The sequence below is a fragment of the Medicago truncatula genome, chromosome 2 (genome assembly GCF_003473485.1).
Source record: "Medicago truncatula cultivar Jemalong A17 chromosome 2, MtrunA17r5.0-ANR, whole genome shotgun sequence".
Lineage (NCBI taxonomy): Eukaryota > Viridiplantae > Streptophyta > Magnoliopsida > Fabales > Fabaceae > Medicago > Medicago truncatula.
This window is the reverse complement of record NC_053043.1, coordinates 48542731-48664626: the sequence shown is the minus strand read 5'-3', so window position 1 is coordinate 48664626 and position 121896 is coordinate 48542731. Positions and strand designations below refer to the sequence as shown.

Here is a 121896-nt window from a genome sequence, read left to right as displayed (position 1 = left end):
GAGGAGCACCGGTGTTGTTGGTTAAGAAGAAGGATGGTAGTATGAGACTGTGTATAGATTACCGTCAGTTGAACAAAGTTACGATCAAGAACAGGTATCCGCTTCCTAGAATTGACGACTTGATGGATCAGTTGGTTGGTGCTAAGATATTTAGTAAGATTGATTTGAGATCTGGTTATCATCAGATAAAAGTGAAGGATGAGGATATGCAGAAGACGGCCTTTAGGACACGTTATGGTCATTACGAGTACAAAGTGATGCCTTTCGGTGTTACTAATGCGCCTGGTGTTTTTACGGAGTACATGAACCGAATTTTCCATGCTTTCCTGGATAAGTTTGTTGTGGTATTTATTGATGATATTTTAATCTATTCCAAGAATGAGGAGGAGCATGCAGAGCATCTGAGAATTGTATTGCAAGTGTTGAAGGAAAAGAGGTTGTATGCTAAGTTATCAAAATGTGAGTTCTGGTTAAATGAAGTAAGTTTTCTGGGTCACATTATTTCTGGTAGTGGTATTGCAGTGGATCCTTCAAAGGTTGATGCGGTATCACAATGGGAGACTCCGAAGTCGGTAACTGAGATCAGAAGTTTTCTGGGTTTGGCTGGTTATTACCGCAGGTTCATAGAAGGGTTTTCGAAGTTGGCTCTTCCATTGACACAGTTGACCTGTAAGGGTAAATTTTTTGTGTGGGATGCTCAGTGTGAGAGTAGTTTCAATGAGTTGAAGCGAAGATTGACGACTGCTCCTGTTTTGATTTTGCCTAAACCAGAAGAACCGTTTGTTGTGTACTGTGATGCATCTAAGCTGGGCTTAGGTGGTGTTCTAATGCAAGATGGTAAGGTGGTAGCGTATGCTTCTAGGCAGTTACGTGTTCATGAGAAGAATTATCCTACACATGACCTGGAGTTAGCTGCGGTGGTTTTTGTTTTGAAAATTTGGAGGCATTATTTGTACGGTTCCAGATTTGAGGTGTTCAGTGATCATAAAAGTTTGAAGTATTTATTTGACCAGAAGGAACTGAACATGAGGCAGAGGAGGTGGTTAGAGTTACTGAAGGATTTTGATTTTGGCTTGAATTACCATCCTGGTAAGGCCAATGTGGTTGCTGATGCTTTGAGTAGGAAAACGTTGCACGTGTCAGCTTTGATGGTGAAAGAGTTTGAGTTGTTAGAACAGTTCAGAGATATGAGTCTTGTCTGTGAATTGTCACCTCAGAGTATACAGTTGGGAATGTTGAAAATCGATAGTGATTTCTTGAACAGTATCCGAGAAGCTCAGAAAGAAGATTTGAAGTTTGTTGATTTGATGACTTCTGGTAATGACACTGGGGATAGTGATTTCAAAATTGATGATCAGGGCGTGCTGAGGTTCAGAGGTAGAGTTTGTATTCCTGACAATGAAGAGTTGAAGAAGTTGATTCTGGAGGAGAGTCACAAGAGTAGGTTGAGTATTCACCCAGGGGCTACGAAAATGTATCATGATTTGAAGAAACTGTTTTGGTGGTCCGGTTTGAAAAGGGATGTTGCTCAGTTTGTTTATGCCTGTTTGATTTGTCAGAAGTCCAAGGTTGAGCATCAGAAGCCTGCAGGGTTGTTGACACCGTTGGATGTACCGGAGTGGAAGTGGGACAGTATCTCTATGGATTTTGTGACGAGTTTGCCGAACACTCCGAGGGGGCATGACGCTATTTGGGTTGTTGTCGACCGGTTGACGAAGTCGGCACATTTCATTCCTATTAATATCAGTTATCCGGTAGCGCAGTTGGCAGAGATTTATATTCACAGTGTGGTGAAACTTCATGGTGTTCCGTCTAGCATTGTGTCGGATAGAGATCCGAGGTTCACTTCTAGGTTCTGGAAAAGTTTACAGGACGCCTTGGGTTCGAAAATGAAGTTGAGTTCGGCTTATCATCCCCAGACAGATGGTCAGTCGGAGAGGACAATTCAATCATTGGAAGATTTGTTGAGAGTGTGTGTGCTTGAGCAAGGTGGAGCTTGGGACAGTCACTTGCCTTTGATTGAGTTTACTTATAACAACAGCTATCACTCGAGTATTGGTATGGCACCGTTCGAAGCTTTGTATGGTCGGAGGTGTAGGACTCCTTTATGCTGGTTTGAGTCGGGTGAAAGTGTTGTGTTGGGACCGGATTTGGTACATGAGACTACTGAGAAAGTCAGATTGATAAGAGAAAAGATGAAAACTTCGCAGAGTCGACATAAGAGTTACCATGACAAGCGAAGGAAGGATCTTGAGTTTCAGGAGGGTGATCATGTTTTTCTGAGGGTCACTCCTTTGACGGGTGTTGGACGTGCCTTGAAGTCGAGGAAGTTGACTCCTAAGTTTATTGGTCCGTATCAGATTTCAGAGAGAATTGGTACAGTGGCATATAGAGTTGGTTTGCCACCACATCTTTCGAACTTGCACGATGTGTTTCATGTTTCTCAGCTTCGGAAGTATGTTGCGGATCCTTCTCATGTGATTCCGAGGGATGATGATGTGCAGGTTAGGGACAACCTGACAGTTGAGACTATGCCATTGAGGATTGATGACAGAAAGGTGAAGTCCTTGAGAGGTAAAGAGATACCTCTTGTGAGAGTCGTTTGGGGTGGAGCGACTGGTGAAAGTTTGACTTGGGAGCTGGAGAGTAAGATGCGGGAGTCGTATCCGGAGTTGTTTGCTTGAGGTAAGATTTCGAGGACGAAATTCTGTAATTTGGGGAGAGTTGTAACGCCCTAGTTATTTATTTAATTAATTTTATACTATGTGGAGCATATATATATATTATTATATATGATGTTGGTGTTTTATGTGGAGTATATGCATGTATTTATATATATGTGATTTTTGGGTGATTTATATGGTGTATCATTTTATTATATGGTTTATTTAATAATAATTAGAATAAGTATGAAATATTAGTTATTTTGGAGTTAGGGGAGTTATTTAATATTTATTAAAATTAATGGGGAGTTAATGGAAATATTAGGGAGTTAAGTTAGAGGGAAGTTGGGAAATAGATGTCAGAAGCAGTTTACGTGAAACCAAGCCAAGGGAGAGAAAACCAGGAACAAGAGAGGAGAACCAAGAGTTGATCATTGCTGTGCATTTCTTCTTCAATTTCTAAGGTAAGGGTGAAGTTTACTTCAATAGTATAGATTTTAAAGTCTGATTTGAGTTTAACAGGTTTTTGGAGTGAAATTGAGGAATTGGGTTTTAATTGAATTTATGGTTTTTGGAGTAGATATTGCTGTTCTGAAGTTAGAATTTGGTTTTGGTTGCATAGAAACATTCATTTCTCATCTGTAAACTGATTTGGGGAGTGATTGGAAGGAAAATGGGATTTTTGGGAAAAACCAGTTTTCTGCCCGTACAGAAGTTCATCGCTCGCCTCGCGAGTAGCTGTGCTCGCCATGGCGAGTGAGCAACTTCATCGCTCGCCTCGCGAGCAGTCCAACTCGCCATGGCGAGTAAGCCCAAATAAAAGTTGATTTTTGAAAAGTTGTTATAAGATGTTTTGGGAATGGTTTAAGGTACCTAGATGATAATAAAGATGAATGGTGGAAGTTTTAGGTTAAAAAGATGAATAGGGAGCTTAGAATTGGAGTTTGAGTGAGAAAATAGCATTTTTTTCCCGAGAGCACCTAATTTTCACTCGCCTCGAGTTCGCCTTGAACTCGCCATGGCGAGCTAGTGTTTTTGTGAACTCGCCATGGCGAGTAGATGTGCTCGCGAGGCGAGCTACTCAGTGCCTGAATGTTGAATTTCGTGCTTGAATGGTAGTACCTTAATGTTGTTGTGTTGAGCATAGTTACATGTAATTATGCATTATTGTGGTTGTTTTGATTGCTGGATTGATGATTGCTGATGATGAATGAAATGTATGCAAAGTATCGAATCATACATGTTGTTTAAGTTGAGTCACATGGAGTTGCATTGCATGGTCAGTTGTATGTAGATATACACAAGTAGGTCCATTGCATATGCATAAAACAGCGGTGAGGGCTTCGGTCCTGGAGTACTAGTTGCTCAACAGCGGTGAGGGCTTCGGTCCTGATGAATGCTTTAACCATTCAAAAGCGGTGAGGGCCTCGGTCCTGATTGGTACCACATGCATTATTGCATTTCATTTAAGAAGTCTAAGATGGTGTCTTAGCAGTGGTCATGTCATTTGCATGAGTCTTAGTGGTTATTCAGTTGTTATCTGATAAAATGGTTCTGGTGTTGAATATGTGATATATATATATATATATATATATATATTATACTCATTGTGATTATGGTGTGTTGTTGATGTTGTTGTTGCTTGTGGCTTATACCTATATATGTCTACAAGATAATGTGTTGTTGCTTAGGGTGTTAGATTCAATTGATGATTTTTAATATCTATATTTATTGTTGTGAATCTCACCCCTTCTGCTTGAAAACGTTGCCCTTCCTATGGGTAACTTGCAGGTGATCCTGAGTAGTTGGTGGTGGCTCAAAGTCGTGTCTAGGGCTCTGATACGTGGGATGGGATTTATCTTTATTGTTATTGTTGCTTTTCCTTTCCATGTATCAAATTTTGGAACTTGTGGTGTGGAGCCTTTTATTGTCTTTTGAACAATGTTGATGAATTATGCTAAGGCCTTTAATGTCGTAGGATGTTGTTGGATTGAAAACTATTCCGCTGCTATGTTTTCATATTTTATCAAGTGGATTGATTAAATAGTTCTATTTTCTATTTAAGAATTTTGAGTTTGCAATGTAGCATGCCCGTTTGGTGAAATACTCTGATGTTTATATGCTATTTAATTGCTTTTGGGTAACGGGGTGTTACAACAATACTATATCTCAAACCAGGATTTGCTGCTATTAAAAAATGACGCAGTTACACATAATTTTCCATTTAAGCCATTGAATTAGATCACACCATTGTGAGGTCTTGTGGCACAAATTCATCAAAACGACTGAAATTCAAATTGTGGGAAAAATAACTGCACCAAATCCCCAATCCCCATGTCCGTATATTTTTTTTATAATGGCATGCAACCTTTTCAATTCACAAACACAGAGCAACTTTATTTTATTTATTTGATAAACTAGTAGCTTTAATTTTTATTTTCTCGATTTCACCTAATAAAGGGTGAAAATACATATGTTTCTTTTATTTTTTTTCTTTTTTTTAATGTATAAATATAGGAGAATGCTAACCAGTGCCCAATGACATTGGTTAAACATACAAAACAAGTAAGTTTTTATGAAAAAGATGTGCAATCGTTATTTGATAAAAAATAATATTTATATCTTCAAGACAAAAATTTTATTTGTAGATTCCTTAACCATTGTCCTCAGGACAATGGTTAATGGTTAGCAAAACCCATGATTATAATGATGAAAAGACTTGAACCTCCTTTGATTGTTGACTTGATGTTTGATTGTTGACTTGACGTTGCACTTTGTTTGGCCGAAGATTTTGACTAATGTGTTCATCAATGCATATTTTATCAATTGTTGTTTATTTAGACCTAGCCTTTTGGTTGTAGTAAAAAGTCCCACTGAAAATTTCACTTTTCCTTTGTTCTCATACGACCACTCAAACTCATAATCATAATTTTACGCGAAATAATTTTTGATCAAATTTAATATATTTTTTATCGAATTCTCCGAGTCATTAAGATATTTTTTTTTTAAAGAAATGATGGATTAATTATTAATATCAAAAGCATAAAACTCAGTTGTAAAAATTGGAGTTTACATTAAAATGGAATGTTATATCTAACAATGTCGACATTGTAAATTGAATTTATTACGAACAATAAAAAATTCATTGTTTATTTTACAAAATTCATTTAAATAAATTAAATTTATTTAACTCAAAAATATTTAGATGAGTGATGATGTAACAAGAATCAATCAGTAATTAGAAGTATGTGCGGTGGATTAGAATATTTTAAGTATTAGTTTTATTGAAGAAAGTATTAGTTTTATTTTATGAGTTTATTATTTTAGCATGGTTGTATTTAAACTTGTCATTGTGGCTTATATTAAAGCAATCAAACATTTCAATATATTCATGTAAATTTAGTTCAGTTAATAAGAACAATGTAATATATTTAAGGTAAATTGGCAAAACTTAAATTTTATCGGTTCATCTCTATAATTAATATCTACCGTTACCGATGATAACAAACCTCTTTTCATCCTAACAAAAAATCTTGACTTCAAATTCAACCATAAACATATAATAATATTAAATCTCTTAAATTAAAAAATTAGTCAATACAGTTATTCGCCATATCTTTTTGACCCTAAAAAAATCAAATATATTGAATTAATTAATAAAATAAAAGAAGAAAGAAAAACGGTAATTTCATTTTGATTATTATCACAAAAAAAAAAAAAACGGTATTTTTCATTGATTCAGTGTTATAATTAGAGGGAAAAATGGCGATTGGAAGAAGCATGGAGAAGAAGAAGCTCGCTCTTCTCTTTCTGAATCTATAAACTTCAATTTTCTCAGATCTCAATCATTCCAATTCACATTCACCACTTTCAATCGTTATTCTTCGATCCTTTCATTTAATTGCGTTTCGGTATATTTTCATTTTCATTTTCATTTTCCGTCAATTTTATATGATCGATTAATTAATATTGCGTTTTTATGTATATATTTCTAATAACAAGTAATGTTATGTTGTTTTTGTTGTTTACACTATTTAATTTTTGGAATTAATGAAAATAACAATGTTTATTTTGTAGGAATGAAATGAAAGTGTGGATTTAGGGTTTTGACATTGTTGAGTATGTGATGTATTGTAACGGGGAAGATAATAGCAAGCAATGGAGTTGTGGAAAAGCTGGTACTGTGAATTTGCGAAAAGTGAGCTCGTTCGTTCGCGATATTCGAGAGCCTTGCCTTTCTCACTCTCCTGTAAAGGTTGTTGTGTTGTAACTGTAAGACTGCAGCAATCTACTAGGTCTTACTAATTGCTTTGCTTTCATTTCTCATACATTGTACGTGTGTGTGTGTTGAACATTGTAAATTGTAATGCATTGTTACGTAGTTTGGTGTGTTAGTTCATCAATTAACGATGCCCTATAACTTCAAGGTCAATTGAATTTTCCAAGGCCCTTCTTGTATAAACTAGAGACTAGTTATAGGTGAGGGCAATAATCTCTAACAACACTTTTTCTATGATCCGATAAATTTCATGCAGACCCCCATAAACTATGTGGGTCTCATTTCTTATGTTAAGAGTGCCACATTCGATGGGATATGACCAGAAAATGACTTTATAAGTGAGAGACATGTCTCACTTTACAAGCTGATTTTGTAGGGTTGAGTTGGGTTAAACCCAGAATTTTATGTATTAGAACCTATCCTTTGGTTTATGATAGAACATCATGGCGTAATTTGATTCATGTAGCCAACCCCACTTAGTGGGATAAAGCTTGGTTGTTGTTGTTGTATTAGAACCTATGCAAGATGCACTGGGCCATCGACTATCAGGTCATGCTCCAGATGTCCAGTTTTGGCCATGAGGGGACGTGTTAAAAATTCCCACTTGAGATGAGATGTAGCCTGCAAATGGCTTTAGAAAGGGGATACATTTCTAACAATACGCGCCAGTTTTGTAGAGTTGGGTTAGGCCCAATTCAAAAGACCTTATTTAGTGGTACCTATCCCTCAAATTGGTGGCAAACATATAGAGTGTTAGAATGTGTTGCTAGCATTGTTTTTATCGGATATTCATATTGACCTCTCATTTGAAACATCGGGCATCAGAGGGGATCTTGTTTAAAATAGAAAAAAATGTCATAAAACGACTTTTAATGATTTTTATTACTCTTGTCATCTTGAAGCAGGTAAACAGAATGCTTAAGCCGGACATATGGCAAGCCTTGTCTGATAGTGAAGGAAAGGTGTCTGGTTTCCGGAAGGCACTGAAATTGGTTGTGTTAGGGGTATGTTGTTATTCAAATTGAATCTGTTTTTCTTCGTTTCTTTGTGACACACACACGCACGCGCGCGCGCGCACACACACACACACGCGCACACACACACACACACACACACACACACACACACACACACACACATATATATATATATATATATATATATATAGTCATGTTCGACTTAGGAAGCTGCATGCTTGTGAATTTTATGCATCTTCTCATGTTTTATTGGATTGAAAATACTAACGGTTTGAGTGTGATGATGGGCTCACTTTCCCATAAGCAAAGTCTGTGTTTGAACTATTTGAACTGTTTGAGTGTGATGCGGTTAAATTGGTGGTAGTTTGGTCTGAATTCTACTTTGGTACAAGAGTGTATCTCAGCCTTGATCTTAGGTTACACATAGATGTTTAGTCATGTAATCTGCATATTGTAAGTAAGGCGTACCGTGATCCCACTTCGGCTAGGTATATGGCCAAACTACTCCTTATCATGGCTTGCGCTTTTTGTCCCTTGAGCTAATTTTTGGAGTTAAGCTGCTGGGTCTAGTCCATTTTAAATCATAGATTCATAACAATAGGCTACATTCATGGTTTCATTGAAGTAATATAATATAACTTAAAAACGTAAACCCTCCCTTAAGTTGTGAGCAAATTTGTGAGTTTAATTTTCTTTTTTACATCAATATAAAAAATATACATATGTACTCTTGAGTCATTAGACATGCAAATTGAGAATTTCTTTCTAAAATCGAGGCTATTATAGGAGTTTTTGTTCTTTACTGATTCATTTCCTTTTCCTCCCATGTCTGTTAGGGTGTAGATCCATCGATTAGACCCGAAGTTTGGGAGTTCTTACTAGGATGTTATGCACTGAGCAGCACTGCTGAGTATCGAAAAAGGCTGAGAGCAGCTAGAAGGTACAGATCAATCCACTTTCATTAATTTCTTTTTCTCTAGTATTTCCTGGATATTATATATGACTACTTTGCATGTAATGAGTATTGAAGCTATTGTCTATAGCCAAGAAAGTCACAAATTAGAACAGTATTTCTGTAATCGATGAATGTGGTCATATGTCAATGATTTCATGATGTGGAGTTGTGGATGCCTCTCTGGGAAGACAACAGCAATAATGCTGCCAGCCTTTAGGCCAGCTTAATCAAAATATTTTTTTTTTGTTTCTTTAAAATTTTATGATGTTTTATTTATGGATTAGGATTTTATTATGCAGAATCTTTGATTGATCCTATAATTTAGGATTTATTTCCTTGATTAGACAAGACCCTATCAATCAGAAGTCATTCTTTTATTAGGGACAGACTTTAAGGGCGTGGATTATTCAATGGAAAATCAATCAATTATTCTTCCGATTTGGTTATTCTAGGAGGGGCTTTGTCTAGCACTAGAAGACTCAATAGTCTTTTATTCATATTTTGCTATAGGCTACAAGACAATTTCTCCCATGTCTAAACCTATGACTAGGTTCTATGCAAAGACCCATAACAATGCATTCCGTTGGAATCTGGCAGGCAACTATTTGTGTAACTGTGTCAATAGAACTGTGACTGTAAAATCCTTTTGGCTTTCAATGGAGACATGATTTGTTTCAGCTACTGTATATAGCACCTATCTTGATTGTTGAATATGTAGTTATTACTTATTGACAGCCACAAGAAACTACCATTGCAGGGAGCTTTATAGGGACCTGGTTAAGCAATGTCAAGCAATGCATTCAAGTGTGGGGACTGGTTCATTGGCATATATTGTTGGCTCCAAAGTTATGGATATGAGGACCTCCTCTAAGGATGAACGCAAAATTGAAGCTAAACTAGAAAGGTCAACATCTAATGATAATAATGTTGAAGTAGAACAATGTCATGGTAGGAGCATTATTTGTGCAGAGGTAGCAAACACAGACCATCATGAAAGGTCTGATGATTGGGCTGACCAACTTAACCTAGTTAGTTCGAGAGCAAGTACAGATAGTGCAGCTTCTGATTTTTCTGGTCATCAAAACTGCAGTTCCCCAAAGATAGGGAGAGAACCAGATGGATCACATAATAGGATAGACAGTAATTTTGATTTTCCTCCTTTACCTGTCACCAATCTGTTTGAAAAGAGCGGTGAAGACAAAAACTCAGGCACAGAGCATGGCAATAAACTTTCTACACAGCGTAAACTAAGCTTTGAAGATGACAGAATGCATAGCTTCCATATCAACAACAACATAGACTTAGTTATTGAATCAAATGGCCAACCTCCTACTACCTCCCATCCTGTAAACTCTGAAATTGAAACCGCTTCACCTGATGAGGATGAACCAGAATTTCCATCTGACAATCCAGTTTATGAAACACCTATGGTAAATCAACTAAAAATATCAGATGTACCACAGCCAGCAATGACAAGTGCCTCGATGTCTCAAGGATGGGCTGCCAGTGAAGATAGAGTATCAGAATGGCTTTGGACTTTGCACAGGATAGGTATATAAGTTGTATACTGTGTTTTGTTCTTGACGACAGCATGTTTTATTCTGTTATCGTTTCTTGCTAACTAGCTTAATCTTTTTCTAGTTGTTGATGTCGTGAGGACAGATAATCATCTTGAATTCTATGAGGACAGGAGAAATTTAGCTAGAATGTCAGATATCCTTGCTGTCTATGCATGGGTTGATCCCGCAACGGGGTATTGCCAAGGTTATGTTTTAACTGTAAATTTCTTGACTTCTTGCCGATGTAGGATTCTTGTTACACTGATTTTGGACCCAAAACTCACATTCGTTTTACTGGCCATTTAATTTTAGGTATGAGTGATTTGCTGTCTCCCTTTGTTGTAATCTTTGAGGATAACGCAGATGCATTTTGGTGTTTTGAGATGCTTTTGAGGAGAATGGTATTTTCAAATTCGGCTAAGATTCAAGAACATAGCTTTGTTTGCAGTGACTGACTTGTTTTCTTTGACATAACTCCAGAGAGAGAATTTTAAAATGGAAGGCCCAACTAGGGTGATGAAGCAGCTGCGAGCATTATGGCATATTCTCGAGCTGTCAGACAAAGAACTTTTTGCCCACCTGTCAAAAATCGGAGCTGAAAGCCTTCATTTTGCATTTCGTATGTTGCTAGTTCTCTTTCGGAGAGAGTTATCTTTTAATGAGGCTCTTTCAATGTGGGAGGTTCGTGCTGCATGCTTCCAACGCCCCCCTCTCCACACACAAAATTCCCGCTGACTAATTTAAATGTTTTTTGTTCCCAAATTATTACAATTTTCTCATCAGGTTCCCTCTTTTTCGATTGTTATCAAACAAGGCCTCCTTAATTTTATACTTACCAAATGGTTCCCTCTTTCATTTCACCGTTAATTGCTCAGGTTTAATTATGTTCTTGGTTCCTAAATAATATCATAATTTACGAATGCATTCTCAATACGTTTATTATTTGCTTATTAGTCGTTTCTTTTTTATGCCACCTATGCACTTAACGGTGACATGTAATAGAGTACATTTGGTAAACTAAATGATTTATGGAGGATTTGTTTGGAAAGAAAAATTGAAAATGGGGATCAACCAAAAACTTGTTTAGTCCCCCTTCACTTTTTTTTTTTCAAGCCTTTGAAATTAAATTAGAAAGTAATGGTAGAGGAACATATCTTGTGTGTCTGCTTCTGCTTGGAGAGACGTAGTTGCTAGTAGTGAACAGTAGTGAAATATGATCCTAGTTTTAAGATTAACTGCTATTGGTACAAAAACTCACAAATCTAGTTTTGCTGTTTTTGGGGTAGAGTTGCGATTTTTTTTGTTGCAATAGGTCAATTTAAAGGCAAAGATTGGGCTTCCATACCTCGTGAGTATGGATTTGATCAAGTTTTTTGGTGTCTTAGCAAAATAATCATACCGTTTTTGAATAGTAATGAGATAGTGCTTTATTACAACATTGTGTATATGGATTTGAAAGTATTGTTGCAAAGAAATTTATGCCTGTAATTGTGAAATAGATAATATTCTGTACCATTTTGATACATCATTGGTTTAGTCTGTCAATACATGATCTTAGTAATCTTGTGTAATTTAGATGATGTGGGCAGCTGACTTTGATGAATCCTGGGCATATGAGTTAGAGGAGAATTGTCTGGAAGCATTGGATTTACATCTTCCCAGAGACTCAAGCAATTATATTAAAGAAGCCGTTGCTGATTCTGATGATGATAGTATCAAGAGTGATTCACAGTCAAATCATAATGAAAATGACAACACAAAAGCCAGCCCGCAGCCACATCATGTGAACACTGATCACCCTGTATGTGATGTCAAATTGAAGTTGCAAACATCCAATACCTTTTGTGGCTTGGCAAGGAATATCTGGTCAAGAAATGGTCGAGTTCAAACGAGAACTATTTCCTCCTTGGCAAGGAAAGGAAATGATGAGTTAGCCACATTCTGTGTTGCAGCTATTCTTGTTTTAAACCGCCAGAAGATCATTCGAGAAACCAACTCGTTCGATGATATGATAAAGGCAAGTGCATTGATCTTTTGGTTTTACCCAGCAATTAATAACTACTGTTAAATTTATAATTATTATATTCTCAAATTACACTTTTCTTTTTGTTTATCATGTCTGGTGTAGGGTTCCTTGGTTTGGATTATGTTTTGATCTGGAAATATGTTGGAAGTGTATAGATATTTTTTGTTTGTTTGTGAATCTTTTTTCTGCTAAGCACTTTGGAAATATGTCTGGTGTAGATGTTTTCTCACGGCCATTTGTGCAACAATGGCATATCTTGGTGTCATTTTTTAATGTGTCTGGTTTTACTTTTTATACGGTGATTATAATTTGTTCTTGTTATAGTTAAAACTTAAAAGTTGATAATTTCCATTTTAATAGTAGCTTTAGTTCTTTTCTCTCAATTACTTTCTCAGTTCTTACATTTCAAATGATGTGTGAGCTTATGATTCCCTTAACCTGGCTAAGGGATTATTATTTGTCTAACTGAAACCCTATTGCTGATATTTTTATTCTTTGCATTTTATTCCTTTTGGTCATGCTCAGTTTATCTTCTTTTGTTTTGTCTAGTTTTAAGTCTCTCTATGCCGATTGTCCTGACTCATTACTTGAAAACCAACACATATACTTTAATGATGTCCACATATACTTATGAGACGTGTTCGCAACTTTGTTTTTAATTTTTTTTTCTTCCATGCGGAGTTCTTTAATTCACTATGCAAAGAAGGAAAAAAAGAAATCAGCTAAGGGATATTGTGCATTTTCTAATTTAATTATTCAAAACTAAATATTACAGATTTTCAATGACAATATGTTGGAGATCAATGTAAAAAGATGCATAAGAACAGCAATCAAACTCCGAAAGAAATATTTTAACAAGGTAAGTCCTAAATTAGTTAATATTCTCTACTTCTACTCAAAGAGGGTAATGATTTCTTTTGCTAACTTTTCGCCTTTTTTTTTGTTTGGCAATGTTCAATATCCTTGTTTTATTTTTTTAATGATCGCATAACTTGTTGAAGTACAGCTACTATGTATTGTTGTTGGTCTGCTTCATCTGATTCTAATGAACTGCAATGCATGCATTGTTTGGCTCTGATGTTTTTATATTCATGAAAGATGATATTTAGATTCAATTCAGTTGCTCTCTACTTTCTTTATTCTTATGTGATAATGCATTGACATTTAGAATCATCTTCCCTCCAAATACATATACCTTACTTTTATCTATATTACTCTGGTTTCAAATATAAGCAAAAAGATGTTTCATTTTATGGTCCTAAATATAAGCAAAAACTGACTAATTTTATACTATTTAATGCTACAACAACAACAACCAAGCCTTATCCCACTAAGTGGGGCCGGCTACATGAATCAAACAACGCCATAGCGTTCTATCAAAAAGCACGTCTTTCTCCAACTCATTTATCTCTAGATCCTTCCTAATAGTTTCTCTTATAGTTTTTCTAGGTCTACCCCTACCTCTAGTGATCTGACTCCCCTCCATTTGATCTACTCTCCTAACTACAGAATCCACAGGTCTTCTCTGTACATGCCCAAACCACCTAAGTTTAGTTTCTAATGCTACTATTATCAAAATACCCTTCAATGTAACAAGTTCCCATTTAAATTTAATCAAAAGAATTGGTTGTTTCGTAAATGAAATTAATATTTTTTATTACATCAAGAAAATTCAACGAGGTTAACCACTATTCTTTTTCTTTTTGGTCAAAGGTTAACCATTATTCTTAATATGTGTGAAATTAGTTAGTTTTGCTTATAATTGAGACTGGAGGCAGTATTTCTAAGATTTCTGTGGTGAAATTGAAGTCTAGTTCTTTGACAGGTAACCAAGAAAAAGAACCGTGTTGCAGAATAAAGAGACTAGGGGACTATCATTGATGTTCTTAAGGCAAACTGAGGAACACTTGTGTGGCTATGCTTTTCCAAATTGGACCATGGTGTTAATTTTTTTTATTACTTATCCACTTTGGATGGGAGACTTTGTAGCTTAAAGTGTTTTTGCTTTTGGAGTTCCATCCAGATGTTGTACATTCATAGTCATCATTACTCTTTTTTATGAGGTAATCTCACTTTGTTCTGCTTTACATTTTGTCTGGTCGCTTAACATCAGATGCTTTTACATAGATTCCTAGATGGTCTTTTCCAAGTATGCTACACTCACAATTTGATGCTAGGATTATTAATAGAAAAAGTGTATTACAAGGCTCTTGTACTGAAAGCTTTGGGCAAAGCTATAAGGAGTAAAGAAAGTTAATAGACACGTGTGGTCTTAGGAAACAAATATGTCTTTGCTTCTATTTGTTTGAAACACAACCTGAAGCAATTAACCTGCTTTGCCACCTGCTTCGCCAAGGCCGTGGCTAATGGAATGAACACTCCAATCCCTGTTGAAGGGATTCTGGGAATTTATTATACCTGCATCATACTTGCTCTGTCTCATTATAAGTGTCATATTAGGAATATTTTTGTCTCAAATTAAATGCAACTTTAGAATATCAAGACAACATTTATTAACTTCTTACAACAATATCCTTATTTAATTAATTGATCAAATTTCTTCAAATTTTTTTTAATTGATCAACCTAATTATTCTATAGGAAATGCTAACATGTGCCCTAATGGCACATGTTATTGATGTTAAGGAACTCAATATGGAAATTTTGTCTTGGAAATTGTGAGTTTATTTCATAGAAACTTGAAATTTATTTTTTCTCAATAAATACTTGCTATCCATGGAATCCTTAACATGTACCCTAAGTGCACATGTTAGCATGACCCTTATTCTATTACTAGTTACTACTACTTTCAACCACTTAATTAATATGGGTATTTTATGCTATACACAATTTTTAACTATAAAATTCAACATAATTAATCATTTTCTTAAGAAGTGTGCATGACCTAAAAAGGCACTTAAAAATTATAACGAGACAGAGGTAGTACCTTGCAAGGGATTCATTAATTTTTCTCTTATTGTAGTATGGTGACCTCTTTCACACACTTAATTGCATTAGATTGTTTGCAAATGAAATTTGCGTCTGTTGTTGATTAGCACCACACAATATCCATTTGACAATTCACTAGCTTAGCAGTGCTGATGATATTTCAGTAGTGATTTTAATTTATTGGATGCTGGAATCTTTCTCTAGAAATTTGATTTTGGATTGGTTATTGAATGGCCAAGTGTTGTAATTGATTAGGAATCTTGTTGGATTGAAATTTCTGGTTTATCTTTATATCTTTATTGTTTAATCTAGGAGATTTATTTTGTGAGGGATGTTTCCTGAAGATTATGTTAAAGATTTGTTCCCTTTTGTAGTATGATTTTTACATTGCTATGTTTTATCTTCAACATGATATTTCACTAGTGATTTTAATTATTGAATGCTGGAATCTTTCTCTGGAAATTTGATTTTGGATTGGTTGTTGAATGATTAATTATTGTAATTGATTAGAAATCTTGTTGGAAATTGATTAAATCGGATTTAAATGCAAGATATAATTTTTTTTTTTAAATTTCCAGTTTATCTTTTTTTTTTTTTTGGGTCAAGTAGCCTAGCGGCTAGAGAAATTCACCTTAAAGGTGAGTAAGTGGGGTGTCTGGGGTTCGAACCCCAGCCCCTGCATAAATATCCATTATCCCTTACCAAGTGAGGTTAATTCTGCGGGGGGGATGTTTACTGAAAATCGTGTTACGATTTGTTTCCCTTTGTAGTATTTGATTTTTACATTGCTGATGTTTAGTTTTTTTATCTTTTTTTCCTCTTCAGCCAGTAAGAAGATTGACAAGGGGATTTTTCATCACTCTGGTTGCTCCCATGTCCGACAAATTGGCGGTCTTGGATACTTGGACTGGTTATGCAGATAATGTTCTTTCAATTTTTGTTCAGCTTATATTTCTGGAGAACATCATACGTATGCTATTACTACTTAGAGCATTTGGCGTTTGGAAAAAGCACATGCCTAGAAGAAGAAATGGAGGGTAGATACAGGGGAGGGAATTGTTGTAGTATACGCCTATACGGTAACATAGAGTTAATCTTTGTGGTGGATTTGAGTTGGCAAAAGAAAGGATATATATTATAATATAATGGTTCATACACACTACAATTTTTTTGTAACTTAAATTGTTGGATCTTACAAAGGACAAAAGAGGGTACGATTCTTGTCCCTTATTCATGTATTATTTTTTACCTTCCGAACACAGACAATTATGTTTAAACTGGGCATATCTGTATCCACACTAAACGTTCAATTTGTCCTGCTGCTAATTTGGGTTTCACTTATTTGTGTGTCGACAACTCCGGCGTATCTCTCCTTGATTTCCTGTTAAAACTTTGATATTTCCCATTTTGAACATGGATTGAGCAAAAGATCTCCTAAAATCTTCAAATCCAGCAGCAAATTCTTCGGTGATCTCTTTAGTGTCATCACCAAATAGTAATTGTTGATCGATTCCCAGGACAGCTTCATTGCGCAGGATCCTTTTATAGTATGATTCTCTGAAGATGTAATTTTTTCCAGAGTCTGGGTTTAGGTATACCAGCGGGTCACTTTGTCCTTTCTTTGTTCTTGGGGGACAAAGTCCCCTCAATGTGTCTCGAAAAGTAGCATCCATGCTTGGGTCTGAGTTTCCAGTACCATTGTAATTATACAGCCTGTCAACAATGTAGCTACAATGTGTTTGGCCGAGTGTGTGCGCTCCTGTGTTGGTATGAAACAGACTCATTTAGAACATATTGTTAGCATGTAATTTCTACTTGATTGTGTAATCTTGCCTTACCTAAGAGTGTTGTCATATCTAATACGTTCAGTCCCTTTGATTTAAAGTATGCTAGAGATTCCTGCCATGAAATGGATGGTGATGGCAGGTCTACTGATGCAGCATCTGATTTCATGCCATCCTTTCTTCCTGTGAAAATTGGATAACCCGGTGCACCTGCCTGTTGACATTAATTCTCAAATCGGTTACTGTTTTTTTTAACTTTTACCCCTACCTTGAGAGAAGATTTTTCTGCGGAGGGGATACTGAAGGAAATTGTAAGTAGACTAGTTGAAAGAATACCATTTTAGCAGCATCCCTAGCTGCGAGATGGAGTATATCAGCACAGGAGACAATTCCAGGGCATCGTGATTCCAGAACAGTTTTGATCCTGTCAATTAGTACAAATCCTCCAAGCCCCCGGTTTTGTGGTGCTCTTTTTTCTGGATTTGGTCCTTCATCAAGCAGTATTGATGCATCACAACCCTATGCCACGAAACAACGATTTAAGTTTCGGGAGAAAGAAAAATGAAACTTGTTCATTTATAATGTTTAGAATGGTAAGTTTAAATGGAATCATATGCTTTAAACCTCATGAACTCTAAATACCAAGTTAAATGGAACAGCTGAATTTAGATTGAACAACAAGAGTGTTTGAGTTTAGACTATATATTTTTTAGTGCAACTTGTATATATTTTAGCAAGGGTCTGCTGTTTTTGTAACCTGTCCTTTAGTCGTTCCTAGTCCTATTACCTAAAAGTTCCTTCTCAGCCATTAACCTCACAGGATGTCTCTTTCTTAGCTTAAAAAGTTGAAAAATGGAGAAAAGTAAAGACTGGCTAGTACTAAATTATAAAAGAAAATAAAATAAAATTGGGACATACATTGACAAAACAGTCGGAGTAAACCAAGCGTAGTAACTTGGCAGTAATGCTTTTGTCTTGATCCCAGTGAATCTTCACTTGGTGCCGGACATACACCTCTGCGTCGCGGCATGTGTTGTGATAGTAATGCCACTGCAACTTTGGCTTTGGATAAGTTGCTGCTGCTGCTGCCACTCCATGGCACAAGCTCAACACTGCAAAAGCGATTATTAGTGGGAAAGCCACATACATAAGTCTCCCCATTAGGGCAAAACAACTCTTGCTCTTTGTATGATACTAAACTTATTGTGTAGGTATAGCACTTGTTAGAAACTTATTGCATCTTGCTGCTTATATAGCAGTACACACTGTCCTCCTAGTGGCAATAACCGACCACACATCATAATTATGTAATAAAAATTAAGAGAAAACTTGTAGAATAATTGTAGAATAATGGGTTTGAAATGAAGAAAAAGAATTAAAAACCTATAATAATATAATCCATACATTAAGGCACCGTGTGACGGAAGAGTGAGGCATGGAGCTGTTCACATGCACCAATGCACTTTCAACATCCTTCTAAAGACTAAATTACGCTATGACTTGGGTTGTAAGCAACGTGCTTTGCATGTGACTTCTACTTGAATTTGGGGTCTCATTAAATTCTAATGCTCTAGCCACGAGAATGGTTCTTTTTAAAGATCCAATGTTTACCATAAATCAAGAATTTTTTTCGTTTTCTTCTATCTATGTATGTATAAATTTGGTATTGTGAATACAGGGTACTCAATAACCGACTTAATCTACTATGTGTCATTCTGTGGTTATTAATTAATCGACATGTGCCTTCTGATCCAAGTCTAAATTGTTCATCGAAGGTTTAGATTAGATTACGGTTGTTCATTAAGGGTTTTGCTAACTAAGTGCTAAGAAGTGGATAATTGTATCTTCGAATTCGCGTAATAACATATCAAATGTTTTTGTATTTAATTCGGACGAATGGAACACTTGGTTATACTTTTTTTGTATAATTTTAAAAAGTTTATTCAAAATCAAGTTGTTTTAAAGAAAAAAACAATAAAGATTTTTTTAAACTAGAGATGTGCTATTTTAATCAAGGTGTTTTTTTACCAATTATAAAAAGTCTAGTAGTATGCAAAAACATCAAAGTTTAGATAAATTTATCTATAAAGCGAGTTATATAGAATTGTGTTAAGGTATATTTGAATGGAGGGTTTAGGTAGGAAAAATTTATTTGTCTGGTTAAAGTTGCAGATACTAAAAATGTTTTTTATAATCAATTAAGTGTGATTGAAATATTATATGATTATTTATTATGATGCTCTTTGATTTTGTTTTTCTTTTTTAAATATCAAATTTATTTTAAAATATGGTCATGCTAACTTGGACCCTATCGATACAAGCTAAGGAAATGAAAAAGGAATTGAAAATAAACTTTATATTGATTAGAGATAATTGTTTTTCAAGCACCTAAGAAAGTCGAACGGTAGTTAACTACTGCTCGAAATATTTTTTAAATTAGATGATTAGATATTTAGTGCAATCAATATAAGTGCCTAAAGTGCAATCGTCTTGATTAGATATTTTAAATTTTTTAATATTAAATGCACAATTTTTGGAATTATATTTTTAAAAAGTGATTTCTTAACATATTTCTATGGTGGTTACTTTAGAATATATACTTCGCCTTCCAAAATTTTCACCTACAAAACTCTCAAAATCGAGAAGGTCTTGCATCGTCATAAAGTTTAAGCATAATATTTAAACACACGTAAAAGAGAAAAAATGGAAGAGAAAAAAAAAAGTCGATTAATATTATATAATTTCTTTTCGCGATTATGCCCAACCAAATAGTATTTCTCCCTTTCCTTAAAAAAAAAAAGTAGTATTTCTCCCCATATTTCCAGTAATAAAAAGAGTCTTGCAAAAAAAATGTCTTACCCTGACCCATTAGATTTTCTGAGGATTCTCATATTTTACTTTATTTATATATTATATTTTATCTCCCAGCTCTTTGAGATTGTGATCGAGAGGAATACGAGAACTAATATATTTTTAAATATACAAAACTATACGAGTCATACTTTTTTTATTCGTAAAATTCAAATCTTATTATTTCATTTTCATTTTTTTTCATCGAGTCTTGTAAATTTACTCTTTCTAACACATTCTTCTTCATCAGTTAAAATTCATACGAGTTTCATTATGTTTATATGAATCCTAAAATTTAATGGATTCATTTAAAAAAGAGTGTGTTGAAAATATTTTGTTTACGAATTTTTTTTGGTTACATTTTTTTGTTTGTTTACGGATTTATTAGTATATCATTCTTATCATCGTTTTTCTTTCAATGTTTGCTTAAAATTTGTTGAGTCCTTTCAAATCTTAGAAGTCGATTTACTCATTTTGAACTCTATTAAATTCTTATAGCATAAAGCAATTGGAATTGAAATTACAAAATCTTTATATCAAAGTCTTTTAAAAAACCTTATAAGCCATTACAACAATATCACCTAGTTTAAAATGATTTTCATGACTATGTGAAATTGATTTAAGTCATTACAATATAACATCGTTTAAGGATATGTTTGGAAGTTGGATTTTGGGAAGTTGGGGGAGACGATTTTTTATTGTTAGGTACTTTTGTTATAACCATCATATAATACTTCAATAGTTTTTACATCAATTTCAAAAAATATTTATAGTGTCCTTATAATTTAAAAAAGAAAAAACCTCTCTTCCAAAACCTCGACATAGTTTTTTTTTTCTAGGGGAGAAAAGTGACAGTTGTAAAATATAATTGAATTTAGTGCATAATCATTGTTATTTTTTTTTTGGGTACAAAGTGCATAATTATTAATTTATAAAAAGATAAGACTGTCCTGAATAATTTGTAAGTAAAATGCAGCAAACGTTGCCTAAATATTTGATCAAGAATAATAAAATAATCATAATTCTTTAAACATACTTTACCATGTTTGCTTTGGAGGCAACTTAATTGGTTTTAAAGCTTTTGACTGATTAATATGAAAATTGCTTCCAGTTGGATTACAGAGTGTATCACTAATTTGGCTTGTAGATTGGAAAAGTGTTATGTAAACACGATGTCCGAAATCCAAAAAATTAATTTAAACAGGTAAGTTAGGCTTTAAACAGTGTAATCCTCGTATGGGCAAAATCAACAAGTTGAAGCTAATTTATCGGTGCTGAAAGGAAAAAAGGTGTTAAAGGTAGCCTTTTGATACGTGAACGTTGAGATTCATAGAGTCGTCTGCCATGCAGTTGAAATTAGGGGCCTTTACGATGAGGTTGAACTATCAATTTTGAGATTCGTTTTAAAGTAGGAAATTATCTTATCTAATGATTAAAATCACATGCACCGTAATATATGCGAAGTTTGAAAAATAACTTGTAAAATAAAAAGCACATATTATAATTCTCTAATTTAAGATTTTTTTTATCATTTTTGACCCGGCAATATAATTGAAGTCTAAAAAAGCTACTTAAATTTTGAATTTTTCATGATTTTTTTTCAGGAATGTTTAAAACATTAAAATATCACTTTACACAAAAAAAGTGAAAATTTTCAACTAAGGACGAAAAAAGAGCCAACGGCGCTCACTAGACATAGTCTCTGCTGTAACAGCCTGATTTTTAGCTAGATTTATTTTAATTACTTTTATTATGTGTTTGTGTGTGATTATTCATCATTGAGTGCATTTTCATGGGTTTCCGTGTTAGAAGGGTATTTTAGTCATTTTGGACTTAGGGGTATTTTGGTCATTTTGTGAGAACGGGTAAAATTATAATTTTGGTGGGAATTGCTTTTAGTGATTAGTGAGAATAGTTATTTTCCTAAGTTACTAGAGTAAACTAAGATTTTACCGTTTAGTGACCGTTAGTGACATTTTACCGTTACTTGACCATTATTAGTGAATTACCGGTTAGAGTGTAGAAACTTTTGAGATGTGAAAAGAAATGAGTTAAGTCTATTAAGTGGAGGGTTAGACCCAATAAGGAGACTGAGTACAAAAACATGCACTTCTGAGAAATTTCCTCACACTTTCATTACATTAAGATATTTTCGAGTGAATAGAGAGAGAAAGTGCGAGCAAGAGGAGAAAACGGTTAAAGAGAAGAGGACTTAGACCCTAACAACAATAATAATGAAAATAAGAAACCAAAAGATCTCTGATCAATCGTTATCAGTAACATCATAATCATCCACATCAAATCACAATCGTAACACTAAAATCAAATAAAGTAACTCACAATCACGTACTCGAATAACATGCTATCAAACCCTAACTACCGAAACTCCACGTCACACTTCAGATCTACATCAGCTACAAAAGCAGCGACGGATCCACCGCAGGCGACTTTGAATGAAGGAATTTTTTTTTATTTCGACCTTGCATGCCAAAAAAATTCCAAATCTGACCCCTATCAAATTTATTTCCCAAAATGACCCACTTTCTATTTTTGTTCGTTTTTTTTTTTGTCGTTTCCTCATTCCCGCCATTTGAAACAGTGGGAATGAGCCCACTCTCTGACACATGTCTGCGCGTGACAGGTTCTGCAGGTTTGACTTACTTTTAATTTTATTTTTCATTCCCACCGTTTGAAATGGCGGGATTGGATATTTGATTTTTTTTCTTCGTTTTTTGTTGTTTTTGGGCAACTTATGTATATTAAAAACACAAATAATAATTGATCGTACCTGATCATAAGGTGACTTCCGGTGCTTTGAATGTGATGGTTTGAGTGGTGGTAGAATGCGTCAGAATGCTTCTTGGAGCGGATGGGGGTGTGCACCTGTAGACACTCCGACGCTCAAGTAAGTAGAGATCAGAGAGTGAGGGTTTAGCGGAGGAGTTAGATTCTACCTTGGGGACTGCTATGAGTCCCCTATTTATAGAGGTGGAGGGCTGCAGAGCCGTTGTAATGGCACATCTGGCTCTGGCGGTTACGAAATCGTGGGAAGTGTAACCGCCAGAGAGTTTATTGCGGGAACGTGCAGAGAGACGTTGTGGCTCGTTTGAACAGGTCTCGCTCGCTACGTGCACCCCCCTTGTGGGAAAGGGGAGTGTCGCAAGTAAGGTTGACAAACGTGGTGTTTGGGCTTTGGATTGTATTGGGCCAAAGATCCTTTTGGCCGGTCCAGAACAATAATAAATAAAAACATATTAATGATAATGATGATAAAAAAACGGGAGTGTTTACTCCATCTACAACACAACATTCAAAGTAGTCCATGACAAGAGTTATTGGCCACCATACGACGGTCCCATGCTTTGCCATAATCCAAACATGCAAAGACTAAATAAAGGTCAACCCAATAGTAATCGCATAAGGACTGAAATGGTCGAGGAGGTGGTAGTGAGGATTCCGACACCGAGACAGTGTGTGTTGTGTCGGCATAACGGTCATATTATGAGAAATTGTCCGAGTATAAATAACTGGTAGTTAATAACGTTATGTATTATGTGTTCAAATAAATTAATATTTATCATCATTATCATTAATACGTTTTTATTTATTATTATTTGTGTTTTTAATATACATATGTTGCCTAGAAAAACAAAAAACGAATAAAAAATCAAATATCCAATCCCGCCATTTCAAACGGCGGGAATGAAATTTTTTTTTAAAAAAAAAAGCAAGTCAAACCTGCAGACCTGTCACGTGCAAACATGTGTCGGAGGGGGGCTCATTCCTGCCGTTTCAAATGGCGGGAATGAGGAAAACGATAAAAAAAAACGAACAAAAATAGAAAGTGAGTCATTTTAGGAAATAAATCTGATAGGGGGTCAGATTCAGAATAAAAAAAATTCTGAATGAAGCGGCGACACTTTTATGAGTATGAGAGCTGGTGGGAGTAACAGAAGCGGGAAGAGTGTCGTTTGGTGAATATACCGGTGCCGGATAATTTTTTGGCGAGGCTGTTGGAGAGTAGGTTGGGGAGATAGTTGGGGAGCATGTGGGAGATACGTGAGAGGGAGGAGTGGCGGTTGGTGAAGGTACCGGCGCCGGAGAAGAGGAAGGTGCTTGACCGAAAGTGGAAGTGGCGAGAAAAGTTATAAGGAAGAAGAAAACAATGTTAGAAGACATTGTTGATATTGTTGCTATTGTCGGAAAATCAAAATTGCCATGTGCAATGAAGAAAAAAAGAGAAATAATTGTCTATCTATATTTATAGCATTGAGAATAATTTGAAGCAATACCTTCTTCTTCTTTTTTATATTATAGAAAGTACTACATTTATCTACATAAATTATAAATAATTATTTTAACACAAAAGAAATAACAAGTTATTAACAGAATTAAAAAGATCATTGATGACTACAAGATATTTATAGAAAGAGAAATGATAATTTTATAACCATTTTATAATAACTTTTGTGACAACTTTCTTTCTCATACTCACATTATATTTTTACTTTATCTCTCTATTACTTTGATTTTCGTGCCAATACATATTTTTCTTTATAAAAACATAGTAGTCTATTTGGTTGTCAAGCAAATAGATGTTCAAATAACATTATTCTTATAGAAAAACGTTTTAAAAAAAGTATTTATAGAAATCATAATTGATTTTTTTTAATGCAAGAAAGAAGAATTATTAATTTTTTGAGGGTAGAAGAATACTTAATAGTTAATAGGATGCCAAATTATATCCTTACAGATACAATTGAAATACTGAATAGGATGCGAAATTATAATATATTTTTAGGTCATGATAACATATGCCTTTGAGACAAAGACACATATTAAAAGATTGTACAAATAATAAGTATTTATTGAAAAAATTAATTATCAAAATAAATTGACACAATTTCTAAGATTATAATATTTATCGAAAAAATTGAAGGATGGAAGCCAAAAGAAAGAATTCAAGATTGTGCAAACTAGCTTCGCGCCCAAATTAGAAGCTAAGCGATTCAATAACAAAAAGTTCAGATGTAAAACATTGCAAAGGGAGGTTTACAACCGATTTGAATATAGCTGGAATTGCTTCGTGGTGAACAACTATAAATAGAGAACTGTTTCATTTATTTGCCATTCTTGATAAATTCACTTGAATAGTTGCTAGGAATATGGCTAGATTTACATTCACAAACCAAATTTGGATAATAATTCTATTGTCGAAAACAAAAATGTATGATGAGAGTTTGTTAAAAAAAAAATGTATGATGAGAGACAAATGAAGATATAATAGAAAACTTAAAAGTTTATAATCAAAGAAATACATAAGTGAAATAAATAATGCAATCTAATCTTGATACATTTTTTATCTTTGAAATTTCCAAATGTTCTTTGTTTATTGTTTATGCACACTAAACAATCTCAAAACCCTAACCTAGAATCATATAATTTATTGAATTGAATTGAATGGTTGAAATTTACGCGAGTCTTTATAGATACAATAAAACCAATATATTAATTTCATACGGATCATCGAATGGCGTCGTTGTAGGGGACTTGGGCTATAATATTTTTACTTTGTAGTGAATTTTGTTTTTCTATGCAATTTTACAATTTTATTTTATTTATATATACATTTGATTTAATTTCTTGTTGCTTTCTAACACTTAGTGTAGGTTTTTGATTTTCTTTATCTATGTGAGGAAAGGTTCTTGCTAATAAACTATTGTTTGACGGTGAAATTGAAAGAATAGTAAGGTGAAACAACAACAAAAGACAAGAAAGAAGAAAAAACTTTCCAAACTTAGGCAGCAACAAGGTGAATCTTCCAATTCCCAACACTTATGAAGTAACAATTATTGAGATCATGACTGAAAAAATCGAAATGGAGGCACTCCACCAACACATATCAAAAATAGTATTCCATGAAGATTAGCACACATCAACAGACTTGGTAGAGTTTCTATGAGCTTGTCGGTTCATTAGGTACACCTAAAACACAAGAAGGGCAAATATTCATGAGATTTTTCCCATACTCTTTGATAGGAAAATGAAAAGGTTGATACCTAGACAAATTTGTAGCAATAATGAGCAACTAGAACACTCTTGAGGACGAGCAAGATCATGAAGGCCACGAGTAGTGACGAATTCAGGATTTTTGAATAGTGGGGGCATCATATATGAAAATTTGTAGCATTGTCCTCTATAATTTTAAAAATATATTTCACTATATAAATAACTAAACAATCATTTAACCGATCATCTCTCATTTGATTTCGCATCCGATTCTTGATAATATGATAATATTCATATTATCAAGAAAGTTTTTGAGATATATGATGATAAGTGTGGGCCAAGAGAAATATAATTTGTGTTAAGTGTGAACTATATGGTCAAAATGTCAACTATTGATACATTATATACTACTAAAAAATGGTTTCTAAAAATTTTGTGTGGGCACAAGCCCACATATAAGACTACATGCATCCGTCCGAGGCCACGAGCCCACAACCACAATTGTCATCTTTTCTCAATGTGCATCGAACTTTGAAACATTGTATGAAGCGTGGGAAAGATACAAGTCTATGTTGAGAAAGTGCCTAAACTACATACACTCTCCGGTCACTATTATAAGCAAAAATTAACATTTTACATTCATTCATTAAACGATGTATATTGTCTATAATAAAGACCGTATACAATATTAATTAAATGAATCTAAAATGTAAATTTTTACTTATAATAGTGACCGGATGATGTATTTGACAATCTCAGTTAAACCCACTTCTTTAGTAGTGGCCTGCATCAACAATGTAAATTTAGGCCTGATACTACAATAGAAGGATATTTGATGTGTAAAAGCTTTGTTGACGCTGTCGGAATTTTTGAAACCATGGCTGCAATTGATAAAAAAGTGAATACAAAATAAGTCCTTCAGAAAAGAGAAATGATATTTTTACAACCATTTTTTGACGACTTTTGTGATAATTTTCTTTTTCATATTCACATTATGTTTTTACTCTATCTCTATTGCTTTGATTTTTGTGACGATACCACATATTTTTTTTAAATTATAATTGTCCTATTAATTATCATTGAAATTGTTGTTCAAATAACACAACTCTTTAAAAAATAAAGAATGAATAATTATTAAACTAGGACAATATATGTTATCCCGACCCAAAACAAATGATAGAAGGATTTTTCCCCCTTAAAATTATGATTTTTTTTAATCCTATCATGTTAGTTTTACAACGCAACTAATTTTTGCTTTTGGGATAAATATACTGCTTTTATTTTGAAGAAGGATAAAAATAGGGAAATGTTAAGAATGCCTTTGGATTACTCTTTTAAAAACTTTAATATATTTAATGTATTTTTTTTGAAGGAATATATTCAATGTATTGAAAATCAAAGTGTTTAACTTTTTCAAATTTTTTTAATTTAAAATACTTTAAAAAACTGATTTGAAACATCGTTTAAGAAAACCCATAAAAATATGATAAAGTTGCATAATTAATTTATCCTATTCAGGTGACTCACCAACCAGTAGACTAAGACAGTAATGCTTGTTTATCATAGTTAAGGGTCATGAATATCATTCAAATTAACCGAACCCAGAATCTATTATGAAAAAGAAAGAAAATATCTTATGGAGGAAGATGTAGTTTGCCCAAAAAGAGAACACAGAAGGGATATAAAGGGAAAAAGAAAGGACAAAAAGGTAATTGAAAAGGCAGCACTGGTCAGCAGAAGTTCATACCGTACATAATCCTGTACACTACTGTCCCACAGTAGTTAATGTGTAAAGGACCTGCACAAAATCTTAATTCCAAAAAATGTTTTTTTTTTTTTTCCAAATCCATTATTATACATTTTTAACTTACCAACTTTTCAAAAGTAAAAATAAAATAAAAATACTTTTAATAGCAAAAGAATGTAAAAAACACTTATCTTTTTTTTTTTCTTTTCTTTCAAGCTCTCTTATACAAAAAAGAATGTAATTTTATTTTTTATTTTTTATTTTATAATAGATAAAACACAATAGCAACACACTCACTTTTTACTTTCTCTTTCTTTTTCCCTTCCTACGCGTCTCTTCTCTTCTCATCCTCTCTCAAATTTCAATCTCTCTCAACTAACTGCAGCAACTCTCCGTTCTCCTCCTTCTCAACTCTCACCTCTCACTCACTCCAAGGTAAGCCATTGATTCTCCAATTGCTTGTTTTATGGTTTTAAAATTGAGAATTCAAAAATGGGATTGATGATTTATTGCATAATTCATTCATTATTTCGATTGTTTTATTTCTTTATCACGAAAACTAAATCTGTTTTGTTAGGATTTTCTTTGTGGTAGAATCAAATGCTATATTTCTTATAATCTTGCTACAATTTGGTGAGCTTCATTTTCATTTACAACATTCTCATCGACAACAATTAGCAATAAACATTTTTGGATTGCATAGTGTTTATTTTTATGGAATTGCCGAGTATTGGGTTGGGATGCGAGTAAGGGTCTTTTTCTCATCATAATTGTTGGGGTGCAAGTAAATATTATTAAAAAAAACTCAAAATCATATGTTTATAATGTGTCTTTGATGTCAATACATTTGTATTAGAAAATTATATATTTTTCTTTAACTACATTTAAATTACTGAAATCCATTAGAGGATTGATCTCTTCCAATAAATACCTTTTCTTATACGTCTACGATCAGGGGACTATCCAACACTTACGTCAAATTGAATACATGTGTAAAAAAGAGTTTACACCTATTTTGTTTCTCTAAACATGAGATTTGTTTTGAAATTAATTTCATACGCGTGTTTTTTCAATTTTTTGACGTAACTAATGAATTATATTTTTTACTATACATAGTAAATAATAATAACCTTAACCCTGCAATTGCAATTTCAATTTCAATTTCAATTCAATCATAGAATCAAAAAGCCTCTTTTCTTCTATTCTCTTCTCTACTTTGCTTATCGCTTTCAACCTCACTCTCTCTCACCCACTCTCGTTCCGATTCCCGCCGGCGGGAAACAACCTCAATTCCGGTAACCCTTTCACTGGAATTTCAAACCTTTACAATTTTTTTGTGATAACAACAATTTCAAAAAATAAGGGTTAGGTTAGGTTAATCTATGGCGAACCCTTCTGGCACTGGTGGTAATCATCAAGAACAACATACTCAGGTGAATCCTTCTTCTTTTAACGGCAATTCCGTTCCTGAAACATCTTCAGGTCTTGTTATGAACATGAAGCATAATCCTGGCATATCTCTTGATTGGTCTCCTGAAGAACAATCCATTCTCGAAGATGGACTCACCAAGTATGTCAATTTTCTATTTTTATACTATATTTATTTAGTATATATATATGCAATTATCATGGTTTATGTGTTTATCTATATGTTTTGAATTTAATTTTTAGTTTGTGAGATGGAATTGTTGATTATATGAAATTTAGGTTTTTGTTATCTATTTTTGTAGTTTAAGTCATGAATTAGTGTCGATTTTTGTAGTTTAAGACTCAAGTCATGAATTAGAATTCTCATTAAATAAAAAATTTGTATCGTTAATCCTAGTAACGGGGCCAGCCAACCTATTTTTTAGACAGAAAGCGAACTTTTTTAGTGAAAATTATTAAATTTTATAGTTTATCTAAGTGTAATTTTTAAGGTTGGTATAATTTTTGTTGTATATAATCACGGCGGTCGAACTTAACTAATTTATTAAAGTGGTTGAATTGATTAAATAATGTATTTAGCAATAAGTATATATAAATCGACTATATTACTACCTAGGTCATTCGGTCGAGTTTAGTATAAAGGGCTTTTGGGTTGGATACAGGGTCGTGTGTTCGAGACTTGTAAGATGAATGAATGTCTATATTAGAAGTTTTTTTTTTATTAGTAGCAAAGTGGAAATAAAAAATTTGAAAAAACATCACACACAGGATTCGATCAAGTGTTGTAGCTTACTAGGTTTAGATAACCCAACCGCTTGGCCGCACAAAAGTATGTGTCATATTACAGAAATGTTAGTTAATATGTAATTATGGGGCCTAAACTTGGGACTAAAATATCATAAAAATTGGAGGTCTAAAGGCGTAGCTTTAGTAGCCTTAGGTTAGGGCCGGCTTTGCGTAGTAGTCAATAGCCGCTGCCGCGTTGCATAGCATATCAGTCTCTAAAACTTATTTGCTTTATATTGGATTTGGATTGGATATTATTGAACTTCGATTGTTTTTCCGGTCAAGAAGAAATTAAAATAAACAAACTAATCAGGGGAAGAAGAACCCCGATAATCATCCATCAAAACGGAAACTAAAAGAGGAAAAGAAACATAAACATTCCAACAAAAGGCGATTTGGGGCCCCTAAGCAGATAACATATCAGCAACTTTATTAGCGTCATGAATGATAAGATGAAAAGAAGTTTTCCAATCCAGCAAATGCAACAAGGAGGTAATCAACTTTAGGATAGGACCGAGGGGTGCGATAGATGCACGCCCTTTGTGAATAAGGAAGGGTACATCACTACGTCTAAGTTTTTGGGCAGTGGCAGAGCTTCAGATGTTTTTATGAGGGGCCCCATTTTTTTTTTTTAATTTACATATAATTTTTTCCACTAAAGTATAAAGTTTGATACTGGTGTGTTGAAGTTTGTCCATTTAACTTTTGCTTGCAAACCAGCGCTCAGATCTGGCTCTTTGCAATATTATTATAGCATTTTTTTGGTTAAAAAGGTACATGTAAATAGCTAAAACACGCAGTGCGGGACTCGAACTCAGGTTACACAACTTGCAGCCGCACGACTTTACCGCTAGACCGCATCATTCACTTGTGATATAAATGCTTATTCACTTGTATAATAATTAGCTAAAATATGTATGTATATACCTAATAAAAATGAAGATTTTGGGATTTTGGGAAAAAGGCCATGACCTTTCTATGTCCCTATAGAGATCCGCCACTGTCTTTGGGAAATCACTTCAGTCACTATCTTATAGCTTACATTACATAGAGCCACGGAGCGCAATTGACTAATCAGAAAGGGATCATCACATATGGGAGTTAAGAGTAAGTAAAGTTTGGTTTGCCTCAGATGTTGGATTAGGAATGTCAGCAATTTTTATCAAGCCTGAATCTAGAATTACTAACAGATGCCCAATAGTTTTTGAAGAAGATAGGGTGATAACCGTCAGGTCCAGGAGCTTCATAATGGCTCATACTCTTCAGTCTATTTCGTCTCATCCATAATAACCGCACCTTCGAGCATGGGTTTAGCCTCTTCTTTAACTGGGGAAAAAGTTGTAGCAGTCACAAACTGGCCCGAATTGTTGAAAGAGCCAGTATACCAAACCAACTCTTATAAATGGATGGAACAGGACCTTTTAGCTTAGTCTTCATAGATCCAACAACCAGATTTTGTATATTCTTATATTTTTGAGTTTTGCGCAGGATTTATACTGTACTATTGCATAAAACTTCAATATTCTTTCCCTAAACTCTGATGTAGCGACTATAACATTTTAGGGGCTGGTCGCTACATACTACTATCTATCATTGATACATTGGTTTAATGAACCAGCAAAAATACAGGCAGAGTCACAAATTCACGTAATTCATGAATCACATCCAGCCCTTAGGTAGTGTAAATTGGACATATTGGCAACATTATTGAGCTAAGCTTTTAGAATCAGAGTGTCCAAATTGTAAATTTAGTTGGGATTTGGGTGTTCAGAAGAACATTATGAAAAACAAGTTCCTATTATTTTTCTTTTCTTCCATCATTGCTTACTTCTGTTCGCATCGAGTTTTATGAGAATCCTACGAATTATATGCAAATGAAGATAAATGGCAGTTTGAAATGGACTATGAATGAAATTTGCAGTTATGGTATTTACCTAATTCCTTGTATACACTATTTGATTTTTTTCCTGTACTTTAATTGAACAGTAAATTCATTCTGTTGTCATACTATTGAACATGTGCATTTTGATTAGTAATGTAGATCTGTAAAATTCAATAAGGTAGTAGTCAAATAAATTAATTAAAATTTCAAATTTCCTTTGCAGGTATGCCTCAGAATCTAGCATAGCGCGCTATGCAAAGATAGCCCAACAGCTAAATAACAAGACAGTCCGGGATGTGGCGCTGCGAGTCAGGTGGATGAACGTAAGTTACATACTTGTTTGTTTCTGCCTTATGGCATTTATTTCATTGTAAATGCTATAAAAATCTCTGTCCCATGATTTTATAGGGGTGCTGTTACATTAGGATTTAGAATTTTAGATGTTCGTTTACGAACATTGGTTATTTAACCGTTTGGGTCTTGTATCAACTAGTATCAGGGTCTAACTTATCATGATCCTTATTCTAGATGTTTGTCCTCACAACCAAACCACTAGGATGTAATGTAACAACGCAGACAGCCATCTCTTCATCTTAAAATAAAAAGATTTGTAATATATTTTTTCGATTTCGTTAGACAATTGATAGAGATCTTTAAGAGTAACCATTTTGTAATAGATATTTTATATTTGATAGTATTCATTCATTAAAATGGTGGAAGACACTTTGGTTCTGTTTGAAACCCTTCCCATACTTAATTTAACATATGAAATAAAGAAGCTCAGTGTTATTGAGATTGCATAAACTCAGTTTTATAATGGCATGTTTGTTTTTCATTTCTTACAACTTATTATAATGGCGTGTTTGTTTTTCATTTGTTACAGAAGAAAGAAAATAGCAAGAGAAGGAAGGATGATCACAATTTGTCTCGAAAAAGTAAAGATAAAAAGGTACAGCTTCCATCTATTAAGCATTCTTACAATTATTATATTATAACTTGTGTTCATGTCTTGTTTCCTTATATGGATGGCTTTGGAGATGCTTTTTGTTGTCTTTATGTAATGTTAGGATATTATTTGTGTCTGGTCCTATCTCTTTTGGTGCATGTTGCCTGGTGAATATTCTCCCTCATGTTCTCACGCTGTCACCCCTGCTTTAGACACATGAGTTTAGTTTGTCTTGAATTCCCTACTTCTATAGATCTGTAGTTAAAGCCAACTTGATTATCTTTTGATTGATGATGTATATCCTTATCCTTGTGTTATTATGTTGATTGAGGGCTGACCTCTGGACCCTTGCTTCCATGGATGTGTTATGACTTTGGAGTTTGGAGAAGCCCTCATTCACAGTGCATATATTCCACTTAAAATTTTGACATATTTGACAAAGCATCATCGTGTCATTTATCAACTTCAATAATTTTAACTAAGCTTTTCTTGGACATGTAAATGCTATCCTATATTTTCTAGATCTAGACATGTAAAAGTGTTTGATAATTAGGTTATTTTGACTATCTTTTCTGATACTGACCTCTAAAAGTTTCATTTTTAAATTATAAGTAGTAGATGTCACCTGAAATTTTTGTGCAGACTTCAAGTTTCTACTTATTATTTCTCAGAAAATTTCACTATGATGGTTACTATTACTTTTCCTTTTGGAATAAACTGAGCGTTGTGAAATTATCTAACTAGGAAGAATCTAGCATGGGTGTTCTGTTTCCTCATTTCTTTTGATTTGTTAAATAAGTAATAGTTTAGCATATGGGCTAAAAGAAGTGCCCGGAAACAAAAGTGAAGTAGCACAATTGAAGAAAGATAATAGAATATTTGTGCATTTGTGAAATGTCGGAAACTCTCAAGTTCTTTTTTTTTTGCTTCTCTTCAATGGGACTTTAGATGCTTACCAAAACTCCATTTTTATTTTCAGGAAAGGGTTTCTGATCCTGCAGCAAAATCATCTCATTTTGCTGCTCGACCCAGTGTCCCTCCATATGCGCCACCAATGATTACTATGGACAATGATGATGGCATCCCTTATTCAGGTTAATATCTAAACCTTGTGAATTTTTTTCCATACCTTTGGATGTTGTGGTTTGACAACATGACCATACAGTCTTGTATCTCTAATGGGCACTTCTTTCAGCTTTGAAATGTCTCATCTACTTGCATTTTTATAAATGATTTAACTTCTCTTATTATTTTTTTGGGACAACTCTTTTCATATTAGTTGTTTTTATCATCATCGTTTTGCAGCAATTGGAGGTCCCACTGCTGAGCTATTAGAGCAGAATGCACAGACCATGACCCAAATCTCTGCAAACCTTTCCTCTCTCCAGGTGTGTTGACAATATCTTCAGTCTATTTTTCCTTTTATGTACTGACTATACTGCTTGGGTGAAAATTGAACTTTCCAGTCCGACTGATTATATATGTATTTGTACTAATCCCTTAATCTTGATAGTAATTAATACATATTTTCTTCATATGTTTTTGCCAAACACAATTCAATAGCTGAAACAGTATTTATCGACACACCTTACTTCTGAAGTACACTTATATAACTTAAAGTACCAATGCAGAGTGAATTGTCATTGCCTGATAGAGGCAGAATGAGAAAAGGATAATAACATTCCTAGAGATTAGGAAAGTTTACAAAATTCAGGTAATCATATACTAGATATATCAAATATCAAACTAGTTATCCTGTATATGTTTGTATGTACGCTGAAAATGTTCCCTTTGTGCATGTGTTGTTCAGTATATATCTTATAGTAGTTTAGTCAACAGCCTGACATCATGTCTCTTAGGAGTTATTGAAACTGCATAGGTGCTTAAAGCAGTGATAATTCGCGATGTCTCTGCTTGATATTCTGAAAGTGGTGCTCTAATTTATCAATATGATTTCCACTGATAGGCCATTCTCTGTGGCTGTAAAACTGACCTATATTTTTTTTGTTATTTCTATTTTGTTTCCAGTTACAGGAAAACATCAACCTTTTGTGCCAAACTAGGGACAACATCATCAGAATTATGAATGAGTGAGTTTTACTGTTTTTGTTTTTTTTTCTTCTATATTTACTCTCTATAATGTAACTGATTTACTTGTTTCTCTCTTTTTAAATTTCTGTATGTGAATGCTAGCTAGCTAGCTAGTCCTTAACTATTTAACATAAAGTTAGAATTGTTATATACTTGTTGCTTTAATCTCATTTGACACAACTGTAGTATTTTTTCTTTCCTCTTCATTATCGACAGGATGAATGATTCACCAGCGGTGATGAAGCAAATGCCGCCTCTTCCAGTGAAGATGAATGAAGAGCTGTCCCGTTCCATACTCCCAGGAACATCTCTCCATCCTCAGTCATAATGTTTTTTATTCATCGTTAACTGGCTTGCCTCTTCATTGTTTCTTTCTACAGTGGGACCAAAGATTTACTTTCGGAAAAAAGAAGAAAGAATGAACAACTGTTGATAATCATCAAGTTTAATTAGTTTTCATAATATTTTTTTTTTTCCAGATGTTAGCTGCTATTGTTCCCTTGTTTTTGCTCTAACTTAGTAGAGTACAATAGGAGTTATTTTATATTCATGGTATTTGATTAATTTAAAATTAAGCAATAAGAGCAATAAGTTGTAGCATAATTTTCTTTATCGTACAATAATAAATTTATTATATATAATGCATCAACTGGTACATATTTTTACCATGTTTGTTTTCCTCCTATCCATTAATTGAAAATGGAATGGATTGGGGTGCCACCATGGAAATGCCATAATTATATCATGTGCATAACATGAGTTTTTCCATCATGTTAATAAGGTGTCCATGTGGTGGATCTCTTTCTGACCTAGTTTTATTACTTGTGGCACATTTTTCTCTTCACTCTGTTGAATTATATCCATTCTTTTCTAGTAATTGGTTGAATCTTCCATGCTTTTAAATGGTTTTTACACTCATTCATTTGCATGTTGGGTGGCTTTTCCATTCCCACTGATTTTCTGCTTGACGTTAAACGGTTTTGTTGAAAATTTGTCAATGCTGTTCTGTTGAGACAGTTGTGTTGTCAATGTTTTCAAAATCATTGGCGTTGTAAAACATTATTAGACTACTTGCATATGTTCCTAGTTTCATAACATGTTTTTTTTTTTTTGGGTTAATTAAGTTTTTAGTCCATATAAAAATATAAGCAGTTTTGTTTTTAGTCCCTACAAAAATAAATCATATTTTTTAGTCCCTACAAAATTTTCCGTTAGTGTTTTTAGTCCCTGTTAAATTAAATGTTGTTTAATTATGCTTAAAATTTTAAATTTTTTAATGATTTTTTACATACTTGTTTAAAACATTATAAAACGTTCCTCCACAATAAGTTAGCTCAAAATTTTATTTTTAAGTCTAAATTTTCGTTAAGTTTATCTTGAATTTTTGGCGTTTAAAAAAAATTACATTTAATTCATTACATGTTAAAAAATTCTAATTTTTTATGAAAGAGATTATTATAATATTTTTAACATGTCAGTTAAAAATCATTTAAAAATATAAAAGTTTAAGTATAATTAAATAAATTTTAATTAAAGAGGGACCAACACATATTTTTAGTTCTTGCAAAATTAAAATTTGCTTAATTGAGCTTAAACTTTTAAATTTTCAACATATTTTTTACATACTTATTTAGAACATTATACAAAGTTCCTCCGCAAAAAGATAGCTCAAAATTTTATTATTAGGTTCAAAATTTCATTAATATAATCTTGAAAGTTTGGCTTTTAGAAAAATTCATATTTAGGCTCTGTTTGGTAAAAATAAGCTATAAGCTAGCTGATAGCTGAAAAGCTTGCTTATTAAAAATAATGTGTTTGGTAAAATTAGCTGTTGAAGTGGCTGACAAGTATAAAATGACATAAAAGGACATGTTTTTTATTTTTTAATATACATATAGACACACATTTTTTTGTAATGTATTTATTTTTTAATATTTTTAATTATAGTTAAATATGTTTTTGGTCCCTATAAATATTCAAACTTTTGGTCTTAATCTCCACAAAAAAATTCTTCGACCTTTAATCCTAAATAAAAAAAAAAAAATCACCGACAATTTTGATCTCTGCTTTATGTATCCCAAAATTAAGAGAAAGGTGGAAACAAAAAATGAGCTAGAATATATAATTTTTTTTTTTGAACAATTAGAATATATAAAATTTTACAACGTACAAAAGACTAGTTATTTTTTCCTTTAAACAAAATAGGCTAGTTATTTTTTGTGTGGTGTACGGCAGGTTAGTTATGGCAAAATATAAAACATTTTCTAAAAAAAATACATATATATATATATATATATATATATATATATATATATATATATATATATATATATATAAAGTGCTTCTTAAAAAAAAAACTACGTGGCTTTTTTTTTAAGGAAAAAAATGGGGCGGTTATAAAGATGAACATGAGTAGTTGTTTAATTAAAAAAATAATTAATTTAAATTAATAGGGTTAAAGTTGGAAGAAAATATAAAAAGCTACCAGCTATAAGCTAAAAAACTACTTGAAATAGCTTTTCAAAAAACGCTATAAGCTCATGAAAAAAGCTTGTTACCAAACACGTCACGTTTTCATCTAACGAGCTTATAAGCTAATGCAACAAGCTATAAGCTAGCTTTTTTGTGTTACCAAACACAACCTTAATTCATTACATGTTAAAAAACTAAAAGATTTTATAAAAGAGTGTCTTATGATGTTATGAACATGTCAGTAAAAATTCTTTCAAAAATTTAGAAGTTTAAGCATAATTAAACAAATTTTAATTTAACAGGGACTAAAAATACTAACGGAAAATTTTGTAAGGACTAAAAAGTGTGATTTATTTTTATAAGGATTAAAAACAAAACTGCAGATATTTATAGGGACCAAAAACTTAATTAACCTTTTTTTTTTTTTTATGATGTAACTAAAATTTTTGATTTATCTTAATTGACCTTAAATCTTTTCGTGGCTTAGGAATTTGTCGGGCTAAGAGGTGGGGTTTTGTTTGAAAAAATATCGACAAATACCTCAAATTCGTCCTTGAATTTTAAAAAATTGATCAAATTAGTCCTTGAATTTTTGCAAAATATCTATTTAGTCCCTGAATTTTACAGACGTCCATCAAAATGGTCCCTCCATCCAAAAGCTCCGTTAGTGGTGATGATGTGTCCTCTTGCATGCTGTGTTGTCCTGTACACGTGTCAACAAGGCAGTCACGTGTACAAGGACTAAATTGATGGAAATGGTAAAAATTCAAGATTTAACTTTTTCAGTGTAATTTTTCCTGTGTTTCCAATTATACCCCTCTATTACATGTGTTGTCCTGGATAAATTTGAGACTTACTGTCATAATTTGAGGACTAATTTGATTAATTTTGTTATAATTTAAGGGATGATATGATTGATATGGCATGAGAGGACCAGTGATTTCAAACGATATGCATAAACAAACAACACCGAGGGGTGCTGCTCCACGAAATCCAACTGCTCCTGGAGTTATTAGAGTTCCAAATCCAAATTACGGGTCATCCGCTTCTACTCAACCCCAATACATGGAGTTTATCCCAACTCCAGAATTTCCAAAGCATTGATGCATGTTTAAATTATGCTTTTGGACTAGTTTAGTTAATGTTTTTTGGACTTGTTTAGTTTATGTTTTTTTGGATATGTAATCACTTAAGAACATCAAATGATTTTATGATTTGATAACAATGTAATGTTATTTTTTTTGGCTATGTAAAGACTTATGAACATCAAATATATGACTTATGATGGTATGCAAATGCCTGTCTTTTTATAATCAAAGTGTTTGTCTTTTATTTTTTACTTTGTTCAGCAAATGTATACAATAACATTTTAAACAACTCAATCAAACAAAATACTCCTATCAATATCTTAATAAACCTAAGATCACTTCTTACACAATCAACTTTATCCATCAACCTTGCCCTCCAAACTTCTTCTCTCCCCCTATCCTTTGGCTTCTCCATCAACCTTGCATTTCTTCCATGATCAGCACCATTGTTTTTAAAATAGCCTAGTTCTTTAGCTTCATCAACCCACACAAAAAATTTACAATTTTCACCATCATCCTATACAATCAAAAGACAATCAGTACTATTTAAACAAATCATTCACGCATCACATAACCATTGTTGACAGTGTTGGCTTTTCTTACAACAAAAATTTTAGGACACCAACATTAAAGCTCTCTCACCTCATCATTGTACATAGAGCTTGAAGATGAAGGCCGACTGTTGTAGTTGTTTTTGCCCATATGCCCACCACCCATCATTTTTGAACACCAAATCTTCAACAATGACCACTGATTTTTGAATTTCGAATTGAATCAAAAAAATTAGGGTTTTAAGTTTTTTGAATTGGGGAAGAACATTGACATCAATTCATGCCCATATGCCCACCACCCATCATTTATGAACACCAAATCTTCAACAGTGACCACTGATTTTTGAATTTCGAATTGAATCAAAAAAATTAGGGTTTTAAGTTTTTTGAATTGGGGAAGAACATTGACATCAATTCATGGAAGAAAATTGGGGGATTTTGAACTCTAGGTGACAAATTATAACATTAGGGTTCCAAATTTATATATTTGGGGAAGAAAGAGCTGTTAATGAGGAAGAGGAGAAAGAGCCGTTAATGAGAAAGAGGAGAAAGAGCCGTTGGCAATTTTCTGAAAATCCATCAATTTGCTCCTTGACAATTTTCTGTAAATCAATCAATTTGGTCCCTGCTTGCGTGGCATCTGACGTGGTAAGCCTTGTATGAGGTTAACGTTACACGTCACCTCCGTTAACAGACCAACTTAACGAAGGGACTGATTTGATTGACATTTTGTAAATTCAAGGACAAAATAGCTATTTCGTAAAATAGCCGATTTGATTGGCCGATTTTTAAAAATTCAAGGACGAATTTGAGGTATTAGTCAAAAAATATCTTAAGTTGGAGAAGATTTCTCATAACATGTGTCATTGTCAGTTTTTGACAGGAGTGTCATTTTCATTTTGATCATGTTGTTACTTTAGCATACATAGTTTGATAGCTATACGTAGGGTTAGGAATAGGCCAGGTCGGCCTACAAGGGCCTACGACCTGGCCTATTTAGTAGATAGACCTATGCTTAGGTTTTTTAGAAAGTATGTTTAGTTAAATAGGTCAGACTTAGGTTTCCAGAAAAGCATGTTAAGCCTAATAGGCCGGTCTATTAATACCAATTTATTAAAAAATATTTTTTTTATATTAAAATAATTGCATACATTAAAAATATAAACACCTTTTTCTCTATCTATTAGTCCCTTAATAGGCTTTGTTGTTTTAGGTTTTTAAGTAGGCTTTAATCTAGTTAAAATTTACTTGTACTGAAATAAGCTTTTAAGCAGGCTTTAAGGTTTTTAAGTAGGCCAAATGATTATTTGTTGGCCTTAATGTAAAGTAGGTCTGGAAGTAGGCTTTCAGGGCAGTTCATGCTTTTAAATAGTTCAGACCAGACCAAGAAAAACGGTCTATGATAGGACATGCATAGGCCTGTAAATTTTTTCGTAGGCCTCAGGCCTATCAAAGCCTGACCTATTTCCACCCTTAGCTACACGTAGTATTAATTTGTTAAACAAATTTTTATTCTATGAACATTTCAGGTGTTAGCTTAGTGAACTTAAACCTTAATCTCAACGTGTTAAGTTCGAATTCCCTCGTATGGTTGTAAAATGACCAACATTACCGTCTTTAAGTTATAAAAGTTTTTCACTTCCCAATTTTTTTTTTAAAAGGAACTATACAAATAGTAGAATTTTTTTACTTTTTCTTTGGTTTGCAATGGATAGAAAAACTATACTTTGAGTAAACACTTAAGCGTCTGTTTAGTAAAGCGTTTTTCACTCCCCAAACCACGTTTCTGCATCCTAACGCTGTTTCCATCTTTTCTATCATGTTTGAGAAAGATTAAAATTGGATCTGAAACGCCGTTTTCTTTTCCAAATGCGGGTTGAACTGAAGCTGCAATTCCAAGCTTCTGCGTTTTTAGAATCAATTATGCAGAAGCCCCAAATTTATTTCCAGTTTTACCCCTGTTTTTTCTGATGCGTTTTCCCTGTCATTGCTACAGAAAACAAAGAATCCAAATAAGGCCCATTCTATTTTTTTTTTTTTTATAAACGTATGTTTTCTTTTGACACCCTTTATTCTTATATTATATTAAAATAATACAATTTATAAAACAAATTTTTTTTAAAAAATACTCTTATAAACTAATATCTTTTTAAATTGAATTTATGAATCAATAAAAATGAATTTATAATCTTAGATAAGTTAAAATAATTATCTAAAATGAAAATGATATTTAGTTTCAAATAGAATTAAAAAGATAATTTGGTTATTATACATTCAAAATCAATTTTAATTCAAACTATCCAAACAACATCAACTCGAAAGAATCATTTTTTAATGAGTATATTCAAACATAATCAATTCACATCAAACTCACTTTTAACTAAAATCAATTCTCTCAAACTCAATTATATCAAAATCAATTTTCTCCACCGCCATACCAAACATATACTTAGCTATGTTTCTTTTTTGTGACGTAAGAAACTCCATTTTGCAGTGTTTAGTTGTAAAAAGAAGTTAAAAAAAGTTCTAGCTTTAAAAGAAGTTACATTTTCTAGTTTCTACTATCAGGTTTTTCTTAGTGTTTAAGAAAAACACTTGCTTTTAAAGAAAAGAAAAAATAGAGCTTTTTTTTAATAGAAAAAAAAAAGAATAGAATTTGACAGACGTTAGCACGAAGATGCTAAAGATATAAAGCACATGTCATGTAAATATGACTGGGTTGGTGAGCTCTATGGACATTGGTATGTATGGATCAGAGTTTGAACTCTGAATTTTTCATTTCTCTGCATTTATAATACATGAATTTAGAGATTAGATCATTAGACTATCTCATAAAAAAATAAGATATAAAACACATATTCTTGTGGGGTTGTTCTAGCCTCTAGACCAGTTTCCTCCCTTAGAGTTTTTCTTTTTCCTTTCTTGAAGTTCTTCCTATCATTATCATCCTTCTTGATAGTTTGAACTTGTAGGGCTTGTTGAATTGATCTTTCACATCTTTCGATTGAAGCTTAATCAATTACCTTATCATCACCTTCATGATACTTTGAAAGAATGTCCCATGCTTCCTTTGAACTAATTGAGCCTCGCAATCTTTCTTCTCTCAATTCTCTATCTAATTCACAAATCACAAATTCACAAATCACAAATTCACATAAACCCACTATGGGAGCTCGGGGGACCGTTTGAAAGAATGTCTCATGCTTCCTTTGAACTAATTGAGCCTCACAATCTTTCTTCTCTCAATTCTCTATCTAATTCACAAATCACAAATCACAAATTCACGTAAACCCACTATGGGTACTTATAAGGTGTTTAACCTTTACTTTTCTATCCGATGTGGGACATACATATAACTCACACCTGCACACAACACTCCCCCTCAAATGTGAGTCCATCTATTCATCATGCTCCCTCTCAAGCGGAAGCTCTTACTTGCTTGTATCGCTGTTGCTGGTTTCTCCGCAACGGACCGACACTGTACCGCCGTTGCTGCTTACGGACTGGCTGTTTGGTCGTACCCTTCGTCGAACAGGGCTCTGATACCACTGTTGGGTCACGAGGGGAGCTCGGGGGACCGTCCACATCGAGGCTAGAACAACCCCACAAGTAAGAGAGACGCCACACTCTTACCCAAAATCTTAAGGCGATGGGTTTATGGGTCCTCTTACTTATAAGGTGTTCAACCTTTACTTTTCTATCTGATGTAGGACATATAACTCACACTTGCATACAACACATATCACTTTATTTTAACCAGAAATCAAACTTATATTTATAATCAATTCAACATATAAACGGCAAACAACAAAAATTGCATTGGCCATTTTTATATACTTTCTTGTAATTTTGAATTCTGGATATGATTGAAGTTTAAATATATTTACAAGTTGGAATAATTTTACTTAATCTAACAACATTTTTTTTCTAATAATATATATCATCTGTTCTGGGGTCAACATGATAATACGATATTTTCTAAGTCCAACAAAGTTACCCGTAAAAGTACTGGGCATGTCAGCAATACATGTTAGCAACCCATGCTGAGTATTGTTGTTGGCCTTCTTTTGACTAATTTGATTGGGGGGAGCAGAAACGCAGTCAAGACATTTCCCTTATTATCTTTCCAATTTTATTTCAACACATTACACAGTGAAAATGATAGAAAATAATTTAGGCCAATACTATTAAAACACATGCTAAAATGAGAATAGATGAATATATCATATTATCTAAGATAACTACTAATAATAGTGTGAAATAAAACAAATAATAATAGAATGTAATGGTTTGGTACAAGTTTTGGGTGATCGATTCCAAATTATGTAAAATTGATATCCAAACCAATAGAAACCATGTTTGATTGGTTTATAGATCCCAACATGAAAAAACCGAACCATTTTAGTTGGTTTAGTTTGGATATTAGGATTCATTAGATCATTGATTTAGTTCTTACACATTTTATCGAAATTAGTTTAACAAAATATTCATGTGGTCATTGTTAGATGATATTAAATACTAATGTTTTTGGTGTTAAAGACGGCGACTATGCAAAAGCTTTTTCTTATTGTCATTTTTTAAAATATTTGTTTATTTTAACTTGCTAAAGCCTACATGTCTAACAATGGGTATCCTTTAGGCATGATACTATAGTCTTCATTCCCATACTCTCTCCATACCCGAGACATAGCCTCGTGAGTAATAAATTTGGTACCTGTCTCCGTACCTTATGAGCATTTAAGAATCCGTATCAAAAAATGTGGGTATTTACCCGTCCATCGTAGATATTTTCTGGATGTACCCATTGAAATCGAGTCTAATTATCATATGTCTTGCTAAATCCCACCATATTGAATCAAGTCGGATATAATGAGACTTACTAGTCAAGTATTAGAAAAAACTTCAACATTATGCAACACTATATTACTCATATATCATAAAATTAGTTATATAATAATAACAACAAGAACACCTTTTATCTAGCATGTCCCAAAAAAAAACCAAGGTAATGTAACACCATGTTGTTGCCTTGACTAGAAAGTCATGCCTTCCTTGTCATCTTTTTTGACTTTGAAGGGGTAGCTTGAAAATGAGATAGGTCCAGTTTTTGAATGTATGGAGTTGTTGTTTATGACTTATTATGAGGTCATACGTGGATTAGGTTGAAATTGTTGACACTCAAATTAAATTCACCCCCTTTTTACAAGTTTAGTGGAGTATTTGACACGATTTTACTTTTATTTTTGTATTCTTCTTAGCCTTCAAATTCAGTAAAGTTGTTTTAATTTAACTTTATATTATTTAATTTCATTTGGAGGCTATCACTTTTTTAGATAACTAACATTTTTTTTATTACCAATGAAAGTAGCAAGTTGCTTCAATGCTCATAATTGATGACTAGGTAGGTATGTGAACGTAGATATAACATTTTTGCAACGCGCAAAAGAAACGGTGTGAAAAGTAGTAAAAATGGAACATGTTAATGATCCCACTTAATACATTATTAACAAAAATAGAATTAATGACCAAAATTAAATTATTCTCTATTTTTTATATAATATGTTGGGGGACTGATTAAAACAGAAAAAGTAAAATAAAAGTAGACACATATTCATTTTATTCTTTATAAATATTTGTCTTTAATTTAGTTTGTTTAATATATGTATCTTATGGAGTTAAACCAAACCAACCCATAAAGTGATTAACATAGGAAGACAAAAACTATATATGAAAGTGTTTCGGTTGAGATATTGTATTTGGCTTCTTGATCTTTACAATTTGACTAACTTATAAAATTAATTAGGTGTTATATCTTATGGCTACATATACTTTATTGCACCCTTTGTAAGAGTTAAAATTGTGACATGGTTCAGCTGGGATATAGATAGAGAGAATTTCAAGTACCTTTCATCTCTGAATTTATCATGTAAGTTACTCTGAAAAAACTGCACTTCCACATGTCATAATGTTCTTTCCTTGTAACTCACTTATACCATCAAATATTGTTCTAATAAAGTAGATTCAAGGTTGCTTCTTCTACATATTATAGCTTATAGTATGAATATGCATATACATAATTTGATTATGATGATATATAGTATGCATATGCATCTAGTTAAATTGGCAGGTTAAAGATGTGCGTAGCCAAAGGCTTGGTATCTATTATAGTGATAATAACATTTATTCTCCCACAAATTGAAGCACAAGCTTTCTCACCTGGTGATCCTGCTGCAGGTAACTACAACCTCAATTATTACATTCCTTCAAATTTTCTGCAATCTACATGCATTTATACAAGTTTATAAATAAAATATTCATGTTGAAATATTACATGCCGTGCTTTGAAACTCTGATAAACACGTACACCGAACACGACATTGGCACCACATGTTATCACGCCGGTTGTAATTTGAGAAAATAAATTGAATATAATCACATATGTCGGTGTCATGTCGGAGTCAGATGTCACACACGCCTTCGATTAGAAATGTTGAAAATGACAAGTACTATGTTTATGTTTGATTCAGATAATGTGTCAGAACAGATTACACAAAGGGATAATACAATTAGAGTAGATCCTTTAGATAATTTCAAAAAGTACAGAGGAGGATTTGACATCACCAACAAGAATTATTGGAGTGTAAATTTCTTTCTCCATCTTTCTTGAGTCTTACTTCAACCATCAATGATATTGTTATTGTTAACTTTTCTTTAATGTTTCTGTAGTCTTTGATATTCACTGGAGTATATGGATATGCAATTGGAATGTTATGCTTTCTATGTGGAATTTTATATGGAGTTATTTTGCTAATCACAAAGGTTTATCATCACACAAATGGAGGAAAAAGAATGAAGAAAGTGTTTCCTTGTAATTACAAGAGTTGTGATGCTTTACTAATTCCTTTGGCCATATTTCTCATGTTAATAGCCATGTAAGTCATTCAACCTTGTCTCTAGCCATTAGTGACAATTATATGTGTTGGTGTCGTTCAGTGTCGGACACAACACGTGTCCGACACAGGGACACGGCTAATCCGAGGAGTGTCCGTGCTTCATAGCTTTTTTCTTTTTACAAGTACTTATACTTGATTAATCATTAAGTTATGTAAAATTGACACGTAAATTTTTGTATGGCTTTCCTCAAGTGATGTATATGTATGATTGTTGATTTTTGTAGAGTTGCAACAGGGCTAGTTCTTGTAGGGAGTGCAAGATTCCATTCAGAAGCTAAAACTTCAGTTGATATCATAATCAAAACAGCAAATAAGGCATCAGAAACTATACACAACACAACAGAAGCATTAAAAGGCATGGAGAGTAACTTGATGGAAGCCAATGTCAATGTCAAGGCTTCTTCAAATCTTGACTCTACAGCTGAAAAACTTGATGGTGCATCTGTAAATATTGAAACGCAAGCTCGGAAAAATAGGCGCCTTATCAATAAAGGCTTGAAATTAGTGTAAGAGTCACTAACTCATTTTAGTCATTAAAATTGGTAATGGTCGGTCAATTAAGTTTCTCAAACTTGTGAAATCGGAATTTAGTCCCTTAAATTGTGGTGCAAAATTTGAAAAATTGACTAAATTGTTTGACATTTTTCAATTTAAGGGACTAAACTCCTATTTCGCAGATTTCAAGGACTAAATTGACCGACCTTTACAATTTCAAGGACTAAAATGCCTATTTGCTTCGATGACTCTCCTACTACTGTTTAAATAGTAAAATGAATGAAAAATTGCATGGAAGTAATGGAATAAATTTCATTGCAGGTTTGTAACTACTACAGTGATCATGTGCTTGAACTTGCTTGCTGTAACAGTTTTGTCAGGTATTAACATCCTGTTTTGATTTTGGACCATACACATAATGATTGATACATGATTCTCATATAATGTTGGAATATTCATTGAACAGTTTCTGGTGTACTACGGTTAAGGCGGGCAATGTACCTGTAAGTATGCTAAAATTCCGTATGTTATGAAAGCATGTGTATATATTATGTTGCAAATCTATACATTTGTCTTAATTCTTTTGCTACTCTTTTTCACAGGCTTGTTGTACTTTGCTGGTTGTTGACAGTGTTATGCTGGCTATTCTTTGGAGTCTATTTCTTCTTAGAAAAGTAAATCAAAAGTCCTTTCTGATTACCATAATTACATAGTAATATTTTTATAAAGTAGAGGCTTGTGTTAGATCACTGAAATGTCTTCATATATTGTAGATTTTCTAGCGATGCTTGCACAGCTCTTGACAACTTTCAAGAAAATCCTTATAACAACAGCTTAAGCTCAATCCTTCCATGTCAGGAATTGCTCAAAGCAAAACCAGTTCTATCTGAATTCAGTGCTGGAATCTATATTCTTGTTAATGAGGTAAATTTTTCATAATCTGTAAAAAAATCAGCTTCTTTTCCAAATGAGTTCTATATTAATGTTCATAAACTATTAATGTCATGTTGGAGTAACTTTTTTGGATTTTTGGTTGGTTGTCTAGGTGAATGCAAACATATCAATGCAGACAAACCTTGTTCTTGTTTGCAATCCATTCTCAGCGCCACCAAATTATACCTACCAACCCGAGAATTGTCCAGATAATACTATACGAATAGGTGACATTCCAAAGGTATATGATAGAAGAGTTGAATATATTTTTTGTCCCTATACAATCCGAGTTGTTTATATAGGACTAAAGTTAAATGGTCATGATTTTATTTTTTCCTAAATTATAAGACCAAGATGTATTAACAATGTGATCCTTCTTTTTTAAGGTATTAAAGCCTTTTACATGTTTGGATGCAAATGATGGGAGTTGTGACAATGGAAATTTCATAACAAATAGTGAATATGCAAGAGTTGAAACTTTCACAAATTCAATTCAAGACCTATTGAATGTGTATCCAAGTATGGAACATTTGTTAGAATGCCAAATTGTAAAAGATGCATTCTCTCAAGTCCTTGTTGACCATTGCAAGCCTATGAAGAAATATGCTAAGATGGCATGGGTAGGAATGGTGTTCCTTGGAGTGATCATGGTTTTGTTGATTATGTTTTGGACTATAAAGGCTAGTCATGAACAATGTTATCATGTTTCAGATGGTTCTGTGGAGCCTCATTGTGAAGTACCAAATTCCTTGAAATCAAGATCAGCTAAAGAGATTGAGATTTGATAGCAACTTAATTGATTAACAATTAATCAATCATACAATATTTAGTTCATAACAATATAGGAACCGGTATTGGAAGGCAAAAATGCGCAAGCAACTTTCCAGTAATCCTGTGTAAAACTTTTTTTGAAATGATGATTCGGTATACCTTACTTAGTGGGATAGGATTTGATTTTTGTTGTTATAATCTGACATGGAACATTTGTATATATATTATATACTGGAGGGGGTGTTAATGTTATTTCCAAGAAGAAGAAAAAAATCAGTATAGAACTTTTTGAAAATCTATGTTCTCTCTCGATTTGTAAAAAATAAAATAAAAGTTTTCTGTCAAGATTATTTTTTTGACCATTGTTCTACTTTTTTGGATCAAAACTCATGGCCAGTGTACATCCCTTATTTTTCTCATCTTGAAATAGTCATATACATGACTATTTATTTTAGTAGTTTTACACTATTTTCACAAGGAAAAAAAAAAAATCATACTTACACAACGTGATCATCGTGTCTTAAACTAGCTACCTTATCATTTTTTTCCTTCTTGGTAGCTTATTATAAGATGTATCACTAAACTATCAACATCGTGTTTAATTTTTAATTGTCCGAAGATTCATATAGAATTATGGCCATATTCTACAACAATCTTTTCAATTGGATGCTTTATTTTGTGTAGTTTATGATTTATTTATATCTATATTTAGAGGTAAGGTTGATTTACATCGTTTTCATAGCCATGATCTTTAAACGCAAATCATTTCTACATCCATTATCGTTGGTCGGGTTTATTCCCCACGAAATCCAACCATCTGGATTTGGTGGGGCCGCTACGAAGACCAAAGAGAGAGTGGTGTTTGTTGGGTTGTAGGCGCAGTGGAGGGAGGAATTTAGTTTAGGTTAAATTCCCCCCTTTACTACGTGTACAACCAGATAAACTCGATCTTCTCGATAGTCATTGTAGCGGCTCCGCCAACTTCAGATAGTTAGATTTCATGAGGAATCAACCCAACCAACACATGAATGATGGGGGTGGACGTGATTATCGTGTTTAAAGATAAAACAGTCATGGATGTGAAAATGGTGTACCTTAAATCTTACATTGATCTTATTTATCATAATTTGTCACACTAGTTAATCCTAACTAAATTATGGTGGGATTAAAACAAGATAAATGTAGATCCATGGATAAATACAAATGCTACTATTAAACTCAGTATAGCAATTCAAATTAAACAAAAAAACCATTAAAACTTTTTAATTAACAAGTGTCATTAAGTAAACTGCTTCATTTGATTGCTCTTTTTTTATACGTTATTAGGCTGGTTTCAATGTAACTTATGAGGTTACTTTTTTATGATGTTTCTTTTTATTTCAATGTATTTTAAAGTGTGTTTCCTTTGAATTACATGTTCAAAAACCTTTTTGTACACAACTAAAAGGAATTATTTTTCATGACTCCATAGTCCTTATAACTAGAATTTTATTCCCTAATTAAACCCTTGTAGCTCAATGGAAGGTGCTCAAATATTTTAGACTTGATTTAGTTGATGTAAGAGTTTTGATTTTTCATTAGGTCATATGTCCCCGTCTATTAAGCCAAATAATGTGAATATAGCATTCTTTGACATGCTGAGGGCAGAAAACCTTGGAGAAGGTACTGAATGCCCTATTTATAGATAATAATGATATCGAATCAATCAACATTTATTGCTTGGCAAATAACTACTTTTGGAGAGTCTACCAAATCAAAATGAATAAACAAGATGAACGTCATAACCGCTATGAGTGGTTATTTGTTAGTACATTTTTTTTATCAAGTAGTTTGGTGTCTAGAATTCACCTTTTTCAAAATGAATAAGTGGGGTGTCCGGTGTTCAAATCCCGACCCTTACTTACATATAGCAATGCATAATTGAATTAAGTTCACGAGGACTATTCGTGCATTTTATTTGTGCATCAAAGAGTTTAATATGAAAGAACGTCCAACCACAAGTTGATGTGTGAGTCAATTCTAGATTTTACATAATGGTTCTGTTGTAACACTTGCATGGAGTTATATCATAGGTGTGAATCTATCAAAGGTTTTACACAAAAGAGAATTCTCGTATAGAAGAATTTTATTGAAGAGTTGTGATAGCTATTGTGTTGTCTTGTTTGGGTTAAACTATGAGGGTGTTCATGGCCTTTTCGGTCTAATGCATACTACTGGGACTGTTCCTCGTGCAATCCAAACATAAGAAAATGTTTTTTTTTGTCTTAATTATATTTTTAGTCCCCTAAGTTTCACAATTGTGCGATTTTGTCTTGCAAATTTAAAATGTGTGATTTTAACCCCTCAAGTTAATTTACCCACTTAATGATTTTGTAGTCCCCACACATTTTGGCTATGCTGGAGCTAATTTTAATGATGTGGCATGTCATGTGTTCACCAACGTGGATATTATCCTTTTTTTCTAAACAAGGTTTAAAGTGGGCAATCCACATGGGGAAATGACTCCAACTCACTACAATCCCATATTTTGATACTTCTAAAAAATAAAAGTTTATTTTGTGACACGTCTTCTTCAATTAATATTGATTTCACATTTCAGGTATTTATAACCCTCAATAAGTAAACAATCTCATATTCCTTGAGCAATGTGTAATTGTGCAAGTATTCATGAGAAAGGAATTCCAAATTCTCGCAATTACTTATTATGAGAACTTTCAAGGTTTTGGTAAACTGACGACCGTCTATTGAGAAAGACGTCAAAGATGAAAATTCGTCTATGGTCAACTGTTGAAGAGAGCTTAGAGGGAACATTATTTCATCAAGTACATGATCTAACAATGACATTGATTGTACTAGTAGAGAACATTCTCTTAACTCAAGTTCAATTAAGGAATGAAATATGTCAATTATATCTCATACTGGACACTTACATAATGACAAAGTTTTTACATTAAGAAACTTTGTCATTGTATCTCCAGTCAAAGAGATACTATATGATTTTTCACTATATTAAGAATGAAATTTGTCAAGTATATTTTCTACCCGACACTTGCATGGTGACAAATTCCGAAAGATATTTTACTATATTAAATAATATTACAGTATTTTATTCACTCTCTTACACATAAGCGATGCAATTTAATGTTTCTAGTGAGACCCGCTCCTATTAAAATAGTGCTCTTTTACTATACCTATATGATTTATTTATAGAAACTTTGGTTGCAAAATTACCCATATGTGGTGGGGCCAACACTTGTATCATATCTTTTGTTTTTATTGTTACTAATTTATAAAATAAAAAACTTATTTGGATGTAAAAAAAAAAAGAGAATTGCTGTTCCCACATATAGTATGGCTGTGCCACACGAGTAAAATACCAAAATACCCTTCGGCAGTTAACTGCCGAAGTTTTGAGTAAACCGGCGGCAGCATACTACCGAGGTTTTCCTCGGTAGTTAACTGCCGAGGAAATCTGGACATAACCAGAACGCAGAACCAGAACCTCCCATTTACAAAAAAACATTCAAAATTTTCAAATTCTCTCCAATCTTCACCAAATCCATTTTCACGAATTGCAAGCAAATCAAGTGCACATTATCACAAGTAAGTTGTGTCAATCATTTTAATGTTAATGTTAATTTGTTTATGTTAAGTTTTTAAAAAAAATTGAGTAGTTTGCATGTGGTTAGGTTTTATAAATGAATTGACAATTTCATCATTGCATGTGTAGTTTATGTATTGATAAATGAATGTAGATGTTGCCTATGTAGTTTAAATTATAATGTGGCTTTGAATGGTTGCAAATGAACACAATTTGAATATGTTTTATACTTTGCACACAAAGTGTTCGATAAAATGTCTCAATGACAATTTTATTGATTATTTAGTTAGTTTAGTTATGGAAATGATAGAAATGATGTTAATTATAGTTTGGTTAAGTTTATTTTGATTTTTTAGTTAGTTTAGGTTACACGAGAATTATGTTCATTTTAATGTTAATGTTAATTTGTTTATGTTTAGTTTAGGTTTAATGTGTTTATGTTTATGTTTAATTAGGTTTAATTATGTTTAGTTTAGTTTAGGTTTAATTATGTTTAGTTTAGTTTAGGTTTAATGTGTTTGATTAGGTTATTGAAATGATATTAATTTTTTATTTTTTATTTTTTGTAGATATGGCCGATCAGGACCCCATTGATCCATCGAGGATGATTGGTGGTAGGCGTGCCATGACTCAGAGCCACCGCAGGGAGAGACAGAGTGCCCACATCCCAAAGAGGGGTAGAGGTCGGAGGGGAGATGGCTCAGGAAGCTCTCAGGCTACACAGCCTGAGGAGTCACAGGTTGTTGACCCGTCACAGCCTGTTGACCAGACTGGGGTGGAGTACCTAACTATCAGGATCAGGTACATCATGATGTGACGGACGGTGGATATGACCAGGATCATATACCACATGAGCAGGATGCAGGAGACGAGGATGACATTGCAGCAGCTGCTGCACCGGAGGTGTTACCTACTGACCCTCCCTTTCCTGGTGGACCGGCTGACTTGTTCTTGCTCCACTCTTATGCCGGTCATGTGGCGTTGCCACTCTGGTATAATTCAAATAATGTAAGTGTATTTTTTTTTAATTGTTTTTTCTTTATGTTAAAATATTTTCTTTAATTTAAATGTGTGTTTGTCTAATTATTATATCCACTTTTATATGTGTTTTTTTTAATTGGTTTTTCTTTATGTTAAAATATTTTCTTTAAATGTTTGTTTGTTTTTATTATTATATCCACCTCTATATTTGTTTTTTTTAATTCTTTTTCTTTATGTTTAATTATTTTCTTTAAATGTGTGTTTGTTTTAATTATTATATACACTGTTATATGTTTATTTTTTTTAATTCTATTTTTTATGTTTAATTGTTTTGTTTATATGTGTTTTTGTTTAAACCAAATTTATTTTTCTATTATTTCAGGTTCGTAAGACCCGCGTGCTTAAAACGATTAATCATGGGGCGAAAATTCTCACTCTCGGACGCCCTAACGGGAATGAGAATTGGTTTTGGGATGCGCTTCAGCAGAGCGGGCTACATGACTTGGTCTACTTGGGGTACTCCACCGTGCCTCATGCCCTGCTGCTTACTTTATGCGAGAGGTGGCATCCGGAGACCAGCACCTTCCACATGCCGATGGGGGAGATGACTGTGACATTGGATGATGTCGCATGTCTCATGCATCTTCCTATTGAGGGGCGGATGTTGGCCCATGGGAAGAAGATGCCCAAGCATGAGGGAGCGGCACTGCTGATGACGTATCTTGGTGGGGCCCAGCATGAGGCTGAGAAGATCTGCAACCAGGAGTACGGTGGGTACATTAGCTACCCCAGGCTGAGGGACTTCTATACCTCGTACCTTGGTAGGGCCAACATATTGGCGGGTACGGAGGATCCTGAGGAGGTTGAGGAGCTGGAGAGGGTCAGGACATACTGCGTCCGGTGTTACCTTCTGTACTTGGTCGGATGCTTGTTGTTTGGCGATAGAAGCAACAAGCGCATCGAGCTGATATATTTGACGACCATGGCGGACGGCTACGCAGGGATGCGTAATTATTCCTGGGGAGCTATGACCCTCGCCTACCTATACGGCGAGTTGGCGGATGCATGTAGGCCTGGACACAGAGCGCTTGGGGGGAGCGTGACACTGCTCACTGTAAGAAAACTGAAATTTTATATTTATGTTAACTTTATTTTTTTGTTATATTTTTCCGTGCGTAATAATTTATAAATGTTATTTGTTTGGTTTGTGCAGGCATGGTTTTTGGCGCATTTTCCAAGGTTTTTCAGTGTTGATCTCAACACTGACTACCTGGAAAACTATCCAGTTGCAGCGAGGTGGAAGCTCCAGAAGGGTCATGGGGAGGGGATCACGTATCGGTCACTGCTCGATCGTATACAGTTAGATGATGTATGCTGGAGGCCGTACGAGGAGCACAGAGAGATCCAGGACTTCGAGGAGGTTTTCTGGTATTCTGGATGGATTATGTGCGGCGTCCGTAGGGTGTACCGTCACTTGCCCGAGAGGGTTTTGAGGCAGTACGGATACGTGCAGACCATCCCCAGACATCCGACTGATGTTAGGGACCTCCCCCCGCCTTCCATTGTGCAGATGTTCATCGACTTCCGCACTCACACGCTTAAGGCGGACGCTCGGGGTGAGCAGGCAGGAGAGGATACATGGCGGGTGGCGGATGGCTATGTCCTGTGGTACACTAGGGTGTCTCACCCTCAGATCTTGCCACCTATTCCAGGAGATCTTCCGAGGCCTGCAAATGAAGAGCAGATCATTGCAGAGCAGTGGCAGCGGTATGAGGCGAGAAGCTCGCCTGACACCTATGACATGGTTAGTGGCGCTGTTGCCTACGCTGATGCGCAGTTAGGCCAGGAGGAGGTCATGAGCATGACCCCACAACAGTGGTATGAGGCCATGACCCATATGAGGGAGCAGATCGCGCCGATTTTGACCAGGAGGAGAGCCCAGAGGCCGAGGAGGAGGCACCATCATCAGGATCAGGACCAGTAGTACTATTTTCCTTTTTTAGGACTTATTTTTTAGTTTTAGTCTTTTGATGACATTGAGTTATGTATATATGTATATTTGTATATTTGTATATTTCTACTTTGATGACATTATTTTTAATTTCATGGGTTTTTTTTACTTTGTTTAATGTGCAAAAATAGGTTGCTTTAATGTGCAAATATAGGTTGCTTTATGAACATAAAACATAAAAATAAGTTGAGAGTAGGAAAAATAGGGACGAGAGAGAACTTGAGAGAACTTGACAGAATATAATATAAGTGTCCCGTTGATTTGCTCGCAATTCGTGAAAGAAGAATTGGCGAAGATTTGAGAGAACTTGAGAACTTTGTGAAGTATGTTCAGTTTTCCTCGGCAGTTAACTACCGAGGTTTTCTACGACAGTTTTCTTCGGCAATTAACTGCCGAAATTTTCTCAAATCCGGCTGCAGTTAACTGCCGAGGTAAACCTCGGGAGTTAACTGCCGAGGAACTTCTGCACTACAAAATCTGGCAGAATCTCCTCTCATCCATTATTGATCTTATCTTCCAAAATTTCTTCAAATGTCTCTCAAATTCTCTCTAACAAACACAACCAAATCCAACAAACTTTATTCAACAAAATCACAAGTAAGTAATTATAATGCTATTAACTTACATTTTAGTTGTTATAAATGTTATTATTTTTTAGTTTTTGAGTACATTTATTATTTTTTAGTAGATTTACATGTTATAATTAAATTTTAGGGTATATGTTAGTTGATTAATGTTGTTAAAATATTTGCATGATGTTTATGTTATATGATATAAATTTTTTTATTTTAGTAAGAGTATATGATTTATAATTTTAGGGTTATTTTTATGAATTTTAGAGTGTATGTATAATGTGTTTTTGATTGATTGTTTTTAGTTTCTTATTGTGTAGATTTAAAACAATGGCGGGGTGGATCGACGTTCATGCGCAATTCAACGGCGGAGAACCTCAGAGGTTGAAGGTTCGGTGCCTTGGTGTAACGTTAAGAGGTCTCAAGGATACACTGAAGATATCATCAAAAGTTTGATTCCGCCACAAGATCGTCATTAGTTAGGGTAAGGTGCATTCCAACTACAACAATTGTATTCCTTTGAATGAGGTAATTCAAACTTGTCAAACAACATGACTCAAGCATTTCGCAAGCACCTCATGTTTCTCCTTTGAAAATATTAAATTTTTGTTATGCTGGTTTAGATGAAGGTATTAAGTGTCAAGGATTGAACCTCAATTCGGTGGCACTTGAATACCATCATCTAAAGCAAGCCTCACAAAAATTTATTATTTTCAAAGGGAAAACATGAGGTGTTTGGCGAAATGCTTGAGTCCTGTTGTTTTGCAGGTTTGAATTTATCCCATTCAAAGGTAACACAATTGTTGTGGTTGGAATGCACATTCCAACTGCAACAATTGTCTTACCCTGGATGGGGCAATTCAAACTTGTTAATCGGCAGGACTCCAGTATTCGATGAGCATCTTGCACAATGGTATTCAAGTGTCAAGGAATGCACCTCATTCTTTTGACACTTGAATACCATCGTTCAAGATGCTTATCGAATACTGGAGTCCTGCTGCTTAGCAAGTTTGAATTTGCCCCATTCAGTGGTAAGATGATTGTTGCAGCTGGAAGGTAAATTTCGGAATGTAATGTAAAATGCAATGTAATGTGATAACATATATTTTGTTTTGAATGGAACAATAATTATCTTATTTTGTTTTCAAATTTATTTATTCCAAATGCAATTTTATTCTAAATACTATAATGTCAAACAAAATGTGCGCGACACAAAAATAAAACATAAAAAAATCCAAAACAATTAGGCATTAAAAGCCATTACATTCATTCTTCCTCGTCACACAAATCAATCGGCTTGTCCGCTACAGTCCCTGCGGTACCTTGTTTTGGATGAGGACCGAAATAGCATGTCCTCCCGCTCCTCCTCAACCTCGAGTGATTGTACACCGGCACCTTCGAACCCTTCTTTTTTTCGGAACCATCGCAAACAATTCCATGCCATGTCATAGGTGACTTTTCTTTTTTCGTCTCATCATCGTGAACGTTACCCTGATTCTGATTCTGAGACATATCTACATTTAAAAAAAATATGGCGATCAATTCAACCTACACTAACCTAAACTATCCTAACAATTCTAACCATTCTAACCTAAACTATCCTAACATATCATAAAATCAACAAATCAATATAATCGAACCTATATAATCGAAATTTAACAAAAAATAACATACAATTCGACCACAAAGCAACAATGCAATAGGATTCAAAAAACTTACTTGTTTTTATGATTAAAATTGGCTTCAAATGACTCAAAATCGCACCTTCAAAAATTAAAAACGCAACAATGGAGTTTTGGAAACTCCTATGAAGTTCTGATCTTATAACATTCTCCTCGGCAGTTAACTACCGAGGTTTTCCTCGGCACTTAACTGCCGCCGGTGTCCTAAAAACTTCGGCAGTTAACTGCCGCCGGTTCCTAAAAACCTCGGTAGCAAACTGCCAAAGGGCATTTTGGTATTTTACTCGTGTGGCACAGCCAAACTATATGTGGGAACAGCAATTCTCAAAAAAAAAAAAAAAAAGAAATTGAAATAATGCAGATATGGTGATAGAGTTCAATGAATGTTGATAGTTGAGTGAAAATGGAAAACAAAAATGGTAATGATAATGGGTGTTGTTCCCTGAGTGATTGTTTGGAAGAGCTTCTAAACTTCACTCTCAATTCCCAATCTCACCTTCTCAATCTATCAACCCAATTCTGCTCCACTCTCCTCAAACGTGATCCATCCTCTTCTTATCACTCACATGGTATGGAATCAATTTAATCCATAAACTATTACTCTATCATCAATTTCGTCTCTAAATTGATTTGTGAAATCTATTATTCTATTTTGCAGATTCTTTTGAAGGTGTTCCATCATATCCTTTATACAGCCGTCTTGCTTCAGCTCTGTTGAGGTGTATTGATTCTCAAGTGTTTTGTAATACAATCTCTTTAGACATGATGAACAATGAATTTGAAAATTCTTCCATGCAACAAAAACACAATGAATGGCATAAGTTGATTGTGGAGAAGGGATCTGAAATAGTGAATGTAAACTGTTATGCAAATTGCTTCATTTGTGTCTTTCATTCAGTGTAATATATGATGTTTCTTGTTTGTTTCAACAGGTTTTCAAGAGTGTTTCCTTTCAAATTCATGTTCAAGAGCCTTTTTTTACACAGCTAAAAGGTATACTATCCAGTCCATTTGACTATGTTCAATATTTATCTATTCTACTGTCCCTAAATGATAATAACGTCTTATGATGTTATTGCCTGCAGATGGCCTGAAAACAATTGAGGGGAGGTGTGCCACTGGCAAATACACCAGGTTTTATTTTATTTTATTTTATTTTTAAATTTCAAATATTTGTCCAGATATTTATAACCATCGTCCTATTTTACTATTCTTGATTCATTCAGTGTAAAAGGGTATACTTTATTTTAATCTTAAGATAACATCATCGACCATGCTGCATTAGTAGTAGATTGCCAAGTTCAATATTGTGCGTGTGTATGAATCAATTTTGAGTCCTCTTCATGTAAAAGAAACATACAGCTGAGTTAATTATTAAAAGTCTTAAACCTTTAATGTCAATCTGTACCGTATGATATTATGTCATAGTCACCGGAGGCATGTTACTGGCTCCATATGCACTAAATTGGACTCATTATCTCTTAATTATCTCTTAATAGTTGACAATTGGTTTATTATGAGATATATGTTGGTCATTTTACTCCTCTCATTAACTTTTCCTGTTTTGATTTTCTTTTATTTTTTGAATTTGGTTTCTAGGATTGAATTAGGAAATCGGATTCTCCTAAATAAATCTTTGGTGTTTGAAGTTCAGGTGATGCTTTGTTTCATCAATGATTGGTTTTACTGTATGTAATGGCTTTGATCTGTCTCTTACTTAATCAGTATATAGGGAGTAAGGTGGCATCCTTCATTCTTTGACATGTTGACGACAGAAAGTCTTGGAGAAGTTCTTCCAGGAATTGAAAGTGTCGAAGAAGGTACTGAATGTCTTGTTTATAGACAAGAGATATGGAATAGCTTGTATAACCTAGATGAACTACATACCTGCTATGAATCGTTATTTGTTCCGACATTTTATTCTTGCACTCATAAGGGTTTTAATATGAAAGAACCATCATTCAGTTCATGTACGAGTCAATTCTAGAATTTATACATGATGCTTCCGTAGTAACACTTGCATGACATTATAGGTGTAAAGATCTATCGGAGGTTTTACACAGAACAGATGGAACAGACAAATGGCGTTCTTGCAATCACTGTTTCAAAACTCCCGGTTCAACCATACACTTCTTTGGCTAGCTTATTTTCTGTGGGTTCACTTTTCTATGAAACCATAATTAACTAGTTGTTGGATTTAAAAATGATTGGTTATGAGTGTGATTTTTTCTTTGATTTTCAAATTTTTTTTGTATCTTCCTAATTGTTGATTATGATATGTATTTAAACATGCAGAAAAGGCAATAATCAGCTTAATAATTAATTATACATTGATTTTTGCTAAAGAGGATTTAAAAACCAGATTTTGCTAAAGAGGATAGCTTAATAATTATACATTGGTGTTTGCGATGTGTTCGTGATATGCAGAATGTTTATTTACTTACATGAGGAATGCTAGCAACAAACATTTTAACACACACTTTTCTCTTACTTACGTACATGATACATGTCTTGTTTCATTTGACTTTGTATGGGACTAATGTTCGAGTATTCTCGTATAGAACTTCACTGCAGAGTTAAGATAATTCTTCATTATTGTGCTGTCCTGCTTTTATCTAGGGATTGAGCTATGAGGGTGTTCAAGGTCTTCTCGGTCTAATGCATACCACTGGGACAGTTCCTAATGCACTTCCACCGCCAAGATCAACTCTGTTAGCCTCATTTAATATCCCATGCAATTTAAGTGTAAGAAAATGTCTCTGTTTTTTTGGGGTTAATGTTGTAGACTTTTAGTCGCTTTTACCTCTTTCTTTTTTTGTTGGATTTATTTCTGTTATATTTATGAAGAACCTTAGGAACTAGTGTACATCCCACATTGAATTGAGACTCTAAGAAAGTTTATTGATACTTAATGACAAATGATAAATTTACACTTTATGATCAATATTCAGGAAAATGCCTTGACTCTTGGAGCTCGGGCATTGGCCAAGCATGGATGTAGGAGTAGCAGTGGTTATTGGGGTTCTCTTGTTGGTAATGGTGAGCATTCTTTTTTGAAAGTGAATCTTTTAGATGCATCTTTGGTAATTGCTTTTCAGTTCTACCTAGTTTTCTTGGTTTTTCTTTGTATCGGCTTGTTTTCCATAGAGAAGATTTTGAGAGCTCTTGAAAGAGCTTATTTAGAATTGTTTGACCTTATCTAATAAAAAAGTACTTACATTAGTATTTGAATACACTCATAGAAGTGACATATAACAGCGGTACTATTTGTAGTGAACATACATATCGCTAACTCATCAAAACGCGTCTTTTGCAAACACTCGAGTATACTAATATGTGTCACTTGCACTGTCTCTCCCTCTCTAATAAGCTGATCACATTGTATTTTTTTTTTTTTTATACTTATCCTGCGTTTTTCAATGTTCTTTATAGATTCTAATAAAAACAGGCTTGCAGTCGATGTTATTAACAACTTAATAGCACAATGTTGTTGGATGAATATACACACTGTCGCGCCACATGGAGTTGTCTTTGAAATAAGGGTTGCTGATGGATATGGTGCGCGTTGGACAGAAGATGGAAGTAAGGTGCGTGGACAGAAAAGTTCTATATTTTCAACTCGCAATATTGATACATATTCTTTAAGGTGTTAACCCAACAAATTTGTTTTTCAGTTCATTGGGTTTTTAGAGCCATACATGCAAGATGGTCACTCCAAGGGATGGAAACACTAGTTCTGCTAATCAGACCACAACAACTGCAATGCAACTATGTAGTTGAATACCATCTTTTCCTTTTGGCTTGTGATGGAATTGTGATTATGTGCAGTATTTTGTTTTTCTATCTCTATTTTTCAGTGTTACTTATCTAACAAGTAACAACCAGTTCTTGTCATATTTTTGCCTAAATCCGGAAAGGTTGGTTTAAGTTTTCTGAAATTAAATAAGACACCAGAATTGTTAGATCTGTAGCAGCGATGATACAAATGTAAGGGTACAAAGTAAATCTTTTTCTCCATTTCTTTGTCAGCATCATTTTGATTTGGGTTGATAAATACACATTTTTTCAATAGAACCGAACCATATTGATTAAGCTCAAGAGAAAGTGAGAAACATTCAAATATTTGAAACCGAATGTCCACGTCCTTTCAAGTTATCCTCACTTACAGGCACTTTATTCTCTCATGATCATCCCTTGAGCCTTTCAAATATAAACTGACCATTTCTCTTCACTCTCCCTTGCATTGTGTTCCACCGCTTGATTTTCGTGATTTCTGCTTCGTTGCGGTTTGTATCGTGCTATGTATTGTACAACTCATCTTCCCTTATCAATCAATCTATTGTGTCCTTTCATCTTCCTCTTCATGAAGTCATTGATGACAAGTGCAAGCTTCCTTCCTCTTCAACATCATCCTCAATGTCTTCCACACTCCATGCTCCTACTAACAATTGCCGTATTCTTGATTTTCTTTACTGCAAAAGGGTGTGCTAATTTAAGTTTTAGGATAACATACTGTCATATGATGTTAGTATAATTTTTTTGTTCAATCTTGCATGTGGGCAGGCATGAATCAATTATGAGTCTTCTTAATGTAAAAGAAATATAAAACATAATCAATTAAAAGCAAACTCATAACCAACTGAACAAACAGCTCACTAATTAAAAGTTTGACATTTTTAATATCAAGAACAAAATTTCAATGGGTTTGTAGCTTAATGGGAGGTGCTGAAGTCTTTTAGACTTGACTTTGATGATGTTAGAGTTTTGATTCTCCGTCTAGGAAGCTAGATTATGAGAAATATTTGTATTTTGAATTTTATCAAAATAAGCTGCATAAGTAAATCAATCAATATGTACCGAATGATTTTATTTCATATAGTCACCTGAGCCATGTTATCGGCTCTATATCGACTTAATTGAATTTTTATTATCGCTTAATAGTTGACTATGAGCTATATGTTTCCCATTTTACTTCTCTCACTCATTTCTTTCGTGTCTAGAATTGAGTTAGGATTTCGGATTCTATTAAATAAGTATTTGGTGTTTGAAGTTAAGGTGATGTTTTGTTTCATCAATAATTGCTTATTGGTGTTCTTTGGTTTTTGAGAGAGAATTTTTTAGGTATATCTTTGGTAATTGCTTTTCAATTCTGCTTTGGTTATCTAAGTTTTTCTCCATAGAAGATTTTGAAAGCTTTTCAAAGAGCTTATTTAGAACTATTTGAGCATATCTAATGGAAAAACTGAAGTACTTGTATTAATATCTTGATACTCATACAAGTAATTTATGAATAAGCACTTATCGTTTAGTAAAGAATAAGTACTTTAATTAGGTTGTTTACTCAAACACTCTTTTTGTTTAAGTATACTAGTAGTGTATCACTGATAGTGTCTCACTCTATTAAGGTGTTCACATTTGGATTGGTATGGAGGACCATATCACATAAACTCTATTATACATTGACTATTCAACATATCTAGCTTAGCTTGATCATCCATGTTACATGAGCTTAACATTCAACATTCTTAGCTCGGCTTGATCGTCCACACACATGAGCTCCACCTTCAACATGCGTAGCTCAGCTTGACCATTCAGGTCATGCCTAGCTCATCTCCATTCTTTAGCATGCCTAACTCGGCTTGATCGTTTAGGTCATATGAGCTCGACCTTCAACGTGACTTGCTCTTTTTGAAGTCATTGTCCAAGTAACAGTCTGATCCCTCCTCTTGGATGTATCTCATAACGTGCCATGTGTCCTGCACGGACAAATGACATAAGTTGCCTTCCATAACTCCACACGCCTTGTACGGACGAGCAGTGCAAAGGAAAAGTGATCAGCTCCACGTGCTATAATACATGTGCAGATGAGCCATATGGACCTTAGAGGGTTAATGGGCCTGAACATCCAAAAGAGAGGCCTATTAGGTCAAGAAAGTGAGGCCTATAAAAGGAGACACTTAAAAAGCAGTAGGGGGATTAATTGATTTTAGGCTAAACATTGTATTTTTACCTTAGTCATTTTAGAGTATTCTTGGAGCTCCTCATAGACAACTCCACTAAATATCTAATCTATTGTAATTCATGTTTACATACGTGAACAACATTGTTTTATGTATCCTATCTTTTTCGATGTTCTTTCTAGTTTCTAATAAAAACAGGCTTGCAGTCGATGTTATTAACAACTTAATAGCACATTGTTGTTGGATGAATATACACACTGTCAGTGATGGATATGGTGCGCATTGTTGTTGGACAGAAGATGGAAGTAAAGTGTGTCGATACAAACTAAATTCTGGTATCTATACGTTCATAATAGTATGTTCAAATTTTAACATTGGATATAATATTGGACTTCCATTTATATGTACATTATTGCTATATTATGTTATTGTTATTATTCAAAATCTATCACAAGTATTCATTTCCTTTAGCTGTGGCTAGGCTATGTCACAACCATTTTATGACCCCTTTAGCTGTTCTATATTTGTGGAAATTGAGGCTAAGGTTAGTTTATGTTTGTGAATAACAGGTTGTGTGAAGCTGGATAAAAATTGTTTCAACCACCAAACGTAGAAACATCTTAATCAAAGTTCATCTCTCCTTAAATGTTTTTTTTTTTTATAGACAAATGTTCATTGTTAGTATGTATGTTATATTACCTAAAACTTTTTTCTCAAACTCCGTCGAATGTCTCAATTTCAATCACTTGAGCTACGCCTTGAGGTCATGTTGCATGGTGTACTATTTGATCGCGGTGAAATGAAGTTTGATACCAAAAAATATGAAAAAATAAATTAAACTATTTGCCTCAATTCAGCATTTTAGTGTCGAATTTCAATTTCTATTTGAATTAAAGTTTCTTGGATGTGTAGGTAATTATCATAAAGGAAATTAGAACCATAGAAAAATTGAGGAATGTGTAAAAAATCTTTAGGGAAAATTTATTGCTTGCATCTGAAGTTTGAAGATTTTGATATGACTACATAAAAGCTACAATTGGTTGCTAATATGTATCTAGTTGGTTGGTTAGAAACTTCTAAAAAGCTAGACAAGATCTCTTTTCAAGAGATTAATTTTTCACGACGGATGATGAAATCAGAATCTACCACTAAAAAGTATTCATGTTACGATGAACAAGTTTTTCTCACTCGTAAACATAAAATGTTAAAAAATATTCATGCAACAATGTTTACGATTTTTTCACTTGTAGAACTTATTTTTTGAATTGGAAAATTTTATTATAGAAGTTTTTTTTTTTTACAAAATTTATTATAGAAGCTTGAGTCCGTACACAAGGAGTTATGTGAGAATTATTGTTAAGTGAGAGTAACATAATGTGACGTTTTTGTGAATCAGCCAATCGTTTTATTGATAGGTTTGATATGTCAAATTATTTAAAGTATAAGTTAATTAATGACGAAATTTTATCATCAATATTACGTGTGTAGTGTACTATCGTGGAAAATTGTTATAATCATTTTTAAAAAACTTCGTTGAATATAACTATATCTTATGAAAGAGCGACACATGTGGACAAGGAAATTTGCAAGAAAAATTAAAACATGGACCACCATCAATAGGATCGCCCATAAACCTTTTTCCTAACAGTTAAATAATTAAGAAATATTATGTAGCTATGCCAAAGATATTAGATATTGGTGTGTTGGTAGCACCATAAGCTTTTCCCATCTTGTCTTCTTGTCTAATCATTAACTTGGAATAATTTTTTCATTTGATACCATAAAATTTTGAGCTATTACATTGTTGAATTCATATTGATTTAAACAAGCATATGAATGCTATAAATTGAATGTCTGCATCATGTAAAGTCGTCAACATGATTGGATTTTTTTTAATCATTATGTAATAATATTGCATAGATTAATATAATGCTTAATTAATAAGTTAGTTAAGTGTCTGCTTAAATTTAAATGAAAAGGATAAATATATAGGACCACAGTTTTGTAGATTAGGCGGTGCTAACTTATTTGGTATGATAGGATCGAAAGGATGACAACATTCCTGAATTGGAAAGCATTTTCTAGACAACTTTTGGATACGTGCAATGATCAATTTATTTAAGGGAAATGTTAATTCTAATGTTCGGGTACTAGTTGAGGAAACTAAAATGAAAAGTGAAATTTTCCATTATATGAAAGTTAAAAAGTTTTTGTTTTTAATAAAAAATTTCTTTTTTTAACTTTCTTAACTAATGTTCCGAAGACGCGATTAACATATCTGAACTTTACAAGGTGGTGACATATACCTTCAAGATGCCAATCCAAAAGCTGGAGAAAGGTCATAGTCAGGTATCTCCGCCATTATCATAATCTTATAACATCATCTAATAATTAATTAATAATAAATAAGTAAACAACTAACAATATATATTTCTTGTTAATTTTTTTTTTCTACCTATATGATTATAGGTGTGAGGTAATCACAGTTATTAAGTAATGATTAGTTTTGAAAAAAAAAATTATTGAGCTCATATGATAAAAAAATTTCTCTGAATCAATTTTTTTCATATATAAAAGTCGGACATGTGTTGATCATTTACCATTCAGACAAACCATATGTTGTTGGTAAGAAGATAAAAAAAAACATAAGTAATTTAAAAAATAGACAATGAGAGAAGATTAAATTAATAAACACTAGGCATGGAGTTTTTTTTTTTTTTTTTTTACAACAAGATGGCCTTAGTCCGAAAAAGAAAAAAAAAACTACCGTTTAAAGCAACTTGTAGTCGAAATACCAAAAGAGTCGGTTAAAAATAAAAAATTAATTTTAGCATGATAATGCTCCTGTACATCAAAGAAACACCTCCATCACATGCCATATTCGTCAGCGCATCGGCACATTTATTTGCTTCATGATATGAATGCCGAATCTTGATCTCCCACTCTAAGACCATCCACAATGCATCACTCCGTTTCGGTGCTTAAACGAGCCCGTCATTCGTTTTATAACTAATACTTAATAAGTACCCAATCTCTCCAACCCAACACCTCAAAATAATTATTAATTGGATCCCTGCAATAACTTTATATCATTTAATTTTAACAATAATTTATATATTCATTCATAATTATATAATTATAAAATATTGAATTAATTTAATTATAAATTATAAAAAAAGTTAAAACTTGAAAAAACAATATAAAATAAATGATTGTAAATTATTTGTTGTTTTGTTTAAATCCAATCACTATACGTTTGTTTTGTTTTTTTATTCAGATGGGTAAATAATTTGTTTTTAAAAAAAAGTTTTTGTTGAAAATTTAATGTCGATCAATTAAATATTACTCTTGCAACTAATATATATAATTTACTTTTTAATATTAAAATAATACAACAATTGAATAGAGAAAAAAAAATAATTTTACAAGTGGAACCCATGACTAATAGGGGAGAGAGAGCGCCTATAAAAGCTCCTATCTTTATAAGCACCATATTAATATGTGTCACAATATGGTGCCTATTTATCATGATGCTAAATAGGGGAATGACTCTCCATTATAGATGGTCTAACTCCACCAATCTCTTAATATTTTGCAATAAGCTCCAACCATCCACAACTCCTCCTTATAGCGAAGTCAACAATGTTTTAATATTCTAGCAACATCAAATTCTATTATAATATTTAGTATTAGGATGTAATTAACTATATCCTTATCATCATCTCTTTGTTTGCATTCCCTTAAGAAATATGTTGTTTGTTATTTTTCTTTTAGAATGATCTGTTTAGCATCCAGTGACCAAGGATTCTTCGCCCACATAGAATTTATGTTCTATTCCTTCTGATGGAACTTGTTTGATTAAATAAAGCACTGCAATGACAAGACGGAAATGGTGGGTTTCTTTTGCCTCCAAAACTATGGTGCTTTTATTTTAAAGAAATGATCTTTTTAATCTCAAAGTTCTGACGTCGAATACGGTATCATTTGATTTTTATGTATTTTGAAATGCGTATAAAATATATATATATATATATATATATATATATATATATATATATATATATTTTAAAAGAGATTGGAAATATATATAAACACATTACATATGATGTCATATATTGTGTCAATATTGTGTCAATGAAGGTACTATTACGGTTAAAGCACATTATGTTGATCACTAGCTCTCATTTTGTAAATATGCAAAATTCCATGGAGGTATTTTTCATACAAAGACTAACTCAACGTTACACCGCATTATTGGGTATTGTTTCTATCTATATTTCTATATAAAGTCTAATTCATAGTCCAGATCAAGGTACACTTAGGGACCGATTGAAATGGGGGCACCAATGGGTTGGGGGCCCTCCTTCTCACGCAATAACACACACTTAGCTATTGGTATTGCATATAAAATTTAATTTTTTTTTTGGTGATCAATATGTTCTAAAGTAGTATTCCTTCAAAAAAATGTTATAAGTAGTATATTATTTATTGGTTAGCACTTGATAACTTAGAGTTTTCTTATATATGTATTTATCATTGAATTATTCAATATCATGTCATTTTTATATTTAATTATTTTAGACTAAATTTAAATTTTGAATTAATTTTGTCTATAGAGTACCGGTACCAAATCAAATTATGTGTATTTGTTTTTGCAAGAAAAATAACTTTAGTAATTTAGGTTTACGTACGATTTATCATAAAAAAATTTCGGCCTCCGTTTGAAAGATTTCTAGATCCTTCCTGGGTGCACTATTCTGAACCGTAAAAACCTCACATTCATGACATTTACATACTTGATTATCAAAGTGTTTGCAAGTAAACCACTTTCCGATATGGAGCTATCAATCAACTGTAATGGTCTTCGACTCCCAATCAACCTCCAAGCCACGGATCTTAATCCGGTAAGGATTGGTAGTACAATGTCAGTGGAAATCATATTGAAGCCACCAGATCCCTTAGTTACAACGGAAAGAGTAGTTGTTTTAGTGTACCATAAAGTCCAACATTGTGTGAGAATTGAGGTTAAAGGTAGTTTATAAACAACTTCTACACTCCTCTATCCAATGAGGCGTCTTTATAAAACGCAAAACTATGATGGATTTTCACCTAAAACGAACAATAAGTACGTCAAAATTCAGTTCACACTTATGGTCAAAATTCAAAATCCAATATACTCACCACAATGGCCTTTGAAGATGAGTTTTATGTGGTTACATTTTAATCACAAAGGTATAAGTTGAGGAACTGCAAAAAAAAAATTGTCTCTAAAAATAGAACAATACAATTATGAGTTTAGGAAGGTCTTAAATTTGTAATTTAGCACTGATTTTGTTCTTTAGTTTTTGTTTTTTGTTTTTGTTATTTTATCTTTTTTCAATTGTTAATTCGTTAATGCTTAAAAATATAAAAATTGACTTCAATAAATGCACCAATAGTTTTCTATATAGAAATGTCCAACCAAATATATATGATTGAATGTATACTTATAATATTTACATCTCCTATATATAATACTTGTTTGGTAACACAGTTAATTTGTCGAAATCACAATGACCCATTGTAATTTCAGAAATTTACTATTTGCACATTATTATTAGATTAATGGTATAATACAATGAGAAAGATGAAGATATGTTTAAACTAATTTATCTTTTAAAAATAAGCAAGACTTTCTCATACTATGGTGACTCTAATTGGTTATTTTAAAGGTGGAGACTAAAATTGTCAAATTACAATATTTGAGGACACAAAACTAAAATTAAATTTAGAGTTAATTATGTTTTAGGTCCCTAAAAATAGGTGTGTTTTCAACATTAGTTCCTACTTAAATTTTATTAAATTTTTGGTCCCCAACACTTTTTTCCGTTAGCAAAATAGGTCCTCGTTGTTAATTGTTGCTGATTGAGCAAACGGTGAAGCACACATGGATGCCACATCTGACTTTTTTGTTGGGTTAAATATGTTTTTAGTCTCTATAAAATTGAGGCATTTTAAGTTTAATCCTTACTTAATTTTAATAGTTGTTTTAGTCCTTACAAAAATACTATGCACTCAGTATTAGTCTCTGCTCAATTCAAATTTGTTTAATTTATGCTTAAACTCTTAATTTTTTAACAATTTTTTGTAGATGTGTTAAGAACATTATTAAAAGTTCCTCTGCAAAAAATAATCGCAAAATTTGATTTATATGTCCATATTTTATTACTTTTATCTTTAACTTTTATCGTTTTAAAAAATTCATATTGAATTCATTTCATGTTAAAAAAAATTTAAATTTTAGTAATTGAACCTTTCATAGCGTTTTAAACTTGTCTCAAAAAAATCATTCAAAAATTTAAGAGTTTAAAGATAATCAAACAAACTTTGTTTTAGCAGGGACTAAAATTAGAAGTATTTTTTTTAGGGACTAAAAAAACCTACTAAAACTAGTTATGATAGTATTTTCATCATGAAAAGATATTTTTGACTAGTAATATTCAAATAAAAACTATCAATTCAGCAACAAAGCCACTCATGCTCGACAATGCAAGAGAAGTCATTGATAAGATGGTGAAAATCGTGAATATTTTTGCATTGGGATGTCCATTCCGTCCATTTCGTCAAGATAAAGAAGACGTAGTTTATCATAACTAGTTCCTGCCAAGAAAAAAAGGGTAGCGCCAATAAATCCATGAGATATTATTTGTAAAACGGCCCCGTTGAGCTCAATATCACTTATAGAACCAATTCCTACAATTATGAAACCCATATGAGATATCGAAGAATAAGCTTTTTTTTTTTATATTAGGTTGACCAAAAGATGTTGAATCGGCATAGATTATTTGAATAGAACCTAATATCATTAACCAGTGGCAAAATATTGAATGGGCGTGGGAAAATAATTACATATTAATTCGAACCAACCCATATGCTCCCATTTCATGCAAAACTAGTGGCAATATACAAGAGTTTAAGCATAAATTGAACAAATTTGAATTGAACTGGGACTAATACTGAGTGCGTAGTATTTTTGTAAGGACTAAAACAACTATTAAAATTAAGTAAGGACTAAACTTAAAATGCCTTAATTTTACAGGGACTAAAAACATATTTAACCAAAAAAAAAAGTCAGATATAGCATCCATGTGTGCTTCACTGTTTGCTCAATCAGCAACAATTAACAGCGATGACCTATTTTGCTAACGGGAAAAAAACTTTGGGGACCAAAAATTTAATAAAATTTAAGTATGGACTAATGTTGGAAACGCGCCTATTTATAGACCTAAAAATAATTAATCCTTAAATTTAAATTGTAACCACATATATGTGTTGCAAAAGACATTGGCTTGATCATGCAGGTAAGAGAAGGTGCGAAGGTAAAAATGAATTTAGTTAAAAGGTCAAAATCTCCCAACACAACCATATAAAACTTTATGTACTTGAACATACTAATTTAATATTATATTAATACATACATACTAGCCACATGACAAGTTATGAAAATGACCCTGTATGTAATTTCCAAAAAAACCATATATAGTTTTTTTAAGCAAGAAAAAAGATTAGAATTTCTCCCCTCACAGCACAGGTGCCTTTCTTCAAGTTGAAAGAGTGCCACCACCAACCACATAGTCAAAGAAAACCAATCCATATTCTCCATAATCCTCCAATATGTACCCTAAAGAGAATCAAAATATGGAGATAAGTCCTTACAATACTTCAAAGAAAACAAAGCACTTGGAGAAGTTGAACCATCAAAATAATAGCTATTTTCTTCATGAAGCTTCAACCATAGACATGATGCATACATCATCAAGCAATCATCAAACATCTTCAGATAATTCTAGTGAGACATGTCATCGTGATCAAGATGGTAAATGGTCCTCCAAACTTCTCAAAGAGTGTGCAATAGCAATATCTAATAGAGACTCATCAAAAATCCACCATCTTCTTTGGATGTTAAACGAGTTATCTTCACCTTATGGAGATATTGATCAAAAACTAGCTTCATATTTTCTACAAGCTCTATTTTCCAAGGCAACACAATCCGGTCACAAGTGTTACAAAACACTATCTTCAATCGCTTACAAAAGCCACTCTTTTGATTCAGCAAGAAAGTTAATACTCAAGTTTCAAGAGGTAAGTCCATGGACAACTTTTGGACACGTAGCATCAAATGGTGCTATTTTAGAAGCTTTAGATGGAGAGAAAAAACTTCACATAATTGATATTAGCAACACCCTTTGTACTCAATGGCCTACTCTTCTAGAAGCTTTGGCAACAAGAAATGATGAAACTCCTCACCTTAAGCTCACAATTGTTGTCACAAATAATAGTTCTAGTGTTGTTGTTATGAAGGAAGTTGGTCAAAGAATGGAGAAATTTGCTAGGCTTATGGGAGTACCTTTTGAATTGAATGTTATTAGTGATTTGAAACATATACGAGAATTAACAAAAGAGAGGTTAGGAATTCAAGAAGGTGAAGCAATAGCTTTGAATTGTGTTGGAGCATTGAGAAAAGTTGAAGTTGAAGAAAGAGAAAGTGTGGTTCAATTTTTCAAATCGCTTAGTCCTAGAGTTGTGACATTTGTTGAGGAAGAAGGTGATTTTTGTAGTGATGATTTTGTTAAATGTTTTGAAGAGTGTCTTAAGTTTTATAGAATTTATTTTGAGATGTTAGAGGAGAGTTTTCCACCAACAAGTAATGAGAGGTTAATGTTGGAAAGGGAGTGTTCAAGAAGCATAGTTAGGGTTTTGGCTTGTGATCATGAATTTGATCATGATGAAGATGATGGTGGTGGTGATTATTGTGACAAAAGGGAGAGAGGAAAACAATGGTTTGAAAGGTTTAAGAATGAATTTTCACCTTGTGGATTTAGTGATGATGTTGTGGATGATGTCAAAGCATTGCTAAAGAGGTATCAAGCTGGTTGGTCACTTGTTGTACCTCAAGGAGATGATCATATTACAGGAATGTACCTAACATGGAAGGAGGAGCCAGTTGTTTGGGCATCAACATGGAAACCCTAGATGGATCTTTGTAAATTGAATTTTTATCTATGATGTATCTATATAAATATTATCTTTAATTTATGTTTAGTTGCTATGTATCAATCTATGGCTAATCAATATTCTTATACACAAAATTATAATAGAAGAGTATGATTATATATGAAGGATTCTCTTGGCCTGCTTTGTATGGATGGATATAGATGGCAATTAATGGATTTTTCTTTTAACTTTCTCTTTTGATTTTGTATATTTTGTAATCTTTCTCCTGTCCAACTCCTTTAAAAGAGCATGGCATGGGAGTTTGTGTTGATAGAGCTCTTGAAATGCACTTCTTGTTATAATTTTGCAATAATTAGTTCAATATATTGTTCTTGTTTGAAGGTGTTTGCATTTGTGCTCTTTGTATGAATTCCATGGATGGCCTCCCTCCTTTTTGTCAGATTTCATATAGATCATGGTATATTTCCTTATTAGCCCTCCCTTTGGTACAAAGATTTCAATTCTTTATGGCTGTTAAATAATTGATACGAACTTTTTTTTTTTTTTTTTTTATGATTATAACATAATTGTGATCCTTTTAATTTAGTCTTCTTTACTAACACCATTTAAAACCTTACAAAAATGGAAAAGATAGAATGATTATTATCAACACCATTTAAAACCTTATAAAAATTTTAAAAAATAATAAAAAGTAGTCTTGTATAAAATTCATTTTGTGGGATCATAAAAATGTTCATTTAGTGGAAGATAATAAAAAAAATTCAATTAGTGTGGGAAAAGATTGTCTTAAATTTTTTAGTTTTGTTTTCTCATTATTAATAACGTACAATTTTTTTACTCGATTAATAACATACTATGAAACTGAAATGCATGTCATGTATTTCTATCTATCCAATCTTTTTTAAACAACTCATTTAGTAGTAATTAGTTGTTAGATTGTATTTTTTTCTCCTTCATCTAGATTTGAATATGGAGCCTTCTTACGGTAGGCCTTCTTACAGATTTGAATATTCTTGTTAGATGATATAAACCCATATATAGTAGACCTTGCATTCTCCATGCCGAGATTTTGGGTTTATACCATAGTTTGAAGTTGTGTTAGGACATGGATTTAAGTATGTGTTGTGTCTCTCTCATTCAACTACTATTGTTGACCTTATCTAAAAGGATTCGAATGTAAATCGATCACAAGTATGGAAATTTGATCATGGTTATTAAACATTTTCTTCATAGAGATTTGGTGGTTAATTTACAACATATAATGCATGAGGGCAACATTGTAGCTGATTTTCTAGCTAAAAAAGGTGCTCTAAGTGATAGTAGTCTTGTTATTTTGAATGAAGCCCCCTCCTAATATGGCCTCTATCCTCTTAGCAGATGAGATGGGTGTTGAGTTTGTTCGATCCTAGTTTGGGTCTTTTCTTGTTTTTTTTTCCTTTTTGTTACCAAAAAATTTCCTTCATACAATGTAACTTATTACCAAATAAAATTATAAAAAAAAAAAAAAAAATCGGCCGATTGGGTGGTTGATGAAGGAGTTAAAGAGTGGAGCAAGGAAATTGAGAGTCTCACAAGTCACAAACATTAATATATTAACATATACAAATGTTTGTCATTTCAAAAACAAAATTGATTTTCTTTTAAATAAAGCATAAATAAAATATTAAGGTTCAATCTTGAAAATTGTTTGAATTAATATTTTATTTTATAAGTGGTTTGAACCATCTCTAATCTCTTAAGGATATAGGTTTTTTTTTTTCAACTTTTTTTGGGGGTTCCTTTATTTTCCATGTTTGCATCTCCTCAAACTATAATACTGTGGTTGAGGTGCATATGAGTCTGTGCATTTCTTGTACTAGTTTTGTTGCTGTTAAAAAGAAATCTCATACACAAACAAAAATACAATAGTTTTAAGGGAAATCTTGTTCTCTTTGCTTTGTATACAATTCTTTTAATTTGAGGCAACTTTGTACCAAATACTTGACATCATCACATTACTTTATGTGTATATATCACAATCACCGCATAGAAAATTAGCTTATAATTACCAAAAAGAACAAAACATTAAGATGGGATGTGAATTGTCCCAAGTAGTTAGTTTATAGTTGGTGAAATATTAAATAAGTGTAGAGAGTTTTTTGGTGAAATCTTTATATTAATAACTTTCATATACAAGCCTCAAACTCCTAAGCTCTTTTTTGAAGGAAAACTCCTAACCTCATCTACTAACCCTCTTAGCATGTGAATTTGGACTAAATTTTGTGGGCTTGCATAAACTGACAGTATAAGTATAAGTATAACTACTACCACCAATAATAGTAATAATAATAATAATAATAATACATACTTTTTTACAATACTATAAATAGGTAAATGTGCATTGCCGTATATGCATGGTAAGACACATAGAGACAGTCATCATTAACGTAATGTATATGTGTTTGCAATTGCATGTGAATGCATCCGAGAAAGAGGCTCGAAAGGGTTCAAGAAGGAAGAATTGTAACTGTACATATAGTGATTCTTCTATATATACCTTTTTCTTTAATGAAAAGGCACCTTGGTGGAAAGGGGGGAGAGACCTTAGTGGGAAACATGGAAACGTACATGATGTGCTATAATTTCAAAAAGTTTTAATCAGCATCTACATCTATAATATTTTCCATGGGCCACGACATTGTTTTCCATCCTTTATCCTAATAACCATATTTAAAACATTGACGGATATTAGGGCTTTATTTGCGAGTTTGAAGGGGATGGTTTTGGAAGAAAAAAAAAAGAATGAACAAGTGAAAGAGATATATAAAGAACATTGATGGGGGAGTTTTGGGAGATTTATTTTTCTTCGTACTACAAAATCCTCCTCATTTATGATAGATTAGTATGTTATAAGATGTCATTTAGCTTTGACCCATGAAGTTTTGGTCTAAGATGGACCAATTTTTTTTTAACCTTTAGATTGAATCAACAACCAATTCTTATCATGGTCCATCCACACCAAATACAACTCATCAATACATAATAAAATGTAAATGACATAAAAGAACATTCGTAATTTATAATAAAATGTAAATCAATTAATATTTAAGATATTTAATAATTTAAATTAATCAATTTAATATATATTTTACATATTAATAAATTAATTTTTTAATTTTTTGGTCAAAATGCTTAATTAATTTCTTTTGATTAAATTATATTTTTAATTTAATTCATTTCAATTTTTATATTTCATTTCAATTAAATAAATTATTTTCAGTTTTTTTTTATAATATTTCAGTTTTAAGATTTATTTTATGTGTATCAGATTTTTTTCATTAATATTTAAGTATACAATTTTATTTTAAAAACAAAACAAAAAAATAAGAAACCCATAAGATTAAAAACAAAAATATTAAAGAAAGAACAACAACAACAACAATTCAAAAAGAAGTTATTTAATAACATAAGCAACAACAACTAGATTTTTTTTCATAAAAAAAAAAAAAAAAACCAATTGAATACTTATTTAATTCATGTTACTTATTTTTTTAAGAAATTTAATTCATATCCCTTCAAAACAAAATAAATTAATTCATATATTACTTAAAAACTCGATCAATACAAAGTGCCGTAAGAAAAAGACTACTTGTATTGCTAAATGAAAAAAAAAAAATATATATATATATATATGTGAAAGAAAAAAAAGTAGAGAGATTAAATGAGAGTTATAGAAAAGATGAATGAGATTTGATATTTATAGACCATGATAAAATTTGGTGGATTCATATGATCTAATGGTAAAAAAATTGGTCCATCATGGACCAATATTTTTATAGGTTTTTATACTCCACCATGTTATGTATAAACTATATAATAAGGAGATATCTCTTTGTTTTTGTTGCAAAAGCTACAGGAAAAATGGTGGATCTCCACTTTTGAACAATTAATTCCTTGTTTACAATTGGGAAGTAGAATTGAAAAAAGAAGAGGGGGCCAATGGCCCATGATAGATAATTGTGTGCGGCTTTTGCTTTTGGTTAAGTTGATTTGATTGGCATATTTTACCTTTTAACTCTTGCCATGCAAATGCCTTGCTCTTTAGCTTTTAAAGGCCAACATTATATAGTGGCAAGCAACTTTTTAGATTTAGATTGGAGTTATGTTGGCTTCCTAGCTTTTAATTATGTGTTATACTTGCTTATCACATACTCTTGGTTTATCTCTTTTTCGTTCATATTGATATAAACATGCACAAAAATGCAAACATATGCATATTACATACATGCCGACGAATGCATGTTTATATGCTTCCCATGATGAGTTTTTTGTGTTTGTGTTCTTGTTGAAAATGTATATATGTAATATTTTCAGAAGTTTCTTTCTAAACTTTTATTAATTTATTTATTTTGACAAGATATATATATAGTTTTAATTGTAATACAAAACATATTTCTAAATCATATTATTAAATAAGGAACAAATCTAAACATAATTTACTATTGAAAATTATCTTCTTCATTTCCTTTTAACTTTCAGCTTTTTTGTTAAAAAAAAAGTATTTTTATTTAAATGTAGTTTTATATTTTAAATTACAACATTAACTACTTTTATTTATTAATTATATATTTACTTAATCAATTAATTGACACTTTTATAGAAATGGAGGAAGTATAATATGATATTGTGAAGGGATATTTATAGTAGAAAGAAAAAAAATCACCACGGAGGAGTTTCTTAACAAGTTACATAGGGATATTATTACATGTTATGTAGGGGCCAGAGTTCGAATCCTGGACACGGGACACCCACTTCTCCATATTTAAATGTGTGAGCTCTAGTCATTAGGCTACTTGAAAATAAAAGAAAAAAAAGAGATATTTTCACCCTCCTAAAATTTTCTGGTTCGTTTTTGGTTCATAGCTACAATAATGTTGACAGTCACGTTTTGTGAACGTAATATGGATATACGAGGGTTGAAAATAATAGTCATGCATAACTTAGATAGATATCATGAACATAAAATAGTTATAATGTTGACATTAATATGAACATAAATTGTTCATTAAGGATAAAAAAAAAACAAAGAAAATATTTAAGTGTAAAATCATCTCATTTTATTATTCTGAAACTAAAATCAAAATTCACTATATTTTTAAAAACGAAAAACTTTTTTACTCTTATTTCTTTGGTAGAAGTCTATGGGTAGCATAAACTAAAAAGTGGCCAACTAAATATGAAAGATCTATGTCCCACATTGAGTTTATCCATTACTTTTTACATATAACATTATATTTTTATCAAGTCGTATAATAATTAGATATTCACTAAGTGAATAAAAGAAGTGTCCAACATTCGAACTTCGCTTCCTAAATATATTATACAATGTATTTACTAACTTAGTTAAACTCGGTTTTTTTAATTCTTAAAACAATATTATTTTTCTAATGGGCGTATTTTGAGAAGAAGAAAAAAATTAACATGAAAAGGTTGTGTTTTTAGTTAATAAAAAAAGGGAGGGTATGAAAAAATTGAAAAGTAATTCCCAAAAACGTAGTATTCACAACACGGATCAATATGAGTGAAATGAACCATATATTTTGAGATTGGTTTAGATAAATAAAACCTGGACTATTACTTTTTTCCATTTTATCTAATTCTCACGTGCACGATAATTTTTACAAATATGGCCATGAAATTTCGGATTATAAAATCCAACGCAGTTTGGATGTGTTCGGATTATATAATGTGAAATATGCTTATATATAATCAGCAATTAAAATATCTTTTATTTCAGCAGTTTTGAATTTTACTTTTGAAAACAACAAAAAAAAAACAACGTAAAAAAAAATATAACATGTCAAATAAAATAAAACACCAAAAAAAATTAAAAATCAAATAAAACTAATGCAATTTTTTTCAGATTTTTCTGAGAATATATAAAAAAAAAAAAAAAAAAAAGGGTCGAAATCCCATAAGAAGTCTCTTCTACGGGAGTCTTGATCCTTGATTTTTTTATGATTTTTTGGGGAAGTTTCAGAGCAATCTGATCAAGTAGCCCGAAAACTGAATTTTTGACTGAGAACGGCTAACAATGACCTAAAACATAAGGATGAGAGTTAGGAAGATTAATATGGTCCTTAAACTGGTTATCTATATTACAAATAAACTCAAAATTTGTGCTGATACATTTCAGATTATATAACTCGAACTGTTTTTCTCTAAAAAAGGGGTGTTTGGGTGTTCGGATTCTAAAATTCGAAAGAAAAAAAATAAAGAAACGCGCCCTATTTTGAGTTTTTTGGATTATGAAATCCGATTTGGTGAAAAAATCATTTTTTTTCACCCCATAACAACGGAAAAACTCAATTTGGATTACAAAATCCGAAAATCACATGAGCATTTTCTTAAAAAAAATAAAAATAAATAGGTTGCGCGAGAAATGAGTAGGGTGGAAAAAAGTGATAGTCTAAAAGAGGTTGGCAGAAATGGGCCATTTTGGTTGTTAACCCAAAAGAGGTTGGAAGAGAAATTTCCAATCTAGCATTTAGTGGAAAATACTCTATGCACCCCACAGTTTTGTTCAAAAGACCCTTGAGAGTAGAGAATAACATGTGAACATATAAGGGATAATAACATGTGAACATATCCAATTAACATATTCAATTCTCATTATATCATTAACAAATCATATCTATTATACAATTCACTCATTTTCTTTTTCTAAGGATAATTCACTCTTTTTATTTCTCTCTAAAAAGTGTCAATTAAGTTTTGAGTGTCTATCACATATTTTCCTTTAATAAAGATCAACCAACACACAATCAAAGTCACAACTAACAAGGATTCAATTTCTACCATTGAAGTGAATTTAGAACTTTTCATATAAAAAGTTTCTTATAATTTCTTGCAAAATTAATTAATGTACTAGAAATTTTGCAAGAAATTTTTATCTCAATTATCAATTTTGACAGTGCTATTAATATTATTTTGATTCTCTACTCTCAATGGTTAGAAATTTTCGAATAATTAAAAACATATGTAACCAAGAAAAACTGGTGTCTAAAAGGTAATATAGGTAATGGTAGAGCGGATGAAAAGTACAAAAATTTGTAGAAAAAGAAGAAAATTACATTAAAGGGTAAAAATTTGAATCATTTGATGAGAATGGATATTTGTGGATTTTGTGGCAATGAGTTTTTACTCTTTGGCATGATAATACAGTATTCCTAAAATAAAAGTGTACGTAGACATAATTATGTAAAACTTAAAATAAACATGGAAATGTATTCTCAACACCATATTTCTATTCGTGTGAATAAGTTTGGATTCATGAAATGAACACGCCCTTAATTAAGTTTTGTCCTTTAAATATGTGAAATAAGCATGAGAATCATCGGCGGAGCCAGGAATTTTATAGAGTTTGGACAAAAAAATTATTGCAAATTCACATGTGACATAATATATATATATATATATAGTCATAAGTCGAAACAAAAGAGATTGTTCATTTTTTCAGAAAAAGTAAAATTTAAAATAAGAGAGATGAAATGTAACCTGTCGATAACATGCTAAATAAAATTAAGAGGTAAGTACCCTTTCCGAATTGAGTACGAGGAAAACATGGCAAATTTGGTTGCATTGGACCCTTCAATATATATGTGCCCTCATCACTTGGTCTTGAATATCCGGAGCATACACATGAATTTGTTACATGAATTTGTTTTCTAAGATTTGGATCACGCACAATCTCATTTGGATTAAACTTGTTGGTCACATTAGGCGGTGGTTCTTCTACTTCGCCTTTCGGTTGCACAACATTCACATTCTCATTATTTATTCTATCTATCAAAAACCTCCTCATCTCTGAAATTTAATGATTCAAGATTAATATTCAATTCACATAACAAGTTTAAAAAATAACGACATACAACCAGCCTTTGAAGCAAGCAAACAAGACCAAAAAAGAACAAAACTCTTAACAGTTAACAAGGGAAATTAGAGCTAATACTATTCTTTAACAGTTAACAGTTTTGTTCCTTAACTGTAAAAAAAAAAAAATCACTAGCTTTTCCTTAACAACTGATGCTAACTCTGTCACTAGCTTTTCTTTCAAAATCAATTTTTCTTAACAATTAATGCTAACTCACTAGCTTTTCTTTCAACCGATGCACAGTTTTTCTGCAAAATCAATTTTTCAAAAGCGCAAATAATCAATTTTTCAATTGCGGCAGACACACCAATTTTACAAAAGCACAAATAATCAATTTTTCTAAAACCCTACAACAAGGAAGGAATGAGAAATTGAAGAATCAATTGGCTTATCTTTAGAGTGAATGAGAAGAGATTAGCAACCAAATAACGATTGAAGAAGAAAATAGACAGATGAGAGAGCTGAGAGCCTGAGACCGAGAGAGGTGAAGAACTGAAGATGAAATTGTGTTGTTTCCTTTTGCTATACGCGCGCTTGTGAAATTTAGAGTTTGCCCAATATTTTTTTTAAGTGTGTTAATAAGATTGTTGGGTTAGGCCTAATGTGAAGAAAGTATCAATTGAGCCCGGACAAGTGCCCAGGATCGTCGGGCGGTGAAACCGTCTATGATGAGAATGTACATGTACTATGCCCTATAGAATTGTATGTCTCAACTGTGTCTGTGTTGTTTCTTTCATGGTTTTGGCTGGTCTCAATTTGATGAGAAAGATCTATTGGGAATTTCATGTCATTGTCATCATACATATATAAGATTCACCTTTGCATATAAGAAGATTACGTTAACTTTGCATGTTTAAGGTGTGTGGGATTTGTGATTTTGACTTGTAATAGATGAAGAACAAGTTTTGCTTTGGAGTTCATATGTATATTTGCTTATTTATTTAGTAATTCGGTTTAGAGATTGTTGTTGTTTTAGTTGCACTTATATTATGCTTATGATGAATCCTTACTAATTTTCCTTGGTTTTTATTATGCTTTGGGACCAAACTATATACACCAAATGTCTTATATCCACATCCTACATACTCCTAATAATTTAGATTTTTACTTTATCCAATCAATATTGACAAAAGACACACACATGCTATTCACGCAAATTTAAGAGTGCAAAAGACGCACTTATATATGTGTAGTATGTCCTCTTATAAATATCAAACTTTCTTTTTCTCATGGTATATGCCTCATGAGATGCCCTTGATCTTATTGCGGCTTAGAAGATAAATTCTAAAACATCAATAGTCTTAAATTTTCCCATTTCTCATTTACTCTCAATTCTATCTCTAGAAGCTGTTCTAGCATAAACGCTTACTCGTTTGATCGTCAGAATATAAGATACAATATATAATTAAGTTATTATATCATGTCTCAATCTAATATTGCATTGCTCGGTTATGTATGCTGAGGAGCCATATAATTGAAGAAATCCTCTTATGTAACTAACATAATGTCAGTCACTTTTTTGATATTTGAAGTTGTAAGGATCAAACAAGTAAAATGATAATTAGTCCATTAAATTAAATGATGTATGTTAATTTACTAATTTTTCCAAATTTTGCAACACAATTTTAAAAGCTATATGTTTGTCTTAATGCGCCAATAGAATGTCTAAGACTGCTTTATTAACTTCATAGTTCAACCATGATCGTGAAAAACAAAGAACCACTCCAATTTTATGTTATGGAAGCAGTGAGAGCAGGTAAACGTCAAGTAAAAAAAATTGAATGTGTTAACATAACATAGTATAAAAATAAATATATGCAAACTGCAAAACCCCAACTTCATATATATCACAGATTGGGACACTAGGAGCATACATCTAGCTCTCCCTTTGGTGTTCGATGATTGAGGAAGATATGCTAAATTAATCATATCACCCTATTGTCCTCGTGAGCTTAACTCAGTTGGTATAAACAATGCATAAAATATGCAAGGTCTGAGGTTCGAACCCCGACCATCAAAAAAAATTAAAAAATCATATCACCCTATTATATATCATGTCTTTCTCATTAAAATATTGTACTAGGGGCTGAGTTGAAAACCAGTATGATGGGATAAGAAAATAGTTTTGTTATTTACTTTTATAAAATAAAATTTAAAATATTATATATTAATAATTGTGTGAATTTGCTCCTCAAAATTAATTTTATTAACATTATATATTAATAAATATTTTTTAAAATTATGAATAATTTTATTATAATATTTATTATTATGTACAATGTAAAAATGTTAAAATATATTGAAATAACATTATTTAAAATCAAAATTGTAATCATTATTTAAATTATAAAAACATTTTATTCTTTTCAAAAAAGATAAATACAAATTTGTCAATAATTGTTTTATTTATCTAAAATATAACGTAATAATATATATTATTTATTTTCTTATCAGGTGGGCAAGGGTCTGTTTTGTGGTCAAAATATAGTAGAGACAATACATGATATAAAGCTAAATAATCATGGAAAAATAGTCTCTTCAATTACTCTAATAAAATAAATTTTAAAATATAAAAATTTAAATGTAACAATATTAAAAAAAAAAATGATAAAATAGTTTCTTCCTTGTAGAGATGTATGGGTTGGGTTGGGGAGTGGATGGTGAGGCATGGAAGTGGAGAAGGAGACTTTTTGCGTGGGAGGAGGGGTTGATACGAGAGTGTGTGGATTGTGTAGATAATGTTGTTTTGCAGGTTGGAGTGGTGGACCGTTGGGTTTGAAAGCTTCATTTTTCTCAACGATAGACTATCGAAAGTGCATACAATTACTTGACAGGTGTTGTGATGATGTGGATCATGACGATCACAATAATATTTTGTGGCTTAAAACGGTACCGTTAAAAGTTAACATTTTTTGTATGAAGGTCAGTGGCGGAGCCGGAAAAAATAGTTTGCGTGGGCCGCTAAAATAAACTACAAACAATAACATGTAAACATAAAATTAAAGTAGTAATAAGCATGAAGTTTTGCTCAGACAAAAAAACATGAAGTTTTTTTGAAGGAAGCATTAAGCATGAAGTTGAAATTGCAAAGTTTGACTAAAAAATTCAGGTGAAAACTTTAAAAAAATAAATTACATAGTTTACTACTGCAATAAATTATAAATCTTTTTTTTATAATACAACTCTTAATTTGGGAAATTTTCAATTGACAATATTATATAAAAGAGATTTGAAACTCCAAAAGATTGGAAGGTCTTCAACCTCCTTTAACCAGCCAAGCATAAGCAAGAAAAAAAAAATCACATGTCACTTTTGGAACCATCAAAAACTCAAACTGTTGAAAAATTGTTCAAAACCTCGCAAAATAGACCTTTGATTTTTAATTTATTTATTTTCCATGTGGACCACTATACCAATTAGTGAGGATTTGGACATGCCGAACACTAAAATCGTAACAGAATTGTTTAAAATTCCGCAAAACAGACATACAGTCGTTAATTTAATATTTTTTTCGGGTGAGCCGTGGCCCACCCCAGCCCATGAAGGGCTCCGACCCTGATGGAGGTTGTTTTTAGATAGACTTGCAACTAAAGACAATTTGATTCGTCGGCATATTTTGTCAAATACGGATGGCTCGTGTAAAATAGGGTGTGATGCAACTGAAGATCGGAATCATTTATTTTTTCAATGCAACTTCTACGGCAGATTGTGGTATCTGATTTATGGTTGGCTAGGTTTTTCTTTTGTTTCATAGGATGCATTACAAGATCATTCTCTTCAATTTGGTGGCCTTGGGGGATTTTCAAAAAATTCCCTAACATCGTTTAATTTTGTTTAGATTTTGGTACTCTACATTGTTTGGAAGGACGACAATAGGAGAATATTTAACAACAAAACAAAGATTTTAGCGTTAGCATAAAAGATCAAAATCCAAACATTCTAGTGGTTAAAATCATACTACATTCTGTTCGATTTTGATTACACTATTTTGAGGACAACCCCTGTGTATTGTCTAGCGGCGGTTTCTTAATTAGTTTTTGGCTACATCATGTAGTTTGGATTGTATTGTGTAATTACTTTGTAAGTCACTTCTATTACGTCTTGTACTATATTTTACCTTAGCCTTTTAAAAAATTAGTTTGTTCATTTACTCTTATAAAATTTAATTTAAAATATGAAAAACAATATATGACATGATAAGAAATTAGTTACTTCATATACTCTTATAAATAATAATTTAAAATATAAAAATTAAAATCTATTTTATTTGACTCACGTTTGTTTATAATAATTTAATATATTTTGGTTTAATATAATTTAAGAAAAAGTGAGTCAAAGAAATTGATGTATTTGGAGAAAATTTTAAACTAAATACATCAATTTTATTTGACACACTTTTGCTTATATTTTATAACGGATGGTGTATGTTTGGATGGTCATAAATAACTCTAATTCATTGGTTGCAAATAGGGGTGGGAATGAGTCGGGTCGACCCAGGCTTTCCTTAAATAGGTCTGATCTAGTTGAAAAAACTAAGGTCTAAGTCTAGGTCTTTTACCTGTGAAAGGCTTTATTTTAAGCATGACCTGACCTTTTTAAAAGCCTAGCCTATTAGCCTGTCTAAAAGCCTAGTTTGTGTTACAAATTTCAAATAGAGACCATTCATCCATTTTTCTTTCTTTTCAATTTGTGCAACATACTTAATATAAAGATAAACATTAATGTCAATTTGGATGAGTTAATTTAACTTCTTCAAAAAAAAAAATACACATTAAACTAATAAAACACAATCGCATAATTTATAGATGTATAGAAACTCAAGAATAATCATGTCTGATAACAAGAAGGATTTCAAACTTAATATGATAATCATACTTAACTTTAGGCATATTAGTACCAAGCCTCGAAAGTTCACACAAATCAAATAACAATATGGGTATTTAACGATAACTTAACAAGTTTTCAAACATTAAGAAACTGAAAACAAAATCAGCACTTAAGCAGAAAAAAATGCATAAAATCTTCAATGTGATGAAAAAAAAATCACCAACTTAATATGAGAATTTGAAGGAAATGTTTTTTTTTTTTTTTTTTTTTTCTGTATTACTATATAAATAATAAATTCGGGGAAATGTAATATACACATATACGGGCCGACCTTATAGGCCTGATAATCTTTTTTATAAGCCTAAGCCTAACCTATTTAAATTAACAGACTTTTTAAAAAGCTCATGTCTAACCTGTTTATTAAACAAGTTAGGCCGGACCGAACTTTCAATAAGCCGGGACATAGACCCTTAACGAACGATATTGCCTATTCCCATCCTAATTGCAAAGGTTATAAAGGATATATATATTTTCTAAATCTTCCTTTCTCCATTCAATTAAAAGGCAGTCATCCCTATTTGTGGAGAATCGTTCATTAGGATAAGTGGTTTCTAGATAAGGATGGTTGTTGGAAAATAGGAAATGGAAATTGAGATAATATTTAGGAGAACAATTAGATTCCTAGTCTCAATAGTTTAAAGTCCTGACAAAAAATAATTTGCACTCAAGAATCAAACTTTGGTTCTTTTGTATGATTTGTCTTCGGTGAAGTTCATTAGTCATCTTAGCTCAATCACTTTATTTGCATTTTTAAAAATTTGACTACACAAGTTTCAAGATTTTTTCGAGAAATAAAAAAATTCAAGATATTTTTACTATTTTTTCTTAACTAATGTCTCAGAAATATTTGTTAACATTTTTCTTTAACATTTGAATGATGCTAAGTGCCGCCTCTATAACATTAATAAGGGTATATTAGTACATAATTAATTAATGTATTTTAAAATTTAAAAGATTCTTATAACAAAAAACAAGGAAAATACTCAAAATATTTTTATATTTAGAGACAGATATAATATTAATTATCACACTTCTATGAAGATATATGTTAATAATTGTTCATAATTATATACTTTTTGATAAAGTCAAGACTCTCATTTTCCTTTTTATCATAATTTCTCGGGAAATAATCTTATTAATTTGGAATTCAAATATAGATAAATAAGATTTAATTAAATACTCTTTCCAGTCCTATTTATTACAAGAGACAATTTACTTTTTAGATACATAAATTACTTTCCGGTCCTATTGACTAGATATATACATTATTCAATGTATCTACAAAATCAACTTTCTTTTATAAATAGGATCCGAGGGAGTATTATCCAAATCATTTACTAATAGATGAATTTGTATGTTAAATTAGATGATAAAATAATATTAATTTATTTTGTTGGCTTATTCACAAAAAATATAATAATTTACTTAATCCAAATTTGATTTGTTGACTAATTAATCCAAATTTGTTAAAAAGTTAATTAAAATCCCTCTTCATACATTGAATTGTGACAACTGAAAAGGAAAATAGCAAATTGGTTATCTTCAAGTTACTGTGTGCATATTATATATAGCAAATCGAAATATTTTCCATTAAGTTACTCTTTTTTTTTTTTTGTTGACCAAACCATTAATTAAGTTATTCTTAATAAGATGGTTTCCTACACCAGCAATGACCAAACTAGAGATATAAAGAGAAACAAACATCACATACTGTATTTTATTTTTATGGGCTCACATACTATATTTTATTAACCATAGAATAAAGGTACATTTCTTCCACACGTAGCAATATAATGAGAACGTGACTCATTTTTCCTATGTAGCCGACACACCATTACATTGGTCCTAACACCAACGTTACATGCACATGCACTTCCATAAAAAATTCAACTATTATATAATTAATAAAATGAATTTAAATACTTTATAAAAATTAATAAAACATGATACAAATAGAATTATTTGTGTAAAATTTAATTTGTAACACACCCCTTTGGATCCATTCAATGGCTCTTATAATCCCTCAATTCAATTCAATAGCCCCACAAATTTTCTCTTGTGTTTCATAATAATATTGAATGAGTTGAAGTGCATGTGTTTGTACATTTTTTTTGTCAGATATTGACAGCTCTTTGCGTATACATCATGCAATAAGAGTGAACCAATTATATCCCTTACCCATTTTTTTGTGAACCTTTCTAACACCATTCCAAGTCCACGCATAAATATAGCAACCAATTAATACTCACACTTCTTTTTCTTCCATTCTACAAACTTATTTTATTTCTATAAACTTTCATAACGAAAATTTTATATTAGGAGAGACATACCTATTCAAAGTGAGAAAAAAAAAAAAAACTCTCAACCTCGTTATACTGTAAAATTTTAAAGTTAAACCGGTTATATTAAATGTAAGTGGAAAATCAGACCATATGTATCAACCACATTTAGTTTATTTTTTATTGTTGTTTTAAAGTACAAACCAACATCAAATAATTACCAACAGATTTATTCATTTTCCTTATTTTTCATTCTAGAATTTGTATAAAAATTTGACATTTGCCTAAGGTTTTATGATTGATTGTTCATTTTATCTACCGTTTTGAAGTTGTTGGTTTCTCCTTCCTTCTCAAAATGTCCTTAGCTGTGCCAAACTAACAACAATACCACCCACTGAAAACCATTGAATAAAATATAGGAAATAATTCTATGATTTGAAAAAGTTATTAATTTCTTAATTGTTTTGTTTAAATATTAATATTTAATATACAATATATTATTATTATTATATTTTACCTTTTTATATTATTGTCTTATTTTAGATGAAATAGTAAGAGATCTTTTTCGTTATTCAACACGATCTTATCTTGCTCGAGAATTAGTTTATGCAGCTTCGCACATATCTCATATAAACAACGAAAAGATTAGTGTCTTATTTGTTGTTTTTATTTCTCTATTTTAAAAATAATATTAAAATTGCTACCTAAACCTGAAAATTCTGAAACTGAAAAAAATATCTCCTTTTTGGAAAACCTATGATTTAGCCTTGATTTGTGACAAGAAAATCCATCTGGGCTACCTCAAAAATTGAATTTTTCTTACAGTGATGTGCATATTGAAATTCTTGGAGGAAAAAAATGGCGAATCTTGTTCCAGGGGTGCTTTTGAAGCTATTACAACACATGAACACAGATGTGAAGGTAGGTGGTGAACACAGATCATCACTGTTACAAGTTGTTAGCATTGTTCCAGCACTTGCTTCAGGTGGCGAACTTTTTCCAAATCAAGGTTTTTATCTTAAGGTTTCTGATTCATCTCATGCTACTTATGTTTCTTTACCTGATGAACATGATGATTTGATTTTGAGTGATAAAATTCAATTGGGTCAGTTTGTTTTTGTTGATCGTTTTGAAGCTTCTTCACCTGTTCCTGTAATTAGGGGTGTTAAACCTGTTCCTGGTAGACATCCTTGTGTTGGTACACCTGAGGATATTGTTGCTACACATTCACTTTCATTTCTTGATAACAATAATGATGTTAATGATAAAAACAAGAACAAAAGTAACAAAGATAAGAACAATGTTGTTTGTTCTGAGAATCCTAGGAGTATGTTTGGTTTCAAGGAGAAATTTGATAGAGGGAGATTAAGTTTAGGTGGGGGTAGTTTTAAGGAGGAATCATTAGGGAAGAAAAATGGGATTTTTGGAGGAGGTAGTAAAACTCAGGCTCAGAAAGCGAAACCGGCGTTGAAGATTGATGTGAAGAAGGAAACATTACCTCAATCGTTAACTAGATTGAGGTCAGTGGGTTCGAAGTCGATTCCTTCTTCACCTAGTAGTGTTTATTCATTGCCTAATTCTTTTGAGAAATTCGCTAATGGTGTTAAGCAGCAGAGGGCAAAGGTTGGTGGTAAGGGAGTGGAGAAGGTTGAGGCAGGAAAGGGTGGGAAAAAGATTGTTATGGGAAATCCAATTAGAAATTTGGTGCAAGGGTTTGATTTTGGGGCCAAGGCTCTAAGAAAGAGTTGGGAAGGGAATATGGAGGTGAAGACTAAAGACTCTTCAAAAATCAAGGGTGTTTCTAAGGCTGAAGTTCATAGCTCGGTAAGTTTGATTCACCATTTATGCTTTTAGCATCTATTGATGTTTATTGTTTGGTTCAATTGCAAATTCCTTTGGTAGTTTTTTGTTCCTTCTTTTCCCCTTTCAAGTTTTATGTGTCATACTTAAATTGTGCTATTAGTTTGAGAAATGATATTTTGACACAGAAATTTGATATTGAATTTGGCAACAATTCAGATGGTTAATGCAGTTCAAATATGTGGTTAATTATGTTTAGTGGATGCTTAACGAGTATAACAAGGTGTCACAACTCATTAACCGTCCACAGAAAACAAATGATTTTGAATGTCATTAACCATGATTTTCATGTTTATATTTGAACACAAATTGTGGTTAAAAGATATCATGTATATTTGAACACAATTTGGATGGTTATAATGGATATCATGTATTTTAGAACACCTCAAAATCATGGTTAATGATGTTAGAAATTGTGGTTAATTATGTTCAGTGAATGGTTATTAGGCTGTGACACATTGTTATATTCATTAACCATGTTTGGACAGTGTTAGCTATCTAAATTGGTGTCAAAATTTGATGTCAAATTTGTGTGTGAAAATAACACAACTCGTTAGTTTAGAACTTCTGGTTGTGTAGGTTTGAATTTCCTGTCTTTTGAGTCAATTGAACTCAAACAATTATCTTCTTACTATCATTTTATGGTCTGGCAGACTCCTAGGAGAAGCATTCCAAGTGCAAAGTTGCCATCTAGAGAGGTTAAAGCACCGGTAAAACCCTCTAAGGAAGAACAAAAGCCTCAAATGTCTATAAAGAAGGTTACTGCTAACAGGACTTCAGAGGAACATGAGAAGTCAAGTAAGCAAAGGACTTCCATTGGAAAGAAATCGGCGGAAGTTTCTAACAATGGACTACCTGGAAACATGGTCAAAGTTTCTTTAGGTAGTAGAAAAGTGACAGATGCAAGTGTTCAGTGGACTTCACTCCCGTCGTCTATTTCAAAGCTTGGAAAGGTAATTTCAATTGCAAAATCCTTGTATGGCTTTTACATTTAAGTTCTTTGATTCTTGGCTGCAAAATATATATATATTGTTTGCTGATTGTCAGTTGAAATAGAAAAGAAAGGAAGGTTTCTTTCTTATAAAAATGTGTCTTGTGAGTTTTTGAGAGTGTCTCGTGGGTTTTACTAAAGCAACTCTAACAAGGATAATGTTAGATTCATGATCACATATATCATATGTATGCTGCTAGTATAATAAAGTTGGTTCATATGATCAGATTGTGCGGGTAGATATTCTTTGTCTTTGTTCTCCACACATTAGCTTCACCCAATCCCAATGGATACATTATTTAGATAGATTATATTATGGCGTTATTCATTTCGTTCTTATTTTGTGTTCATATTTGTGACAGGAAGTAATGAAGCACAGAGATTCTGCGCAGCTGGCTGCAATTGAGGCTATGCAAGAAGCCGCAGCAGCTGAGAGTTTATTACAATGTCTGAGGTATGAATTTATTCAGGATATTAACCTTAGGCAATTAAGTTCAAATTATTTTTCCGAACTGCCGAAATGTTTGGATTAGGTCTTAATCTTAAGTCTTACTTGGTCAAGATTATCCTCTGTGCATATGATTTGAAACCTAGATAAGATATGTTTCTGATATAGTTCTCCTAAGTTAATTCTTCATCTACTGAAGCAAAACATCATTTTTTTACTCGGTTCACTTCAGATACGAATCACTGTCATGCCAAAAACTTATTCTTGATACTTTACTATGTATAATGTTTTCTATAGCTTCTGCGATATTCGTGCATTCGTTAGATGATACAGACAGGAATTTTGAAACTTAAGCATTTTTGTTGGTGGAATAAATCCTAAACTGTTTTGTTTACTTCACCATTTTGTCCTATTTTGACATACCATTTTCTTCCTTACGAATGGTTAACAAACTCTAGATAACATATAGGTTACATAATTTACCTACTGACAATTACCTGTAATCATGGCAGAAATGTTTTAGAAACTGATTCAAGATGTTTGGATAATGAGTGAAGAACAATTTATATGAATTCAATCCATTTTAATTAATAATCAGAATTGGCCCATGGAATGATAAATTTGAAAAGAAAAATTTGATAGACGTGACATATCACAATACTGCTGTTACATTGTAATTTTATCAATGGTAAGACGCTGAATACACATAAAGATTGTAGGTTTAACTGCAAACATGGTTTTACTGCTGATACATTGTAATTTTTTCACCCTTTGATTTTGAATAAACTAGAATTGAGTTAGTTAAAATTGAAACCCAAATGCAGTGTATATATTTGGATGTTTTTACTCTGAAAGTAAGTTCAATGTAAAACTTGGTGTATAATTTTCTACTTAATACAAAATCTACTTTTATCATTTCTCTAATCAAACCATGGTTTTAAAGCACAATCAATTTTGACATTATGACCAAACATGAAACTTGCAATACTATGTTGGAATTTGCAATTCAATGCAACATTCTAAGTTGTTGCTAACACTTTTTTGCGATGTTTTTGGCAGTATGTATTCGGAGCTGACGAATTCTGCGAAGGAACATAACCCACAGCCAGCAGTAGAGCAGTTTTTAACTCTTCATGCTAGCTTGAATAGTACCCGAACAATTGCCGAATCTTTATCTAAACCCATTCCAGATGGTTCGTCTCCGGATCATGAAAAGAGCAAAGTGGAAGAAGCACTAAAACTAAAAACAGACAGACAAAAACATGCCGCTTCCTGGGTCCATGCTGCCTTAGCCACCAATCTGTCATCTTTTGCCGTTTTTACAAAAGAATCTCAACAATCTAAGCTTCCAGCTTCGAGTAATTCTCAAAATCAAAAGACTTCTGTGGGAATTCAGCCCGCATTAGTCCTACACAACTCAAGCGAAGATTCATCGTCGAAAGTTCGTGTAAAAACTCGTCCGACAGTGAGTTCCAAACTTGTCTCACAAGGCATCATTCCTCGCAAATCGACCGATGGATCAGCAAATGGGCACAAGCAACTGATGCAACCCCCACCAGAGTGGGTTAGAGGAAGTGGCCTCGATGAGGTGGTTGATTTGGCTGATATGTTGGAGTTACAGTCCCGAGACTGGTTTTTGGGATTTGTTGAAAGATTCTTGGACAGCGATGACGACACTACCTTGTCAGATAATGGCCAAATAGCAGGTATGCTCACTCAACTGAAGAGCGTAAACGATTGGTTAGACGAGATAGGGGTTAGCAAGGATGAAGGAGAATTGTGTCAGATATCGGCAGAGACAATCAACCGGTTGAGAAAGAAGATATATGAATATCTTCTTACACATGTTGAATCTGCCGCTGCTGCACTGAGCGGCGGATCACAATCATTGCCACAGATCCAAACAACCCAGGTTAAATCCAAAAGGTGAGTGCATGAGTACATAACTTAGCTTAACAGTGCTTAATTGTAGGGATGAGTGGGATTAACATTAACCTTGTTGGTCAGTAAAAGTTGTCCAAGAAGCTAAATCCATTCTAAAAATTCAATTTTTTTTTCTCTGTCTCTATCTTCTGTTTGTACATAAATCCTATATGGGGTTTGAGGTATAGATAGATGGAGTGCTAATTATTTGTTAGGAGAGTAACAAATATGATTTGTGAGAATATTGTTATTTCTTTCATTTTTCTGAATACTGTTTAGATGAAAATTATACAGATTGAAACAGTGAAAGCTATCAACAGACATGGTCTTTTCTACTTCTTTGCCTTGAATTTAGTTTTTGTATAGTTTTTTTTCCTTTCCCAATCACACATAGAAAATGAGACATGCTTGCACTGAATGTTGGATGACTTTGATAAATAATCTACAATGGCTTAACACTTAAAAATTACTTAAAATATCAACGATGGTCAATGTCGTCCCTCAAAAGTAGAAACTCACCGTCTTGATTGTTCTTACGAGTGAGACGTTCTTGCGGTAACATGAACGTTGTCGACTCAACAAAAAACATAAGAGTTAAATTTTAAGTTACACATTTGTTTACCCTTTACAGTATTTTCTAAGTTGATATCAATCATATCATGGTCTCACCAGTTATAGGAAGAGGGAACAATCGTTAATTTTGTTTTGGACAAGTATATGAATATGGTTGTAGAAAGTTGGGTGGTTCATAATTGAAGCAAACAAATTCAGTTCCATCCTTGAAGTTTCCAAGAGTGTTGTACTTGGTAGGACCCAAACAGCAAATGCAGTTTGGCCAAATTGTTATGTCTTGTAGCAGACATGCTTATGTACATCAACTATTATTAAATTAAGTCGACTTTAGTCATCTGATTTCTTTTGAATTATTATCGCACTAGCCACTTTATGATACTTTATTTCATTAATCATTGCATATAATAAATCAAGTCTACTTTACATTTGTTACTATAATAATAATCATCATATTATTTCGCAATGGAGACCCTTAATTATTATCTTTGTTTTTCGTATCTCGAATATGAGTAATCTTTTCTTTTTGATTCATTCATATATTGTCAAATTCATTCTTTCTGGTTCTAGAGAAAGGTGATTCTTTACTTTAAGCAAAAGTTGATTAGGTATAAGACGTAAGAATAGAGAGTACATAGCCATTCGTCAAAGTGATTTATGGTTCCGCTACCAACGTAACCATTTCATTTCTCATGTCGGTAGTAATGAAAGTAACATTTTATTTTCTTTACTTTTATGTTTCATTATCCAAGATAATTGTATACTTTATCCGATTTTTATTATATAAAACAATTTTTTTTTATTCACTAAATAAGTGATATATTTGATTTGGATTATATATCAAATACATCGATTTTTCAATAAATCTAAAAAGTGAATTGGTTCTTATAATAAGAGGATCGGAGAGAATAGCAATGAAAGCTGACTAAATTTTGTTGTTGACATAAGAATCTTATTGGCAAGGTACTATATTATTGGTATTTGAAGTGTGAGTAACTAGATAAGAAGTGAATGGTGAACACCCTACAAGTGGGAGAATTCAGAGTGAATAGATTCACTATTGAGGTGGAGATTGTCGGTATATCAACTGTGATTTATGTATTAGATGAAAAATAAAAGTTGAACACTAAATAAGTGAGATGACACATAAATCAATTGTCTTAAATTTTCGATAAAGATATGATGGTGTCCAGTCACTTTTATGATTACTCTCCATCTAATGTGAATGATCAGCTGGCCCCCTCATGACTGACCAGTGGCGTTAGAGCAAGGTTGAGAAAACTTCCATATGAGGGGGAGCAGATGAATGGATGAACTGACACTTGAGGGGAAGATTGTTGGTATATAATTGAGATGACTCATAAATCTAATGACCTCAAGTTTTTGGTTAAGATGCAGTGTTCAATTACATTTGTCTGATTGCTTAAAACTCAATATGATAATCCTAAGTACCCTTATGACCTAACATAAAACAATGTGAGATCTCTGAGTCACATTCTACACAACAATCTCTCCCTTAAGTGTGAGTTCATTCTATTTGTTTGGTTATCTGCATGTGCATTTGTTTTCTTCCCTAAACATGTGAAAAAAATAAACCTCGTATGTTTGGTTAGAAAAATATACTACTATGCCACATCTTTCTAAGAGGTCGATGAACCAAGGAGGTGGTAACAACAAGAGTAAAAATATGACCAGCTTTAAGTCGCTCTCCAACCAAACGTTGTGTCAACCCTTACTATATGTTATCTCAATTACATTAATAGCACCCAATAACTCAATAATATGGTATGCAAAAATACCTAGATTAACGGAAAAACAGTCAAGAAAGTAGCATTTATATCAGGAAGGTCATGAGCTGCACCATTATTACTTTGGATGACTTTTAGTCTCAAAACCGAACCAAACCGTATCACAAACACCCCTAATTATTATTACATTTTGTCCAATGTTAAGAAGGGATCCAATTTACCTAATAATGGATGAAGCTTTTTTTATGATGACCAATTACCTTGAAGGTTTTCAGCAACATGTATTCACTATTCAGAGATAGAGGAAGGGGACATTTAAGTTTCTTGACAGAGAGACCTTTAGAAATGATTTTTTTTTTTTTGTTGAAAGAGAGACCTTAGAAATGATCATATTAATGTAGATAAAGACCAATGATAAAAGCAGAAAAGATCACAAATAATTTTGAGATATATTGCAAGAGACAAATGCATTGTAGTTGGAGAAACAGGTAAAGAAGAAACAATGATGGTGTGGCTTGAAATTCCTTGAAAAACACAATCTTCTTCACAGGCTGTTGAAGAAGATGAAATTACCATTATGTGAAAACAACGTGTGATAAGCAAGCAAGAAAGAATGAAGTGTTTTAAAGTAACTGCTAACTACTAGATACAAACGCATTTTAATCTTGATGTCTTCAAATAAGTAACCTCACATATTTTTTAAGAGATTAACAATATTAAGTTCTACTTTGATATCTCGCATTATATTTTAGAGAATATTGACTTATATGTTATATAACATCCTATTTAAATTATATTTCATACTAATACTTTTTTTTTAGAGGTTTTATATTAATACTCTTAAATATGTTAAAAGTTTATGTAGGCTAGTATGTTTAAATTACATAAAAAATGTTAGCAAATTTATGATTGGACACAAAATAAAAATTTAATATGAAGATTATAATAAGGCTATATATTTAAATTACATAAAATGTTAGCAAATTTATGATTGGACACAAAATAAAAATTTAATATGAAGATTATAATAAGGCTATATATTTAAATTACATAAAATGTTAGCAAATTTATTATTGGACACAAAATAAAAATTTAATATGAAGATTATAATATAATGATAATAATAATGAATCCAAAAATATTATTCATGTTTAGTTAGTATTTGTGTTTACTAAAAGAAGAATGAATCAAATAATGTATATTTTGATTTTTATTGATGAAAAATAATATATATTGTGATGTGTTTGCGTTCAAATCTTGTTTATTTAGACTTATAACCAGATGTGGACCGTTTGTTATAGCTTTTTATAAAATAGATTCTTGTAGTGTAACATATTTTTGTTTAAAAAAATTTAACAAAGAAACTTTTAAGTAAAGCTTCAAATAAAAAATCGGTTTGAATAGCTTATCTTAAAATATCATTCTAGATATTTCATCATTTTGTTATAATATTTTTGGATACTAAAATTTTGAAAAAATCTCTAAAAAAAAAACTATTTCAAATAGCTTAATTTTCATAAAAATCATTTTGAAAAAATATGCGATTTTTATTATGTAAAATCTCGAACAATGAATATTTAGGTTAATGAATGTCAAAATATCTTTTATAACTTATAACAAATGAGTTTGAAATAATTTATACTATTTTTGAGTAAATTTTCAAAAAATCTATTTTTAGAATCTATAACAAACGGGAGTGTTACAAGGAGAAATTCTTTTATAGTCACAAACACATCACAAGATTTTTTTTAATATTGAAAAAAAAATTGATAATAAAATGATTTAGTATTTCAAGAAATGACACTTTTATATGTTGTGATCAAATACTATTCATTTGTGTTTGTGCCCATGGAAGAATGACTCATATTACAAGTATTAATCAATGTATTTCTTTAATTTGTGAAATAACAATTTAGATATTTGATCAGAAAACGAATATGTTTCTTTATCGGGTCTTCCCCCCTTTGGATTATGGAAGAAATAAAATGGAGGTTGGTGGTGCAACACGTCTGGCAAGTACCAATCACTCATCAAACTTGGTCACTCATCCATTTGGTCCTTCACACTCACTGCCACATACTACCAACTTGGACAACTCAAACCAGAATCTCAATTAATAAAATATGTACATCAGATTATTGTGTTCCTAAATTAAGTGCCCATCATCTTTAAAAAACAAATAATTAAGTGCCCATCCATGAATTTCAATAATTGCTTTTTTACCCTGAAAAAAAGTTGGATTTTAAGGTGAGGGCTATATTAAGTCACTCGTTGGTGGACCACTTTTAAGAGGCATCAAATTAATCAAATTCACAAGTCTTAGCAGAGACTCTCTCCTTTCACCAATAATTTTTGCTGCTATTGCACACTCTCTCTTGGTACAGTTACTTTTCCCACAGTTTTAATTTGAGTTGTTGAATGGATTTGTGCCACAAGACCTCACAAAGTTGTAATCTAATCCAATAGCCTAAATGAAAATGTGTAGCTGCGTCATTTTTCAACTGCAGCAAATCCTTGTCCATCAAAGACCCTCACAGTTCACACATTTGATTCAATGTCTGGCATTTCACTGTTTTCTTTAACATATCAAAATTGATTAGTACATGGTTAGAGCCAAATTAAACCTAGGAAACAATGTATATTACATTTCAAGCAATTAAAACTTTGGGGGTCAAAATTAAACAATTGAGAAATATGGAAAGTAAAATTACATTTAAACCTAAAAACAATCAATTATAGCTACAAAACTAATATAAAAGAAAATAAAAGTAATACCAATAGAGTTTAAGTCTAGTAGAAGAGACTAAATTCTTACAACATGACAAACAAATGTTCAAATTTCAATTAAAAGAGATATCTATATTTAGTGTTCAACATGTCTCAAATAACATTATCTTGTATGAAAGAAATATACAAAGAAAAAAAGGAAAAATAATAAAAAAGAAAACCGTGTCTAAACCGCGCGTACTCAAGATCATAGATGTTATATCAATGAAAATATATATTTTTAAAGCAAGATAAATAAATTTGAGCGCTCTAGCCAATATTCAATTAAATATAATGACACACTTCACCAAAAAAAAAATTAAATATAATGACACGACCCCTTTTAGTTTAATCAAAGTTTTAAGATCGAATATGAACTAAGACATATAATAACATTAAGAGAATATGTTGTCTATTTGAGTATCATACCAACAATAATGCCTATGATTTTGCGATGGGATGATACTCAATTTATATTAAAAAATGAATGCTCTTTTAGCATAGTATATAAAAAAAGAACAAGTGATTCGTAAATATTTTTTATTAAGGATGTGTTTGGTAAGACATGTTTTTGAACTTATACATTCATTTGTTTAAAAATGACTCATTTGATAAAATAGACGATTGAGATTTGATGTCAACGAATCTGTTGACACCTGGTGTCAATGGATCCTGACTCTTGAGGTATATGTCTTAACTTGACGAAACAATTCACTTAAAAAAAATCTATAAAAAAAAGAAAAAAAAAAAGAGAAGAAAATAGAAAAGTATATAAAAAAGGAGAGAGAGAAAGAGAAAAATGTGTTTTGTGAAGAAGAAGGGGTGGTGGTGGAAGACAGAAGAAAGCAACTTCATTTTCAACCAAACAGTTAAATTAGTGGCAACCCATTTCTTCTCTTTCTTTCCAAATGCTTTCTAAAGCTTCAACCACTGCCATGTCCGCTTTTTCTTCCTGTTCCAGGGTTCGTCTTTTTTTTTCATTTCAGAATTCAAATTTCCATTTTTTTCGTTGTTGGGTTTCATCTTGAAACGTGATTATGAAGGTATTTTGTTTTTGGGTCATGTCATCTTTTGTTTTACATCATCAGCAACTAAATCAATGAAAAATGTTTTTTTTTTTTTAGAATTTAAATGAATTATTACTGTTCATTATTATATGAGAATAATATTTGATTTGGTATATTGTCTATTATTTTAAATTGCTTAATTCTGGTTTTTTGTTTTTAGGTACACTTTTGTTGCTCTTTTGCATTTATATGTATTTTTTGTTTGTGAATTGTGATTATAATAACTTGTTCTATAGGAAAGTGTTGTTTTTGACTTATTACATTGAGTCATTGACTGAAAAGTTTTGTATTGATAATTTGATAATGAATGTTGAATTGATTAATGATATGATTATTCTTTGTTTTTTAGGTGAGAACTGGGTTTAGTGTGTGGCCTAATGTGAGGCAACTTTGCTTTAGAAAGGGAATTTTATATGGATTTATGCGACTTTTTTCCACGCCATATAAAACACTGCGTGGAGGAGCTAGTCGCTCACTTAGAGTGGCTCGGTTTTGCAGTGTTGCCAATATGTCTTCCTCATTGCAGATTGAATTGGTGAGAGCAGGTCTCTTACTTTTTTAGTAAATTGTAAGGTGTAATTTGATTATTTACTGGCATAAGTTTTGTGAGAGTGTTTAGGAGAGTTTATGAAAACAACTTAAAACATTTTCAATAAGTTGTTTTCAGCTTATTTTCATATGTTCTCTAAGATAGCTTATGAATACAGCTAAGAGCTTAAACAAAAACAATTTAACTTTATTTTATCTTTTACTATAGAAATAGATTATACATAAATGCTTATCATGATAGGCGCTTGTGCTATAAGCCACAAATAAGTGGTTAATCCAAACAGGGCCTAAGTTTCCCAAGCTGATAAGGTTTTTGAAGAAATACGCTGAAATCCTAATATGTGGTTATGTTATCGTTTTTTTTTTTTTTTTTTTTAAATGATTAGGTACCTTGCCTGAGTGACAATTATGCGTACATTTTACATGATATTGATACGGGCACAGTTGGAGTTGTTGATCCTTCTGAAGCTACGCCTGTCATAGATGCATTGAGCAAGAAAAATCGGAACTTGAATTACATACTCAACACTCACCATCATCATGATCACACTGGTGGAAATGTAGAATTAAAAGCAAGATATGGGGCAAAGGTATGATATTTATATCTTCTACCTATGTATCTTTTTTCTTCTTTTAATGATATTCTGTAGTTTGTGTTTGAAATACAATTCATTGGTGAAGAGAAAATTAGAAGTGAGGCTTACAAGTCTCTTTATGTTGCGTATATAGAAAAAAAGGATTGAAATGCACAAATTGGAATAACAGTGTATATTATTTCTGAAAGTGTAAGATAACTGCAAAAGGATGAATATCCTAATGCCCACAGAGCTAAGCTTCTACAAGGAACATTCTCTGTCCATAACTAACCAAACAGTTTTCCCAAAAGATCCCGTTTTCTCTATCCTTCAGTCCCTATATAACAAACTCAACTTGCTCTCTCTACCCTCCCGTAACTAACTATACCTTCTCTAATTTTTCCTCTTTGGATGACTCCAAGTGGGCCTAGAAATATTGGGCCTAAACATACATATATGGTAGTATGGTACCTAAAACTGTCTTGCCAACTATCATTTCTGTGGTACCCTTTCTTTCGCCCCTTGACAAGTGGGAAAGAGATTGCCTTCACCTTGTCTACTTAGCATTTTCTCAGACCTAATAGTAATATCACCTTGTCTACTTAGCATTTTCTCTGACCTAATAGTAATATTTGGCAACAGAAGTTGTTGCAAATTTGATTGGACTATTTATTGACATTTTGGCATATTCAGCACTTTTTATGACCGATCAAGCACTTTTGAAGAAATGATTGCTTTTACAGTTTTACCTGGATGTGTGTTTCTGTATTATGCCTAGTTATGGCAAAGGGCTGTTTAAATGTTAACCCTTCTCATGTTGAATTTCAGGTGATTGGTTCAGCAACCGACAAGGAAAGGATTCCTGGCATTGATATCCATTTGAATGACGGTGATAAGTGGATGTTTGCTGGCCATGAGGTTCAAGTAATGGACACACCTGGTCACACTCGAGGTCACATTCTTGCCTTATTTGCGTTATTGTCGAACCTTCTTGTTGTGTGGCTCTTTTTCTAATATTCTATTATTTATACTGTAAGCAGGCCACATCAGCTTCTACTTTGCGGGATCTGGGGCAATTTTTACAGGAGACACTTTGTTCAGCTTGTCATGTGGCAAACTCTTTGAAGGAACCCCTCAGGAGGTTGGTTTTGCCTGCATTAACTTGTTCTTTTTTCTATATATAGACGAGTCATCATATCATGTGATGCGTCTTATTTTGTATATTTTGTTTTACCCCTTTGCCCGAAGTCCTTGAAATTTTAATTTTCAACCAAACGAGGATTTTGTGGTGACCAATATCTTTAACGAGCATAATTTTAGGGCTTGTTTGGGTCGCCGTAATAATATATGAGTTGGTTGAATAAGAGAGTTTGAGTGTAATGCAATGGAATGTTACAATAGATAATTGCCCCCAAGTCTGCAATCTTAGTGTACGAGAAGGGTTTCTTATTTGCCCCTTTGATCAACACGTGTATCATGTGTATGACGTGTTCAATTGAATTGTATGTTTCTGTGCTAATCTTTCTTGTGTATTTATTAGAAATATATAAATGACTGTGTTCATTCGGTTATTGTTTTCGCTCGTTGAATATTTCTTCTTGAGGATGTTTACATTTCATATTTGTATGTTGAAAAATGCTTGGTTGTATTAGAATATTGGATGTTCATGAGCAAAAATGTTATTGCTGATGCAAGGCCTAGTTGTAAATGCAAGCAAATTCTTGAATGTTGTCGAGTCAGTTATACTTGGAAAGCTTTTAGAACATGCTGCATCTTCAATTATTGAGAGTTTCCTCCTTGTTACAGATGCAATCTTCTCTTGGAAAGATCATGTCTTTACCAGACGATACAAGTATATACTGTGGACACGAGTACACATTGGTGAGTTATTTTCTCTTTTCTCCTCAGTGTTCTTTGCTTTGTTTTATTTGCCCCAAGTGCTTTGCCATTGACTCTAGTACTTTTGTATTTTTGCAGAATAATACGGACTTTGCATTGAAGCTTGAACCTGGAAACAAGGAACTTCGATCCTATGCTGGCCACGTGGCCTCCCTTCGAAGTAAAGGCTTGCCCACGGTGAGTTTTGAAATTGCGCTTCCTTGTTATTCTGTATGAGTAGTCATGTGTCACTGTAATATTTCTTTGGTAGCCTGTTTCAATCATTGGCCTTTTGCATTTTATCTAAAGAGTAAGTATTCTTTGGGCAGATTCCGACCACACTGAAGATGGAAAAGGCTTGCAATCCATTCCTCCGTACTTCCAACGCACAAATCCGGCAATTGTTAAACATTCCAGCCACAGCAGATGATGCAGAAGCCCTGGGTATCATCCGACAAGCAAAGGATAATTTTTAAAGACTCCTGTATAGAGTAGGTTAATGAACTATGAACCATTGACGCGGACACGACACTGACACCAATAGCAATATGAGAATGATATTGAATGTAATCACATGTTTCAGTGTCGTGTCGGTGTTGGACACTAACACGTGTCGGAGACAAAACAAGCCTTTGATCATAAGTGTTGGTTTTACATAGTTAATGAATCCATTTGTGGAATAATTTATGCTTTGATGTCATCATAATAAGATTTCTGAATTTTGTTTTTGAGTTCATTCTTGAGTTCTCGGGTTTAAAAGTAGGTATTCCCTCAAGGTGGTATATATATATGTTTAACATTCTTGGTGCTTAAGAAGCTTTTATTGCAAATTTTCAATCCCTTGTAGATTTGTCTCTTGATGATTATCAATATTTGATAAGATATTAGTTTGTATTTAAGAGCACTAACTGTGGCTCTATTGGTGATTATTGCCTTTTCTTTTCGATTTTTAGCAAATTGCAGTTGAAAGAGGTCAAGTCCAAGGAAAGAAACTAAGAAAACTTTCGAAAACATCAACTAAGAGCTACCACCTAACTTGAAGAGGTTGATCGAAAAAAACTCACTCAAGCTGGTGCCTCTTGCTTGACACACTATCCCTCACTCTGTCCAATTTGACCTGAGCAACCACCAGATCTTCTTCACAGTATTCACTTCATTGCAAACCTCACGAAAACCTTGGAGTCAAAATGCAATTTAACCTCCAATTTTACTAGATAGGGTTGCATACCATTTAGGTGGCTGGTCCCTATCTACTCCCAGAGTGGAGTTGTATATGCTCAAAATGTGGCCTTCATGTCCTTTTCAGATTATTCAACCTGCTTAGTAACAACCAATGACATACTATTAGTATTTCCAAACTGGTTAGGGGAAAACGTTCATAAATAAATCCACCATATCAAAGCTTGAAGGCTTAGCCATCTCTATAGAATATGTAAAGCAGATCACCACTTCCTTAAAGAAAGCAATAACTTGTGAAGATTATTAATACTAATTAAAGAAGATGGATCACTATTGTATAAGGTTCATTATTGTGCTCCAAGATTATCTATCAATCAATCTGGCATGTTATTGATTGCACGTGGATGGATCACTATCGCTTAAAATATCAATCATTGATGATAATTTTACCCTTTATGGCTTTATCACTAGCCAAAAATGAAACAACGTCTAAGTTGTAGATATATGCGTGTGTTGTTACCTATGCATTGGGACGAAGATGATAAGTGGGAGTCACAGAGATGGACGCATATGATTGACCTATGATCATTGTTGTGAATTCGATGAAAATCACACCAATAACAACTTGATGTGTGGAGCAAGAGATAATCAAGCAACCAAAATAAAATGTATGGAACAATTAGGGTCCGTTTGGTTCGAGAATTAGGAAGGGAGGGGAGGGGAGGAATTTTTACGGAGGGGAGATATTTTTAATTAAAAGTGTGTTTGGTTCACAAGGGGAGGGGAGGGATTTTAACAGTATTTTACCGTTTTACCCTTAAACTTAATTAAATAAAAGAAACTGTTTGTTTTTACGATTTCAGAAACTGACAAAGACAAGCACACATTTAAGCCGCTATTTTATCTTAAACTGGCTCATGTATTTTGCTCCAAGCATCATATTGTTTTTTTTGACAATGAGATGATGAAATTACTCACAATTCACTTTGGAGGAAGCCTCAAGTAGTCGTTGACAACAACAAAGTAGTAGTAAGAGCGGTTTGTACATCTAACAAATAAGAGTGGTAGATTATATAATAATAAAAATTGTTACAAGGAAAATATAACAAAATAATAATAATAATTGTTACAAGAATAAGATAACCTAATAATAATAATAAGATTGTTACAAAAATAATATAATCTAATAATAATAAAAGTTGTTACAAGGTTAATATTGAGATTTGAAATTAATTTAAGGATAATTACGGCAATGCAATAAAATTTTAAAGAGATTTGCTCCCCTCCCCTCCCCTTCCCTTCCCTTCTAAAAATTGAACCAAACACTTCAAATTAAAAATCTCCCCTCCCCTTCCCTCCCCTCCCCTCCAAAACTCTCGAACCAAACGGACCCTTAAATACAAGCCAAAAATAGAAAACAAAGGCGAGAAGAACACAAAAGAATTTGTTGACCCAGTTCGGTCCAAATTGACCTAGTCTGGGGAGAGAGCAGCCCTCCGATCCACTATATGATGAGTAACGTTACAAAAGAGAAATCAATGGGTTACAAGAATAAGTCTCCCGCCTAATTCTACCCAAAGTCTCAGCCTCTTCCCGTAACCAAGAGACTCAATCCTAATAGTGTTTCCCAAGGTGAATCAACCCACAAACTCTAGTGTTTGTTACAGAGACAAACTTTATACAAACTCTAGTTTTGTTGTTGCCTTTCTAAACCCTTGTTTCAGCCCCCTCTATCTCCAAGTTTGCTCTGATACAATGTCTATATTTATAATAAAAGTATAACTCATAAATTTGGAACAAATACCACACCGAAGATACATTTTTTTTTTCTCCTTCAGTGAAAGAATATTTGCATCAAAAATATAATATTCCCTTTCAAAATATATTTGCATCAAATCGTTCTTCATACGATACAAAAATATATTTATTGTCCATAAATATATTTTCAGCACAAAATATATTTGAAACAAATCTTTTATATTTTTAGCAACAATATTCTTCATCCATCAAATTTTAAGTCATACTACAACAATCATACTAGGGAAACGTGTGTGATGTTACTCTTAAACTCAACAATATGATTCCATGGTTGCAACTGAAACCCAGGTTCTGTAATACAAAAGGTTGTAACTGTTGCCAGACTTATTATTACCTCATCAAATCAACAGTGTATACACATATATTTCTTCTTCTTTTTTTTTTTTTTTTATAACAAAAATCAACAGTATATTTAATATTTATAAAGCAAAGTTTTTTATGCCACATCATTTCTACATTTTTTTCTCAATATTTTTATTTTTTAACAAACTACATACATTACTTTGATCTTATCCACTAAATATTTTATTTAAAATTTTAATTAATTTATAAACATTTTATGTAGCATAAACATATACACATAAGTTTTCATTAAATCCAAATATACACATTTTTTAACAAAAATTCTAATTGTTTTAAAATACCTTTTCAATAGGTTTAATAATTTAATCTAAATTCAAATTTCAATTTTTTTATTTACGTGTGTTCAAATCACTCTTCTTCGGTAGATAAGAGATAAAAAAAATGGTGACGGCTAGGTTTAGAAAGGAGAGGAAGAGAGTTACACATCATTTTGATATAGTACGTACCATATTGTAATTATAAACTAAAAGTTTTTTTTTGAAAAATATTAACTAAAAGTTATATTTTCTTCATGTATCGCTACGCATAATTATCTATAGTAAAATACAAATAGCATATACTTATTTTTTTTTGGCAAAATTTATATCGTTATTATTACCACACATTTTTTAGACTAAAAAATATTTTTAAAATATCACCACACATTTTTTTCCTATTAGAGTGTTTTGTATACCAAAAAGATGCCACAAACTTAAAAAGCATAGAATTCTCCATTCACTAAAAAAACCTCAAAAGAGCAATAACGGAGCTTGAATCCGAAATCTTTGAATGCATGGTTTAAACTTTTCTTTTTGTGGTGGTCGGAGTTTGAACCTCAAACCTTACATATATTATGCAGTGTCCTTACAAACAGAGCTAAGCTTACGATGACGTATGGTTTAAAATTTTAACCACTAGACCAAACACTTTAGAATTTAAATATTTTGAAAATTACTATTTTAAAAAAAATTAAATTTGACTTCATGACTTAAAGAAAAAGGAGTTAAAAGATTTTTTTTTTCTTTTTGTTTCTAACTAAGGAGTTAAAAGATTTGATGTGAGTAAATATAGTAAAAGCTGTTTTGTGGTATCTTTAAAAGATTTAAACCAAAAATATAATCAATAAAAAATATTTAAACAAGAACTTTCCTGCTCGGTCCTATAGTCCTATATAAATAGTCGATCACTTGCTTTCCAAATTGTCACAGAAAGAAGAAGAGAAAAACATTCATTGGTCTTTTGAAATCAAAGGTACGTTACATAAAACTGAGTATTGACACAGGCTATTAATTAGTTAAGTAGGGTTTCCTTAAAAACAAGATAGTTTAGGGTTTTTTTAAAACAAATATAGTTAAATAGGGTTTCCTTAAAACAAAGATAGTTAAGTAGGGTTTCCTTAAAACAAAGATAGTTAAGTAGGGTTTTCATCGGATTAATATTTAGGTATTCTAGTTTGTTTTTCTTTGTTCACATAAAAATATAATATATGATTATCCTGCATGTTGGTATTTTTATTTACATGTTTTTTTTTTTTTTTTTTTTTTTTTTTTTTTTTTTTAATGTAGTAGGTAAAAGATGAACCCTGCTGGTGTTAGAGTTCAATTTGATGGTCAGCCAAAGGATATTGAACTTATTTTGAGGAAGAGAGTGAAACTGGAAGTGGAACTTCTTTCTTTGGCGAGAAAAGATGACAACGCTAGCAAAGCTCGTCTTGCAGATGTAAGTATCGATTTCGAGTTTTTGTTTTAGCAATTTTAGCTTGTGTAATTTTTTTCATAGTATAGATTAGTTTTAATTTTATTTTGTGTATTTAAGTTATTTCGATTGTTCTAATTGTTAATATTATTTGTAGGCGCAGAAAGAACTTGACGACTTAAAAGAAATGCTTCTAACTCTGGTCATGAAGTATAGAAAAGAGAAAGTGAGGATTGATGAGATTCAAAGGCTGAAGCAGAAACGTGAAGAGCTTATCTTGTCTCTACAGGAGGCTGAGAGGCGGAATGATATAGCAAGAGCTGCAAGCCTACGATATGGTGCGATTGATGATGTGGAAGATGCAATTCAACGACTTGAAGATAGCACCGATAAAAGCTTGATGTTGACAAAAACTGTTGAACCAGACCTAATAGGTTTGGTTGTTAGCCTATTGACGGGTATACCAGTGTCCCGACTTAGTGAAAATGAGAAAGAAAGGTTTCTTGGACTTGGTGACAGGTTACACAAAAGAGTAGTGGGACAAGATCATGCAGTAAATGCCGTTGCTAACACTGTATTGAGGCGGAGAGTTGGTTTAGGAAGACCTCAACATCCAATTGGTTCCTTCCTATTCCTTGGTCCAACTGGTGTTGGTAAAACAGAACTTGCTAAGGCTCTTGCTGAGCAACTATTTGATGATGAAAATCAGTTGGTGAGAATGAACATGTCGGAGTACATGGAACAACACTATCTGTCAAGATTGATTGATGCAGCACCAGAGTAAGTTATTGGACTAGCAACTGAATTTGATTATAGTAAAAGGCTAAATTAATACTTTGAGATAAAACACATAAGTGTTTTGTCCATGTGAAATAAGAGCTACAAAGTTGGTCTTTCAATATTTCAAATGTCGGTCAATTCAATCTTAGACTGAAATTGTTTTCAGACATCATTGGTTTTTTTTTTCAATTCTAGTTTAGACTTATAGTCTTTAACTTATCTTGAGTTCGAAATATGCATCTCATGTCTCATTCACTTATTTTGAATTGATTTTCAGGTTTGTTGGACGATTAACAGAAGTTGTGAGAAGAAGGCCAAACAGTGTGCTACTTTTGGAAGAAGTGGAGAAAGCACATACTTCAGTAATCAACAAATTACTTTATATCTTAGAGGATGGAAGTTTAACTGATGGACAAGGCAGAACTGTGGATTTTACGAACATGGTCATTATCATGACCTCGAACCTTGGTGCCGATCATCTCTTAAGTGGACTTTCAGGAAAATGTACCATCCAAGTAGCTCACGATCGAGTAATGCAGGAAGTCAGTGAGCATTTCCTGCTAGAATTGTTGAATCAGCTGACCAAAGTTGTAGTATTCAATCCTCTTTCTTACCAGCAATTGAGGAAGGTTGCAAGGTTGCAAATCAAGGATGTAGGTAATCGTCTTGGTAAGAAAGGAACTTCGTTGGCAGTTACAGATGGAGCAGTGGATTATATACTTGCTGAGAGCTATGATCCTGTAAGTGTTACTATTATATCATTTTAATCTTTTTCTTATAGAAAAAAAATGTTACTTATAACTAGTTTTTTTTATTGTTTTGTAGGTGTATGGTGCTAGACCAATTAGAAGCTGGCTTGAGAAAAAGGTGGTGACAGTGTTGTCTAGGATGCTTACAAGGAAAGTAATTGGTGAGAATACAACGGTTTACATCGATGTTGGTCCAAATGACAGTTATTTGGTATACCGTGTTGAAAATAATGGAGGGCATGTTATTAATGCTGAAACTTGTAAGGTTGCAAATAAAGGGTTTAGCTAGTCGTCTCGCGAACACAGATGTATACTAGTTAAGCCTGTCCGGCTGACCCGTTTAAGTTTATTTTTACTTATTTCTTTGCTAGACAAATAATATCTGGGTTTATTTTAATGGTGAATTTGTTTACTGTTAGAGATCGAAACCTAACCTATTGTGAGATTATGTTGAATTTAACATTACTCTATTTTTTGACATCCTCTCAATATATATATGGTGTTAAGTTTTTGTTTTGAAAAAACAAAATTTTATTAAACTGCACCAAAACCATTCAATATTGATGCAATAGTATCATAACAAAAGAGTTCTAGTAAAGTTAAATCCTGGGCCTAAACAATTTACACTACACCAAAAAAGCAAACAATATGTTAGCATAAAAAAATGATTCAGTTCTTGTTCTTCCAAGAATCAAGAACAGCTTACAACTTCTCCACTTTGTTAATACTTTATTTGTCTCATTAGTTATGAAGGACTATAATTTGCCTCATTCAAGGATAATGCTTTTGTTTTTTATACTTCTCTTTCTCAATATTCAATTTTTCGATCTTCCTGGATGTGTAGGCCAATTGAGAGATGTCTCTTAATTTTGGCTAACCATTTTTTTCGAACTGCATAATTTAGGCATGGTGTAACTGTTAGAACCAAGTCATATTCAGCGATCATTGTCATGTATCTAGCCTTCATTAATCTAAATCTACTGATGTAATTATCTAACGATCCATCCTTCTTTTCTTTGAATTTTGGCTAAATCCTTCCAATATGATCTTTTCGAATCCCTACATCTCTAATCTGGAAGGATCCTGGTAGGTTATTTCTCATGATGGTAATCCATATGGATATGTTGTGGAATTCATCCTTTGGGTTTATGGACTTGCCTCAGAACCGGTTTCAATCCGACTATAAACAGGATTCGAAGTTAATTCTCCTTGATGAATAAGATCAACATTCTGAGGCACATGAACCTCATGTTCATCTTCAATCGAATTGTTACTGTCATTAGCATTTCTTCTTTTGGAAGGAGCCATGCTATGTGTGTATTTTTGAGTATACATTTCTGATAGCTAGAAACTTGACACACACTATCTCAAACTAGTGTCCCACTAGGGGGTTCCAATTTGTTGATTAAAGAATGTTTCAACCCAACAAATGGACTTGAAGAGCAACCGACTCGAGTCAGGTCCTTAAGTGAATTCTTAGTTGATAGGTTTACTGCAAGACAAGTATCATAGTTGTGAATCGAAGGAACATACAAGTTTTTTTAATATATAAAAAGAAAAATGATAAATTCACAAAGTGTGTGAAAAGGAAAATGAGTTCTATTCTATTTGAGTTTCATACACCATTCTTTCAATGTTTCCGGTAGGAGTGTTATCTTGGCAAAGATGTTTTTCAGTAGTCGTAGTTTTGTCGAACGGTTAATTTATAGAGAAAACATACACTAATTACTAGTACATTGCATGCACACCATGTGTCTTCTAACTTCCAAGAACCGCTTTTGCAAGTTTCTTCCTTCTGAGTTTGAAGATTTCGCGCTTCAAATGAATAATTGTTGATCTTGAAACTTCTTGAACATTCTTCAGATGATAGAGCATTTTGAATTCTTAGAGCAACACTAGTAGTTATATATGCTGTCTTGACTTCTTTGTCACATCTTTGCTTTTAAACTGCTTCTACTTGACATTCTCGCTCGATATACGACTCATTCGAAATATAAGTTGAAATTTGAGTGTAACAGAAGCTTTACTAGTTCTTCACAAATTAGCATCTTCTTATCTCCACTCTTAGATTTTTTTTAAGACTTAGCATATGTTTGTTTCTGAGTTGAAAACCACCTAAACACATAGCCATTAGCATGTTATCATCTTGATCACATATTTCTTAAGGATGCATCAAGTGGATTACTAATCCAATTTTGAACTAATTTGGTAACTTGTATTATAAAGGAAAGAAGAATGGAATTTGGCTGTATTAAAATAGGAAATGAAAGAAAGATGCTATTTATAGCAAAAACATGCACGTGAATGGGTCCTCTCATAGGCCCCGTTTGGATTGGCTTATTCGGAGTTTATGCGAACTTATCTACTAACATAAGCCTTTTTAAAGGTGTTTAGGTAAATCAATAAAAACAACTTATCACAATTTCATAAGCTGCTTATGCCATATTTTAATAAGATCAAATTTTAAGCTTAACATATAACTTATTACGCAGCTTATACAAATAAGGGGACGTGCTTCAATTCTCGTTGCAATTTTTTTCCAAAACCTGTATTTTATTTATTGTATAATTATCTTTTGTTGTGATTAGTCATATAGTTATCTTTGTTTTATCTTTATGTAAGTAAAGTAACACACATAACAATCAACAAGAAAATAAATACTTTTTCAACAATGATATAGGACTATGAAACTTTTACCTATGTTTAACTATTTCTTACTTTTATATTTGCATAGTTATATTTTTTTTAAAAGGGTATTTACATTATTACACTTATTAAGAATGGTGGTGTTTACACTATTTATCTACATCTCTAATGTTAATTTTCTTCTATTTGAATATTGATGATTTTTTATAAGGTAAAATAATTTTTGGTCCCTATAAATATATCTAATTTCATTTAGTGCTAATAAAAAAAGAGACATGTTTTGGTTCCCATAAAATTTCCAGCACATAATTTTAGTCTTTATTAAATTAAAATTTGTGAATTTATGCTTAAACTTTTAAATTTTCGAAAGTTTTTTGACAAACTTGTTAAGAATATTATTAAAAAACTCTTTTCCCAAAAATTATAACTTTTTATCATGTAAAGAATTAAATATGATTTTTTTAAACATCAAAATTTTAAGATAAAAGTAGTGAACTTTTGGTTTAAAAATTAATTTTTGAGTACATTTTTTTGCAGAGGAACTTATTATAATGTTTTAAACAAGTATGTAAAAAAACATTCAAAAGTTTCAGAGTTTAATCATAATTAAAGAAATTTTAATTTAACATAGACTAAAATTATTTGCTGAATTTTTATATTGGGACCAAAACATGTCATTTTTTTATGAGGACTAAAAAATAAAATTGACTATATTTATAGGGACAAAAAACTTATTTAACTCTTTTTATATGCATGTTAAAATTAGGCTTAATTGCACTTTTGGATCCCTATCTTTCTAAAAGTTGCGGTTATGGACCCCTAACTAATTTAAATACAAAACAGCCCCCTATGTTTGATTCTTTGGCAATTTTGGACCCCCAAGGCAAAAAAAAATAAAAAAAAATGACACGTGGCACCTCACTTAGGGTGCCACGTCAGCGTAGACCGAGTCAACAATGGACTGGGGGTCCAAAACTGCCAAAAAATCAAAACATAGGGGGCTGTTTTGTATTTAAATTAGTTAGGGGTCCATAACCGCAACTTTTGGAAAGATAGGGGTCCAAAAGTGCAATTAAACCTTAAAATTATTACTATATTTTAATATTGTTCTTTTTACAACTTTATAATCGTGGTTTAATTCCTTAAAAAAATTGTGGTTTGATTCTCTAATTTAAACCAAAAACATTTTATCATTTCATAATTGCTTATATAATGATACATCCAAACACTTCAATTTACGTAAGTATTTTTTAGTGTACACATCCAAACTTAAAGAGCTTATTGAATTTAAGAGCTTATAATGTAAACTCTAGTGTTATAAGCTCTAATGCTATAAACATCAATATAAGCTGTTTATCCAAACAAGGATATAGTCTCCCATGTATTCATTTTTTTTTGCCGTATAAATCAATGCTTGAAATGAAAACAGGGTAACATAAGAAATTGGCACAAAAAACAAAACAAAACTTTGGTCTTTTGCAATCAAAGGTACGTTATTTCACACCTTTGTTATGAACTGTTTTAGTGTTTTTGTTCCTGCGATTTTTCCTTCAAATTTTATACCCTTGGTATGTAACTATCATGAACAGAAACATAGTATTGAGCTCGGCTCAAACTGAATCTAATTTGATTCAGCTCGGCTCAACTCGATAGATTTATATCAACTCGACTCAAGTTAGTTACGACGGCTTGAAACTCGAGTCGAGCTAGTCACAATTTTTTTTCTCCAACTCAACTCAATTCAAACTCATGAATAACTCATTTCCTCTCGAAAGCTTAAATCAAATCAACCAAAAGACAAAGTGATGGATATTTGAATTAATCTTAACACTGAATTCACTCTCAATGGTGATTGAATTGTTTCACGCTATTTTTCCATACACTTCCAATTTTATCAGATGTCCCGAAGGAACTTTTCTATACACTTATTTGCTCCACATTGTTGATATATCTTGTGGGATATATACACACACTTATACCGTGTTTGTTACAATTTTATTTTAATATTTAAATTTACTCTTATTTATTTGTTATATGTGCTATTTGTATTGAAAGTTGAAGGTATTTTTGGAAAGAGAAAAAATGAGCCTAAAAGAGGCAAAAACATGTTATTTTCTTTATGAGCGCTGCTATACAGCACGACAGACTCTACACACGAAAAGCCGCACGACATGTTGAATTGCATTCAATTTGCTTAAATAATGGATTTCTTTTTGGTTATTGATGTTTTTTAATATTGTAGTAATAACCGACATACATAACCCACTTCCAATATTAAATTATATACAAAAGCAGTAGTATATGTTAAAAAATAATGTTACCAAAGCAATAGTAAGGTAAGACATATATATAGACCACCGAATGAGATGTTTGTATGATTTCTCATAGAAAATATACAGCAGAGGCAAGATTTGTCATTTTCTGTTGGATCCAAATTAAAAAAAATAGGAAATCGTAGTTAAAAACTTGTTCGTGCAAATTACACGACAAAAATTGTCGTGTATTTCAGCATTTTCCTTTCTTTATATATAGTATATATGATATTTTTTTGCCGCATCCTTGTGCAAATGGTGTGTGTATATATCGAATTGGTTTATTAACTTAACGAGTCGAACTATACATAATTTAAGTTCAATTTATTTATTTAACAAGTTTAATTGTTAAAATTCACTCATCAAATTCCTGAACTAATTAAGTTCGATGAATCAATTATCGAATCAAGTCTCAAACTAATTTCGAGTAGATTAATCTCAAATTTTAAGCTTCTATGATGAAATAAACATGTTCACCTTCACGTGCATCTAGAGATGAATGAGGACATGACAAGCAGATAGTGCAATGTTTGCTTTGTAGCCATGACCAGTTGTTATTAATATATGTTTTATTTGTATTAGTTAGACCTATTATTTTTTTCACTTTCGACAAAACTTATTACTTTCTTCCTTTTACCATACCCTCCTTTGCTCTCCCTCAAGGTGGAAGGATGGTTTTTTAATATTTGTCTCCAAAGGATTGTTGACAATAAATTTTCATCTCAATTATTGATCTTATCCAAAACTAGTGTTGTGTTTGAGTTGTTGGGTTGGAATTATTGAACCAACCTTGACCCCGACTTCACTCTTCAAAATTCTACGTTTTCTATCTGTAAAATTCGTATATAAAAATGTAAACTTAGCAAAGAGGTTGAGTCTAGTAGAAGATGTCCGTCACCTACAACGTGAAAAATAAGTATTCATAAAACATTAATATGTTCATATATGTTCAGTGGCGGAGTCAGGAAATTTATGGAGTTCGGACAAAAAATTAATCGTAAATTCACATGTGATATAATATATAAACAGTCATAAATCGAAATATTTTTTTTTTTCTAAAAAAAATCGAAATAAAAGAGGTTTATCATTTTGTCAACAAAAGTACAATTTAAAATAGGGTTATTAATTGAAATTGACCATGTAATATACGTGAAGTCTGAAAATGGACCATGTAATTAAATAACATGTATTATGACCATGTAATTCGAGATTTTTATTATTTATAACCTGTAATATACGCGAAGTCCAAAAAAGCAACCGAGAGATTGAATTTTTTCATGATTTCCTAGAGGCGAGTTAAGAACGTTAAAATATGGCTTTAACAAAAAAATTATAAATTTTCGACAAACGACAAATTAATTATGAATTTTTAAAGTGTCAAAAGCTCAAAAAACAAAACAATAGAAATCTCGATCTATAAATCGAATTTTGAGCTCATTATTTGCAGAGACATCTATAAAAAATACATAAAAAGGATTTGTAAAGTTTCATAGCATATCGAATTCGTTTAAATTTATTTTGATTTTTCAACTGAAACGTGCAAAATTGAAATTTTGTTCTGCGTAAGCGTATACTCACAAGTCAAATTTAGTTCCATAATTTTGTAGGCATGACTAGAACATGATAAGAACATTCACAATGAAATTTTATAATTTTTAAACGAGATATAAATTAACTATAAATTGTTTAAGAAATTCATAAATATGAGGGAATAAAAATTCATAATTATGAGGGAATAAAAATTCATAATTAATTTATCCCTGGTTGAAGAAATTTAATTTTGTGTAAAGCTATAATTTAACGTGAAAAAATTCAACATGTAGATCACATTTTTAGACTACACGTATATTATAGGGTGGTCAAAATTAAATAAGAAGAAATTCAAGTTACAATGCTAGAATATATGTTTTGTATTTTATTAGGTTATTTTTCAAACATAAAGTATACTAGACTTTCCACCCGTGTTGCCGCACGGGTCATATACATTGTAGATATAGTAGACAAAAACAAATCTCAATGCATATCAAAGAGAATGAAATATGTGGTCCCAAATATATGCAGATGTTGGAATTCGAATTCGAACCTCAGACACCACGCTTATTCACCAAAAAAATATTAATTTTTATCAATCGTGTTACTTCATTCTTTTGTTAAAATTATATGTCAATATTATATTATTGGTATGTTACTTCATATTTTTCTTCTTTTTTTTGAAAAAATGTTACTTCATTCTTTTGTAAAAATTATATGTTAATGTTATATTATGTACCTAAAAATAGTTCATTCTTAACCTCAACATGTAAAATGTTTTATTTAAATAATTTTCCTTTTATCGAATATTTGGCCTTTACCGTAAATTATACCCTTTAACTGTTTGTTGAAATGTTTCTTCCACCTGTTTATATAGATTGCAAAATTCAGGTGCATTTTGTGGTAAATATTTAACAAAGAGAGTTCAGTTCTAATTTGGATGAAAAGTGTAATATTAACAAAAAAAATGTTGCTATAATCTTTCAAAACCCTTTTATTCCAATAGGGCGATTTGTTTTGTTGAAGAAATAGGGCGATTTGTTTTGAAGAAATAGGGGAAATAAAGCGATGCCGATTTGCTTTGTTCATGAAAATAGGAGATTAGGTGTGAGCATTAGCGTTGTTCATGAAAATAGAAGATTAGGTGTGAGCATTAGGGTTAAAACGGTAAAATTATGCAACAGGGTTTAGGTTAAAATTAGGGCTCATGAAAATATGAGATTAGGTGTGAGCATTAGGGTTGTTCATGAAAATAAAAGATTAGGTGTGAGCATTAGGGTTAAAACGGTAAAATTATGCAACAGGGTTTAGGTTAAAATTAGGGCTCATGAAAATATAAGATTAGGTGTGAGCATTAGGGTTGTTCATGAAAATATAAGATTAGGTGTGAGCATTAGGGTTAAAACGGTAAAATTATGCAATAGGATTTAGGTTAAAATTAGGGCTTACGGGTTACCTTTAATATATAAGAAAATTAGGTGAGAGCAATAGGATTGTTCATGAAAATAGGAGATTAGGTGTGAACATTAGGGTTAAAACAGTAAAATTATGCAATAGGGTTTAGGTTAAAATTAGGGCTTACTTGTTAACTTTAATATATGTGAGCATTAGGGTTAAAACGGTAAAATTATGCAATAGGATTTAGGTTAAAATTAGGGCTTATGGGTTACCTTTAATATATAAGAAGATTAGGTGAGAGCAATAGGATTGTTCATGAAAATAGGAGATTAGGTGTGAACATTAGGGTTAAAACAGTAAAATTATGCAATAGGGTTTAGGTTAAAATTAGGGCTTACTTGTTAACTTTAATATATAAGAAGATTAGGAGAGAGCATTAGGATTGTTCATGAAAATAGGAGATTAGGTGTGAACATTAGGGTTAAAACAGTAAAATTATGCAATAGGGTTTAGGTTAAAATTAGGGCTTACTTGTTAACTTTAATATATGTGAGCATTAGGGTTAAAACGGTAAAATTATGCAATAGGATTTAGGTTAAAATTAGGGCTTACGGGTTACCTTTAATATATAAGAAGATTAGGTGAGAGCAATAGGATTGTTCATGAAAATAGGAGATTAGGTGTGAACATTAGGGTTAAAACAGTAAAATTATGCAATAGGGTTTAGGTTAAAATTAGGGCTTACTTGTTAACTTTAATATATAAGAAGATTAGGAGAGAGCATTATGATTGTTCATGAAAATAGGAGATTAGGTGTGAACATTAGGGTTAAAACAGTAAAATTATGCAATAGGGTTTAGGTTAAAATTAGGGCTTACATGTTAACTTTAATATATAAGAAGATTGTTCATGAAAATAGGAGATTAGGTGTGAACATTAGGGTTAAAACAGTAAAATTATGCAATAGGATTTAGGTTAAAATTAGGGCTTACTTGTTAACTTTAATATATAAGAAGATTACAGGGTCAATTTGAACAATTAACCCGTTAAAATAAGAGACATGAATCCGTCAATAGTGTGCTAAATAAAATTGCAAGACCTATTTGCGTGTGACAATTTTCAGATTGCCCAAATTTTTCTTTTTGTAAATGTGTTAATGGGCTTTTGGGTTTAGTCTAATGTGCAAAAATTATCGATCGAGCCCGGGCGACCGCCCGGGGTCGCCATACGGTAGAACCGCCCATGTATATGCTAGTGTTAGGTTGTGGATGAAGATAAAATGTCCTACAAAGTGTTATTTTGTTGATGTCGTTCAAAAAATAAAAAATAATATTATATTTGTTATATTATTAGTATTATTGAAAAAAATAAGTATAGTTTATTATAGCATGAAAGTGAAAAAAATATATTATCTATATCTATAATTTTAATCAAAATTAAAATAATTTTCATCAAAATATCATAAAACTAGTAATAGAAAGAGCGGATTAACGAACACGTAATGCTCATCTGAACGCTAGTGATTATAGAAGAAAAAATACTTAAGTCCTTGTCAAGAAAGACTAATATCACTATCTAGTGTTAATGATAAATCAACGTCATGATCTCTAAGAGCTAGAGCATCAACACAAGAGATGGCTTCACAATGAAGAATGTGAGAAAACCAAATATTCCAACCTGGGAGGTGGGTAAGAGAAATAGCCTCATTTAGGAGAGGTTGGATATGAAAGATATGACATAACATGAGTCAGCTGCGTTTCTCTAGCCATTTAATAAAATAAATCAGCTAGACATTTTCTATTCCAAAATTACCCAAAAAAAAAACCTTAACAAAGTAACCGTGATGAATGTAGGATCCATTTGTGTTAACTTTTACAAAGTCAGGAGGAGACTTTATCTAATGTGTATTTCATCTAGATATATTCTCCCTGTCATTCTGAAAAGATGTGTTAATTACCACCTTAGAAGTAATGTAGTTATCTATCAAACTCAGTCTCTCTTGAGAAGACTAGATTATTAAAGTCTTTCTAAAACGCCCATATAAAAACTCCAAAATATGTAGGCTAACAAGTGTTGCTTATGCTACGTACTAGAACCAGGTCATCTCCAAAGCAAATATGGAACAGTTTTGGCCCCCCAGCTGCCATCGTCAACCATTTCTTTAATGTAGTGATCCTATCTCTTTGAGGTAAGGACACATAAATTATAGGGAGAGAGGAGTCTCTTTGTAAATCTCTCTAGATGAGTAAAACCTAGATGTAGGATCCCTATTTAAATTGATGCTCATAGAAGCAAAAGAGATGCAATAATGCACCAAATCATGAATTTGAGGTAGCTCTGAAAACACAATGTATTTTTAAGAGTCTTACTAGTACAAGTATACATTGTCTCAAGTAATAGTATAAAAAGATCGAACTCACAGGGATTAAGGCGATGTAGCTTTATGTAGTTTTTTTAGTTTGTAAACTTGCTTGCGTAAAAATAAAATAAATCATTAAAAGTCATAGTTATAAAGATAAAATTAACACAATAAAAGTTGGGAAAGCAACAAAAGCACTTAGAAGATCGCAAATGACAAAGTGTGGTTAAGAAAAATGAATCATTTATGACATGAGCTTGCAACAATATAGAGAGTTGCAATTTTATATAGCTACCAAGAGACCAAGTGGCCTTGGGGGTTTTCTAACTCAACCATCATAGTAAACGTTTGGCGACTGCCCTTTCGGGTTACACTTTTTGTGCAACGCTTACCATGAACATTTTTAGGCCAGGTCTCAGTATCTCTTCTTGTGGAGAGGCTGAGCCTTTTTCCTGTGACATGAAATCTAAATAGACTTTCGAACTCTATGCTCTAAATCTATAGCCAAATCAAGTAGTCTTTCATGGTCTTTATCTTTTCCAAGACTAAATACATAACTCATATTAAACAAACAATTTCATTCACATCTTCTTCTAGTCTCATGAAATTTGGCAATAAATGTAAAAGTGATCAAGTTTTACTCTGAAAGGTAAGCGTAAAAATAATTTGTTTAAAAGAAGCTTGATGTTGCAACGTTATAAACTTATGCAAATATAATCATAATTGCACCATGTCTCAACCACTAAAGGGGTTTAGCTCATGATGAGCTTAACTACAAAAACACAAAATAGAAAAGAGATGAACGAAAACAAAATAGCTATATTTATAGACAAGTTTAGAGTTAAAAGAGTATTACAATCCTTGAAGGAGATGAGTGAGCTCTTTCACTACTCACCCAAAATAATCCTAAACTATAACTCTCAGAACTAGCACTCATGCTCATCAATGGAAATGATGAGATGGTAAGAAAACTCTAGTGCCCTTTAACCGTAGCTGGAACTTGGCTGCTCAAATTAAACAACAATTTTGGACCCTTGGCACAACAATGACATAATCCTTTTATATTATAAGTCTACCCACTAACTAAGTTGTGTCCTTTTGTAATTTTCCATGTGAGTTGTCCTTATTTTATCTATTGGGAATCATCGTATTTCTTATCTTCCTTGTACTGGCGATCATGGGTGGCAAATCATCAAGCTTTGCCAATGATGGACCCAAGTTCGTACTGGTGTACGACGCGTACTGAAAGTCCTTCAACGACGCAACTCCAACCTCCTTCCCAACTTTGCATCTTCCTACAACTTCACAACAAATGATCAACATGTTTCACAAAACGAACCATAAAAAAACATTATTAGTTCAAAATAACTAAATAACAATTAAAACTAAATAAACTCCTAAAATATGAAATAGACACATATTAGATGATTTAGGTCATGAAATCACTCAAGACATCATAAAATTAGGGGAATAAATACAAGATAAAAACCGACATTTTCTTGGTTATCAATCTGTATCAGTAAGTTTAGAAAGGTCAACGTCTCTCTATAAGCTTTCTTTAAATCAATCTTTGAGATCACGAAATCCTTTTTTCCATGCATATGATTGAGACTAGAAATAGCTTCCTCCAATACAAGAATATATTCAACAATGTTTCTGCTCGGAAACTTTGATTACTAGACGCAATATGAAGATGGATCTAAATCTCTAAGAAACCACAATTTTATAAATAACTTTGCAAGGAAAATAAGGCGTAATTGAGTAACTCATGGCACTTTGTAATCAAAGATATGAGAGTGTGATTCACCTAGTTCATCTTGTTGGGATTAGAAAAAAAAAATCAAACACAAATTTAACAAAGAAGATTAATACAGTGAGTTTCTTGGCAAAATAGTTACATGAACAATCACTAACTAAGATAAATTGATGAGCCGAGCTTGGTAACACAAATTTGTGACCTAAATAAAGGTATTAAGATGTTGAAAAGTATTTGACGTGTGTAAAAATAAAAAGGTAAATTGACGACAATAGCGGCCTCGAGGCAAAAGAAACATAATCCGCCTAGAGTTGACAAAGTTGATGAATTAAATGACATTACAATGGATATCATGAATCATGAGGAAACAAAAACAAAAGCAAAATCTTTTTTAGGACCTTGTTAACGGTCAAGTGCAGTCCAAGGATGTTAACAAGGGAATAGTTTAAAATAATATTAGAGGAAAAAGCATTAATACTGGAGGAGAGTGCATGTTTTCATAAGATTAACTCAGTACCTCATGCACTTAAAAAGGAAGGGGGTAATTCAGGGACGGATCCAGAAATTTCAATAAGTGAGGTCAAAGTTATTTATCATAAATATTTCTAGAAAAATATGTAAATTTATAACAAATAAAATGATGACATCATTATCATCAACCAAAAATTAGAGATTACAAAAATCATGTCATTGTATATACGTAAAATGAGGACAACTTAATATTGAAGAATTACAATTTTAATATTATTTGCTTTATGTGTGACTTCATATTTTGAATGTGTTGCAAGATATTTTTCATTTTTGCCACTATCAAATATATTACTCTCCATGTATATTACCCGACAATCATTAAAAAAAAAATGATCTCCCTTACAGACACGCAATTCATTCTTCACAAAGTTAGTAGAGAAACTTCTTTCAACGGTTGCAGTTGTCACATGCAATTGTGATGATAACTTTAAAAGTAAGTACATCGTTGGATAAACTATACGTTTTTTAAGTAATTTCTACCAATTTTCTTGAAAGATCACTAATCTCATCTAAATTACAAAATTATTCACAAGAACTAACATCCATGATATAATTTTTAATTGATTGTCGAGTCCATAGGCTCCAAAGAAGAAAATTATGTCGAAAAAATCGAGCTAAATTGATCAACTTCTCCTTATTAAATGTAGAAACTGAATCTCTTAAATTTAAATTTGCTATGCAAATATGCATTTCACATATCACCTCCATAAATATGTTATTAAACTCTTGAAATTGTTTCTCACTCTTGATTTTTATGCATGGTAATACTACAACTTATACATAGTGTGGGGTCAACATAAAATATCAAGTGGAGGCAAAGTGTTAAAAATCCCTATTATTGGTTGAAATATGAAGCTAAGAGTGGGGTCAGCTGACCCCAAACCCCACTACCTGCATCCGTGCCTGGAGTAATTCAAAACACGACTGGTGAAATAAAGGAAGTAATTCAAAGTTACCTATATTTTAACTTCTGGTTAAGGGAGTAAATAAATATAGTAATTTTTGTACTGAAAGATGTGTAATCAATGCATTAAAAATCTAAAAATTGTCTTTTTTGATTTGCAATTTCTTCTTTTGGCTTCCTTAACCAGTGCATGGGACCACTGGTTAACATGACCCTTTAACTTTTCCTACATTCTTGATGTTAATATGATTATCTGTGGTTTGAAAGTTTTCAAATCCCAAAGATTTCCGTCCCATTTTCCGTAAGAATCAACGTGTTATTGTGAGAGTTTATGTATAATTTATATGTATTTTAAAAGGAGATGATGTCCTAATCCAAGATAGAAAGGATCTTGAAACTCAAAGAACACTTACAAAATAATTTATATTTATGTTTCTTTAAGAACACACA

The 121896-nt window shown here is 32.3% G+C and overlaps 9 protein-coding genes across 16 annotated transcripts; 8 read left to right on the top strand and 1 right to left on the bottom strand.

Moving 5' to 3' along the window:
- The first annotated feature begins 6368 nt into the window (after positions 1-6368).
- Positions 6369-16703, top strand: LOC25487915 (small G protein signaling modulator 1). 2 transcript variants are annotated; one of them, XM_039830876.1, is made up of 12 exons: positions 6369-6574; positions 6741-6918; positions 7845-7946; positions 8756-8859; positions 9632-10425; positions 10516-10638; positions 10746-10834; positions 10914-11114; positions 12010-12450; positions 13235-13318; positions 14285-14522; positions 16233-16703. In XM_039830876.1, the coding sequence occupies exons 2-11, from the start codon at positions 6790-6792 to the stop codon at positions 14315-14317; spliced, it is 2100 nt and encodes a 699-aa protein (XP_039686810.1). In that variant the 5' UTR covers positions 6369-6574; positions 6741-6789; the 3' UTR covers positions 14318-14522; positions 16233-16703. The 2 variants fall into 2 exon arrangements, with proteins under 2 accessions (XP_039686810.1, XP_013465466.2); XM_013610012.3 differs by having other exon boundaries at positions 6370-6574; positions 7848-7946; positions 16233-16450.
- LOC25487914 (probable peroxidase 26) lies at positions 16521-18407 on the bottom strand. Its single transcript, XM_013610009.3, has 4 exons — positions 18110-18407; positions 17528-17710; positions 17246-17405; positions 16521-17166 (listed from the first exon to the last, which is right to left on the bottom strand). Exons 1-4 carry the CDS (start codon positions 18350-18352, stop codon positions 16742-16744), a joined length of 1011 nt encoding a protein of 336 aa, XP_013465463.1. The 5' UTR covers positions 18353-18407; the 3' UTR covers positions 16521-16741.
- A 10535-nt stretch (positions 18408-28942) lies between these two features.
- On the top strand, positions 28943-35579 carry LOC25487913 (uncharacterized). Of its 2 annotated transcripts, none has more exons than XM_013610008.3 (7): positions 28943-29367; positions 32117-32216; positions 32777-32842; positions 33819-33933; positions 34145-34227; positions 34868-34929; positions 35117-35579. In XM_013610008.3, the coding sequence occupies exons 1-7, from the start codon at positions 29180-29182 to the stop codon at positions 35256-35258; spliced, it is 756 nt and encodes a 251-aa protein (XP_013465462.1). In that variant the 5' UTR covers positions 28943-29179; the 3' UTR covers positions 35259-35579. The 2 variants fall into 2 exon arrangements, with proteins under 2 accessions (XP_013465462.1, XP_013465461.1); XM_013610007.3 differs by having other exon boundaries at positions 29180-29367; positions 35147-35579.
- Positions 35580-44744: 9165 nt separating this feature from the next.
- Positions 44745-48538, top strand: LOC25487912 (uncharacterized). 3 transcript variants are annotated; one of them, XM_024775918.2, is made up of 11 exons: positions 44745-44967; positions 45169-45275; positions 45569-45681; positions 45768-45973; positions 46219-46500; positions 46811-46869; positions 46956-46992; positions 47092-47163; positions 47263-47413; positions 47535-47663; positions 47809-48538. In XM_024775918.2, coding segments are annotated over exons 1-11 (1557 nt in total). In that variant the 5' UTR covers positions 44745-44965; the 3' UTR covers positions 48208-48538. The 3 variants fall into 3 exon arrangements, with proteins under 3 accessions (XP_024631686.1, XP_013465459.1, XP_024631687.1); XM_013610005.3 differs by having other exon boundaries at positions 45157-45275; XM_024775919.2 differs by lacking the exon at positions 44745-44967 and having other exon boundaries at positions 44980-45275.
- An 8855-nt stretch (positions 48539-57393) lies between these two features.
- On the top strand, positions 57394-63170 carry LOC25487909 (uncharacterized). Of its 3 annotated transcripts, none has more exons than XR_003009063.2 (11): positions 57395-57609; positions 57699-57895; positions 57973-58033; positions 58126-58174; positions 58640-58694; positions 58773-58860; positions 59074-59192; positions 59660-59785; positions 59992-60079; positions 60489-60627; positions 60715-61068. XR_003009063.2 is itself a non-coding variant. In XM_013610002.3 (11 exons), the coding sequence occupies exons 1-11, from the start codon at positions 57444-57446 to the stop codon at positions 60772-60774; spliced, it is 1164 nt and encodes a 387-aa protein (XP_013465456.1). In that variant the 5' UTR covers positions 57396-57443; the 3' UTR covers positions 60775-61068. The 3 variants fall into 3 exon arrangements, 2 of the variants coding, with proteins under 2 accessions (XP_039686809.1, XP_013465456.1); XM_013610002.3 differs by having other exon boundaries at positions 57396-57609; positions 60473-60627; XM_039830875.1 differs by lacking the exons at positions 60489-60627; positions 60715-61068 and adding an exon at positions 62446-63170 and having other exon boundaries at positions 57394-57609.
- Positions 63171-70535: 7365 nt separating this feature from the next.
- On the top strand, positions 70536-72317 carry LOC25487907 (protein SHORT-ROOT). The gene has a single exon (XM_013610000.3). It carries the CDS (start codon positions 70654-70656, stop codon positions 72010-72012), a length of 1359 nt encoding a protein of 452 aa, XP_013465454.1. The 5' UTR covers positions 70536-70653; the 3' UTR covers positions 72013-72317.
- A 15363-nt stretch (positions 72318-87680) lies between these two features.
- Positions 87681-92629, top strand: LOC25487905 (uncharacterized). Its single transcript, XM_013609998.3, has 4 exons — positions 87681-88896; positions 89586-89885; positions 90286-90377; positions 91431-92629. Exons 1-4 carry the CDS (start codon positions 87931-87933, stop codon positions 92299-92301), a joined length of 2229 nt encoding a protein of 742 aa, XP_013465452.1. The 5' UTR covers positions 87681-87930; the 3' UTR covers positions 92302-92629.
- A 5541-nt stretch (positions 92630-98170) lies between these two features.
- Positions 98171-102284, top strand: LOC11435250 (probable hydroxyacylglutathione hydrolase 2, chloroplastic). 2 transcript variants are annotated; one of them, XM_003597485.4, is made up of 8 exons: positions 98171-98340; positions 98795-98980; positions 99381-99584; positions 100398-100521; positions 100610-100710; positions 101376-101450; positions 101547-101645; positions 101777-102284. In XM_003597485.4, the coding sequence occupies exons 1-8, from the start codon at positions 98287-98289 to the stop codon at positions 101921-101923; spliced, it is 990 nt and encodes a 329-aa protein (XP_003597533.2). In that variant the 5' UTR covers positions 98171-98286; the 3' UTR covers positions 101924-102284. The 2 variants fall into 2 exon arrangements, with proteins under 2 accessions (XP_003597533.2, XP_013465451.1); XM_013609997.3 differs by having other exon boundaries at positions 98280-98421.
- Positions 102285-105991: 3707 nt separating this feature from the next.
- Positions 105992-108391, top strand: LOC25487904 (chaperone protein ClpB1). Its single transcript, XM_039830173.1, has 5 exons — positions 105992-106037; positions 106355-106505; positions 106639-107261; positions 107539-108001; positions 108087-108391. Exons 2-5 carry the CDS (start codon positions 106362-106364, stop codon positions 108297-108299), a joined length of 1443 nt encoding a protein of 480 aa, XP_039686107.1. The 5' UTR covers positions 105992-106037; positions 106355-106361; the 3' UTR covers positions 108300-108391.
- Positions 108392-121896: the final 13505 nt, after the last annotated feature.

Bases quoted from the DNA above. Each gene is read 5' to 3' on its own strand.
- LOC25487905 (XM_013609998.3), top strand. From the start codon at position 87,931: ATGGCGAATCTTGTTCCAGGGGTGCTTTTGAAGCTATTACAACACATG. The intron at 89,886-90,285 runs GTAATTTCAATT...TATTTGTGACAG, and splicing joins CTATTTCAAAGCTTGGAAAG to GAAGTAATGAAGCACAGAGA. The intron at 90,378-91,430 runs GTATGAATTTAT...TGTTTTTGGCAG, and splicing joins AGTTTATTACAATGTCTGAG to TATGTATTCGGAGCTGACGA.
- LOC25487915 (XM_039830876.1), top strand. From the start codon at position 6,790: ATGTATTGTAACGGGGAAGATAATAGCAAGCAATGGAGTTGTGGAAAA. The intron at 10,835-10,913 runs GTATTTTCAAAT...ACATAACTCCAG, and splicing joins AGATGCTTTTGAGGAGAATG to AGAGAGAATTTTAAAATGGA. The intron at 11,115-12,009 runs GTTCGTGCTGCA...TGTGTAATTTAG, and splicing joins AGGCTCTTTCAATGTGGGAG to ATGATGTGGGCAGCTGACTT.
- LOC25487909 (XM_013610002.3), top strand. From the start codon at position 57,444: ATGGAAAACAAAAATGGTAATGATAATGGGTGTTGTTCCCTGAGTGAT. The intron at 58,034-58,125 runs GTATACTATCCA...TATTGCCTGCAG, and splicing joins TTTTTTTACACAGCTAAAAG to ATGGCCTGAAAACAATTGAG. The intron at 58,175-58,639 runs GTTTTATTTTAT...TTTGGTTTCTAG, and splicing joins GCCACTGGCAAATACACCAG to GATTGAATTAGGAAATCGGA.
- LOC25487912 (XM_024775918.2), top strand. The intron at 45,276-45,568 runs GTAACTACAACC...TGTTTGATTCAG, and splicing joins ACCTGGTGATCCTGCTGCAG to ATAATGTGTCAGAACAGATT. The intron at 47,664-47,808 runs GTATATGATAGA...TTCTTTTTTAAG, and splicing joins GAATAGGTGACATTCCAAAG to GTATTAAAGCCTTTTACATG.
- LOC11435250 (XM_003597485.4), top strand. From the start codon at position 98,287: ATGCTTTCTAAAGCTTCAACCACTGCCATGTCCGCTTTTTCTTCCTGT. The intron at 98,341-98,794 runs GTTCGTCTTTTT...TTTGTTTTTTAG, and splicing joins CTTTTTCTTCCTGTTCCAGG to GTGAGAACTGGGTTTAGTGT. The intron at 101,451-101,546 runs GTGAGTTATTTT...GTATTTTTGCAG, and splicing joins GTGGACACGAGTACACATTG to AATAATACGGACTTTGCATT.
- LOC25487914 (XM_013610009.3), bottom strand. From the start codon at position 18,352: ATGGGGAGACTTATGTATGTGGCTTTCCCACTAATAATCGCTTTTGCA. The intron at 17,406-17,527 runs GTATTCTTTCAA...TAATGTCAACAG, and splicing joins CTAGGGATGCTGCTAAAATG to GCAGGTGCACCGGGTTATCC. The intron at 17,167-17,245 runs GTAAGGCAAGAT...ATACCAACACAG, and splicing joins AGATATGACAACACTCTTAG to GAGCGCACACACTCGGCCAA.
- LOC25487904 (XM_039830173.1), top strand. From the start codon at position 106,362: ATGAACCCTGCTGGTGTTAGAGTTCAATTTGATGGTCAGCCAAAGGAT. The intron at 106,506-106,638 runs GTAAGTATCGAT...TATTATTTGTAG, and splicing joins GCAAAGCTCGTCTTGCAGAT to GCGCAGAAAGAACTTGACGA. The intron at 108,002-108,086 runs GTAAGTGTTACT...ATTGTTTTGTAG, and splicing joins TTGCTGAGAGCTATGATCCT to GTGTATGGTGCTAGACCAAT.
- LOC25487913 (XM_013610008.3), top strand. From the start codon at position 29,180: ATGGCGAACCCTTCTGGCACTGGTGGTAATCATCAAGAACAACATACT. The intron at 32,843-33,818 runs GTACAGCTTCCA...TTTTATTTTCAG, and splicing joins GAAAAAGTAAAGATAAAAAG to GAAAGGGTTTCTGATCCTGC. The intron at 33,934-34,144 runs GTTAATATCTAA...ATCGTTTTGCAG, and splicing joins TGATGGCATCCCTTATTCAG to CAATTGGAGGTCCCACTGCT.
- LOC25487907 (XM_013610000.3), top strand. From the start codon at position 70,654: ATGTACCCTAAAGAGAATCAAAATATGGAGATAAGTCCTTACAATACT.